This window comes from Hetaerina americana, unplaced genomic scaffold (assembly GCF_022747635.1).
Source record: "Hetaerina americana unplaced genomic scaffold, ioHetAmer1.1.p SCAF_73, whole genome shotgun sequence".
NCBI classification, from domain to species: domain Eukaryota; kingdom Metazoa; phylum Arthropoda; class Insecta; order Odonata; family Calopterygidae; genus Hetaerina; species Hetaerina americana.
The window spans coordinates 2,021,406-2,165,584 of record NW_027287350.1 but is presented as its reverse complement, the minus strand read 5'-3'; the positions used below and the strand labels follow the sequence as shown (position 1 = coordinate 2,165,584).

Genomic DNA, 144,179 nt, shown 5'->3' with positions numbered 1-144,179 from the left:
TTTCCCTGTCCTCATCATTGTCCTAACATTCCACGTTCCTATTCTAACTAATTTGGTCTTCTTCTCCTGCGTCTTCTGTCCTGCTGCTGCTGGTTTTCCCTTGCAAGGGTTTCGTGGGATGACGACCGCGGAAGCCTTGCCTCCCCCGCTGCCGGGCACGACACACGGCCGATTGGGCCGAGCCCCGTGGTTGCCAGGACTCAAAATATCTCCATTGTCCATCATATTTTTCTTGGGAATGATAATTGAGGTGGTTTCCCGTTGCCTTCCTCAATGGTGTTTTTAACGTGACACCATCACTTACTGGCCGCCCCACTGGGGTCAGACGCCATTGCAGCCGCCACACTGAGGAACAGACGCTGAGTGGACTACCTTTCGTCTGGCTCCTAACCTTCGACCTATCTGGCATGGGTGACCCTACCAGGAGCAATTATTATTACTCCCGCCAGCACAGCTCTAGGGGTCATCGGAACGCACAAGCCCTTCCACCACGTCAAGGTTGTAGTCCTGGGAGGGTAGGAGGTAATCAGATAATAAAATGTGGAGCGCCTACAATGACGAAGAATTGGGCGTCGCAAATCGAAATTTCAATTTATGTGCATACAAGAATTGGAAGCTACCGTGGCCGTGATTGCAACCTCAGTATTGCCGACAATATTTGTAATTTTAGGGGCGGTGGCCGAAAGCCGTGGTCATTAGCCCTATTAGGGGTGGAAGAGAAAGGAGGAAGGGTGGAGAGAAACCTGACATTGGCAGCAGTTCACTCTCAACGAAAGGTGCAAAGGGGTTCGCAGTTTAACATTCCAAACGACGGACGGTGTACTCCTCAAAGTGCTCTCTATAAAGCACCTTCATCGTAGGGATCCAGACACCACTGAAAAATACCTTCCGCCTCTAGGATTCAAACTACGACCCTCTGGGTGGGAAGGCAGTACCCAGAGGGTCCTAGTTTGTACCAGAGTACCATAATAAATGTATGGGCAACCATTGTTCTTGAGTGGGTAGTATGAACCTGAATATTTCCTTAGTTTTCTTTGAGTATATTACATGAGGGCATGACACCTTATACATTACGGGGAGGGTGGGTTGGATGGACGGTCAGAGGAGAGGGGAAGGAAGGGTTGAGGCACAGGTGAAGTAGCATCGCCAATCTCGCCTCGGAAGTGCGATGAGTCAACTGCGTCACATCGAACGCACTGTATACTGCACTGGGATATCCTTGGGTAGCATTCAATTCTTCTTTCGCGGTGACTCTATCATCTCTTTGGTTGGTCTCAATCCCCCTACCGTCATGCGGGTAGGAGGGATTGAGAATTCTCCCGCAGTATCCCTGCCTGTCGTAAGATGCGACTAAAAAGCCGGGGGACATACCCGGAAACTAACCCCTAGTAAGAAAGCGATACTTCCAAACAGTCTAATGGATTTAATGTCTGCGTACGGCCATACCATCCGACCTGCGATCCACATGGGTGTTGGCCGCGTCTGGAGACCCACAAGTGAGAGAAGGGGATCTCGGATGGTTAGCGCTCTGGTTCCCAACACGGTGTTGGAAAAACGGTATATACCAGGGAGTAATATCTTCGGCCCTGGATTTCGTGAAAACAGGTGTCCGGGGCTTATCCACTCCCAATCAATTGGCATTCGTCACGTTTATATATTTTGAAAGATGATTGGAAAGGGACCTCTTTTTTCCGAAATTCATTCACTTCTTCCTCAAAAGTCATCGCTTCAAAAACCGAGCATAACGTTCTTGGCTACGTACAGTCTAGCTTGTGTACATATTCCCCGTAGGGTATACGATCAGTTAGAAGATATAATCGCGGATGTTCCTGAATGGAAGCATTTTATAGTGATGGAGGATTAGGATGCAACAGTAGGCGTACAAGGAGATGGTGATGAGGTGGGGGACAGCGGTTTAGGAATGAGGAATGACCGTGGGGAGAAAGCAATTGAATTCTGCATAAAACAGGGGTTAGTCATCACCAAACATCGCTTAGTAGGAAATACTCTCGGCAAGGGCCATAACACCCTTGTCCACGATAAGGAGAATTTGTTTTCAGAAACCTGTTTTCACGAAATCCAGGGCCGAAGATATTACTCCCTGGTATATACCGTTTTTCCAACACCGTGTTGGGAACCAGAGCGCTAACCATCCGAGATCCCCTTCTCTCACTTGTGGGTCTCCAGACGCGGCCAACACCCATGTGGATCGCAGGTCGGATGGTATGGCCGTACGCAGACATTAAATCCATTAGACTGTTTGGAAGTATCGCTTTCTTACTAGGGGTTAGTTTCCGGGTATGTCCCCCGGCTTTTTAGTCGCATCTTACGACAGGCAGGGATACTGCGGGAGAATTCTCAATCCCTCCTACCCGCATGACGGTAGGGGGATTGAGACCAACCAAAGAGATGATAGAGTCACCGCGAAAGAAGAATTGAATGCTACCCAAGGATATCCCAGTGCAGTATACAGTGCGTTCGATGTGACGCAGTTGACTCATCGCACTTCCGAGGCGAGATTGGCGATGCTACTTCACCTGTGCCTCAACCCTTCCTTCCCCTCTCCTCTGACCGTCCATCCAACCCACCCTCCCCGTAATGTATAAGGTGTCATGCCCTCATGTAATATACTCAAAGAAAACTAAGGAAATATTCAGGTTCATACTACCCACTCAAGAACAATGGTTGCCCATACATTTATTATGGTACTCTGGTACAAACTAGGACCCTCTGGGTACTGCCTTCCCACCCAGAGGGTCGTAGTTTGAATCCTAGAGGCGGAAGGTATTTTTCAGTGGTGTCTGGATCCCTACGATGAAGGTGCTTTATAGAGAGCACTTTGAGGAGTACACCGTCCGTCGTTTGGAATGTTAAACTGCGAACCCCTTTGCACCTTTCGTTGAGAGTGAACTGCTGCCAATGTCAGGTTTCTCTCCACCCTTCCTCCTTTCTCTTCCACCCCTAATAGGGCTAATGACCACGGCTTTCGGCCACCGCCCCTAAAATTACAAATATTGTCGGCAATACTGAGGTTGCAATCACGGCCACGGTAGCTTCCAATTCTTGTATGCACATAAATTGAAATTTCGATTTGCGACGCCCAATTCTTCGTCATTGTAGGCGCTCCACATTTTATTATCTGATTACCTCCTACCCTCCCAGGACTACAACCTTGACGTGGTGGAAGGGCTTGTGCGTTCCGATGACCCCTAGAGCTGTGCTGGCGGGAGTAATAATAATTGCTCCTGGTAGGGTCACCCATGCCAGATAGGTCGAAGGTTAGGAGCCAGACGAAAGGTAGTCCACTCAGCGTCTGTTCCTCAGTGTGGCGGCTGCAATGGCGTCTGACCCCAGTGGGGCGGCCAGTAAGTGATGGTGTCACGTTAAAAACACCATTGAGGAAGGCAACGGGAAACCACCTCAATTATCATTCCCAAGAAAAATATGATGGACAATGGAGATATTTTGAGTCCTGGCAACCACGGGGCTCGGCCCAATCGGCCGTGTGTCGTGCCCGGCAGCGGGGGAGGCAAGGCTTCCGCGGTCGTCATCCCACGAAACCCTTGCAAGGGAAAACCAGCAGCAGCAGGACAGAAGACGCAGGAGAAGAAGACCAAATTAGTTAGAATAGGAACGTGGAATGTTAGGACAATGATGAGGACAGGGAAATTGGAGAATGTTAAGCGAGAGATGGAAAGGGGAAAAATAGATATTTTAGGTCTATGCGAGGTGAGATGGAAGGATAGCGGGGATTACTGGAGTGATAATCATAGAATAATATACAGCGGTGGGGACGAGAGCCAACGAGGGGTCGCCATAGTATTAAATGAAGAGGTAGGAAGAAGCGTAGTCAACATAGAGCAGGTAACGGATAGATTATTACTAATAGAAATAAAAGCCGAACCAACGAACTTTGTTATTATTCAGGTATACATGCCGCCGAGCAAACATAAGGAAGAAGAGGTCGATAGGGTATACGATCAGTTAGAGGACATAATCGCGTGTGTTCCTGCAGGGAAACATTTGATAGTGATGGGGAATTGGAATGTGACAGTAGGCGAAGGAAGAGATGGTGACGAGGTCGGGGACTACGGTTTAGGCACAAGGAATGACCGTCGGGAGAAAGCAGTTGAGTTCTGCAGGAGACAGGGCTTAGTCATCACCAACACTTGGTTTAGACACCACAAAAGACGCAGGTATACATGGAAAATGCAAGGTGACTCAGAAAGGTATCAGCTAGATTATATCCTGGTTAGACACAGGTTTAGGAAGTGTGATAAATTCCCACAGCTTCCCGGGAGCGGATGCGGACTCTGACCACAATTTAGTTGTTATGAAATGTAGCGTCCGTTTCAAAAAGATAAGGCAGGGGCAGCGGGTTAGAACATGGAATGTCGAAGCATTAAATGGTTTGAAAAGGAAGGAATATAAACAGGCGGTAGAGGAAATCATGGAGGATGATAAAGAGCAAAGTACTATCGAAGAAAAATGGGAAAGTTTGAAGAAAGGGTTGTCTAAAGCCGCAAAAGACACTATTGGAACCGTTAACGCTATAAGGACTAGGAAACCATGGATCACGGATGAGATGATTACAAAGATGGATGAGCGGCGAAAATGGAAGAATATAAGTACAGAATTAGGCAAAATGAAGTACAAAGAATTGAACAATAAATTGAGGCGGGCAACAAATAAGGCAAAAGACGCATGGTGGAAGACGCAGTGCGAGGATATGGAAAGTCTTCAGAGGAAGGGTGAAATCGGTGCGCTGTACAGCAAAGTTAAATCGTTATCGGGAAGTAAGAAAGGAAGAGCTATGCTAACAGTTAGAGATAAGGCGGGTAACGTAATAGTTGACGCAGGAAAGATCCAAGAGAGATGGAAGGAGTATATAGAAGAAGTGTATAGTAAAGAACTCAGACCAACAAAGTTAGACATTGAAAAAGAAAATGACGTAGAGGAAGACAGCTTAGGTCCAGGCATACTAGACAATGAGATAGAAAGGGCATTAAGGGAGATGAAACTAAATAAGGCCGTGGGGGTGGATAACATTCCCGTGGAAATTTTAAAATGCTTAGGAAAATGTGGGAGGAAGAGGCTATATGGGCTGATCCGTAGTATTTATGAGGAAGGAATTAGGCCGGAAGACTTTGTGAGATCAGTTTTAGTTCCTATCCCGAAAAAGGTAAAGGCTACATCATGTGAGGACTACAGGACGATAAGTTTGATATCACACTCAGCTAAAGTTGTTTTCAGGATCATAAACAAAAGGATAGAGAGTAGGGCAAATGATTACTTAGGGGAGGATCAGTTTGGGTTTAGGAAGAGAAGAGGTACGCGAGATGCCATTGCAGTAATGAGATTATTAATCGAGAGGAATATAGAACACAACCAGGAGGTATTTGCCTGTTTGGTAGATTTCGAAAAAGCGTCTGATAGAGTGAATTGGGAAAAACTAATGAGTATATTGCAGAAAATGGGAATAGATTGGAGGGAAAGGAGGCTAATCCGCAACCTGTGCATGTCTCAGACTGCTCAGGTGAGGGTGGGGAACGGGGAGTCCGGATGGGCAGTGTTAGGAAGAGGTGTAAGGCAGGGTTGCCCATTATCACCGTTGCTGTTCAACCTGTATGCAGAGGAAATGATTAAAGAGGCATGGGAAGAATTGGAGGTAGAAATGAAGGTGGGCGGGGAATTCGTAAAATCAGTTAGGTTTGCTGATGACCAAGCATTAGTTTGTCAGTCAGCCAAGGTGCTGCAAGCATTGCTTAGTGAATTGGAAATTCAGTGCGACAGGTATGGGATGAAAATCAATATTAAAAAAAAACAAAGGTTATGCGATTCTCTAGAAAGAAAAAGGCTAAGCTTAACATTGAAATAAGAGGGCAAAAACTAGAGCAGGTAGAACAGTTTACGTATCTCGGTAGTGTTTTGGACCAACACGGTCAAAGTAGTAGGGACGTAAGGAGAAGAATTGCGCTAGGTAAAGAGGCTTTCACAAGGAGGACGAAGTTGATGACGGGGACGTTGAGTAAGGATATTAAGAAAAGACTCGTAAAAACTTTGATATGGAGCGTAGCTATGCACGGCGCGGAAACGTGGTCATTGAAGCAGGAGGACAGACGTAGATTGGAGGCTTTTGAAATGTAGGTGTGGAGAAGAATGGAGAAGGTGAAATGGACCGAGAGGAAAACAACCGAAGAAGTACTTGGTATGGTGGGCGAAGAGAGGGGTTTGTTGGGAGCAATACAATGGAGGCAGGAAAAGTGGATGAAGGGGGTATTGACCGGCAGTGGGATGTTGAAGACTGTAATAGAGGGGAGAATGTTAGGCAAACGAGGAAAGGGAAGGAACAGGATAGGGATGTTGGGCGGGATGAAGGGAGGAAGAAAGTACTCAGAGCTGAAGCGGGACCTGATGTAGAATAGGATGTTGTGTTTTTCTAGGGGCCACAAATTATTTAATTAGTAATTACGTCCATCCAAAAACCTACCTTAACCGGTAGATTACCTAATAATAAATAATAATTACCTCCTAGTCTACCCCTCGCTTGGCATGTGATTCGAAATGGGGAGGGACTGCAGATTCGATCGCGTGTTAATTGGATAAAAATTCAATCTGAAATTTGTAGTTCATTCCTTCGTACGCGACGGCGGTACCCTAATTACCTGTAGTATCGCACTAGCCATCCAAGCACAGAGGCTGTGCGCTCAAATGTAGCGTCGGGTTTGCGAGTGACTGGAATGTATTTCCCACGAATCCTTATAAGGAAAACGAAGCAACGCAAAGCAGCCGCTATTCCGGAGGAATTTTTCTCAGTTATCCAAATTCATCCTTTCGGCGACCATCATGAGAAAAAAGGGTACTGCAACAAACGTCTTTATGGCACTTTATTTTTCAGTAACGATGTTTCCGATAACTTTCAGCGTGACGCGCAAGAGTGATTCCTTCTTCCCTTCCCCATTTACACCAAATGCTTACAACCCCTGCCTTGGTGGTTCGCGGGGTATTTATGTAGAATCTAGGGTTATTTTTGAGTCCTAAAGTGTCGAAGGGAATAGTAATTGTCAATGCTGTGAATCAATTTCATATCATTTTTCGATGTCCACTAGAATATACCACTGTTGCTAAATCCAGCAAGGCGACGAACAAAAAACCACGACGCCCCAACCCCATTCCCTTTTCTGCGAGCCAGTGGAACAGTACCCCAACCCCTGCCCCTCGCATACACTCCCAGGGGAGTGAACCCGAAGATTATGACCCGTTTGTGGAGTCCGAGATTTTCCGTAGAGAAAGGAAGTTGAGGACGAGGGGGTCACTCGAGCCCCACTCGTTTTTGCAAGTACAAAGGCAAACCTAGTCGTTGGGACAGAGAGCTGACCCACGAAAGAAAATAACAGACATTGTAAGGCTTTTACAAACGGTTTCACGTTCTTCGGGAAGGACAGGCCTAATGGACATCGTAGAACAATATTAATCTCATTCGTGTGCTCATTTAACAGACCCCCAGATTCCAATATATGTAGATGTTTTACTTAAGCTCGACCAACAAATGCCCACATATCCACACCCGGCAACAAACATTGCAACAGTATAGTTATAATCGCTGGTGATATTAGCCTTCCGTCAATTAATTGGGACTCGTACTGCCTAGGAACACTGCAAAAGAAACGAGATTCAAGAATTTCCTATGTATTCGCAAAGCACCCTTCAGAACAAGAAGTTCTATCAGCAACAAGGGATCTGAGCATACTTGATATCTTTGCGACGTCTCTTTCCGAGATAACCACAAAATTTGAAATAATGGACGGCGTCAGCGACCATTAAGCTATTCCTGTAGAGATAATAATTTTATTCGCGAAAGTAAAGAAGGAAATGTGTAAAGTATACTTTTTCAACAAGGTAAAATTTAACAGACGAATTCAAGATAGCAACCCAGACCCCCGATACGATGACTCCCACAGTTTCTTGGAATAATATACTAAAATTTGACAGTTAATAGGCCCTATTAAAGACCCCCCTTCCACGGACTTTAAACTTCACGTGGTGGAAGGGCTTGTGCGTTCCAACGACCAATATAGTATGTAAATTACTTGAGGTTATATACGAGTATGTATTCGGCTCTCTTTTTCCCGGCGCAATCATCATTGTATCGAATTTGTACCTTTCTGCAAAGAAAAACAAAAAAGCATATCTAAGTTAGACGGAAGCGCTTTTAACTGCTATCATCTACATTTTATTTCAATTAATTTTTTTCCTGAAATTAAATTTTACTTTTAGTTTTATTTAGTACCTTGAGAGCCATCACTAAGGTAGACAGGCCTAACGTTGTTAAGCGATGGGTGAGATTACACACCAGACTACCCTTGACCCATAACACCTTTCCCTCCAACAAACATTTAATTCTGATCCCTTATCGTTGGTGTGAAAAATTACATTTTACATCTATTTCTTTTGCACTTAATCTCTTCAATTTAATTGACATGATCTCTACTACCGTGAGACGATGGGGCTAGTAACACAAGTACGCAACCTAGAATGATATTTATTTAATTAAACGAAACAAAGGTTACGAACCTCTTTTGAAAGGTTTACAAGTTCTTGGATAATTCTGAGCAATGTTTTCATACGTGAAATTTTGGCCGCCGTCATTCTTTTGTGATAAAAGCTCATACAGATTTTCTTCATAAAAAACTTTGAAACGATGCAGTAATAAATGTATGGTAATATTTTAGGCCCGTACCTAGAGTAGCCTAGTTGTAGTCTTCGCACGCATTTGCCGTGACGCTTGCATGTACTTCCTACAGAGAGTGGAAAAAAGGCTCGTTCGAATTCGGAACTTCCTTTGTTTGAGCGACCAAAACAAAGGGAACATGTGCCTTCTTCGTGACTACTACCTTCCAAAAGGAAATAGGAATCCGTCCTATATTCTCAACTGTCTTTAAAGGCTCGCTTCGTAGGAAATACTCTCGGCAAGGGCCATAACACCCTTGTCCACGATAAGGAGAATTAATGAACTGGCCCACACCACCGTCCCCCAAAAGCCTTGTGCCAAATTTAAGTTCGAAGCCCCAACTCACTCTGTTTGGAAGGACAGGCTACTAACTTGGGAATCGGCTTGAATCACACGCAGGCGCTGCGTTTGCCATGGTCGAATGCACCCGCGCTCATTGAAATCACTCCCGTCCCTCCACTTACTTCCCCTCCCACGCGCGAAGCCATCGGATAGGCCAACGTGAAAGGAATACCCACCCCTCCACCTTCACTCATTTCACCATTCCAAAGCACTCATCGGCCAGGTCATCTAGAGTGGACGCGTTTTTCCCTTCCCTCGTCCTATCCCTCCTCCCACACATCCCATCCCTGTCCCGGGCGGGCATCAAAGTCTCCCATTACACTTGATCGCTCTCCACTACTTCCCGTACATGCATCTTCCAGGTCTTCGTTCCCCGCATTCCTCCATCTCGCCTTTTCGCCTGCATTGCTTTCTTCCGTTCCTGGCAGTCTTCGTCCTCTCGAGCGGGACGTGAGTGGAGCTCTCTGGAAGTATTATGTTTGTGGCTGTGGAGGGAGGACGAGGAGTGAATGTCGGAGTGAGGGCGATTGAACCGCTTCGGTGGGTCGATGGAATTACTGGACGCCGCCCCGCGTATACCAGGTGGACTTGAATGAGTTTCACCAACTCTCGCCGTCGATCTATATCATAGTAATGGACCCGGAGGGATTTTTTGAAAGATGAGGATGATTGTAGATTTTTTCCAAGATTATTCGGGTCTCCCACCGGGTCCACAAGGAGGCATGCCCTGAAGACGATGGACGACTCGGCCATCGAAACGTCGGCAAACCTACGAACGTGGACCCGGTGGGAGACCCGAATAATCTTGGAAAACATTATTCGCCGGGAAAGTACCAGATCATGATTGTAGAGATTACATTTCTCAGTCCTATAACATCGTTTTCCTTAATTTATTAATACCGCATAATATTCCTATTTTAATTTCAGATTCCTCCCAATGTATCGACCAGGATTTCATTCCGGGGACCACTTAACAGTACGTAAAACTTCGGTTTTCTGGACTACCACGTTCACATTATTCCATTAGGAATATTAATATATTATGTATATCAAGTGGACCTTGGAGCAGTTAATTGGCAAGAAAGATCCAGGCAGATAAGTTGCTCAATTTGATCTCTTTTCATGTACTTGAGTTAAAATTCATTAAAATTGGTATGTGAAGATAATTACTCATAGTAAAGTTATAAATGATATTTAAAACTGATGCCACATAATTATGACCTGGTGAAAAATTTCTAACTTATGACAAACTTATCATAATATCAAATTTTTAAAATGGTTTTGCATTCTTAGTTCCTAGGTATATAATAGGACTTGGAGGAAGGTCAGGTTGGTGCAGCAGCTAGAGTGTTGCCTTCCCATGCTGAAGACCTGGGTTCGAAGCACGGTGGTGGCATGACTTTGTAAGATATCCTGAAACCCTACATGTGTGTCATATGCTAGAATAGAGTAGTCCAGTCATCAATTGGAGCATTAAAATGGTGTGACACCTTGGCATCTTTCCCTTACAGTAGACCTAAGCTGGCAATGGTGCTGCCCCCCCCCCCCCATTCCCAGATTGATATCCTAGGGTATTTATTCAAGCATAAATGAGAAGATTCATGAACTTCTACTAGAACTATTGGTCATGGAGATGAACCTACTCATTGATCCTTATGTTTTCTTTTCTTCAAATGATCAAGGAGGCTAAAAATGAAATATTTCAGATATTTCTATCTATTCTGAGATGTATCACATCCAGTGAGCCTATCTGTGCAATTTGTGCAGTTTCTCATTCACCAGAACTGTCAGCCCAAATGTAAGTACTGAGTGATAGCTTGTGACATGGTTTGTGCCATTCCACCATCCTTTTATTGCTATGTGCAAAGTATTCTCACATTATTATGCTATCTTCAGGTACATGTGAGCACATGTGAACAAATGTGCCTCCTACTATGACTACATGAATACAAATATATATTCATGCACAAAATGTAACTGGGAGAAGTGTAGTTCTTCATTGTACTACATCATCTCATATTCATCATCAGCACTACTTTGCTGTCACCATTTGTTTGTGCGCTCTCAACTGAAAGAAGCAAACGTCTGATGTGTGCTCAACTACATGAGGCCTGCTGCGCCAGAATAGGGGACAGGGACGGGAGCAAGATTGGCTGCAAGCAATGACGTAAGCTATTTTGAATCTAAATATATTTTATCCCTTCTGTGAAAATTTGGAGATGTTTGACTTCAAGATCTTTGCAGTGCTTCTGCAAGAAGTAGTGAGCACTTTGTATAGTTAGTGGCATGTCTCTAGCCAAAGATGTCTATTTTTTCTTCAATGAAAGCATTTCATTTTATCATTCAAACTTTGATTTTTCTTTTTTTCATTCTCAAATGAATCTTTCAATCAAAGAAAAACTTATCCAAATCAATCTCTTATTTCCCTTTCACTGATTGGATTCGAGTCGTCCACTGTCCTCAGTGAAATGAAGTTTTCCCTTTGAATCTTGGCATTAATTTAAGCTAGATGACAGATGTGGTACTGTCTTAGTCTTTCAATTAATTTCAAAAAGCAGAACAAACCCCATGTTGATTGAAGCATTGTGGTTAGAATGTTTTCTTGCAAATGAATTCAAGGATGTTTGGGGCACTTGTTCTAAGGAATAAAGGAGCATTTTAGGGGGAGTTATTTTTAGGAAAAGGTTAAAATAATCAGGATATAGAATTAAAATCTATGGTCCCCATAGACCCAAAGTGATAATGTGAAGATGGTGTCTCTGGTTTTCCTTAGTTTTGGCCATTTGAATTTTTACTTCCATGCTTCCTGGAACTGCTTTCAGACCAGATAGACCAAAGCAGTGGAAAACCCAGGAGGACTAATTCATCATTTCCCAGTCATTGCCTTACCCTCTGTTACTACAATTAACACCTTAAACCCTTATGTTACCTATTTCATTACCTCTCTCTCAGCCCCAGCCGCCTCTCTCCACATCTTTGTTTCAAATCTTTGCTTATTTCTCTGTACTTTCCCATTTTTCATTACCTTGTTTTGCTGGGTCATATTGTCAAAGAAAGTAAGTTCCCCTGCTGTAAAATCTCACTAATAATGAACAAGATGCTTTGTCCTTTAAGTCATGTTTCCTGGAACTGGCACATCTGCATTGAATGCAATGATTAATTATAATTTACTTCTTTTGAAATTTCACTTTTATTAACAAACCCAACTCCAACTGATGCAGAACTGCCAGGAGTCAAAATTATTACTTTATCTGAGTTGAGAATTATTCTATCTTACTTACCCAAAGTGATCATTGAGTTACAAATCAGTTATGTCCATGGACCTTAATACTCAGGCTCTCATGGATGTCATAGGATGATAACCTCAAATCGGGCTTTGAAGGGTTACATGTGGGACTGCCAGATGAAATACACTAAAAATGATAATGGTTTTTGAGAGTTTTGGGTTTCAACCAGAATTGTTTGAATAATATCATAATTTAAAATATTCGATAAAACCCATTAAGACAATGCCAATTGCAAATTTTTTGTCACTCCTAAGTGGGAAGATAGTCCTTTTTTACTCCCAACACTACTCGCCTTGCATATATCCTCCAAAAGTGTACTTAAATGTTCCAGCACTGAAGTGTTGTGTTATTTGAATAGCTCAGGGACTGAGGGGCATGACCCAAGTTTTTTTTGGTATAAGGCTGAATGGAGAAGGCAGAAGGGAAGGTGGAAGACTTGTCATGGGACTTTGAAAGGACCAAATGGGATGCAGTTGGCAGGGCACCTTCTCCATACACGGTTATTTTTCTCCATTCCTTCCATTTCTCCCTTCTATTGCATTTCCTGTACCCTCTAAGCCCTCCATTACCACAATTCATGGAGGGAACATTGGTGATACAGTGGATTGGTACTATTTGGTTCCACATCAATTGAATTACAGCAAGGAATATGATCGTGATATATTTTCATGATGACTCTTTGACAGAGAAAAGTTTTGACTTAAGATTTCTAATATCCTTGTTTGGAATCATGAAGATAACTTCTCTGGACAGCCTTTCTCCCCTGAATACTTGTAAATTTACACTAGGCAGGCCATTGCATGAAAATGTAATGAAAAAAATAAAGGGTTGACCTATGTCGGCAAGAGGCTATTTGTAGTAATTAGAAAAATTATTTGTGATCAGAGTTAAACTTCAATTAGGTCTGATTTAGAACTTCATTGACGTTGTACTTTAAATAGTGGTGTCATGGTGATGTCTTGTCCTGCAGCTGCAACTGAATCCTGTTTGTTGCAATAAAGGAGTGGTAAAACCAAGCAATTGTAGCGGTTAAATATGGACAGTATTCGTGGCAATGGTGGTGAGTTTTTGAAGGAAGAGGGTCTCACGATTGATTTGATAAATACAAATATGATTGTTTATAACTTTGATATCCACTGTTAAGTGCTGAATGAAATTTCTTTACATCCCTGTTGAGAACATGCATTTCATGAAAGTTCATCATTTGTAATTTAAATTTTTTAACTGGAATGAACTCTTTAACATTCAATTCATACAAAACACTACTTGCACAAGAATTGTGTGAAAAGTGGACATTTTGAGTAAAAATTCAGGGGCTGAGTGGAGCATGAAATTAACCAAGATTGTCATATACGAGGATAGGTTCAATAAGTACCCGTGTTAGAAATGAAGAAACCATTTTTTCAAAAACTTTTTTTTTCAACATAATGCCCTTTTAGAAAGATACAATTTTCCCAACGTTCGGTGCAGATTGATAAAGGGGCAGAATTTCTTGGGGCCAGAGGATATATTAGAGGAGAGTGTCTGCGTGTAGTTTTCATAGTCATGGCGAATGAGGAATTAAAAATATCGGCAGAGATCAACGAATGATCAGGCAGTTTCCAAATTTGGGACGGCCTTATGGAGGTATCAAGCATGTTTTGTTACCCAGAACATATATAGTATCCTGTTTAAACCATGAGAGGATTTTTTTGTCTTGGGCTTAACTAGAGGAACAAAGACTCTTATAACGGCCTCGAGGACAGCTTGAAAGAAGTCAACTCTTTCTTCAGGGGATAATGAGGAAAGGACGCTCCAGGGAATAAAGTCAAGGGACTCTGTTGACAGTCCTCCCAGCAAACCTTCGACCAGGCAAGAAAGGGCTTAGATGGAGTGGGAGGAGCCCCAAGGGATTTCCAGGAGCCACGGAAGAAGAAATGGGCATCAATGGACTGGTGGTCACAGTTGAAAATGTTTCTGCCTGGGTTGATTGCCTCGGGCATAGCAGTAGAGAGCAGGTAGTCCAGGGTTGCTGTATCACAGGTGCTCTTGAGACAGTGTTGTGGGAGTTGGAGTGCAGTGCATTTACAAAATGTTCATTAAAAAATTTGTCATTGGCATTGAGTGGGTGGCCATTCATGGGAGATTCCCTGCGAATGGATAAATTAAAATCACCCACAAGGATCACAGGTCCCAGATCTATGACCCAAAACACTTGAGTCGAGACAACTTTCCAGGACACTCAAGTCACTTGTGGGAGGGTGATAAAATCAGCCTACGAATAGTTTGTTGGCCTTTGAGGCTTTCACATGGGGTAATGATAATTTGCTCCACACAATTAAAGAGTTAGTCTCTAGGTCTTTTCATCATTTCGAAAGAACCAATGATGTAATTGCGAGTAATTCAGCGTCCTCTAGAGAGGCGATCTCTTCTATTAATTGGGCGAGAGCGCGGGAAGAACAACTAACTGTCACTAAAAGATGGAGTTGGCCATTTCTTGGAGAGAGCTATAATATCAAATTTGGATAGCTCATGGTCGTGGGAGTTGCACGATGAAATTTTATTTATACTCTGGACATTATGGTAATACATGCTCCAGAAAGAGCCGGAGGGGCCGGGGTTAACACTCAATTCACCTGAAAGGATCACAAGGAGTAGCAGGATGTGACCATTCCTGGGGAGAGGTTTTTCATGACCTAACTTGAGTATTCTTTTGTTTTTATAATTAATAAATTTATCCCTTTTTGATGTAATCCAATCTTTAACATGAAACATGTGAATAAAGACTTTTCCTATCTATTTGTGGAGTAATGAAATGTTTTAAAAGATTTTTAACAGGCAGCCATTCATTATTTAATTGCCAGACATCAGCTGCAGCCGATAAACCAAATAAACAGGAAAGGTGGGTTGTGCGGGTGGTTGAAAATATGTATTTCAGCTGATTCAATTGAAGTGCACCTTAATGTGTAAAATTATTCAAGCTGGAAACACAGTACGCAAACACCAATGAGTTAGTCGCAGTAAAGTAACTATAGTGAAGAATCTGTTATTGAGTGGCTATTCGAAATGGACCTTTAAGACCCATGAAAACCAAAGAGCCTTAAGCACTGACTCTTATGTACATGGCTTACTCTCATTTGATCTTTATTTCAAATTTTTCTTCCAATTAAGTTTCCAGGTGTGAAGGTTGATCTTCTCCAATCCTTCAAGAGGCTTTTTCTCTCCTTTTTTTTCCACTTCTGAAATGGTCTAAATTCTTGAACTTCAAACTGAATGATTGAATCTGAATGGCGATTTACAATGAAATATGAAGAGCATTGATTACATTTTCAATTAATCTAGCATTATCTACTCCTACTTAGTCACATTTTTGTTTTGGCAAGAAGATCCAATTAAATTAAGATTAAAATCCTTCCATTGGTATAAGATATTTGGTTCTGTAATGGGCAGGTAAATCTGGTCCAATAAATTACTCTTCATAAACCATTTTCATCAAGTTACCCAATTCATAATCCTTGTTTTGATGCCAGATTCCATACAAATGAAACCTACTACTTGATTATAATCTTTTTATTTTAAATTCCTTGGCATCATATTTTCATTTGATTGCTACATTTTCCTGTTGTTTAACATGGGTCTAATTATAATAATTATATTAATCTACTTGCATAGGTAGGTTTACGATGAAAACCAGCTACCAAGCAGTACAGAGAGAACTTCCTTGCCTCACCCAACTAAACAGCCCAACATTCAACACTAATTTAGACCCTACTTCAATGTATGCATACCTCCTTATTCAATTCTAATATGGCTCTGCTATTACTACCCCTTTCCTAGCCTGACATTCTCCCCTCTATTACAATTTTCAGTACGCCATTGCTAATCAAAAAGGTCCACACACACCTTCCCTGCTTGATTATTCCCAGCAATCCGCTCTCATCTCCCATGATTCATAGGGCTTCCTAATTAGTGGGCTGATAATATGCAGGTTGAAAATCTAAATTCCTTATGCCTATGCAACTTAGCAAATTAATTCTCATTAGGTTTTCAATAGGAATCCCAATGATAGATAAACAGATTAAGAACTTGACGTACTAAGTGACTTATGGATAGTAGTTAGTAAAAGTAATTTTCTGGTACATTTGAAACCATACGCAATAGTTTTTCCATGCAATTGTGTAAGAGTCAAATATTCCTTCAACTTGTCGTATAGAAATAATATTCTGTGAACACTTTCGAATGTACTTGATTTGAATGTGGGTGAAAGCGAAAGAAACTTAATTGGAGATGCAGTAATATCATCCCCCAAATATCAGGGACCTGGATTTAGTCAAACCTCGGGAGTCTTCTGGAACAATTATTTGCTGAATTGTTTAAGCAGAAATTAGACTTGATTGACACTTATGTATTCTATAATTTTGAAATTAATAAAGGTTTTGGAATATATTCTTGCATTTGATCCTTGTTTAATTAAATCGTTAACTACTATCGCCGGAATAATAAACAGCATGTGAAAGTTGAAATCAGTGCAGTGGATAGAATTGCATACGCCAACTGCACCATTGAAACCGTGTTGGGTTCAAGTTCCTGAGGAATACTTGGAAAAGGCTGTTATAAACTAATATTTGAGCGTTTTGGATCAAACATTACTCTTCCATACTAGACAACTGGCCGATTTCATTGGAATACACAATTATATAAATTACGAAATATGAACCGGGAGTTAATGCAACCAATTACGTTTGCCGCCCCATTTTTAATGCTGCATTATCTAATATTTAAGTCGCTAATGTTTAATTATTACCTCTCTAACAATTAAAAACATTATGAAGTTTCAGGGCATTCTATAAGAAAGTGCTGGATGTAATCGGAAGGTTGCGTCATATTTTATACTAACCGTGCTCCAAGGAAAGCAAAATACGAAATACACAAAAGATTAGTATGCCCATCTAAAAATTGAATTTCGAAATTACCTCTTGTTGTCCCTAGTGGGAAAAGGATGTATTAGGAAGTGCTGGTATTTGAGGAGTTTTCAACTAGTGAAGGCATACGCCATCTGTTGGCTGGATCCCCAACCAGTCCGTTAATTAATTTTTTGTTAATTAATTTTCAGGGACTTGTCGCCAAAGATTTTGGCGGTAGGTTCAGGATGCCGCGGGAGATCAGGAAAACAATTAAATATTGAATATTTTTGTGAAAAGGGCTGCCATTTTTTCCGGCGCCCCGCCGCCCGGCTGGAAAAAATGGCAGCCCTTTTCACAAAAATATTCAATATTTAATTGTTTTCCTGATCTCCCGCGGCATCCTGAACCTACCGCCAAAATCTCTGGCGACAATTTTGTGCATATAGGCGAACCGAAAATATTTTGCAAAAAAAAAAATTCCGGCCGAAAAAAAGAATCGATGTAACATGCTCTATGGTTTCTCCCCCTAGATCCGCCTCTTATCCCCCAGGCTACTGGGTTTCTTGGAAATATTTGGTTCGGAACTATTACTTGTTCCGCAAAACTACGGACTTTGCCGATTTTTCTCAAAATCAACTCGTGAACCCGGCAAGCCTCTCCCACCTAACGCATCCTAGGCATCTGCCTGCCTCGATGCCTCTCTCGCCTGGCGAGGGGCTCTGGACTTAGAATATTTTTCGCTGAATGGACTCGGGACTTCAATACACGTATATTTTCTCGGGAAGGCTTAGCACCTAGCCTTGGGCCTCATCGTACTCTTAGACGGCTCGTGAGCGGTTGGCCGTCCATGGAGCTACTCTTTTTTGAAGCGTGAGCCGGTTCTTTGAAAACATTCGATACCATGCTTTTTTGCATGCGATAGACCAATTAACTCTAATTATTGGACTTCGTTTAGTTCGGTGCATGACGTAATTTTTGATCCGGTGCGAACAAATGTAGCTATTGTTGCTAGGCAGGATAGGATAGAATTACTTTAAAATAATTTGACAACATTAGAGGCCACCGACGTACGAATGAAGGAATCTTTTCATATTTTGCAAATGCTACACATAATGCTTTTTTTATATATATATATATATATATATAGTAAAGTTGCTACTGAACTATTTATTGCCGATAATTAATTGAAATAATGCCTTTCACGCTTTTTTGGCTTTTGAATAATATATTAGATAATTTGTTTCCAATAGATATTCGCAGGAAATACAGACATTCCATTCTAGTTCTAGTTATGTTTCCGTTTTAATTCATCATGAATTGAATAACCCACATTGCCGAATGCGAGTATGGCAGAGGACGTATATATAATCAAGACTGCCTTAGAATATATTCATTTACAGTTATCTGTACTTGAGGTAACAATTCAGATCAACGTACTCAGAAAAAGATCTTTATTTTCTAGATGAATTCTTGTAGTTCTTTTTAATTCCTAAGCAGCAAATGAAGGCAAAATTAGTCTTTAAAAAGTTATACCATGGGAAAAATTTAAAAATTAGAACACTTTCATTGTTTCTTTCATCTTTATTACTCATTAATACAATTGGTGAGAAATGTGTGTCAGAAATTGCATCAGTATTGCCAATATCCTTTTTTAACCAAAACATTTTACTGAAATAGCCACTATCCACAGAGTTAGCGGTGAAGGAGTAGCAGTCTATTCTGAGGCCACATTTAAGGCCGACACCCACATGAAGTACACTTCTGTAGATGCTGACGGCACGGTCCAACCCTGCACCATCAAGGAAATTTACACCTTCCTTTCTCATTCCCTTCAGTGAGAAAGCTTGCCGATGAACCATGGATGATGATTCCCATGGATGCTCCGCTTCTCACCTAGCATATGCACCCAAAGGAAGACCTGAGGGAAAACAATTTACATATGATTATGAATTTCAAGTTAATGCGGTTTTTTAAAACTATTTTTAGGATGTTTTAAGCTAAAATATAAATATACTTGCGTGTTCAAAAGGACCTAAGAAATATTTACTGGATTAAGATTGAAAGATTGGTCCCCTTTAAAAATTAATAGAAAATGGAGACTTTCCATTGAAATCCATACATATAACCGTATTGAAATATTAGAGATATTAAGCTATAATTAAAATGGAATGGAAATGCAGGCAAATGGTATTTTAGCAAAACAGATTCAATTCATCGGGGACTATTTATTGGAAATTAATTGATTAACAACTGCTGCTAATTCAATCGATTTCAACATTTTATTCATTTGTTTAAAAATAATACGTAGCACACCTATAAATGAATAAATATGTGATAACCAATGGTTAAGGATTGCTTGCTGAAAAGAATAACTTCAGATCATCACCCATAAATACCATGTAAGAAATTTGAATCTAAAATGCATTTGTATGATTGCGCATGTTGATCAAATGAATTTTTAAAAAGAATTCATATTTCAAAGATTTAAAAATATATTTAAATATTGTCATATGAAAGTGGAAATCATAAGATATAGTTAAAATAACAATGAAGTCTCTTACCTTTCAAAAAAAGGGAGATTTAATACAATGGAACAACATATATTTTACTGTATCAAATATACATAATGGAAAATACCTGGGCTAATAATGTAGTTCACATGTTTTTACAGATTTATTGACAGATTTCTAAAGGAGCTTGCTCTCACTGCTTAGCCTCCTCTTCCACCCTTCTAACCTGCCCATGTGAGCTATATATCCCAAAAAGGTGACCAAAAATGAACCAAGGAATGAAGAAAATTGGGATGTGAGAATAAGGACAGAATGAAAGCAGAGGAGACTGTGTTGGGCGAGTCCAAGGCAGGAGACGTGGGAAAACAGTGAGAGGAAACAAGGAAATGTCTCACCAGTTATCACTCATAACATCTGCCTTGCTCAATACCCTTTAGCAGGAGAAAGTAGCACTTACTTCAACTAATTGTGTTGCTATATCATCTCTTAAAACAGTTGCTAATGCCAGTGGACAAGCATATATCAGATGGTCATGAAATGGTACGGAGATGGGAAAAATATCAAATGTAAATGAAATTAAAAAAACTTTGCAGCATGGTTGGGGAGGGAAGAGACATTTTTTGTGAATAATTTGAAGAAAGTAGGAATTATTGCAGGGCATATTGACTGGAAATTCAATGAGGGTGATAGAAATGAGAATGCTGGGTTGAGAAGTAATAGGAAATAAGTTAGTTTTATGTTTTAAGCCTGCATTGACAGCTAAGGTCATTTCACACCACTGTCAATTAATTTAAGAAAATAATGCTTATATGTAAATTTAATGGCATTTTAGATTAAAATGCAGAATGAAGGGAAAAAGCTGATACTTGGGATGAAATTGAAAGTAAGTGTCCCCTTTCTATAGGGCTGGTAGTCAAGTACTGCGCTATGATTGGATAGTCCTTTTCCACGCTCTGTTTAATGGATATCCATCGTCCATGTTGATATTCCTTGGTCCTGGACAAGAAAGCTATAAAAAATACCTTCGACGTGAAGCTGCAGGATAGATGGCCAGTGAAATTGTCATCACTAAAAGACAATCAATGCCGCTGGAGAACCTGGAAATGCAAAGACAAGAATTAGTATTGTTTGTCATTTAAAAATTTATTAAATGAAAAATAACAATTCATCAGAAGGAATTTCCCGAGTTTCAATTTGAAGCCTCAATTTATTACTCATTTTCAATGATTTTGGTATTGCGTTACAAACTATTACCCCACTTACCATTGGGGTTTTATATGAAATTGCTGATTTATGATAACTTATGAGGATGTTATGATTTCTAGTTTAATATGAGTGAATATCGCTTTTTGCATGAAAAATATGGATAGGATATTATTTATTATGAAGACACATGGAAAATGTATATTACGTGGAAGGAATGGTAAGAAAATTTAAATTTTTTGAATAAGGGCCTACATATATGGTTGGAGATAACTTTGTACAACATGCATACAGATGATCCCCAGAACACGATTCCATACGATTCCCCTGGAGAAAAAAGTAGAATGATACACGAGTTTTAATACCTCTAGACACTTGTGCAGGAACCAAATAGTGTACATCAAAGTGTGCAGTTCAGAACACACATTATAATGTTATATTATATAACGATGTTCATCAGTAAATAAAAGTTTAAAGTTGGTGTTAGAAAGACACTAAAATACAGCCACTACACTTCTCAACCTTGCCAAAAAAATACCTGACGCCACACACTACTCTTACAATAAATCCTTCCATTCCACATTCATTCAACCTCCCTTCATTCCACCCAACATCCCTAGCATACTCCTACGATCACCTGTCTTGACTAACGTTCTCCCCTTTAATACACTCAATATCAGGCTTGATTGCATGGAAATTTATTTTTGAATGAAAGGAGAAGGCGATGTATTTCCCACAAAACATTTGCTACACCTAATTTAAACATACAGGCTTTATCCTACGATACCCAAGGATTTATGACTTTGCATTGACACTGGTTATTGCAAATGTAACTTTTAGTAATCTCATAGTAATCTTTTATTCTTGGCTCTATTACAGTGTCAACATTCACACCATTTCTACTTGCTAAGACAAAATATAAATAATTCATCATTGTACTTTTAATACTTGGGAAGTGAGTGAAATATTTGGCCATTGTCTCAGTAGAGCCTGAGCAACCTTAAGTTATAAGATATTACCCATGTATTATCCTCTCTGCTGCAGGTGGACTTTTTTCAGGTGATTTTCCTGCAACAGGCCTAAGATGAAATGACGAGGAAAGGTTGACATGCTTCAGCCTGGAAGGACCTCATCTGAAGCATATCTGCAGAGAAAGCAATTTCAAAATAGTATTTTCTTAAGACCGACAAAATCAACGAATTGGTGTCTAATTTCACTGAGATCCAACTCCTTCAATGGGACTGGGATTCCTGGGAAATACATTCCAGTCACTCGCAAACCCGACGCTAGGATTGGAGCGCACAGCCTTTGTGCTTGGATGGCGAGCGCGATACTAATTAGGGTGCCACCGTCGCGTACGAAGGAATGAACTACAAAATTCGGGTTGAATTTTCATCCAATTAACACGCGATCGAATCTGCAGTCCCTCCCCATTTCGAATCACATGACAAGCGATGGGGAGACCGGAGGGTAATCAGATAATAAAATGTGGAGCGCCTATAATGACGAAGAATTGGACGTCGCAAATCGAAATTTCAATTTATGCGCACACAAGAATTGGAAGCTACCGCGGCCGTGATTGCAACATCAGTATTGCCGAGGATCGACAATATTTATAATTTTAGGGGAGGCGGCAGAAAGCCGAGGTCATTACGGATGGATGAGAAAGGAGGAAGGGTGAAGGGAAACCTGACGTCGGCCGCAGTCCACTCTTAACGAAAGGCGCAAAGGGGTCCGCAGTTTAACATCCCAAACGACGGACGGTGTACTCACTCAAAGTGCTCTCCACAAAGGACCTTCATCGTAGGGATCCAGACACCACGGTAAAATACTTGCCGCCTCTAGGATTCAAACTACGACCCTCTGGGTGGGAAGCCAGTACGTTACCCACCGCACCATCCTGATCCCCATTGATGACAATTACGGGACCATCATTTATATATCCCCAGGACAATAACCAACTACAATGGAGCCAAGCTGAAGATCTGATTTACCGCGTATTTCAACCCTTTGCTCAGTGCATGTGTGTAAGGATGCCAGCAAGAGAAAGCACTTTTCATAATGATTTTTGCCGGCTGACTACATACGTACCAACATGCAACCGTCAATTTTGAAATTCGGCCCTAAGCTCTAGATAATCGAAACCTGACATTTAGAAACTAGATGCACTGCACACGTTTATGAAGAAGCCTAATCTACCACTGAGTGTTTGCACGTGGGCTTGTATGGAATCGCCACTCACCTATGATATAGAGCTGCCAGTTATTTCGACCGCTTAGTCTTCTCCACAGTAGCTCGAGAGTTCTACCAGCTCCGGGAGAGCGACGAGTCCATCAGCTGCTATCGACTGGTTCATCCCGGCTCTCTAAGCGAACTGGCGAGACCGAATGCCCGTCGGCAAGTAATGAGGGGACTTTGGGGGGAAGGCGGGGAAGGCTAGGGGGGTATATTGAGTGGGAGACTTCGCACAAGAGAGAGTGAAATCGAATTGGGACGCTGGAAAAGGAAGCGGAGGGAATTGTTAGCCCATTTCAATTCCGAAAGTGCGCGTTTCGCGTATCTTCGCAGGGCTTTGCACTGGAGCGAACTAAAAAGGCGGGGAGACAACCCGAAAACTGACCCCTAGCAAAAAAGGGATACTTGCAAGCAGTCTAATGGATTCACTGCCTGCGTACGGCCATACCATCCGGCCCTCGATCCACATGGGTGTTGGCCGCGCCTGGAGACCCGCAAGTGAGAGAAGGGGATCTCGGAGGGTTATCGCTCTGGTTCCCAACCTGGTTTTGGAAATTCGTTTCCAAATACGTACATGTCACCGAGCAATCATAAGGAGGAAGAAGTCGATGGGGTATGCGATCAGGTAGAGGATATTCGCGGATGCTCCTGAATGGGAGCAATTTATTGTGGTGAGGGATTAGGATGCAACAGTAGGGGAAGTAAAAGATGTTTATGAGGTAGGCGATTACGTTTTAAATTGTAGGAATGACCGCGGGGAGAAAGCAATTGAATTCTGTATGACGAAAGGGTTACTCATCACCAAGACGTAGTTTAGACACCACAAAAGGCGTAAGTATACATTAAAAATGCTGGGTTGCTCTGAAAGGTGTCGGTTAGATTATACCGTGTTGTGGTTAGACAAAGATTTTGGAACAGCGTGATTAATTGGCATCTCCACATCCGAGAGTGGATGCGGACTCATCACAATTTAGTTGTTATGAAGCGCAGCGACCGATTCCAGAAGAAAAAGGCAAGGTAGGCGGGTTTGGAAATGAAATTGAGACGCATTAACTGGATTGACAGGAAACGGATATCAGCAGGCTTAATTTTTAGAATTTTCTAGAGCACATTAAGTCTTATGTGATCACCTTCTACTGAAGCTAGTATTTGAAAAGGAAGAATAGTGGAAGAAAAGAGAAATAAAACCATTTGAAGTCACTCCAGTATCACTAAATTTAAACCTTAAATCCTCTATATTACTCTCTGTTTGACTCATTATGGCATAAACTGAACATTAAAAGAGAATGATTAAAGGCTCGGGTTACTGTTGATCGGAAGTAAAATCTCAGGGCATCACATTACTAATTTCAAATGTTTGCAGATGTTGTCAATGTCCATATATCTATCTTTAATGCAACAGGCAAGCCATCATTCGTCACCTGTATTGAGAAAGGGGGGCGCGGCTTGAATAACTATCTTAAATGGCTAGTGAACTTTTTTTTGCTAGTTAAGCAGGTCAGTGACATCAATTTGCCCGGTAAAGTAGCCTTCGCTGAGCTTGAAAGAAATTTTTCATTTATTTATCTATAACTCTCATTGCTTAAAACTATTCCTTATTTATAAATTTGGCATTTTCGATAGAATTAGGATGGCTTTCCCTGGGCCTTCTGTCGCGATGCACGCCTGCGCTGGTGAGTCCATAGCTCGCACGGCTTTAAGGGCCCGTATCGCTGCGTTGGAGGGTATCGTGATTGAACATCGGTCTAAGGTTGCTCTTTCGCAGAAGGGCCTGACTCTGGGTGGAGCTGCGAAAACTCGCCACGCCAATGGGGCCGCAAGGATTCGTCCGAATGTAACATAACGGCGGAGTGATCGAGAGGCCGCCCGTAGTCCGGTCCATTGATGGGGGAGAGGTGTCATTCCGGAAACCGGAGCATTGGAAGGTTGTCTCCCGCAGCAGCGGGGGAAAGTTAACGCTGCGGCGAGGGAGGGGAGATGCGAAGGCAAGCCTCATTCCCATCTCCAACAGGTATCAGGTGCTATCGGAGGAGAGCCCAGCAGTATCTGCAGCCCTCCGCCCTTGTTAGAGCATCACCCAGAAGGAACCGTTAGAGTGGGAAAGGGGGGATTTTAGTGATAGACAGCAGTAACGTCAGACGTGTGATAGTCCCATTGCGTGAGAGGGCAGACCAGGAGGGTATGAGCCAGCGCCTGACGACATGGTGCATTCTTAGTGGCGGCGTTCTCCAGGTGACGACAGCTGCGGGTCGTGGCTCATGTTGGCGTCAACAATGCCATCGACCGTGGATATGAAGACGTTCTAAATTCCTTCAGAGAATTGAACTCGGAAGTGAAGTGGGTGGGTGGTGTCGAGGGGGTTGATGCGACGGTAAACTAGGCAATAAGTATGGGATAACCGTGGGCCTACAGATAGAGGAAGAAGTGCTTTGGGCTTACGCAAAATTTTGAGAAAAAAAGTCTTAGTTTAGGAGATATTGCCTCAAAAGGTTTTCCTTTCGCTATACAGAATACAATCGTGAGGTCGATCCGGAGGCTAATTTGGCGCTTTTCCATTGCCATCGTAACGAGTTTCTTCATCGACACATAACTCTGGACGAAACATAGATACACTACTATATTCCAGACACAAAAGGAACGGTAGGTTTCTAGCAGTGATCTGGTTTCGAAGGCGAAATAGGTCGTCAAGGTGATGGCCACGATCGTAATACTATATTTTTTTGGGATGCACGCGGAATTTTCAACATCGACTAACAGCAAAAAGGAAAAACGGAGTGGATCGTTATTGCACTGGTTAAGGGAAGTAATCAAGAAAAATCGTAATCATTTCACGAAGAAAAAAATGCTCGTCCACCAAGACAATGTATGGGTGTACACCTGTGAAGTTACGATGGCGAAAATTATAAAGTTCGAGTCATTACACCCACCATATTCACCTGGTTTTGCCTCCAGAGACTTTTTATACTTCCTAACTTGAAAAAATACTTCGAAGAAAAACGATTCCCACCGAATGAGGGGATCATCGCCAACTACTTGAACGGCTAAAAGAGTTGGAGAAACACGGGCAAGTGTATTGAGCTAAAAGGAGATTATGCTAAAAAATTAAAAAAAAACTACCCAAAATAATTTGTTTCTCCACTTTTTTCAAAGGACTTGTGTTCAATACCATGAACACATTTTGTGAGGCCATGAAAAGCCATGTACAATTTTGGATGGAAGCTTAGCATCAACCTTTTCATACGATAAGGTGAAATTGGAAGAGTTTAATCTTTCAATGTACAACAGGAAGGGAAATCACAAAATTATTAGTTACCATTTCCAGCCACAATGTAGAATGGTTTTAAGGGCAAGAAGTTGCAAGGGCTAAGGATGGAAATAAGGAAACAATCTGAGAATGTGCAAGAGTGAAATTAAATGAGAATATGAGAAAAGGAGCACGAGAGGACTCTTCCATCTTAGATGTCTATTATTCGATAATTGTTGCTCTATTACTCCCTGCCATACTTTTATCTCACCTTGCCCAGCCCCAAAATTTCTATTTCACCTTTTAATTTACATTTTCAAAATTCTCTACCCCCAAAATCATCCGAGACTTCTAAGTCCGTATTCTGGTTTAGACCACTTCGGTATCATCTTCTCTGCTGTTGACTCTGCTTGTTAAGGATTTTCCCTGAGAAACAGATGCTGCCTGGACTGCATTTCATCAGGGCAGCTACCCTACGGCCTAACTTGGGCAATTAGCATTGCTCCTGCCACCACAGCTCCAGGGAGTCATCAAAATGCAAAGGTCCTTCCACCATGTAAAGGTTGTAGTTCATGCAGGTGCATATAGATGCACATTATTAATGCATTTCCATTACAGAAGGTTGCATTAATGTAACCGACTGCTAAGGAAAATTACATGTGTTATCCCAACCTAATCCCATCTTACACAGTAAATGCATCCATAATTCCCTGGAAAACAGTTTTCATTTTCAATACTCTTGTACACAGGCCAGAGCACTATTTGAAGGAGATTAAAACAATAAAACATCGAAGCAATACTTTTAAGATAGTAGTCCGAAGTAAGATAGATTAATATCTTCTCCTGCATTCCATTACAATTAATTCAACCCTGCCTTCAAGTTGAAAACACATACCTTTTTTATAACGATGAAAATCATAGGGAATACAGGTATGACAGATTGGGCATAAATGTCCTCAAAATGACAATCATCCAACAAACATTCTTGTAAGACTTTTTAATTTTTCATTGACCCCGTGTTCACCAGCAAACATCTGGAATAGTTAAATGTATTGGCCAAGTAATTTTATAAGGACACATGTTCAACTCATCCATCCATTCAAAAGTACACAATCTGACTTGGAAAAAATACTTTACAATACCATACATGCAGCATTCAAGTAGCCCTACAATCAAAGGTAATGAATAACAAAAGGTTATGAAATAGGTGACCATTCACACAAAAACTGTTCACTATGAATTATTGTGCAAAAATTGCCCTTGTAGCCCTCAATATGTAATTGTAAAAACATTTAAAATCACACCCATTTGTGATATCGAATGGAAAGATACACAGTGTTTAGAAAACAGGTGGAAATCAAATGAGATTTTATACTATAAAAGTTATACACAACAATCGTTAGCATGCTGAAAGTATTATGGCAGTGTAACAATCAATGTCTTTTGTGACATTTTATGCTTCACATTTGGCAAAGGAAATGATTTTTGTTAGCTCCTCTGACAAATTTGACATCCACCAATTACTCACGTACCCGAAAAAAGAACAAAATGTAGCTTATACACCACCAATACCTCTAATTAGTATGCAAATGAGTAATGACAACCAGACAGTACCATGCACCAGATGGATGGACTGTTATTGCTATTGTTATTGCTTGAGGAATGAGTGAGGAGGGACACTGGAAATTCAAATAAGTACACAAATTTCTTATAAAATTAAACTCAGTCCTCACAAACAAGAGCAATAAGGAAAAAAAACCGCAATGATGCTAAAATTTTATCAAAAATATAAAAATTGATATACAACCAAAGTGAGACAAAAAAAGAGAATTTTTTGTAAACTTGAGACAGGATGATGTCATTATCAAGCATATGAACATGGAAAGAAAAGTGCTATGGCCCCAGTAAACTTCTAGGAAGTCATTCTCATTAGTAAAAATTAAATCAAGAGAGCTGCAAAGACACTACCTCCCAATATGGTCTACCGACCCTTGTGTTCACCCGCTGTCGAACACATTTATGTGCACCCAGCACAACCAAATTTAAACTTCTCAAGCAAATAAAACACAACAAAATTAACACATTACACACAACTGTCTATAAAACATTTCTTCAGCAGCTTAAAAACTAAATCATTTCCTTTCCCATCAAGAAAACGAACAACAATATACCAATTTCAATCGATACCCAGACCAAATTCAAGTGTATTACAATCAATCGGGCCAAATTTCAACTGCAACTATGATGAACTTCCCTTTTAAAAATCATTGTCATCGAGATGAGTACCACTGCTCACTTGCTTAGCATTACATTTAATTTGCCTGCACAGAAAAACACTATTGGGGTCATAACCCCACCCTCTCAAGCTGCGGTTGATCCAAACGACTCCCTACGCTAAACCAATAGACATGTACCCACGAAACTTCTCTTCCAATAAGCAAGATTTAACCATTGCTCAACTTCACTGGTGTGTGCCAGGGTCTTTGGTTGTTCACAATGTTGGCATTCATAAGAGCACTTGGCCTTGTTCGTCCACCTCATTGACAGAAGGGGTTTTCAGACGCCCCTGTTGGGCAGATCCTTCACTTTGTAGATTCGAACAAGCCAGTGCTCTGTTGTGTATGCCTCCTCTAAAACATCCAGTTCGAAATCCTTGTTTCCAATCTCAGCACTACGAACTCTGTCATATCCTGGAGGTTTACCTGGTGGAAGAGAACTTTTTCATTAGAAAGGAAGCAACAAACTCAAAAGAGCTATTTCAATATTATGATGATCGTCACTTTTAATATTTTCAATGCACACTTGGAGAATATATTCTCTATTCATCAGGATCCAACACAAATTATTCATCAAAACAAAAAAAATATGTGTATCACAATATCAGTTCACACATACCCTTGAATACATATTAGTTGATAAACATATTCAAATTAATTTAATTTTTTGGGGTATTGAGTTTTATTTTGTTATATGTATTGCATTAGGGCAGAAGAGGGAGGAGTATTTATGACTGGAGAAGAGTATTAGGGAAGAGAAGAGTAATTATGACTACAACTGCAATGGGGTCCTCTCTTCTTTAATCCTGGTGGTCAAGTCAACCAGTAAAATTTGGTGCCATAATACTTCCCCCTGCACCTTTCTAAAAGCTTAAAATTTGCCAACTCAATTTGAGAATCAAGAGGGCTGTCAGCATCATCCCTCCAGCAAACCAGATGCTCATCCATTTCTAGCAGCAATTTTGGAACATACGCAGCAGATTATCCTTGAACCTTATCTAATTTTTGATTGACATTCGCTACATTGGATCCCAGACACTTGCCATGTATTCTGAATGTGATCTAATCAAACTTAAGTAACATCTCTCTCTAACTATTTCATTACATTTTCTTACAACCCATCTAAAGAAACTTAGTTTCATTTAAGCCTGTCCCTTTCTGAAATGTTGAACTTTATCCCATCTATTTTGTGATTTGTCTTTGATGTTAAATTCATGTCTTTATTTCTTTTATTCTAACAAGAGCTGTACATTATCTGATACTTATTTTTAGCCCCATTCTTAATACAACTCGGATATTTGGTCTAAAACATTAAAGAGTATTACAAAATATTATGGTGCCCTTATTTCTCTGTAAATCAGTGTCCTCTGCAAATTATCTATGATTGCTCCCCTATTGCGGGTGCTTAGGTCAATGTATAACAAGAAGAGTAATGATCCCAAAACACTTCCCTGTGGCACTCCTTTCTGCCTCTAAATTAACTCAATCCATCAATGACTACTTCTTGTTCACATGAAGTTGGAGGTATCGTGTCTAATTGTGATGTGAAAGTAACATACATTAGTCTCCCAAAAAATACCCAGGACATATTAAGGTAGTCTAAGGAGCAGACATATCTCAATCATACACATTTATTCAATTAACACACAAAAATTAATCAATCAAAGCAATCAAATAACATTAGTCAGGAAGCAATAATTGATCAGATAAAACCCCACAGTAATATATAACAACAATAGCAAATTGACAAATCTCTGCCTGTCCACACTGTGACAAACTTGCCTGCTAGAGGTCGCTACCATTATTACCAAAATGTAAATGGTGCACTTATGACACTTAGAATGAATGTATTCAGTCACATAAAATTTTATGAAAACTGCATTAAAACTTTTATAAATATTTTGGCCAAAATAAAAAATAGAGTACTCAGCAACACTGTACTTGAAATAGGGAGGAAAATTCTGAAGGAGTCAAGATTATTGAAATCATGAAATGCTAGTCCAGTTAATTTGTTGCTTGAACTGAATCTGCTGATTCTGACGTAGTGAGGGTCAGGAGAGAGTTAAGGATGACGAACAAAGTGGCCAGCTGACAACTGGGACTAACTAGAACATCACAGCAGCTGACTGAATTAATCAAAAACATGGCCAGCATTGTGTTTATCCTTCATTTTCTAACATATTCTAATATCTAAACATCCCCAAAACAGTGGTTTCGCAGATCTTGAGTGAATATTTGAACCAGCAGCTTACAGCTTCTGTAAGCAACATTTGTCCCACATGCACTGGCATGGGAGCAACTAGAATTGAGTCTTGTGAAGGCTTGTTATCCATTATTGATCATGACAAGAACTTTTTAGACAAGATTATTATGGTGATGAGACGGTGTATTGCCTACGAACCAGAAACAAAACATCAAAATATCTAATTGGTTGACACACTCCCCAAGGCTGAAAGAACTGTGCTTCCCAAAATGAAGGATAAACACAATGCCGGCCAGGTTTTTGATTAAAAGTGACATCGTTCACAAAGAATTCATGCCATTGGGTAGAATAGTAAATACGGATTCTTCCTAACTTGAATCCAATGAGTTTGCCTTGATCTGTATTCACTTCTTGGGATTCTTTCCTGCTGCATGACAACGGCCCCATTTAGCAGCAATGAATTGCCAGTCCACCTTACTTACCAGACGTCACCTCCAGACTATTTCCCCTCTCCAAAAGCAAAAATACACATGAAAGTGTCAAGATTTGGCTCAATTGACCAACTAAAGACAATTTAAAAATTCATGGCCTCAGATTCTCTGAGGCCATTAAGAAACTGTTAACTCATATTCCTTTAGATTTTGAATTTGTTATTTCCTTAGTCCCCATATTTATGAACTGCACCATAATCCTAGTTGGCTCTTGAAAAGGTTTACACAAGTTTTCTACCCCACACTTTAGATGGATGTAGTATATAAACAGTCCCTAGGTCCCAAAAATATTCTTAAACAGGAATAGAGCAGGATATGCTGCCAACCTACCTCCTTCTGTATAAACTTGTCCAAAGCGATAGTAGCACATCTTGTACATGAGACAGTTGAGCAGAGTAGGTGAGCCCTCCTTATCTACCCTGAATTCTCCAGCTGGGCTGTAGTAATCCCACTCCTTGATGTGTTGGCCCCTTTCTGTACTCCCACCAATCCTAACCATCCATAGAAACTTGTTTATGTCTGCAGAAAAAAGAGAAAAATAAAAATTAGATTTTTAAACATATTTTCTAACCCTGCAGCAATGGCATGGCGACTGATACATTTTTAAAATGGCTACTGCAATGGGAAAATTGCCAAAAAATTTTTCTTGAGAGTCACAAATAAAAATACACAGATATGCCAGCACGATTTGCAATTTTTTGAGCTGGTGTGGCCGAAAAAAATTCTTGAGGGCTGACTTTTATAAATAATACATCCAGCCAAATAATAAATTGAATTAATAATGGGTTCTCATAGAGATTGCGTTTACCAACTTGAGACACAACATAGTGAATGGCTGCTTTCTACATTGGATTTCTTAAAAGTAGGATACATCTTTATTACGAAGCAGAAAGGAACTAGGCAAACGTCTTGAAATCATAATTAATGACATCCAATATTTAGGAGAATGTGAGAAAATGGTCATGATTTCTAAAAAAAAATTAAAAATGCACAGTAAAACTTGAATATAAAAGAAAGGAAATTATTGAATGTTATGTTGAATACAAACAAAATTAATAAAAATCGGGAAGATTCAAAAAAATTTCAGAATATAATAGAAACCATGGGAAATATGCCGCAAGCAAAATTAAAAAATACCACAAGCACGTCAAATGGACACATTTTCAGTTTTTTTGTCTTGTTTTTGCTATAAATAATGCATTGCTCAATACTAAAGAAGAAATGACTATGCAACCTGAAGCTCTAAGAGTATTACACAAAATTTCATAGTTAGAAATCACCTTTTCAAAATTCAAATTTATTCATTTCAAGGGACAAATTAGAGAAAATTAATGGTTTCAGGCTTAACTTCCTTGAATTGTTCCATGGTGAAAAAGGTCAAAATAAAACCTTATTTTCATACATAAAATAAACAAATTAGTGATCTAGAAATAAAGTAAAAACATAAAAAATCTTTTCTTTGGCAGTACACTCGTTGAGTATATTTACTGACAATCGAATAACAAAAATCAGGTCAATATCCACATAATCACAGTGTATTGCATAAAAAAACATCATATGCATAAGTAAATATCTCAAGTTAAACCATGACCATATATATGCCTTGGTGAAACCATTAATAGTGGATTCAGAAGCATGACTATAGATAAATAAATGGTATATATTACAAATATACATATAAAAGAGGAATTAAATATTAGAAGTGGGCCTCACCATCAGACGAATAGCCAGTAAGACCTCCAAAAATGACTAGAACATAATCCACATCCAGCTCTCTCATGATTGGGTACGCCGCTTCTTCTGAGGATGCCATTGCCTGACCAACTCGTGATATATGGGTGTTATTCCAAGTATTATTGTCCACCAATATAGTCCGATTTGCCATAGCTGTTATTTGATATCCATAATCCCACCAAGACATTACCTTGGCATCCTGAGAAAAATAAAAATATTACAAGGGTTAAGACTGGCAGGATAGAATGTAAGGCAGGAAATGCGATATTAAGAAGAGGGAGATGGCTTTCAATATGAATAGTACTAGACGTAAACGAGGAGTGTGGTTTTTGGGGAGGGCATTAACAATCTATTTCAAACATGTAATAATCAATCTGCTACAAAAGAAGAAATTCGCAAGTAAGATTCTCCGGCTTGACTCATTTGAACTACATGTGAATAAGAACTCATGATTAAAAAATCAATATCCCAATACATTTTTTCAGCAAACAATTTATACATACCCTGAAATTTTGTTTTCAAATGACAATACTTGAAATGCATAAAAAACCCAAACTTTCATTCGGTATCAGTAGTTCTTAGGAAAAGATTAATTCAATTGATAATATTTAACAGATGACTTTTAACATTATAACAAAACTAAAATGTATACCAGGCAATGTAAAACCTCTTGATCATCTAACTTTGATTATGATGTTAGAATACCATGGGATAAGGGAATCCAAGCAAAAATCTGTATAGACATGCAGTGGAACAAACAAAATTCACTCTGGGATCTTACTTGTAAAGGAAAACCAATTTTCCCATATAAATTAACATAAAATACTATAACGCATTCCATGACAACAAAAAAATAAATTGCGTACCAGGTTAATTCAAGAAAAATTATAAATATATACTACTTAGGACCATGAATCAAAATCTTTTCTTTTGTAGCAGAATGAACCAACCCGAATTGCAAATTTCATTTGTAGAAAACAAAAAAGAATTAGCTTATTTTTATAATAATTCATAATTCTTTTTTTTAAAGCTGTCTAGAGAGAGTTTGCTTTTGCCGACGCTTCACATTTTTGTTAAAAGGCAACAGAATTATCACTACATAAATTTATAGTGCACATACCCTTTAATTTATTAGGGGTCACCCTAATAAGGTAGTGACTATCTCAGTTAAGGCTTCTCCCTGTATGAGTCAACGGTTACCTATGCTTTCAGCATTTCTCTTAATGCACCAAAGTGTTGGTGATGTTCTCATTCAATAGCATCATCTTGTGATTGCTTTTTGTTTATCCATACGAGAAGCAACCTTTCAGCACCTTTGAAAATACGTAACCATTGCAGATACTTTAGTCAATCCCTTTCAAGCATCTATGCCCTTAATTTTGTACTTGTTCTTGAGGATACAGCAAATCATTGATATAAAACCAACTTTGCGTTTGCTAGATCAGCCGTGCTTACACCTTGTTCTCAATTTTCAATTATCTTTACTTTTTATTTCTATAATTATTTTTATTTTATTATGACTGTCTCGAGCTTTTTTCTTAGGGGATATTTTAAAAATGATGCAGAAAACATTACTAAACTTTAAACAAAAAATCACAAATAATAACATAATAGTATGTCTCGATGCAAACTGAAGCAGCAGTTCTGGGGATTCACCTCGCCTTGTCACTTGTCATGTGATATGTTTTTTGCTAAGGGAGTAATTAGAAAAAATATTTGTTGCTCATTATGCAATTTACTAGTCGTATGTGGTGTTCATTTAGCGAGGTTCTACTGCACATAGATTTTTGGGAATCGTAAAGACATGCAGTTTCTAAATGTACTCCATAAGGTTGTATGCTAGGCCCTACACTTTTTATTATCATGATAATAATGTATATGTATCATCTTATTCCTTCCTTTATGCAGATTATTTAACTATTTAAATGTCAGGTGAATTTACTTCGCATTGATACCAAAGCAACCTATGAAAGCCCTAGAAGACAACGCTTATTCGTTGCAAATAGGTCCCTCTTATGGCAATAAGAGTATCATTGTTACAAGCCATAAAGGATGATGATCAGGAATAAAACTATGTTTAACTGCTAGGCTTTCATTCAGACCAAAAACTGTAATGGAATATAATATGATTAATATACGCCATAGCTATCTAGAATTGCATATCTAAGTTTCTCTGGGTGAGATTTAGAGTTCGAAGCATAATTTAACATGCACATACAAGTTGCTCTCCAAAATATTTCGTTTTCTCTTGGCTAAATATCTGACAAGATGTTAGCAAACATGCCTGATTCAATATAGTAGTTAAAAAAACTAATAATGGTAGCATGACACAGTAAATGCTGTCGTGATGGTGGACTTTGCCATTAGCAAGCACCAATTTTTCAAATATGCTATGTATACTTGTTGGCAGTCTGTTACAGAAGGTGTTTTTGAGCCAATTTCTACATATGACATACATTATTGATTTTTTATACTACATTATTGTAATGAACAGGCAGAAGTATTTAATGATTTACATAGATGTTAAATCACTTGTATTATCAAATGACCACTGTTGATGCCATGCTCATACCTCAGTTTTACCAATTTATTTCACACACAAATCATAAGAGCAATAAACTGTACCTTGGATATTACTCGCAATACTGATTATTGCTATAAGTCATACTTGCATCATCAGGCTTCCACAATAAATGCTTATAATTTCCACTATTCCTCACTTTACCCTTTTAAATATGCAATGGGCCTCAACCATCTCTCAAATTCAGAATAAGATTTTAAAAATTACCATTTTACAAAGCATGAAATTTTAGGGGGATTACTTAAATTTGGAGTAAGGTTCTATTATGGCAGATTAGGCCAATATATTTCTGGGTCTAGCCACTGGGGGGGGGGGGGGGCGGCGGCAAAGGATGATTCAAGCAGTATGACTTTTGGGTGTTAGGTCTTCCTGGGAAAACAAAGGTGGCTCCCGGAAAGGAACTGGGCCTCCTTTCCCTGTTAATGAGTAAATTTTATGTACTGTGCAGGGCTTAGTACCATCTACATAATACCCCCCGCCACACGCCCTTGCGGCGGCTTGCGGGGTATTATGTAGATGTAGTACCAGGTAAGCTTTACCCTCATCTATCAAACTAAATTTTGATTGACTACTGTGGTTTGTGGTAGCATGAGAATTACACAACTGTAATTAACTGGCTCTGAAGCCTATTTTACTTCAAAACAAAAATTTAAGTTGACATATATGCTGGTTTATCGTTACTGAAAATTGGTAGAAAAATCCACAAAAGGTACTAATCCTGATATACCATCAAATGCTAAGAGGCTAGACAAAATGTACCATCAATCAGCTAATACCTTATTTATTATGACAGCCAATTACACGCATGAAAGGAATCTGAAAAACTGTGGATGTAAATATAAAACACAAAACTACAATAAGATGTACATTCAAAGAAGAGGAACTAATTCTAGAGAGAAAGTTGTTGAAAATAACTTAAATCAACTTCTTACTTAGTTAAAAAAAGGCTAATAGCTAAGTAAAATAACTACCTCTGGAGTGTTCATCCTTAGCCAATAGTAGGCCTCCCTGAAATCATCAAATATTATTCTTGATCCATCATGAGAACGTGCTGATAGGACAATAGAGGGTGATGAATATGCTTCAGAGGTGACCCAGGTACAGTGGAATGTATACGAGACAAGGAAGCAGCACATCACCCCAACAAACAGTATAGCTATCTGCAATTAAAAGACGCAAAACAACCAATGAAAACAGAGATTCCCCTGACTGTTACTGACCATTGAAATTAAGGAAAAACTCCAATACTCGTCAATGGCATAAAGTATAACTTATAGAAGAAGTAAATGCATTAGTTTAAACACTGCAGTAGCCAAAAAAATATTTTCTGAGAATATCGCTACATCATTTTCATCATTATATTCAAAATAGCCAATGCATTGAGGCATGTCAAGGGCATGGTTCTGTGCGTTTCAGAATTAACTAGTCTCAGAAGAACTTATAGACAATTTAAAAATAAAAAAATTAAAAAATGACCATTTAACTGACTGAAAATTCCTCTAATGTACGTTTGAAATATTGCAACGAATACTTCCGTAACAGTTTTCAACTGTCTAATTCATTAACAAAATAAATATTTTTAGGGATGGTGGATTCACCCTTTACAAATCTTAAGTGAGAAAGATTTCAATTAAAAAAAGTAAAATGCAAAAGAAATTACAGTACAATGGAAAATATTTGTTAAGTAGACGTTAGAATTATTTGACCAGCACTTGATTTAATTGAAGTATAAATTAGAAACAATGACCAGAACATGGGTTTGTCCAGACAGCAGATCATGCCCCAAAAACTATTTCTAACATAACTGAAAGTAGCAGTGGTCACCAGGAGTGCCAACTGAAACTTGTTCGCACACAGACGTCCAATGCCTACATGCTAATGGAAATGGGTGAAAAGTTAAGGGTGAGCATTATGCTAATACTCTCTATATAGTGGACTTACCTCGCTCTTCATGACGTAGTTTGATTCAAACTTCTTTGTCTTCTTATCAAATGTCTTCGGAGCTGGCTCCACTTGCCTCATATACGTGTTAAGCATGGCTGACACAGCAATTCCAGACAGAATGCACATGACTGGTGCCAACACCAGCATCAACCGAACCATAACACCCTGAAATATAAATGACAATCAGCATCAGTAAATCACAACTACTACCCCTTGATTAGTACCCCATTAATAAATTTACATATACGGTCTGATGTAAATGGACAAAATAAGGTATATAGGAGTGATATGCAAACATGGCAGTGATACACCACTTGGATGATGAAAGCTCATGCATAGCCATGAATACACTATAATTATTATATTAATTAATTATTGCCATGTAAGTTACATTATCTAATCCCTATTGATACTGAATCAAAACATTTTATCCTAAGTAATTTTCCAAACTTTTTACAATGGCACCGACCAGTGTTGACCCTTCAGTTGCTGATAGTAACCAGTTTTGATAAAAATATTTATTTTTGACAGAGCGTGAAGGGGCAGAACGAAATAAGAAAATGGAAGAACATTAACACGGAAATAGAAAGAAGAATGAACAGAGAATTACTGATCTTACGCAAAAACTAACAGTGCCAAGATTTATATGAGTATTTGGGGATATGTCAAATACAAAGACAATGAGAAATATCTTGAAAAACTTCTCTTGGAAGTGTTTTGGACCAAACTGGTCACGAAAGTAGGGATACAAGAAGAAGAATTGCATTAGGCAAATATGCATTCACAAGAAAAAGGGATTGAAGACAGGGATATTGAGTAAGGCCAAAGGAGCAAATGCTAGGAATGGGGAGGGAAGAGAGAGAGAATTGTTGGGAGAAATCATAGAGAGGCGATGGAATGCAGAGTGCTTTCATTGGCAATGGTATGTTCAAGAATGTGATAGAGAAGGGAAAGGAAATAAGGAAATAGAGGAAGGGGTAAAAATAGGATAGGCATGTTGGATGGAATAAAGGGAAGAAGGGAGTATGTCGAATTAAAGAGAGGCTATTTGTAGAGTTGGATGTTGGGTTATGCTTTGTTATGAGAGGCAAGGGAGCTGTTGCTGTGCAGCTTGGTAGCTTGTGCCCATCCAACCTTAACTGGTAGATTACCGATTATAATAAATAGGTCAGCCAGTTTAAAAATCAAAAAGGAAATGCGACATAACAAGGAGAGCTTGGGTCAAGGAAAAGATGGATTTTAAAGAATATTTGGCAGTCTACACTTTAAGGTAGACTTTGGATGGACACAGGCTAAACACTGCCTTATGATCTTCCCACAGAATTACTAATGAGTAGAGGGAAAAATGGAAGTGATCTTTTTCAACTAATACCCAGTATTTATGAGGAAGGATTTTGGCCAGAAGATACCTAGGTCAATTTTGTTCCTCATCCCGAAAAAGTGTAAAGAAACTTAATGAACTGTAGATTATAAATTTTCTCAAATATGTAGCAACCCTAGCTCTGAGAACCCTAAAAGAGGGTTACAAAACTGAGCAAACAGTAACAAGAAAAATACCAGTTTGAGTTCAGAGAGGAGTGAGCAATTATGTCGTATTTCCCAGTTTCTTTGCAGTTTTTTGTCAATACACTGTTGGCACTTCATTTTAACACTAGGTCAAGTGCATAGTTTCTGAATACAAAAATAATAGTATAATAATCTAAAGATTGGCAATTTACTTCACTTACTTAAGTGAAGTAAATTGCCAGCCCTACTTCGGACTTTAAAGTACTTGGGAGGTAGTGCCGGATTTGGTATTGTGATATTTATTACATTGGTACCATTTCCATTTTCGTCTTGAGGCAGAAGGAATATCAAAACGAAAAGGGTGGTGGCCAATTCTTGCCTGGGCAGTAAATGTATTACATGTTCAAGGATGTTTGCTTCATGCACAATTAGGAAGCATAACATTGACTACAATTTTGAAGAAAGTTTACACCCTACATAATTTAATATGAAACAATTTCCACAGATAGTGGGTGCTAAATTCTTAACTGGCCTTGATGAAATTCGTGTAGACCACAAGAACCATTTAATAATGAAGAGAATTTCACAACTTTAATTATGCATACAATGTAAGGCATGAATTAAAATTTTCTAAAAATATGATGTTTTCCTTCACCCTGAATGCTTCATCGCATTTCATGAGAAGTAAATTTGAATGGATCATGTGTGTCATATATCATAAATCATACAACTGATTCCTTTCACCACAGACTGAATCTATGGGGATCGCAATGGTGGCTTACAACGATCCACCAAACAAATCAGTTTCTATAAGGCAAACTCATTTACACAAGACTAATTCTCAGCTGACTACTCCCTATAATATTGTTTCCCACTGGCAAGCGCAAAACTTCATTACTCTATTTCTTTCATATTATTTAAGTTTAAAAGGTGATATTATATTTTAATTATACTTCTGTAGAACCAAAGTTCCATCTCTTTTTATCTTTTCTCTGCTGCTCCTATTCAGCATGTTTCATGACTACAGTAGGGTAATCTCCAAAATTTAAATATTGCCTTTTTGCTATTGGCAGTTGATTCTTCTGGTATAAAGCCTACTTTTCCTGCACTTTTCCACTTACCATCTCTCTTGGGCTGCCCACATCACTATTGCATCTAACTTGCCACTTAACCAACAAAATGATATTGAAGATTACAAAATTACAGAGTGAATAAGTTGAAGGCATTTTGCAACTATGGACCATGATGTGGAATTGGGAGCATTTTAGTTTGAAATGTAGACTTCAAATTTGTACCTATGGTCACAAGAGTGTTTGAACTGTCAATAATATCATTAAATCTCAGTTTTACCACAGTATATAAAATGGGCAAGGGTGTCAATGATGTCTACTTACAGCAAAATATATAGAAGTTACCCCATACAGGATAAGAAATATGTTGGCATCAGACAAGCGTGAGAAACAGAAGTACAGCCCTGCTGGGAAGAGGAAGACTAAAACCTGGAGGTCAAAATAGAAGGAGCTCCAAGATGTCGGTTGATGTTCTGACACTGATGCAATGATAGGAATGTGATTCTTGGCATATGACGGATCAAGGAGAGAGTAAAACCTTCCAGTCCAGGGAGAAATTTTGCCTGAAGAAAAAAATTGAATTCATTAAACGAAACTCAAACATGAAAGTCTTCAACTAGATTAAACTAGGGGTGATGGGTCATTATTTCCACAATGGTAGATGGATTTTGTTTTCCCCAAAGAAAATCAACTTTCTAGAGGATTTAAACTTTCCAAAATGAGAAACATGCAGAACACCCACAGACTGAAGTTCTTGTTAGGTTGGAGAAATTCTTAGTTGGAAGTCATATTCAAATTTAAAACTTGCCAAAAAGAACCAGACAGAGGCATGAAAGCTACATGCTACACAACCTTAAAGTGGTTAACTATGAAACAGTGATACTTACCAGTGAGAGTCAAGGCACCTCCTACTAGAGCAGTTACCCCAGCTACTGAAGCCAACATCGCCTTGAAAAGGAGCTCAAAGTCTTCAGGGGACATCTTACTCCTGACATAATCAACAAAAGTGTGCAGCTGACATAGCCCAAACACTCCCAGAGCCTAATCAAACGTGAGTAAAGATTAGTTTCCATGGTAGACAAAGAACATAAAAATAGCTCCATGATCGGCAAAGGGAAGACAACTCAAATTTAATGAGAATAGTATCATACCAGCATATGCTCTGAGCTTTGAACTGGCTGAAATCCAACAAATGATATCTGCATGGAGAGAATGGTCCCCAGACAATATAGGGTGGAATATGCGACATAAATCCTGAGGGAGAAGCGGCCGGTGGCCATGAGTGCCAGAACATGTAGAGGTATCAGATTAATCAGGAATACATATCCACCCCAAGATGACACCATGTAGAAGTATGCCAATGCTGACAATGCCGCCCAGAGGACGGCGCCAGTTTTCACGGCCTTGATCCATGCATAATATGTCAACAGCATGCAGAAAATAGCAATACCTGGTAAGAAACAAGACAAGAAACTCGGTTTGAAAAATTAGTCGAAGAACATGAGTTGACCTTTAAATATAAAACACAAAAATTACCTTCGTTGTCATAAGACCCTGCCACAGATCTCGAAATATAACCTGGAACAATCGATATCATGGCTGCTGCCACCAAACCTGAGGAAGAATCCTGCAGAAAAATTCGTTTAAAAAGCCAGAAACTTTGAGTTACTAATTGAAAGGTTAAAAATCGGAACTGAAATACTCACTCTGAGCTCCTTGGTAAGTAGATATGTGATAATTGTCGTAAGACTCGAAAAGAAAGGGGCAAGATATACACACACATTCCTTATGTCAATGGTAATATTTAATAACCACATAAAATGGTAGAGTGCAGTGGATGTTATCATTAGGCCAGGATAAATGGTACCTGTAAGTTAACAACAACATAAGGAGAAGTGGTGAGCAGAAGAATAATTTATGATTATATTAATCAAAGTTCTTCATTTCAATGAACGTACCACCAATTATTCTTCCCAGAGGATACCATGCTCGATCATCAAACCAATTGTGAAACCGATAAAAGCCTTCGTCCGCCAAAAATTTGGTGGTCCGATAGTTGAAATATGGATCAAATTCGTGAATGACATTCTCAAACCTCAACACAGAAAACAGCCTTGTGGCAAATGCTGAAAAGTAAATTGCAACACCATTAAAATAAATGTATCACCTTCCTGAACTAACTGTAGCCACAAATATTCCACTTAATAATGTCTTACACAAAACTGCTGCAATAGAAAGGATGACTAATTTCAATAAGGTCTCTTGCTTTTCGGTGGACATCCGAAGGCCCCTGGACCTTGATAATTGGGTACTTATCATTGTGAGCCCTAAATAAAGGCGAATTATTGATGATTATCACTCTTCACATAAAGTAAGCATTTCATTATGCTGTAACTTCAGAAAATTATGCAAAACACAAGCACGTAAAGTCCCAGAAAAAACTGACAGAAGTTTTCAAAAATCTACTTGTCACCAAAACGTGATAAATAGCATGAAAGCCATGGCTATAATTTTAATATACTATTAAATTATGACTTACCGTATTCACACTCACACTACTCCTAATCACCGGCTACCGAACAGCGTGGCAGCTCAACATACGCGACACCGCTTGGACACCACGTTGCCAAATTTATATAGATACGAAAACATTTACTTCGTATAATATTAACTTCATCAGCTTTCATTAATTATTTGTGCAGTTTTCCCATGGAATTGCCGAATATCAACGGAATCTCATTTCTCATACCTAATATGATCTAAAACAATCAATTCCGAGGCTGGGGAAAATGAAATGTAAAAAACAGGTGAGCAACGAAATCATCTTGGCGGCAACCTTCGAATGTTTACGGACATCCAGTTTAAACTACTAATACTGCTTTCGTGTTAAAATTTCATTAGGTCGTGATAGCGAAAATAATAAAACAACATGTACTAACTTTCGTGTCTTAAAATGGAAAATATAACATTTCCATCCAGCCTCAATAGGCGACTCAAGTGTAATTAACTAAAAAGAGCATAATGGATAATCGACAAGCACCATTCAAAATATTCATCCAATTGAAACAACATAGTAATTTTCTAATTGATGCTTTATTCAGCTATCAACAGTTTCCCACTAGTCGGATCTGCCAAACGCGGTCCATTTTTCTACTTCCTTGAAAATTTTGTACACACAGGTTTCCATAAAGTAACATACCCATGTAGGAAAACTCTTTGTTTAACAAATATCATACAGGAACATAAAAAAAAACATAACAAGCCAAACCCATTTGCAATTGAGAAAACTATCCTGAAATGAAACAACATTTTAAACAAGAAAATTTATAAATGTATGCATTAACAATTGATTACGGACTTCTGCACCAAGACATACAATTTTTGCAATAGCTATAATTTTATCAAATTCGTGACACAGTCAGAGGTTGGACTATGTATTCAATATTTTCCCAAAAACCAAATTGTAGGCTTATTTGAACACACACAAAGACATTCATACAGGTACACTACTAATACAGTAAAATAAATGACTGACAGAATCAGCATAAAGCAAGCAACAATCAGAGGCGCACACAATTTTAGTAAATCATGCCACTGATTAACTATATGTAACTCTGATCTTGTCCTGCAAAACCAAAAAAAATATTTGGCTGTACTGAATATGTGCACTTCAAAAATTTTACTGCATATTATACAACTAAAATATTATTCACAACTGGTTAAGGAGGTAAGAAAAAATGGACCTTATTTAGCACTCCCACGCACTCCAATCTGAATCATTTTTTTCACATTTACAAACCACTTGCTTCCCAGTTTGGGCAGTGGAGTAATAATTGCATTCTACTACATTTAATATCCCTTGAACCCCACAACAGACAAGACTGAAACCATAATTGGTACCCAAACACTGTAACAAAAGAATATTAATTTGCACCCCAGTGAGACGCACGAATCTAGTCGTGCTCTGCATCTGCAAGTTTGCATTCCACCATTCAAATGCCAAAGCCAGCTACAAGCATTTCTTCTATCGAAGTCCATACTCTTAAAAATGTCCCGCGTAGATATCGATGGCACATCCACAATCACTCATTCACAACTATGCACCTCCTCAATGAAAGATAATCCACTTGTTACTAAATCAATCTGTTCTTGCTCCAAACTTTGTCAAAAAAGAAGTGTGTATTGTGTATTCACAGTTTTTTACTCATTCCTTATGATGCTAAAATAATTTATTGCAGTCTTGAACTTTCATTTGTCCAAAAATGTTTTATATGAACGGCATTGACTTTTTGCTTTTATATCAATAAATAGATTCATATTCAACTCTAAGGAAAAACAACAAAAGTAACAATTGCATCCAAAGTTCCTCTGCATTCCATAACAAGGGAAAAAATTATACTTCTCAACATGGGGAGTCCTTCACTTGGGCTGTTTGGTATTGAAAAAAGTTTATCTGTACAGATCAGCAACAAGTACTCAAAGCTTTATAAAGTAATTTTTTCTAATGTTTGTGTTTTTGCTACATCTTTTCAAATAAAAGTCATTCACTTTCGAAAATTCTTGTTGGCTACACCCAAGTGCAAGTGTACTTAATGAGGGATGGGCGTGGAGGGGGGGGGGCATGGGAGTGTAGATAACGGGGCGAGGTGGGCAGGGCAGTGGGGGACGGATGGGGAATAGAAAGAGGAAAAAACAAAGAAATAATTGTCACTGGGTTTAATTTCATTTTGACACCACATCACTTCTCACAATTTGGCCCGAGCCAATGAATCCACGGACAATTGCATTTTATTCAATTTTTCACTGCGACCTAAGGACCCACTCCACAGAGTTCACCAAAAACCACTCGTTCCAGAAGATATGCCTCTCCTTTCGTAATCAACAACATCTCCTCCCATCTCCCCCCATTCTGACTCGCAAACACTTTGCCACACACGCATAAACACCTTTGGTCCTCACTTCAACACTCATATCTTTCATTGCCTCATATTATCGCAGCAAGGGACCTCTTTAACCTTTACATGACAACGGTCGGACAAGTGGGATGTATTAAGTTGGTAGTACTAGAACACAAAGTAGTAAATGGGTGAACTTCACTTTTTCTCTAGGCATATTTTATTTGTATAGTTATATATTTATTTATATATATATTTATTTATATGTGTGTGTGTAGTCAAATACCATAACCATAGAACGAAGTTCTTCAAAATTTCTCTACCTTTTTATTTTGAATATTTTCAATGGCATTTCATTAAAATTCACGGTCAATGAAAAAGATGCATTACACACGACAGAGGGGAGAAATATGAAGCCTAAACAAGCATGCAACACACATGAAATTGGGGGAAGACTGTGATAAAAGAGGATCTTGTAAAGGTATTACTTAGTGGCTCAATTAATCCAACAGCCAAGGGGTTTGTGAATCAGGCACATAGGATGAGGAGTGAGTTTAGGCTAAGTATACTCATTCGGGGGTGCAACAGAGTTAAATTCACCACCGTTCCTCTACAATTAATATGGTCCGAAGTGGGCCTAGAGGACAATATGACTGCCCAAAATTAAAAACCGCAGCAGATCTCACGAGAGAACCAAACATCACACATAGAAACAGAGGTGACAGTTCCTTGGGGCAGATTATAGTCACATACACTTGATATTATATATCCCTATGCAGTTATTTTTTTAAAATCTATTAACACACGCACACACAGTCAATTTTTCCCCACTGATATTTTTAAACACCGATGGCCACCGATGATTAAAAAAAAAGGCTGTTAGGATTTTTTTTAACTATTTAAGGATATTTTGCTTTTTTCAATTATACATATATCTTCGTGAAAGCAGCTACACTTTGAAATGCACACTTACACACACAAGTACGTATGCATGAGCGCACTCTGGTTGACACTAGAGCACCCACGTACTCTTCCCTTTCCTTCCTCAAGTCTGTTTGACCAGTGCAGCCAAATCCTCGCCAACATTGACACTTCCCAACACCATGTGATGCACCAAAACCTAGAGAGAAAAGGGAAAACGAGGCGAAAGAGGGGAACTAGGGTGTGGAGGGGGGGGGACCATTCCATGGCTTCATGTTCGTACAGGAGGGCAAGAGGGGTTCCTGGGGCAGGGAAGGGAGGGCCTTTATTCTCTACAAGGTGACAATGCGGGGTAAAATAGGAATTTACTCACGGCACTACAACTCCACTCAAGTTGAAAACTAGTCTGCGTTTAGTCATCCTTTCGTCTCTTTCAATAGCTTTCCTTGATAAAAAAAAGTTGCCTCTACCTCACTCACTGCACGAGGAAAATCCATCTTCTAAGACCTCCAAGCACTGAGGTCTAAAGTCACAAAAGTGGGTTGGGAGGGCAAAGGGGAGTGGGGGAGGAATGCGAGAAAATGGCGATTGGTTCCTGTGATGCATAGTAGAGGGCAGCCTTCCTGCAGTGTTTCATTTTAGAGAACTCTTCACACTGCCCCCTCCCCTAAGGCAGATGCAAAACTTCACCACCACATGCTTCAAACACTGCACCACAACACTCGAAAAAAAAATAAAAAATAAAGAAAAGAGTACTACCTGTGCCCAAGTTCACATGGCCTATTTTGTTTAGAAATGTTTTCGAGAGGGCAGGATGATAATTTTTCCATGGGACAAGGAAAAAGTATTCCTTCACAATTCATTTCATCTGGGGGGGAAGGAAAAGAAAATTTTCTTTCATGGACGAACTGCAGGAAAAATGATCAAAAGACAACTGAAGTAGTCATTGGGATTCTCACACTGAGACATTATGCAATCAAGCATACAAAGTTAATTTTGGTTGATCTGTCCAAAATCACCAGCTACTCACACCAATTCCATGGAACAAAGGAAAGATGAGCATCATGTGCCCTGGCATGACTGATATCCATGGGACTTTGGGAAGTATCACGTTCCAGATCAATCACAACCACTTAAGAGACCCTCAAGGGATTGGCCCAAGAAACATTAACAAATTCCATGAGTCTGTATAGGAGAGGGGCCAGGGCAATAAAACTGTATAGCAGGGATTGTAGGAGAGGAGGTTGATGGGGAGGAGGGTCCAGGAGGAATGGGGAAATTGGATTTGGAGTGATGAATTCACAATTTTCAATCCCTGCCATTGATCATCACTTGCTTGCTAGTTTCTAGGGACTCACCACATTCGAGGGCATGACTACAATACCATCACTGGCGATGACAAAATCTTGCACCATGGGAATTAGATCATCACAAATCCTATTACTTTCCAAGCTCTTCAAAGTTCTCGTTAAAAAATTTATCATAATGCCTTCATGAGACGTACTAGAAGACAAGTAGAACGGACGACGACAGTGTGCACTGCATGACAAGTGAGAAGGGTGTGTGTTTGTGTGTGTGTATGTGATGCCCAATGCAGCACATGTGTGTGTGTGTGTATAGTCACAAAGTACTCTCTTTTTTTCCTTAACATGATATATATTCATATGTATTTATATATATATGTATATGCAGCCACTAAAGAGAAGAGAAACGAAAAAATATATTTATGCATATATGTAAACTATATGGGGACAGACAAGGGGTGATTAAAAAATGTGTAAAGAGAGAAAGTTTCTTGTATCCTCTGGTGATTCATCATCAGCAGGGGATGAAGATGATGCTCTCTGCCCCGTCGCTTTAGTTCCTACTGCCCCGGCCACCACGTCCACCGCGGCCTCCCCCACCAGCTCCCCCACCACCAGCCTCTCGATCCTGAAACAGCAAAGAAGAGACTCCTTTCAGACTTTGAGACTATCATAGGAATGCAAGATATTTAATGCCAAAAATTAAACACGGTAATTTATTCAACCTTATTTGTTTAACCCTTCACACAACCAAATACAAGAGTTGACAAAAATAGCCAATACTTTTATCATTAATGATTAAAAATTAAAGGGCAACAATGGTTAGGGACTCTCATAACCAAAATGTAAAGAGAGAGAGAGAAGTGCAAGGAGAAAATCATGTAAGAAAATTATTTATCATGCACATTCATTCAATACGAAATGAACATAGTATGCTTTCTCTTTCTCATATTTTACAGTATTATTACTGGTAATCTACATTTTAAGTTAGGTTTTGGAAAGACTTAGGGGACACTAAAACATTGTACACATAAAACAGAAAAACTAAGCACAGTACAGATATGTATTAAAATACTTCATATGCTTCAAGTGCTTCATATTTTACTTGTATGCACCCATCTTCCATGAGATTCTGACAGCTGAGGGAAAGATACACAAGCTCACTCATCCGCACAGAGATAACTTCATGGACAATTTGGCTTATTATCAGAACCAGCAAATGTCATCTGCTTATGAAAAATAGCTGTCATGGCATCGTCTCTATCCGAATTAGGTAGAAATGTGGTTGTTGTGTATTGCAACAGCCTTTTACAACAGAGCAAAAGTTGCAGTTTTCTAGATCATATGAAACTTCACTTGCTACCTTTAATTCTGATACCCAAATTCTATTGTGTATTGCTGTTTTGTGAGCATTTCACCATACTGTGTAGACATGTAAAGAATTAATTCTTAAAGTTATTGGCTCACCCCACTAAAAAACAAGGCGATTCAATTTGCAAAATAATTTCAATTTTTAGGAGTTTATTTCTGGTAACTTACCTATATACCGAGGACAAAAATTACCTACTGAGAACAGTATTCCTTCCCTTAAAAGTTAAATGCCATTAAAATAATATTGGTAGAGGTTATAATGGGAGATAGACCGCTGAGGTATTTGCACAATTAGGGATGATGGATAATTTGGTATAGGTACAATTTTCAGGAAATGAAGAGAGGAGACCCAGATTTTGCATTAGCCTCTTCTTAATGAAATATGCCAAGGAGTTCACAATTTAATATCCAATCACAAGGACTGTAAACTCCACATTGCCTGTGGAGGCAGCACTTGCTCTTTGGTAAGTAAGGATAAGGATGCCACTGAAAGTCTTGCATCATTTGAACTTGGGCCCTCAGGGTTGGAAGCCAGTTCACTAGCCACCACATCATTCAGATCCCCATTATTGAAATTTCGGTTAACTCATTGGCATAGAGAAAATTTATTTTGTGCAAGTTAATGATGTGTTGTAGATGAATGATTAATCTATTAAGAACTATCTATACGCAACACATTAATGGTCACAACAAGTCATAATCAGATGGAACAATTTCATTTCCCTTGACAGGGATAGAACCCGGAAGGCTCATGGGTATAACCCTCTGATCACTTGACCTGGGTAGGTTTATTTCTGATATACAATAGTAAACTAAATACTCAGATTGAAAATCATGCATAAATAACACTTTTTTACCATGAAAACATATTTTCCAGAATTATGCTGGTACGTAGGTTTTGCTTAGTAAAAAAATCTCATTTACTTAATATTAATATATGATAGCCACCATGCCCTGTGACTTACAAATATCACCTTCTTTTGGATCACATAGTAATTCTGCTTTCCTAAAGAAATGTGTTTTTAAATATTCACCACTTGTATTACTTGGTATGTACAAGGACTTTCACATATATTATTGCATGATGTTTGTAGTAAAGTTTCACTTTTATAATTATGGCGCAAATAACAAGCCACCAGCTGTGTATTTAAGCAGAGATGATATGAATGACAGATATAATGATCATAGTCATCTCTGCTGATTGACACTGGGACTGCTTTTATTCAGAACCCCTCTCAATTCAAATATTCTAGCTTAAAATATGTCATTCGGACGAGAGGAAATATGATTGATGAGCAGAATGTTACCTTGAAGTTGAAAGTTTCAAAGAATGTTTCTAAGAACAGAAGAATATTCAACTTCCTTTTTAGATTAAACCTGAGATGGATAGAAGTAAATATATTTTCCAAAGAATTTTTAAGATGTAATATTTTCATATTTTGAATTACACCACCACTTGAGAAGTCTCAGGAAATAATCCACACAATCTTAAGTAATAGTTTCAAAATGGGAGTAACAATATCATATCAAACACAGGCTTATGGGTTTAATAAGGTTAATATTATCTCTTAGCCAGGAAAAGTTTTGAGCATATGTACATTATAGAGCACAGAAAAAGCAAACTAATTTTAGACTTTTATCTGTATGAATAGGTTTCTACTTGAAACTGAACAATCTACATAGCCCTAGACATTAAAAAATTGTTTATGTACCAAATTTCGAGGAAGATTAGGAATATTTCATAAATAAACCCTGAATCAACAACTAACATATGATATAAGAACACATTATGCAACTTGAAATATCAAATTAGATCATCAAACAGTACAAGTGAAGGATGAACTTTTTTATTTTTATGCATGTTAAAATATACCTAAAATTAGAATTGATATTACACAGAAAAAAGACCTATGCCAAACTTTATTACTCAGCTTGTGCTTTTTCATCATGATAATTCTGGTTAAACCAGTTACGAAAATTTAAAAGCTGATGAAAACTCTAAAAAATATGTAGAAAAATTAATTCAAATGGTAGAAACTTGAGACTGCATTTTTTTACACAGCAGAGGTTGCTATAAAAGCAGACTGAGGTGTCTCAGATATGCGCCATTGAAGCATGTTTCATGATTTGCTTCTTTCACTCACTTATTTCACTAAATGCATCTTCCTTGAACTGCACTTCCTCAGAGTTCATACAGTTTACGCTTACTGAAGGTTCTATATTAACTAAACAAATTATTAAATATAGCAAAGCAATTTTCGATTGAACAGACAGTTAAAAACTAAACTCTAAACTTTAGAGCAATGTAAAAACATTGGAAAAATTATCTCAGAGCAAAGTAGAAATTGATAATTTTCTATCAATTAACTTCTGACAGACCATTTCAAAACCTCCATCTTAACAAAGCATATGGTGTGCCTCTTCCCACAGTTTTCCATGAATCACACAGACAAATGAGCAGCATTATGTCTAAGGTGCATTGACTGATGGTGAGGCACAGATGGTGCCATGATGCAGCATTGGGTTGTAGGAATTAGTTTGGGTCATTGGCACAGGCTTTGGATAAGCCCATGGTTGAGTATGCAGAGGTGGAATATCCGAATTTATTCCTAGGGCAATAATTTGATACTGATTAATGAATGAAGACGCTACCCAGCATATAGTTTCCATGAAAGGCTATTTCAAGAGTAGGCTAATGCCAATCCCGGGTTTCTTTCCACCCTTTCCTGTACATCCCATCCCAAATGGAGCAAATGACCTCAGCTGTTGGTCGCCGCCCCTAAAACTACTACTACTGACTGCTTGTTATGACTGGTGCTCTGTTTTCAATTGACTGCCCCTAGTACATGACAACAATGAATGATTTCAGAATGGCATAAAAAAGTATGGAAAAGTTTCAAAACCAGCCTGTCTCATATAATGTGGCATTTGACAGGTGGATCCCGTTGTATAACCTAACCTACACTAATAAGATGTTCCAACAACATACTTCCCGAATACACATAATTCCCGATAAGTTGACCCAATATTTTATCCTGATGATACAAATATTATTATACCAGCCTTCTCAGTGCTCAGTTTTGACAGAAAGGGAAGATAGATTTAGGAAGGGAGTAAGACAGATTTTCAATGAATTGCATCTCTGTAACTTCCTAACACCAAAAATTAATAAACCCGGCCAGCTATTTCAACAATAAAAACAGTTTCTGCTACAACCTCAGTAGATGCAGCAGGCGAGGAAATTCCCCAAAATCCCAGGAAGTCATCATGAATAAAAACATGTCTTAGGAGGAATATATTTGAAAATTACTTAGCAAGCTAAGTTCCTGTTACACCCTTATAAAAAATATCAGACTTACTGTGGAATCTGAGGTCTTATCATTCATTTATCAATGTGAATTCTATTCATATGCTACTTTTAGTATTCTCTTTTGGGGTTCCTCCCCCATGTGGTTATATTATTCAAAATCCACAAAAGGATTAATTGTACAATGAGCAATGGTCCCTGTGATGCCATCACGTATATCCCTTCATTACCAGTGCCCCACATATATTTTTTTCATGTCACCTTGCATACAAAGGGTAACATCTCTTCAGTTATAGGTCTAACATTAACTGCCATAGTAATTACGAAAGGACCTACAATGACCTCCACTATCTACTCGCAAAGACACATAATACTTCTCATAATCCAAAGCAAGTGAAACTAAGCTAAACAAATGGGTTCAAGGTTATTTTACAAAATTTCCCATGGAATCAAATATGAAACAAAAGTATTGTATTTCCCACCTTATAAGATGCACTTTTTTTTACTTCAAAATGTGCCTAAAACAAGTATCTTATGGACCACAAGTATATAGGTTACGGGTATGACTTGTTTCTATTAGTTGCAAGCTGATTTGCTAGGAAAAATACTTCATATTAAGTATTTTTTCCTTCTTCAGGAAAAGAAAATGGTTGTCTTATTACAAATTTTGATTATTAGAGTGTTTGAGCCAGTGGTAAGCAATAAAGCTTTAATGCTTCCTTGACATAAAACCATAAACACAGTAACCAACTTAAAGGTCAATTTGGTAGGAGTCAGTAGAGGACAGTACTTCCAAAGAAAAACTCACGTATAAATCATAAATACATATACTTTAGCAGGCTTAGTTTTATTTCACATGTGATGCTGCTGCGAAACTTATACCCACTGGGCTAATGAAAATGCTGCTTTATAGCTAAAAATTGTATCTTTCAAGGTAAACTTAAAGTCTACAGATACTCAACCATTAAGTAGTGTGACAGTGTCATTTAATATGTAATATGCTCCTTTCAATTCAGTATGCATATCTGCTTTCACAACCAGAAACTAAATGTCACACAAAAAGTTAAAATTAGAATAACCTCATGGGATCTAAATACAGAAGGTTGCCACACAGTTTTGCATTTCAACTTGTAGCCATGAATTATCTTTAGAAAACAATCTTCAGTACACAGAAATAGGGCATCTGAAAGGTGTTTTGCATCAATGAATGAGATGATGATATGGAGATAGAGGAAGCAGAAGATAGATTTAGTAAATGAATGAGTAAAAAAATTTTTTATGTTAATGTGCTCCTAATATCCAAAGCTTGAGGAACATGCTAAGAACTGATAATACTAATAAATCACTTGAAGAACGGGATTACTGTTTCAACAAAATGATTTTAATCGAAAGGAGAAAATTAGCAACATGTATGTCTATTACCAATTTTTCTAGGACAGACAACATCATGGTGCAAGAGATTCATTAGGAGGAATGGCTGTGCATGCGTAGCAAATTACAAAAGCATAAAACTGCCACTTAAATATGAAACAAAGGTTACAAGTCACTCACTCATGACATCACAATGGTTGAGAAGAATTAAACAGATATCGATTTCTGGTGTTTTTGATTGGTTGAAAAAGTCCTGGCAGAAAGTTAACGGTGAGACTATAACGTTTTTAAAAAATGGGAAATTAGCAATGCATCAAGTGGAAGAGAAGATGAAATTGCGTAAGAGGAAAGTGACAATCCCAGGTTAGGCACGGCAGAAATGATTTAGGAATAGCACTGACAAATTTCTGAGACACTATAAAGAATAAACATTGATATAGAGGCTATTTTGGTAATATTACTATTCCATTTTCTTTGCATTAAGTGTTAAAATAAAAATACTTTGATTCATATCCATCAAGTGTTTTTCATTTATTCTAACCTTCAAAATCACAGTGCATCTTAGCAGTAGTATTTAGGAAAGGCGACCGACAGTTAAGGTCATTTAGGCTATTAGAAATGGACAGGAAAGGATGAAGGGTGGAGAGAAACCCGGCATTGGCATTAACCTACTCTTAACGAAAGGCGCCAAGGGGGTCACAGCTTAACTTCCTAACTGACAGACAGTGTACTCACTCAAAAGTGCCCTCCATAAAGCACCTCAAATGGGGATCCGAATACTACTTAAAAATATCTGCTACCACCAGGATTCAAACCCTGGCCCTCCAAGTGGGAAGTAAGTACATTAGCCACCGCACCATCTCGATCCCCACAGTGCATCTTATGGGCCAGGAAAGAAAGCACTTGTTTTTAAGATAAAGATAATAAACCTATTTAATATTTTGTTCTATTCAGTAAACAAATTTCTAGAACTGCACTTCCATATGAATTTCTATTAACCATATGTTAAGCATATTTCCATGTTTATATTAATTCAGTAGGTAAATATTGTACATTATGTATAATGTACTTATGTATATATCACGCTCCATCCAATTACTTGCACGAATGGTCCTTCTATGCACATGGGCGTGGTCATGCATTATGGTAGAAAAACATCCTTCTAGTAGGATAACACTTAATGGTAAATCACATTTTTTCCAAGGTTTTTCTTCTACTCTTAATTTTTTTAAGACCCATGGCCATTCACCCCGATTATAAGGCAATGGTGGCACCAGAGTGGGAGAGAGCCGTGTGAAATACAAGCAGAATAGCTAGAGTAACGTGGGTTTTCCACTTGAAATTTTTTTCCCAAGTGATGATAGCCTAAACATAGGACAACATTCAGTACATTTATTGCATATTCCCTTTCCAACCAGTGTGGGACATGGACTAGAGCAGCAGAACTAAGTGCCTTTCAAGTTATGGCAATGTAGTGATAATAAATGCTATTTTATGCCTTCATATATCCTACCTAATTAAAGATGAAAATAAAACAGAAGTAATAACTCAATAGTTCCCTTCATTGAGTTGATGTAGAGAGAAATCTACCAAAAACAGACCACAAGGATTACAAACTTACACTACTTACTGGCATTTTGAACAAAAAATTTCAGAAGGGCACATTTGGAGAAACCATAGAAGAAAAGATCATGGATTAAGAGGAAGAGAAAGATAGATAGGGAGCACAAAGAGTTCCAAGGGCTGCTACAAACCAATCTGCAGGTGGACAACATTAGAAAAGATCACCAAAGTTTAGGGGGGGGGGGGGAAGAAAAGGTGTCTGAAGCCACTTAGTATCATACCTGGGACTGTAGCCCGAGGCCCAACCCACAATGTTACCAAACCTATTCAACAACACCAGGAGAACTTACAATATTTTTTATTATATGGTAATCTACCATTCAAGGTACATTTTGGATGATCAAATTGAGTACCTTTACCAATCTTAGCCTTGCCTAATATGACAACCTGGCACCCATGCTAAAATAAACCCTTCTTCAATTCTGCATATATCCTTCCTCCCTTCATTCCATCCAACATCCCTATCCTATTCCTTCCTTGAATGCTTAATGCTCGCCCCTCTATCACATTCCTCAACTTTCCTGTGCCAATCAAAATGCTCCGAATCTATCTTTCCTGCCTGATTTGAATTTCTCCAAGTTTCACTTTACCTTAACTCAGGATAATTTGGGATGGGTCTTAGAGGTACTATTTACCTCAGGCCACAATACTATCATCAATGCTCACATAATGAGAGCCACATGTAGCTTTGATGAAATGAACTGACTACAGTTTGCACAATACATGAGGTAATTGCAGCGGGCATGAGGGGTTTATCATCAAGTCAAATGAGCGAATTTCACAGAACCCAAAATCCTTGACTCTTTCAGTGCCAACAAAGTTCCTAGGAACTATGACAAACGTTTTTAACAATTCTATCACACACAAGCTACATACTCATAAAATTACGGAGAGCTTTATTAAATGCTGTTTTTCATCAAGGATATTTATTTGTATTTAAACTTACAATGATTTTCCTAACCTAATAATTATTTATGCTGTAGATGATTCCTCATTTCAAATACGATATTATATACAAATGTATGACACTATTTATTTGTGCTAATTTTATCTCTGAAATTTTATTAGTTTGACATTGAAAAACTATAAATAAAACAGCTTATAGCGTCACTTGGTGGAAAATCTTCATATTGAAATTGAAAATAAACAACTTGGCTTTTCCATATAGAACATTTTTTTAACTTACTACCTAAGTTTTGTCATGGTATAACATCATCAGGTGATGCTATAACATAACCTGATGATGTCATACCATAACTTAACTTGGGGTGAATAAAGAAAAACTTTCTGTGTGGAAAAGCCAAGTTGTTAATTTCCAATTTCAATTGAAATACTATGCTAAAAAACTATCCCAATTGACATTTTGGCATAAATATACATTTATTATTGAAATACACCATTAAAAATTCTCTTTTAAGTTATTTACGATAGTTTTTAGATCATTTTTTATCCATTGTGCCTTATCTACATTAACCAAGGCCATTTGAAATTCAATATCTATCAAGTGGTTTGACATTACATGACTTAGTTGATTTTTTCCTTTTGTAAAATAAGAACAAATTTCTGCAAGAGGATACATACAATTTACTTTGTCTATTTAACAAAATTGACAGGCTGATATTTATATCAAAATGAAATATTACTTTAATTATGCTTTCATGAATGTATTCCTTTCTCAAAAAAAATAAAACTTTTGAATTAAAATATATATGTAGGAATACTTCATGGCCACAATGCCTACCTTTACCTTCAAGTCATAGCATTAAGATGATGACATTTTCTTCATTAATGATTCATGTTAGGAATGTATATAATAGGATTGACATGAAAATGGTATCATTAACCATACAAACACAAGTTGTCAACCTGAAGGTTGGTTTGACAGGTGTCCACCCAATATTATGCTTGACGGCATGTGAAATTCACACTTTCCCTGTGCTGGTTATGGTTTCCCAGGAAAATCTGGTACACAAAAAATCGCATAGCATTGGTGGAGCTGAGGGTGCCCAGGGAGGCTGGCCCAAGAATGTAACCCAGGCCCTTTGGTCAGTAGTCCAATTCTCAACCCCTGGACCTCTGAAACCCTATTAACTATACATGATACATAAAAAATAAGTACCTTTAATTCATAATCCTGAGACTTTCCAACTTAGGAGACATTTCCAGGCAAAAAAATAGCCTAGAAGTAATTATTTTCACAAGAACCTTAGCAAAATGATCAATCTAATTCTCCATCTTTGTTTATTAGTCTGAGTACATATTCCTAGATATATTTTCCCATACTAAAAATGCTATTGCTTTCTAATCAAAAACTACCTCGCTTTTTTGAGTAATATAAGAGAGAGTATGGAGTGCTTTCAGGCATTAGTCTATAAGTGCCTTGGGCAACATTCCTGTCAAATATATTCTACTGGGCACTTCTCGCATATTTTCATCAGCATGCTAAGAGCTGAGAGAGCATAAGCTAGACTAGTTTAATTACACCCCTGATCCACTAATTATTTCAAACATGCTCATATTCTTCTGAAGGAAATGACTTAAATGTGATCTACTGCTGCCAGTACCCTGGTGTATATTGACACAAAAATATACAAGGCATTACATTACAAATCCATGAAAATTTATGTGACAAAATGAGAAGATTCTTTTGGAAAAGGTCTAGTATCGTTTAGTTAACGGCAATTTCCAAATCAATTCAAAATATGGCTCAAGTACAGACAGTTACACTTTTCTTGAGGGGATCATTAGTTAAAGCTTGAAATAGTTTTTAATCAGATAATACAGTCAACGGCAAGGTCAGGATATAAACTAAAATTTATGTTCTGGAAATTGTTGCACACTTTAAACAGAAACAGAGCTAGAGATATAACCCCTTCTCTTAAGTTTTGCAGGAGAAACTTTACAGGAGGAATCATTTTCATACTTCTATTTAGAAAAAATAAAATATTCTCCGGCACTACATGAATTGGGGAACTTAGTATATACTCTGTTTTATAAGATGAGATTCATAATTTGCATCCAGCTTCATATCTTAAACTTAAAGAAATTATTTATAAACAAAACATCTTCCAGAGAAATGAATTCCAGCTACTTTATTTGATTACCACACATGAATTTCCAGAAACACCGTACCCCCACCATTCAAAATAAGAAACTTTTGGATTCATCAAACAGGATGAGAGCTACTAAAAAAAAAGGTTAATCCATACATTGTCTACATTGAAGAACAATTTGTGTATTATTTCATATTCTGACCTGCAAGATTCTACAGCCGTAAGGACACTAAATATAGTCATTACTTTGGTTAACACTCATCAATCATAAGGACCAGAACTTTTAGGGATGAAACAAGAAGATTCTGTACGTAATTCACAATAGACTAAGGTAAGCTACGGTTATAGTATCTCAAGAGAGACTAAGTATGCTATGCAGTACACTCTAAATCAATGAGGATGGATTAATTAACTGGAGTACTCCAAAGAAGCTTATCTTCAAAATCTAAAAAAATATGTAAAAGCTAACGATTTTCATCTTTCTTGTGTGATATTGGTGTATATGAATGCATCATTATGTATTTGTTTCACAAACAAAAATAAATTATAGATAAGTAATATGGTATTGTAGATGGTGAGGGCAGAAAAATTATTTGCTGAATTGAGTCACATTTATATAGTTTCATATATCTTATATTATGCTTGATTAATTTATTTAACTCTATATATGCAGTTGCAGGTGTTACCTTACACACATACTTAGTTGGAATGGAGAGCTGGTTTAAGAGTTGAAAAAATCAAACCAAATTATCCCCCATGCTACTTAAGTTGGTTCCTGCTATTTAGGCAATGGCAAATTATTAATATCAATAATTTATTATGAGTAAAATTAACGTTTGCATATCCAAGAGTTTTCCAAGTTTAAGCTGGGTAAGAAATGTATTAAGCTCCCTAGCAGGGGTAAGCCTTGAATTATAATGAAAAAATGTAATCTAGAGGTAATGTGTTTAAATTTTTTTCAGTGGAAAGTGGATTGGCTAAAATTCTCATTATCCAGAATGAATATTTCCTTGTCATACTAGATAATCAAGAACCTACTGTAATTAGCATGGTGCTAGACATCTAGGCAAAATTCTGGGCCCAAATTTGAAATTAAACAGACATATCATTCGCATACCCTAAATTTAGGAGCACATTGTAGAAGTAGATTATAACTTCTAATTGTAATTACCTTTATACCTCACCTTAAGTAACTAAAAAAATATAAGTAGTATAATCTTTCAGATTTGCACAGAAATTATTTGAGAGACAAAGGAGGATAGTTTCTAATGAAACTATCTAAGCACTGTTTTCACAGCATATTAAATGAAAATTATAAATTGAAAATTTGTACAAATATAGATCGCACTAAGCTGTTTTTCACCAATATTTATTTACTATTTTTTTTATTTATAAAAATAATACGAATGCCAAATTATAAAGCTAAATTAAAAAAATTTAATTTAACAATCAAATAAAATGTTTAATCACAATACCAGACAGCTTGTGATATTTTCATTAATGACCGACCCTATTTCAGCTGGAGCAAGCAATGAACCCATGATAATTGTTCTAATATTTTTAAATATTTAATTGGATGATCCTTGACAAATGCAGCCATTTTGTCAGCAGCGGAAATCATATGCCAATTCATCAAATGTATAAATTTCAGGTATGATGTAATTTATTCAAATAAGATACCTATTTCAATATCTGCATTATAAATCAGTGGTATTGAATCCAGAGCAAGTGGCTATCAAAATACTTGAGTTCTCCACACAACTCCTACTCCATAAAATTAAGGAAGGAGTTAGAGAAGGGGGAATCCAGAGACCCAGATGCTTAACTCATGGTTTTCCAACCACATCAATATATATGAATGGTTCCAGGGATCAGGAAAAGAGATAATAAATAATGACTATCACAGTGAAATGACAAAAAGGACTAATGGGGCAAAAGGTTCAAAGAAATTCTCTAGTGTGAATCTAACTGGAGAATTTAAAAGTAAAAAATCAACACTGCACTCGACTCTAGCAATGATAAGCGTAACCATTACAAAGGTGAAAGCAATTAAACCACTTGTGGGAAAATTTATTTCCATTGGCTATAAACAGTAGAGGTTATAGTATAATATGGTGAGAATATGGGGGCAATGTGCGGTGCAAAAGTGATAAATGAGAGAGGCATTAGCTGCACATGTAAAGAAATGAAATTATACATACATATTATTTCAGAGGTCTTTGTAGTATCTAACAAAGCCTTAGGTATTACTAAGCCTGGTTTTTTTCTTCTGGCATGGTGGAACAAATGTGCCAGAATCGACCAGTGAAATGCTACAACCATATCAAGTGAGTGCTGCATATGAGAAGTGTACTTCCCATGATGGTAACCTTACAAATCCTATCTTTCATAACTCTTATTAACTAAAAAATTAGCCTCTGATGAGTGAATCCATGATGATTAGTATAGATCAGCATGTCTGACTCCCATCCAAAAGGCCAATGGTTCGGTTCCAAGAGAAGGCCACTATTTCTTTCCTTCTACTCTTAATACTTAAAATTTATTGATTATTTTTCTGGTTTAGTTGATATGACTGGCCCAAACAAGACAGAGATAGTAAATGCATTTATAACTGAGTAATACATGTGCAGTTTGAGAGATGTATGATTGTAAGGGAACAAGAGCTAATGAATAAAATCACTGTGAGACAAATAGATGTTCTGTGCTCATCTGAAACAAAGCTTAACAGGTGTGAAGCATTTAAAAACTCTGTGCTGAACTCAGCAGCAGATTTGCAAAGCCCATTGAAGAGGTATAGTTGAGTGAATAGAAGATGGGGGAGTGACTTTCAATTAATATCCCTCACCTTAAGTTTTCTGTTTGAGGACACCAAGAGAGAAGTCAGTCGGAAGTTGCAGATCAGAGAGAACCAACACTTCCTATCCACAAAGAAACAAAAGGCATTCTTGAGGACTGCCTTGTATTCATTTCATTATTGTTGTGCATCAATTCCCTTCTTGCACACGATTTAATTCACAAAATATTTTAATAAAATCTAGAATTTACACATTTAAATGGTTTGGCAAGTGATTGTATACAGTGAGAACATTAGTCTAGGTGTTCAAGCTTCAGAGCAGATAACTGTATATCATTGTAGATATTGTTAGATAACGTTAATAGATACACATTAGTAAAACAAGGAGTCGGTAGCCACAAAATTGCTCTGGGTTTACACATAAGCATTCAAAGAGCCATTATTGCAGCTTGTCATGCACCAAAGGATGAAACTTAAGCTGAAAATGATGACCTGCAGGGAAAGCTGAGAACAATTGAATAAGTGTTACCCTGGTAAAATAATATAGGATGAGGAGATTATAATGAAGTCAGTGTCATAAGTGATTAATTTCCCGAAAAAAATCTAGAGCCATAACTAGTAGAATTGAGATGTGGAGATTCGATAGGGGCAAATGAAGGGAAACCGCCAAGTATGGCATGAGTTTAATTAGATTTCTAATAGAACTCATACCTTACTCTCATCTAAGAAAGGACCCAAACTTGCTGTGCTATCAGTAGCCCTTCTGCTTACTCCGGCATTGGTGGCTATTTCACTCATGCAGGCCGGAAACAAAGTGCAGAAAGGATTGAATATTGTGGAAGTTTTGAGAGTAAAAAAAATTTACAGTTCTTGGAATAAAATAATGAAGTAAAAGTCGATGAATATGTGACACAGCAAGTATGACTGAAATTCAGTATGCAGAAGACATGGGGCACAGGATTCCTATAAAATTGGGAAGAAACATTTTTTCAGAATGTCGCCAAGAGTGGAAATGAACATTCAGAGAAGTGATAAGGACGCGAAGAAATCACTGAGGCAGAACAACAAACAAAAAGTGGTCTTGCAACTGGAGTCAAATTTGCTGCAAAAACAACTTCCAGAGTGAACAGGAATTTCTGACTGCACTGTTTTAAAGAAGAGGCATATAGGTTTCTAAATTTTGAACCAGAATAGGCAGCAATTAAATCAAAATCAGTTTTTCCAAATCCAATAGCTCACTAGAAGTGCGCCTTTGAGTTTCCACGATTTTTCTAGCTTTTTAAAGAAGAAAAATTATTTCACCACTCTGTGCTACACTTCAATTACTAATTGCTTTTCATTTTTCATATGAAGTGACAAATAAGTTATAAAAGTGCTTAGATGGTGTAAGTGAAAATATATCCAAAGAGGCAATTAATGAACTTAATTTATACACAAAAAACAGTATGTAACTGGCGAAGTGCCAATTAATGTCTTGAGTGAATGGTTAAGAATGCTGCATTATACCCTAAATAATCTTTAACATCAAATTAGGCCGCTCTCATATTAATCTATTTGTGCTGGCCCTAGAGATAACCATTCATTTTTTTCCTTTATTTAACACAACATGCCTATCCTACTCCTTCCTTGCTGGCCCCATATTCTCCCCTCTATACCCTACTCTTCAGCATCCTATTGGCAGTCAAAATGCCCTTCATCCACCATTTCCTTTAGATTTCTGCCAACATTCCCCTGCCCTCCCCTACTGAGCAAAACAAATAAAAAGAAAATTAAACTTCCAGTATGTTTTTCTTTCAGATGATTTTAGCATTTTCCATAGTCACATTTCAAAAGCCTCCGATCAACAGATCTCATTTCAATTACCATGTTTCCACCTTGTACATAACCATGTTTCAAATCATAGTTTTAACAAGTTTTTTCTAAGCATTCTTACATCCTTGTAATTTCTCATCTCCATCTGGTGAAAGCTTCCTTGCTTGAGGCAACTTTTCTTGTGTCATCTCTACTACATTGACCACCCCAATTATCAACCTGAAGTTTTTTGATACGTTAGGTAGAGCTCACCTAGAGCTATGCCAAATGGTGCATGAAATTCACACATCAGAATATATGAGCCAGTCCTTTCTGAATACAGTTTCCCAGGAAATTCTGGTGCCTAATAACAGCAGAGCTTGGGTGAAGCTGATGGTGCCCAGGGCTATAACCCCAAATCGAACGAGGGCACTCCGGTCAGTAGCCCAGCACCCTACCCACTGGACTACCACAAACTTGGACCATCTTGGATTAGAACATTGCCATGGTAGGTTAAACTGCCCCACCTGGCATCGTTTTTACCCTCCAATTTTAATGTTTAACTTAGCCTTCCCCTACCCCCAAAACCTCATAACCTTTGTTCAGTTTAGTTCAATTTTCATCTCATGACAATCACATAAATTTCCTAATCCATAATTAACCTCTTGGCTGACTAGCTGAGTAATGCCTAATCATCTGCAAACTTGATTTTATGAATTCCCCGATCACTTTCAATCCTATGCAACATTTCCTCCTCACATACGCTGAAAAGGAGGGGTGAAATGTACAGCCTTATGTTACCCCTTAGCCTCATCAGCAACTCTCATATGAACAGTCTGAAACATGTACAGGTTGCAGATAAGTGGTCGGTCACTATATTTTTAGCAATGCATTCATTAATTCTACCCAGTTTATTCCAACAAATGCTTTCTCAAAATCTTAAACAAATGCAACCTAATTGCATCTTATATTAGTATCAATTAGTAGACATCACTGGTATGACATCACACATTTCCCTCCCCTTCACAAACCCACACTGATCATCCTCTAAGTCATCATTTGCCTTTCTTTCCCTCTTATTTCTGATACTAAGCACCATTCGTTCCAAGAAAATCAAAACCTATAGTTCTACAGTCCTCACATATGAATACCTTTTCTTTTTTGGGATAAGAATTAATATCAACTCAAAAATCTTTAGGCCAAATTCCAAATCATATATGCTAAATATTAAGACAATTAAAAATCTTACTCCCACTTTCTGCTAAATCCAAGTACACCATGAGAATGTAATCTACCCTCAAGGACTTATTTCAATTATTCCCTCTGCTTCAATGTATACCCTATTAATTCCCTACGACTGCTTGATGGCATGCAGACCTAAATAATGGTCATGTTTACTATTCTTCCTCAACATTACTGCTAACCCTCACTGGATCTCTTACGCTCTGATGTTCATTACTCTGTAACTACCACTCCAGTCATCCTTGCTATCCTTCAATCTAGCCTCACATAGCCCTGAAAAAATCTCAATTTCCTCCTCTCTCTAACATTGTACTACTTAATTTCTCTGTTCTCATCACTGTCCTAGGATTCCAAATCCATTCTCTGTTAAGTCCAGTTTTTTTCTGTACTGCTACTGTCAATTTTGCTTGGCAAAGCTTGGTGAGATGATGAATGCCATGCCAGTGAGGATTTCTAAAAAAAAAAGAATGCAGAAAATAAAGATGCATCTGCCACCTGAAGTATATGACTTCTATTAAATCCGTTGAACCAAATTCATCTGATGGCACATTTATCAATGCATTTGTTAACTTCTTCTTATGCAATAACAATAATATACCAGCAATTATAAAGTAAGGAACCTTTCTTTTTACCCTTTGAGAGCTAAGGGTAATCACTAAATTTTATGTTAAAAATTGCCAGAATATATCACTGAGAAATGCAGAATTAATGAAAAATATCTACAAAAACCTTATTATTCAACATAAATTGCAGTTGGGGTCAACCATTTTATAAAAAGAGGTACACAAAATTGAATAAAACAAAAAAATATAAATTAATCAATTGCTATTTACAATTATAGCCTATGCTAAAAGATTGCTTAGAGAAACAGAGACACTTTTACGAAAATTTGTCAGAACTGAAGCATTGTTGGTACTCAAAGAGGTAAATGACCCCATCGCCCTCCATGTTTGATCTCCCTAACTTAAGTAGCCAGATGCGCAGGTCTATCCATCCATACCACCTGTTTGCTTCCAGCAAGTTTGATGATTTCATATACATGCATGCTTGCCAGAAATAAAAGTTGGAATGGATGTAATTGTAGTGAAATTAAGGTGCATATTTCACTCATTAAAAATCGCTTTCCGGTAAAAAATTAATTTTTTCCCAACCATTATTATACACTTTAACTAACAGCTGACTGTTTATTGTACTTAGCAGGTGTTTATTGATTGTCTTATTTAAATCTGGGCTACATCTAGACAGTTAAAAAGGCCAAGAACATTTACAAGTTGTGCTTGAAAACTTAATTGTTGACATTTTGCTGCCATATGCACAGTAACAACATAAATTTTTCCAAATTATGGCTAAATAACACAAACAGGTAAACAAAGCATAACTTGAATCAAACAAACCTTACCAAAAAGTTGTAAGAAGTGAATTCGAATCTAGTACAACTGCCAGAGAATCTCTCCAATTTGTCTGTAATAATTCTCCAAGAAGAAAGGAAAGGATGTATCCACTTGTGTAGTTGAATATAAGAACAAGCTGGTCATTGAAAATCTTTTTCTGTTTCTCTCCCCATTTCTAACGTGTCCATCATCCATAGAAAATGGTATCTCTTCACTCAAACATTCTTATGCCATAACTCACTCCCTCTTCCTCAACTCAATTTATCTAGTAAATGTCTACTATCTGTGTCTTAAGTGGGAGAGGAGACTCCATAGTAACTTACTCCAAAATAAAGACTACTATCAATCTATCCATCCATTTCCATGGGTCAACATTTCTTCTGTCGCACATGCAACTCATTAACTTCATCCGCATTAGGTTCAACCCATAGTTCCAATCTGTCTCACGTACCTCACCTTCCTCCTGTTTCTCTCCTTCCTTTCCTATTGGCTCCTCCACGAAGTCACAACCCATTCCTTTTCACTTCCCCTTTCTATGCATGTTCACCGAGATAACATTAATTCAAAGAAGCGCCTTCCAATTAGAATTTGAATCAAAATAGAAGGTACGTATTAGTTTTTAACTCGTGAATTGCTTGCAATTTCAGCGGAACTAGTACCAGTAGCTTTGCATGGATGATATGAAGTCCATTGGATGCAGTCTCAGCCCAGAGTTTGATGAGTGACTTTAACAACTTCGTGCCGCATGATGCCTGCATTGGGATGTGACCTTAATCGTGGGAGCCATTAAGTGCACCTGATCATTATTCTCTTTACTCACTTAGCTGAGATAAATAGATCTCAAAACCACTTGAAATAATTAAATGGAGCAAAGGGTTCCCACCACTGGTATATGCCATTTTGTCCATCTCCTCTGTGCTATACTGGCACAAAAGGTATTTTCTGTATCAAAGTTAGTACATATGTAATGCCCTCGGTACCAAAAAGCAGAATGAAATTCACAGATAAACACTTGCAATGTCTAGGTGGGAATGAGAGCTATTTTCATTGAAGAACCCAAGAGATTTCCCTTACAAATGATAAAAAGGGAGTTAATACCCTCTTCTGTCATATTGCTGTTGGTCTTAAGTGAATATGTCCGTCTAATTGAAAATATTTCTTGGCTTTTTAAGATATCACGCCCTCTTTTTCATTTCAATTCGATACAGTGAGCTCACCCACTCACCACCTCTCCTGGGTGAAACACATACGGGGAACATGTGGACAATGTAACAAAAAATTAGGATTTATTAGAAGAGTAATGGGTAAATGAGATGAAAAAGTCAAAGAGAAATGTTATCTTTCACTGATGAGGCCTTATTTCGAATATGCTTCTATGTGGGATCCCCACGAAATTGGATTGCCTTGCCGAATTGGATCTCATACATCATAGCTGAGGAGCTAGATTTTTAAATCATTGTTATGATAAACTTAGTATTGCATCCAAAATATTTGAGGAGCTAGGCTGGAAATCACCCACGGAGCGAAGGTTAAATTGCAGATTAAATCCCATGCATTAAGTGGAAAGGTCTCTTTAGCAGTAATGTTGAAAATGTATTATTTCTGCCATCGTACTACGGTAGGAGATATCATGTCAGTAAAATTAGACAGAATAAGTGTAGAACACAGAGAATGAAGATGTCACTTTTTCCATGAGCGATAAGGGATCAGAATGACATTGTCACACCATGTAGGGGTAAAAATATTCTGCTCAAAATAAGTCTGGTACGTATTCACCTCCTGCCCCACACCCTAGCAGCGGCTTGAAGGGTACTAAAAATATCTAAATATATATAGACTCATTTTCAGTAAAAATTTCTGGAAGATAATACTAAAGTGAAGAAATTCGCCACACTACATAAAAAGTCTGGTGAAATTTACAATGCTTATTCTGAATCGAAACCACATCTGAATATGGAATTCCAATTATCAAAAGAAATCATTTGTTTTCTTAAGGTTTAAAAATATTTCCTGAACACAACCTTAAGTGGAACATAGAATAATAACCCCTTAGAGGATCACCAACTAATCCAGCTGAATTGAAAGCTGGATACATCAAGTGTCTCAAACATTTGAAAAACATTGCACAGATATCTTATGCATAACAGTTGTTTCATACAAATGCCTCTTATTTTTTTGTCAATAAAATATTCCTATTACTTCAACTGTATAAGGAATAAATTTTTGGGGAAATTGAATGGTTTTGGTAGTCTGCCTTCAAGGTAGTTTGGATAGCTTAAGGCTAATCATCACTATATTTTCTGAGCTTAACTGAACAAGACAACCTGACACGCAATAATAAAATAAACCTTTTTTTCAATATTGCATTGTCACTCTCTCCTTATATTTCATCTCACAAGCCTATACTTTTCCTCCCCATACCTTACCCGTCCCATTTTCTCTTCTCCAACAGTCTTCCACAGAAAATTAAATATCATGTGAGGAATTTAATACAATACAAATTAGGTGTTCATCATTGGAAAATTATTTCCATCCCAAAATTAGCCCAAGTAACAGACAACAACATAACTATTATCACTGGCCTCTTAGTGCCTTGAGCCCATTTATCAGCTCTTGCAGAGGCAGAAATCAATAGCACAAACATAACCTATTATTTTTGCCACATAACGTTTTTTACATCACTTGTCACGACCCAAAAAGTTGGTAAAATACCAGTTTTGTATGCATAGAATCATTTACCATGTAAATTCCCAGGTTTTCATCGATAAATATGGCTGATTGAAAGCTTCATGGTTGCACCCATTTGTTATGCAAATGAATTTCTTGCAAAATGGTGTGACAGTAAATAAATCACCAATTAATTAGTTAATTATTAAATCTCACAATAATAATCTTCAATCACTTTGTAATCTTCTGCAGTTCTTCGTATAAAGTTCAGGTTCAAGCCAATTTATAGAATGAAAGAGGTCTGAAATACAGCATCAACAGTTCTTTCTCTGATGTGGGACTACTGCTCTTGGCAGGATGCCAACAATGTTTATTTTGGAATGATGCAGATGACAACATCAGCTTTTTTGACTGAGGAAGATCACGAAATCTTTCAGCAGTACTCTGGGTCAATGTGGCTGTCACAAGCAGTAGACAAGAATCTATTATGCATTTCTCAAAACAACAATCTGTTTCATGTAATAACAACTAAAAAGACCAAGGAGGAGAATTTGGACAAATAGCAGGTAAATTATATGCTTTTATCAAGGGATGACCAAGACTTTTTGTAGGAAAATGGTGAGTGAAGAAGAAGAAAATACAAAGGCTACTGACCATGACGAGGAGGAGGAACAACCCATGGATGAAAGATCATAGCGATGAATATGATGCGAGTAGTGATGACACTTGTGTAATAACACACGAGTCCAGCATAATCTCTGAAAATTGCAACACTTGGAAACATACTCCTTCAGTTATGCAGAAATTCCAGGACCATAGTGTCTGCCACAATGGAGTGGTTGAGCGCATTGCATACTTCTATTTGTTTTTCACCCAAATACTGAGGAATCATTACATAAATCAAACCAAAAGGGGAACCAAACAGTTCCGAGGAGCAAATGAAAAATTGTCGCCTAAATTAAGGGTGAGCGATAGTGGGGAATGAGAGCTGTTGAGATGAAAGCATTCATCACCATATATCTATAAATGATGATCTAAAAATTTTCAGAATGGGCAAATGTTTCTCACACAATAACATAGCTTGAGTGAGTGAATCATAATCCATGTTACATAACTCATCTGGCACCTAGCACCATATGCGACAGGCAACCATATGTTTTAAGTGTGCTCGGTTGGCCCAGAAAATAATTTTATCTCCAAACTGCGATACAAACAGGTCTTGAAATTGATCATCCAAGGTTAAAAAATAATGCAAAAAAATAATATTTTCAAGATGAAATTTTCAGAAAACTCATTTTTTTAAATCCTGAAAATTTGAGGAAACCATTTCCTTTGAGCACTTAGGACACTGTTAATACCAGATAACTGGCTTTGGCCCAAAATATCCTTTTGAGTTTGTCAAAAATTCCATATTTTAAGTTTTTATCAATCCAAGTAGAACTCTAGTTATCAGAAAAAATGCATCAAGGCCCTCATGCATTAGTTATCTACAATGTAATACACCTTTCAATAAACAAGCTGCGGAGAATGATCAGTCTACACTAGTTGTTCTGACTGTTGCAATCATGTATAATAAATAAGAAGACATATTTCAAATGAAGGAAAACAAAAAGTGGGGAAGAACTTGTTTGATCATTCAATACCACCAAAAGAACTGTCACAATACCCTTTCACAAACTAAAAGGATGAGGAGTGAGGCAATGAAAATAATTGTGCATAGATGTAGCTTTAAAGCCATAAAAGTATTTTCCACTTAACAGCAAACGGATTTTTAGTTGATTTATTTACATAGATGACTCAAACCACTTGTGAACTGTAAGCAGAAGTGAAGATCCTCAAAACAGAAAATGATTATCCATTGTTGGTGATAGAAATTGTATTGGTTCGTGGCTTTTTCAAATCAATGTTGACCATAAAATGATTTGTGCTAAATAGAAAATACGAAGTTGAAAAAGCATAATGATTGAAATGAAAAAATGATTCATTAGATTGTTTTAACTAGAGTTAATATTGGTTATTTAGGATTCTATCAACCTTTGTAGAGAGTAAATGTGATTACAAATTGAATTTTCCCAAAACAATCAAAATACCTGATACAGCAACGCACTATCTATGACTGAAAATCTTACATACAAAATATGTTACATCACCTAGTTTTGGCGAGACATTTATTACTTAACATCCTTACTAAACTTCTCTAAAGCCATGTCTCTCCTCGCAGTGAAAGCTTCTTTGCCTAATGCAATTTTTCTTCTTACGTCCCTACTACTTTTGACTTCCTTGGTCCTGATGAGACAGGCAAACTGTGCATTACTCATAGACACCAATGAGCCTATTGTGGTCTGTTTAATTCAACCAATGAAGACACCCCATTTTCTCTCCACCATATGATAAATTATCTGCCATACTGTTTGATTCCTGATCAAGTTAACTGGTATTTCATCCCCAAAACAATGCCAACTTTCATTGATTTAGAAATAATCAATAAAATCATGCTGAATCAAGAAATGATATCGGATCAAGTTTTGATTGCCAATGATAAAACTGTGTCTTAGTCTTTATTTTTTTTAGCCAAAAAACAATATTTAAATCTGTAAAAAAATACTTAAATAGTTAAAATTCTTATATTTTGGATTCATTAGAGGTATAATTCCATTACAAACTTGCTTGTCAAAATAAAAAATACTTTTAAATCGAAAGATAAATTAAGTGCAGTATAATTTAAGTTCAATATTTTCCTAAAATCTGTCCAGCACTTTTCACTGGTAGGAGTACAATTTGGTGGCACTAAGAGGTTAATATTGACATTAATGCCCAAAATTCCATTTGATGGTTTTCCTGTCATGTATGACCTGCAGTATAATTGTGAACATTAATCTAGTAAATGAACTAAATTCAACAACTTTGAATGTAACTTTCATGTTTAGTAGAAGAATTTTGCTCAGGTGGCTGTATATTATTCCATAGCTTTCTCCAGAAAAAGACACACAAACACCAACGCTGATGACAGCCCTGAACCTCAACTAGGTTAGTACAAATGAAACCTATATGACACTATAACTAACCACAAGAAATTATTGTACAGAGTAGCGCCATTGAAATAAAAGTATATTAAAACCATTTTGGTTGCACAATCCCTGGTTAGATTTAGTTCCCCACTTATTTTATCAAGCATTCATTATCAGGAACCAACTGGTAGGGAAAGTTTACCACCTGTCTCTCAACCTGTTTGGAGAAAGGTGGACTGAACCTAGGTTTCTAAATGAATATGAACAGGTCTATGATACCTAGTGCTTTAAAATCTATCCACTCAGGTTAAAAGAAAAAAAACTGGTTTCAACAGTAATAGTATTTATGAACGCATCTGCAGTTGCAGATGAGTTCATAAATAAAATATAATTATACCAAGCAAGCAGTGGGCCATTTAAATGCACATGCAACCATTCAAAACAACACACTTGAAAAATTAAAGAATGAGGAGAGTTACAAAGTTGAGGCCCTGACTTCGTAAAATTGCACTAGGAAGATATGTTAAGAAATACTTAGAACTTGGTGTTCTCCAGGAAATATATTTTAATGATCAACTATGCTCACTACACTGAACCATTGAGTCCTGAATATGCTAAAAGAGTAGTGAAACTGGCAGACCAATCATATTTTCTTTGCAATACAAACTATCTGTACTAGGAAGATATGTTAAGAAATACTTAGAACTTGGTGTTCTCCAGGAAATATATTTTAATGATCAACTATGCTCACTACACTGAACCATTGAGTCCTGAATATGCTAAAAGAGTAGTGAAACTGGCAGACCAATCATATTTTCTTTGCAATACAAACTATCTGTTAGTTCCTTATCATCACAAATCTTTCATGGCCATTTCAGGCAGTGTATATGGTATATTGTAGTGGGAATCACAATGAAACAACCAAAGTAACTCCACTGGCAACTTAAAAAGCAGTTTAAGTTAAACACTCAAGTTTCTCAAGAACTTACCTTCACTGCAGAGCTAGACAAATAAGAGACAAATTAAAAGGATAATTGGTCAATTAGAATTAGAATTACTAGACCAACTAGAATGGAACCAAACCCCAATATAACTGGTCCCGAGCCCTAGAAAGGGAGTAGGCTCGATATGAAAATAATTGTCAACTGCCAGATGTTTTCACAAAATTAGGGGTTTTAAATCTGATCTAAATGAATAGAGCTGTCTAAGACCAATGCTTATTGAAAAGAAAAAAATAGTCCTGCCTTTAAGGATATAACTTTGAAACCATCTTTGGTCACATGATTCATCCAAATTTTCATGAAACATACCTCTGTCGTTAATGTGCTTCACTAAAACTTAATACACACATTTGTCAATACAAATCACACATTGACTTTATTGTGTTTCATTCAGGTTCACATTTGCTTTTTCCGAGAATTTAAAGATTTTAGCTCAAATTTGGTACAAATATTGCTTTGAATATTAATATTTTAATTATAGAACTAGCATAGAGAAAAAAGGAGTAAAATTTACATATAAAGCCGAAAAGCAAATATGGATCTGAATGTAAACCATAATTTAAAAAAAACCAAACATAACCTAGATACAAGACAAAAATTGCAAAAAGAAAAGTCGATAACTGTGATAATGCTAAATCTGTAAAGGCTGATAATGTAAAAGTGATAAATGCATAATTTAATAATACATAAATAATAAAAATATGCACAAAAATTTTTATTATAGTATATTCTTTCAACTACACACTTTTTAAATATCAAGGTTAGAAAAGAAGTTAACTAAATCCCTTAGCCATCAATTTTGGGAATATTAGAGTAAATTAGGCAGTATCATTCTCCTGGCATGAAAAATAATAATGGGGCTCCTAGTTAAACCAACCAAAAATTTGATCGACTGATTTAAAAAATGAGCTTCCTTGTGAATTACCTATGGTCTAAAGGTTAAAAGAAAAGCATGGATGACTGCTATAATAAGCAAGATTAGGAAAAAATGCAATTAAAAAGGAATAAAAATTTAATCCTATTGACTGAAAGCATAATCCCACAACCCTGTTGACCATACAAAAAGATTGTTGGTACAACATGAGACACTGCAATGCTGGTGAGACAGAGACTAGAGACTACACAACAAATACAAAAATACTCCCACTGTTACTGAGGATGTTGTTCAGATAATCTAGGGTGATTATGAGGCATAACCCAGGGTTCTTGGAGTGGTCAATCAAAAGCAGAAAACCATAGAGGATCAATGAAAAGATGGTTCTTGAGCATGTGCTTTCCACTTCACAAAGGGGACTTATTCTTAGAGCCACTGAGAATGAAATTAAAATGAAATAACATTTCAGTCAATGGGACGTCCATCATTAAGAGATAAGTGAATAGAAATCTATGAACTAAAAAGGACAGTGCCTGGCAGTGACACAGCTGTTACCATGAATGACTCCACACATACCATTCCCATATAAACCCCTTATGATGATATTTCATACCTTGTTGAATGAATTTCATAAGTTTCTACCTTATAAAACCGCAATGGCTCTAGGAATAGACGACACCTTTAGATGCAGGACTAGTAATGGGTGTTTAGGCTATAGGTGATAGAATGCTTATGCTACCCATAAGAGCACAAGAAACACAAAATCCTTAGGTCAACACAAGAGAGGCAACCGAGACAAGCAACAAGCACACGTAAAGAAGACGATGGGGAGGGAAGGACTGGTTAGTGTGCGAGTCTGGAGCCCACACCCATCCTACCTTGGGCATGCCACCCACGTGGTTTGCTTGCTGCATGGCCTTCCTCTGATCCTCCTCCTCCTGTCGTTTCTCATAGTGCACAAAGTCATCAAAGATGGAGGTAGAGTGGCGATACTGATGAATAATTCGCAGGACTTGTTTCCCTTTTTCAGGAGGCACTTCCTGGGTGTCTCGGCTGTTGGTCACTGGTTTGTTCTCGTTGTTCTCTAGGCGGACATGCCGCAGCTGGGCATTGGGCACATCTTTCACGTATAGCCACCTCACGCGGAACTGACCCTTCCACTTATCCTGAGACCACACTGAAGCCGATGCACGATAGTCCACGGGGGAGGCCATTTCGGCCACCCCGCAGAAATGCCCGGAGCCATTGACCGAAAACAGGAGGTACACGGGACCCTTCCCTTCCCTCTCCCTGAATGCCACGTCCAGCCGCTTGTTTCCATGTTCCGTGCTGCACCAAATCTCGTACTTGATGGACCGGTGTATGTCGTCCTCGGAGTACGACTTGATGACGAAGAAGCGGGCCCCCTTGGCCGACAAGTCGAAGTCCGTCGGGTTATAGTTGTTCTTCACCCGCAGTTCGTCCAGCACTGGGTGGGAAGGCAGGGGTGCGGGGGCTGTAGAAGGGACCACGGGGCCTGGCGCGGCGTTTGTACCGGGTGCGGGCACCACGGCGCCCGCCGCCGGCATCCCAGGGTTGTGGTGGTGCATCTGCTGAGCATGGTGCTGCGAGTGCGAGGGCTGGTGGTGCTGCGGCGGCTGCTGGGGGTAGTGGTGGTGCGGGCCGTGGTGACCCATACCGTGAGGCCCTTGCGCCTGCTGGCCGGGGTGACCGGGAGCAGGAGGGGCCAACTGGGGCGCCATGTTCTGCTGCCCCTGACCGGGGTGGTGATGCGGGGCGCCGGGATATGATGGCGCCGGGCCGGGGGCGGACGGCGGAGCCGGGCCTCCCCCCCGGTTGCTACCACCGCGCATGGGGCCGCCCCACGGGGGTCTGGGCCCCCCACCGCCGCCGCCCTGTCCTGACATCACGCCCCCGCCGACAGAGGGTCCCGGGGCGGACACCGCCTGCGGGGGCTGTACCGGGGGGGCCACCGGTTTCGGCCCGGCGCCATTCTTGCTTTCCCACGTCCCTATGTCCATCCCATGCTTTCCCGGCAGCATGGGGGGCGGGGGCATGCCGGCTTTCTTCTTCACCACTGTCGTCGGCTGCTGTGGCTTGGCGGGCTGGCTCGCGATGCTGGCCCACGTCATCTTCTTCTGCGCGGGCTGCTGGCCCCCACCTTGCTGCCCCCCCTGGCCCTGTCCTGGCATGCCCTGGGCCACCATGCCGCCTTGCCCCATCCCCACAACGTCCCCCACCTTGGAACCGTCCTTTCCATCGTTCACCTTGCCCAGGTCGGCCTTACCCGCGTCACCGCCGAGGCCCAGGGCCTGCATCCCGTGCTCCATCGCCTTGACGCCGGCGGCCACAGCGGCCCTCTCGTCAGGGACAGCAGCCGAGCCGTAGACGCCCGCCGCTGCGACGGCCGCCGCACCGACGGCCCCGTCTCTGTAGTATTCCTCATAGTGCGGCTTTCTCGACATTGAGCTCCCAGCCGCACCCCACGTGGAGTAGTCACCCCCATTGCCACCTGCCCCCCCACCACCACCGCCCCCTCCCCCGTGGAAGTAGTTGTACGCCGGCTGCGCCCCAAATGTGCCGAACGCCCCGCCCCCTCCCCCGAACATGCCATCCATGCCGTATGAATCATGACTGATCTGTCCTCCGTAGCCGCCGAGAAATGTCATGGGGTCTCCACCATTGGACCAAGTGCCATCACCCACCCCAAACGCTTGATAGGGAAACGAAGTGCCGTAGTAGTTTGAAATGTAAGGGTCCGAGGCCATGGAAGTTGATATGGGCGTGCTGTAGCCCTGGAGACGAAAAAGATACCCGTCCACAATATTAGACTATGTCCAAGTATACCAGAAATAATTCAATAAAAATGTACTGCATGCCTTTGTTGCTAATAATTAACTTGGATGCGAGCTATTAATTCCATAGACAAATTCCAGATATATATTCCAGGCACCTACCTTTTGTTTGGCTTGGTGAAGGCTTATGATCCTCAATAGAGTAATGTTCAATGCAAACAATATGACACAATTATAAAACTAACGCATTCGAGCCGGTACCAATAAAATTATTAATAGGAACAAGAAGAGAATGTAAGACTGGTTCACCAATCCATGTCAATATTTTCCAAATTCAAAACATAGAATCATTAATGCATAGAAAGTATTACATTGTAAAAATGCACCCCATAATCATGCTGTTATTGTACCATAAAAAATTAACCGAACACCATAAGAGTTGTATCAACTGAAAAATGTGTAAACTTCTAAAATTTAGTTCAAAATTCAATTTAATGTGATTACCACTGTCACTAAATTTGCCAAATGGATAACAATTTTATTTTGAAACCTATATCTGAGCTAATACAATACGAAACGAATGTTATTTAATTAATTTCATTTATGCGATTCTTGGCAGAGATGTTAACAGGACGTCAGATTATGCTTTCTGTGATAACTAGTATTTTATTACTGGCATTAATTACATTCTGGAAAAATGACATCTTAATGGAAGCATATATATTTATCATATTATACTCTCTTACTTATAGGGGCAAGAATTTGTATTTTGGCTACTCATTTAAGTTAAATGGACTCCAATCCAATCGCCCAAATAGTCATAAATTAGCTATAACCGAATGCCAAGAACACCATGCTCTGATCAATCATAGATACCATATTTGATGCGATTTTAAAGGTGCTATGTCATCAAATAATTGATTTTCTCGCAGTTTTCAGCTTTGTTTTGAAGTAAAATTTCTATTAAAGAATTAAAATAGCACTCAAAATGGTAGTACATAAAGTCAACCTTATTTTAATAGCAAAATGTCCTTTCAGTAAAATGGCTCTCAAGCCTTGTTCTTCAAACACGGCTGAATTATGCTAGGTTTTAAAGGTTTTTCGCTACCTTAGGCCTTAACATATTTGACAACCATGTATCGGGAGATACCCCCTTCACTGCGAATCAAAAACAGCGACAGTAGTGTTAAACGGGGATTAAACTTTGACTGAAACCAACTAACGATAATCCTCTCAACACATTATGATTCGGAAATCATTATGAGCAGAAAAATACTTCCAATAAATTCACTGCAGTAACCCAAACATACGGTGCAGTTACGCCAATAGTATGACTCGAAGGAATAAAAGCCACGCATTGTGTTGTCATAAAACGGTGCCCCTGCATCTTGCTCCACATATATATCATGGGCCCATAAAAGGAAGTGAAAACTTCTTAGGTAAAAAAGATAAGAGAATATTAATCTAACAAATAGTGTAGTTTTCCAAGTAAGACACTGTCGCAAACTCATTCATTGCGTAATTCACGGTGTCCGGGACCAAATTCATAAAACTTATCTTTACAATAAACTTGTCAACATTTCCGCGATATCGTTTACATCAAACCGCTGGTTACAATACGATTAAATTGGACGATTTACATTTAAACGTAACGTTTCAGCTTTTACAATGACATGGCCGAAAATTGAGTTTTTTGAGATGAACTATAAAGACAACAGAAACGGAAGAAAAACACTCGTAAAGCGATTGGGGGACGACGGTCAGAAACAAGGTCGCATCACAGGAGATAACGATAAGGAGCTTACGTACGTTTTTAACCAATGAATCATAATGTCAAAGTCGTCTCTCAGAAAATAAAATTACCTGGTGATGTTGCGTTCTCCATGAATCGAAGTCTTCATGTTCATTCACGTGGTCCTTAGGGCCATTTGAAACTGAAAGAAGTAATTACTAGGGATAAGACTAAACTGTCCAAGGCATAACCGGTACTTCTAACACGAACTTATCAAAAATTATTATAAACCAGACAGAATCAGCTGTCTTTCTTTTATGTTTTGCATTTTTCTTTGCTTATGGATTTAAAACTTGACACATATCTCTACTTAGAAGTTTCACTCTTTAGCAAGGATTTAAACATAGTGAAAAATCTTAATACAATTGCATGTGGTCATCAGGCATCTACCAAAGCAAAGGTAAATATCACCGACAAAGAAATAATTCCAATCGATTAATCATATCTTTGCAATAAATAACTTTACAACTCAAACGACCTACACTGAAGAGGCATTTCCAAAATTATACGGTGACGACCATAAAACTCTAATGAATGGTAGACACACACTTCAAAAAATTACATTTTCACAATAATTACTCCATGACTAATAGTACATATGACAGCGTGGACAATGAATAACAACGCCATACCTTGATTCCCTTGTCCTTTCATCCGCTAAATTGATTGAAGAACAATCACATGAAAAGGATTAAATGAAGTTAGTACACTCCAGACGATTAACTCACTGTTTAAAAAACACCATCGTACACTTCTGCTACTACGCCCCAGATATAAATTCCTGTTTTACCTGGTCTGACACGCCTGCTGACATCACCTAATTTCTGCACTTTTATTCCGTCTTTGGCACAAAGTTCAACAACTTAAACTTCGACTATTTTCTCAACTATAGTCTGTAGGTCTTTTACAAGGTATAAACACAAAAAACAACCTAAAATTAAACTACACAGTCCAGGCACAAATCACTTCACGAAAGGAGCAATGGCGGCTACTTCAGGACCCATAACTCAAGAAGGCATACAAGAGCGCATGCGCAGAATGATACTTGTTGAGAGAGTTTCCTCCGGTTCCGCTACGTCGATGAGTTTCTTTAACTTCCGGTGCACTTAGGATCCAGACGTGACGGTTGTGAGTGGGAGATCTCCCGTGTTAGTGGAGTCCTAGTCGACCACTAATTCGCGCAAAATCGTTGATATTGGATTATTAATTTAATACCTTCAAGTAAAACTTCAACTAAGTTAAAATGGCTACTCAAAAGAAGCAGGTACGGCGTTATTTGCCATATGATTCATTGTGAAACCACGTGGCTTTTATTTTTTCATTTAACTTAATTGTTTTAAAGTACTCAAGTTTTTAAATGTATTCCAATGAAAAACACATCTTAAATAGTACATGCTGTGTTTATTATTTTCAGAAAAAGGCGATGGAGAGCATCAACTCCCGTCTTGCCCTGGTGATGAAGTCGGGAAAATATGTCCTTGGATTGAAGCAGACATTGAAGTCTTTGAGGAATGGAAAAGCCAAATTAGTTATTATAGCTAGCAATACGCCACAGCTAAGGTGAGACTGAGAAGTAGGTTACCCTCATTGTTTGCCGTGAAAGTTAACTTAAAATGAGTTGAGGGAACCTATGGAGTAGTCTCGAACTTCATTTCCCCGAAATTCAAATCGTGGCACCAATAATACTGACTGTATTTTACAATTCGCCCAGTAAGTAAGGAGAATTGGTAGATACAGTGCAACTCCTCTCATGTTTGTTATATATTTTCACTGTAAATTGGCGCTACTGCTGTGTGAATGTTTTAAAATAATTAATCGGGTTTCTTCGTTTTTACAAAATATTTGTTTTTCTTCGCAGGAAATCTGAAATCGAGTACTACGCTATGTTAGCCAAGACCGGCGTTCACCATTACTCTGGGAACAACGTTGAGCTGGGTACTGCCTGTGGAAAGTATTTCCGTGTGTGCACACTCTCCATCACCGATCCAGGCGACTCAGATATCATAAGATCAATGCCCACTGATGGGCAATAACTGTATTTGTGTCGGAAGTAATAAATTCTTAATATAATCCATTGGTTGCATTTTTCATAAAGCCCTTCCTTAATATAGAAGTGCCCTGGAATGCACTTTTATCTTGTATGTACTACGTAGGTTTTCCTCTCTGGTATCGCTTTTAGTGGTAATGAATTCCTTGATCCGTCGTTCGTTAAATGATATAATGTATATAGTGGATCAACATTCTGGCTTCTCTCTTTAACCGATACACTAGCTTCATTTGTGCCTTATAAGTGTGGCAAATGCTTAACGAAATGGCATCGTTACTTGGGTAACGTATTCTGGGAAAAACTTGAGCATGAAGCAGTTATTGATTCAATGATTTCTCTGGAGCTGGAGGAAAGTAGTTTTTAAGAATGCTGTTGCAAGCAGAGGAATAACTTTCAACGTGGCTAGAATCAAATTAGTTATTACAGCCGCAGTTGTTACATTCACACAGTGTGGTGATTTGAGAGTTTTCCTACACCTTTGACATAATTTTATCTCATTGTAGCATCAAGAAATGGGTCTCTAGTTTCAATAAATCACATTTGGTATTTGATGCACATGGTCCCCTCTAAGGACTGGCCATCCTCTTCTTCAAATCCAGTCTACACCTCTTCACTTTTTCCCCACATTATGTTCAAGAAATGGTAAATAATTATGAAGGCAAAATACTCTTGACTAATATCCCACGAGAGATAACTATACCAAAACTGGTCAAATTCTGAGGAAAAGCAATGCTTAAACCCTTTTTCGTTAATCAATTGTCCTTCCTTCATGCACCGTCTAGAGGTTAGGAGCTCTTCCAATAAAATAATTGGCATTCATGAAACATCCATTTTGACTGTTAATCTGTGATTTCTTCCATCAAATTTTCCACCTCGCACTTCTGCTTCCATTTTTCATAATTCTCCCTACACTTTCATGTTAACAGAGAAATATGCACAATTTTTTTCTTTATTGGTTCAACTAATTAAAGGTGGGCCCTTAAGGTATGCTGTGCAGTAGGACTCATAATATGAAATGAATGTCAGATTGAATGGTCACAGTAGGTGCACCTGGTTATAATTTGAATAGCCTGGCAAACGATTGCAGGGAAAATTGTTTCAAGAGCTTTTTAAATTTACCTGGCATGATTGTGATTAAATTTTTGAAAAAATATTTGGAAGGGGGAATGGTTTGCATTCATAGAAAACTTCATGATGCCCTGAATATTAACACTACATAATGACGTCACATAACTGTATTTAATGCCAACAGTTATGGTTAACGCAACAATTTCAGAGTGTAAAAATCATTCGCCTTGACTGGGATCCCAGTCAAGGCGAATGATTTTTACACTCTGAAATTGTTGCATTGAAATGCACATTAGCGGATGACTCCGTCAAACGTTACTGTTGCGGCATCTCCCGCAGTTTCTTTGGAAGTTATGGTTAACCTTCAACAATTGATACCATTTTAACTACTAATTTCACCAAAATAGGAAGAGCATTGCAAGCTTTGAAGACCAAGTTGAATAAAAGTTAACTGGTTACTGTTCTATTGCATTCAATAGAAATTTGCGAAGGGGAAACAAATATTGAATTTAGTTCTGGTAAAAAAGCCTGTAGTTTCAATTACTTTAAACAATAAATCAAGATATAACCCAAGTGACAAAAGTTGAATTTATCTAGTTACGTTAAGTATTATGATGAAGCAGCGTAATTATTACTTTTACCAACCCCTCATCAATTCTGAAGCAAGATATCCATACATTAATTTTTACTAATCAAGTGTACTTTGTAAAATAACCAGTAATTTTCAAGATAGCACAATGGGTAGGGCTTTAAATTCATAATTTAATTACTGCCACTTCATATTAGCTATCCCCAGGTTAATAATTCTTTTACTTGTTTCCTGTATATTAACCACAACAACACATTGCTGGGGGATAACAATTAACTAAATGTCCCATTACATCTTTAAAATTTACTGTCTTGATCATATTCAACGATTACTGTTTTATGCAAGTTTAATTGCTACTGAATGGATTCGATGTCTCATGATAAAATACCCAAAAATCTCACCTCTTCGCAAAGCACTGTGGTGTTAGCATATAAAGCCAATAAAAATTGCCTTGATTACTTTCATAACCTTATTATGGTCCAAAATATATGCCCCCATAAGATAAGCTACACTAATCTTAAAATGTCGGCAATAATGAATAAACTTGTGATCAACACCAAATGCATTTATGTTGGAAAAGTCTTCTTAGATGAGGAAAATAATGGATTTATCTAAAAGAGCAAATTCGCTCATCAAGAACAATCAACTCCCGATTAATAATCCATTTTAATGTAAAACAAATCATTGCGATGAACATCCATCTCCAACATAATAATAAAATATATAGTATCACAAAGTCAAATAATAACTTCAAATTTCCTTAGCTGCGAATGACAATGAGCTAGGCCCATTAACAACCCAGAAGTAAAACAAATCATCTCAGCCATAATAACAATTTTCTCCATTAAAGTCAGTATTGGAAAGTAAATTGCCCACTTATATCAATATTTCCCCCAGAAAAGTCATTTTTTCACTATTTCAGACAAGATTTATACCCCTGGATAAAATTAGTTTTATGAAACCCATAGTTAAAATATAATAAACCCATGCCTTCAATATGTTTTTAGAGTCCAAAAACAGCTTACTCTTATTCCTAATTTTGGATAACCATAACCAGGTTAAAATAGGAAAGATGATTTCTGAAATGGAATGTCATACTCTCATATAATTATTTCAATTTAACATCTGCCATTGCTCTACCCTGGTCGGTTATAAAAGAACAAAACAGAGTTCATACTTCGGTGCTACAACTCTCAAATCATTAATTTGCTTTAGTCTTTTTACTAGGTATTCCTCCAATTATTTTTCTTCTCTGGGCAAACATGTGAAGGTACATCTGTGGAAACACTGAAAACAAAACAAAATATTATTTAATATCACCAATTACTTAACCTGAAACGACTTTAATTTTATAACAAATTTTTAAGAATAAGGCTGATCAAGTCACCTACCCCTACATTATACACAATCTGCTTGGTATGTCATTGACATGATACCAATTCTGCCTTTTAAAAAGAAACTATACTATCATAGAGTAAAGAAATAATCTTTATTATTATTAATATTAATCATCATTTGCTTAATCAGTGGTGTGATCAGTAATTGTATGTGTTAAGGGAGCACTGCTCACGGTGTAAGAACCTCATGCAGCTAGCGGCAAGGGGTCTGGTATAACCATTCATAAATTGGTGGTGTGTAATTATACACCAATGAAGTTAGGGTGATTATTATCAATCCTAATTTTAAAAAAAATATATCAACTCATGAGACATGATTTCACTTTACGTGGCACTCTTTTGGAACAAATTATTTGAGAAGTGCCTTCCTTTACCATTATCTTCCTACATGAAATGGGAACTGTATAACTTTGCAAGGTGATACGGCTCATATGCAGAACACACAAGGCAATGACAGTATAGATTATACAAATATAGTTTTGATTTATCACATAAACTTGACAGGTTTCATTTTTTCACGATTTGACTTTTAATACCAGTTTTGAATAAATAAAACTTAGTGGGGTCAAACTAATATGAGATGATAAACTAGGAAACTTACATGGTAGATACAGGAACATGTTTATCAAAAGAAAATATCGATAGCTGAATGTTACATTCAGGATATTGGGCATTTCCACAGTAAACATTTTGCTGTGGGCAACACTATCTTGGGCATAATACATGCTTATCACTTCACCAGAGGCTCCAATAGGGTATAGAATGATGAAGAACGTGTATCTGAAAAAGAATTTAGCCTTCATCAGAACTGAAAGTAAATGTAAAAATTGTGATAATGAGCAGTAAACAATAAAAGACTCAATTTTCTATGAGGTAATTAGGTACAATGACGTGCAGGCACCTGCAGCTTACAACATGCTGATGGACCCCATCATTCATCATCCATCATTCATCCCATCATTTATTCCAAAACATACCTTGGGTAAAATTGTTTTGATTGAAATTGATAGCCTCGTGTTTTAATCTCAAATACTAAATCAGGAAAGTTCCATAATGCATTTATTAAATCAATTCTAAATTTTAACTATAATGATAATACTAATTAAATCACTTCAGCACAGTATAACCATCTTTCTCTAGTTACTTTTTAGGTACTCATCTTTCCAGTCACCTCTCTTGCCCTGACAATTCATTAATACTATTGTACAGTACAACCTCATTTCCCTGTGTCTGCAATTTCTCCATTTTATCACATGCTATTCTACAGCAGTGTGTCACATTCCCTACCTGTGACTTTAGGGGTGGAACTATTAGTTGCCTGTCTATTTAATAGTTGAATTTCCCTTTCTTGTCATATAAATGGTTTTGATTCATTTTCATTCACTTTTTTTCCATAGCAAATAATTAATTTATTTGGTGAATTGACCCTTGTTTTGAATAAAGTCTTCCTCCGGCATGTACGTAGTCTGGACAATAAACGTGCGAACTGGTGCAATCTGGCGGCCATGACACAGACTATAGCCCCCCGCCCACTAGCGGCACTAGTAGCCAGAGACCCAATGAGCCATCTGTGGTTGGTGGATTGTCCAGCTGTGCGTATGTTGCCAGTTATGTTAGTTGCTGTTGTTCTTGTTTTTATAGTTTGGCAAAAATGGAAATTGACAATATCATGGAGCAATGAATCAACATTAGGTTTTTTGGTGAATTGAATTAAAAGTCATCAAGAAATTACTGAAATGTTGACATCTGTTTACGGTGATAATGCTCTGACGAAAACATCTGCTTTCAAGTGGATTAAGCCTTTTAAAAATGGCCCACAAATGCCACTGATGTTGCGAGGCCGGGATGACCTTCAACCACCTGTGTTGAAGACAACATTGATCGTGTGCGGTCCCTTGTCCTAACCAATCTTCACAAAACTGTCCGAATGATAGCTGATGAACTGAATTTAGGAAAATCAACAGGGCATCCTATTTTAACTGAACATGATGGATGGTTCCTTCACCATGACAATGCACCTGCACATTCAGCATTGATTGTCCGTCAGTTTCTGGCAAAAAATTCAATCACCATCCTTGATCCTCCTACCCAAAGCAAGAGAGGACAAGAAAACTAAAAAGCTTAACTGCTGAGGACTTCCAAGGGTGCTTTAAACAGTGGATAAAAAGATGGAACAAGTGAAGAGCAACAAATAGAGAGTACTTTGAAGGGGACAAAATCGATGTAGACTAAATTTTGAAAAATAAAGTTCCTCAGATGGCCTCAGTTCGCGTATTTATTGGACAAACCGCATATACAAATTTGCACGATACTTGATAATTTTTACTGAATATTTTCCCCTCATTCTCCCAAATCCTCTCTTATCACCCCCTTCTCACATGGTATGGGTCTCCCCTGCCACACACCTTTTTGGGGGAACGCAGGGGTATTTATGTCGATTCTCATGTAGATTCATTAATTCTCTTTTCGTTCTTCACTCTCTCTATATTTTCATTTTGTTTTGTCCTTTTCCCTTGATCCTACCGACCATCTTTCCTATAAGACATGATCAGATCCTTCCTCTGTTTACCCTTTTGTTTCTCTTACGCACCTCATGGCTCCTTTTTCAAGATTTCCACATTTACACTCTAATTATAACTTTAGAGGTAAACCTTCTTATTTTACTTATTTGGCAACTTTCCACGCTTACAGAACAATTACACATCATTATCAAGGGGGCAATCATTCTTGATAATGATGCATTACTGTGAAAAGTAAGATATTAAATACTGGAACGTTGCTTGGTTTAACTAGTATCTACTACCTTATCCTCTTCCCCCAATATACATTTCTCTAAAACTATCACTCCAGTAGTATTAACATTTCACATCACACAAACCAAGCCTAGCCATACATCTATCTCTCCTCAATTTACATCTCTTCTTTAACCTTTTCGAACTTGTTGCCAATATAACCCGATAATTGGTTGAAACACCTCTCCCAATGGACTCAGTCCTGTTTCATTACTCCTTCAATAGGCACAATCATAATGTAATTAGATAAAAACAATTTTTAGCATGGCACCATGTTTATTAATTTATCCACACTGGTGGATGATTACACAGTACCTTTTCATCTACATCTACATAATACCCCGCAAGCCGCCGCAAGGGCGTGTGGCGGGGGGTGTTAGGTCACCAACAGTAAAAAAGAAAAATACCACATGCAAAAAAACAACACGGAAAATTACACCCACAGCAGCGCACACACTCATGCAAAAATCCCTTCATCCAATACTCATGCAAACACATATACCGCAAAACAACTAAAAAACTGCACCCCATGATGCAGCACGAAAGCCATCCTACAACACGGAAGCCAGGACACAACAAGCAAGAAATTGAAACATCACTACCACATGAAAATGCACCACGAAACACTCTACCCCCAAAGAGTCTCTAAAAGGCCGGGAATGCGACCCAACGTTGCAGGTAGCAGGAATTTGCCCCCGCGGAGAGGGACGAGGGATTGAAAGGGAAACTTAAAAACAGATGAACAGAACATGAATGAGGTCATTTGGAAAGAATGGGTTATTATAGCAAAACACATAAGGTTAGTGGAAGAGCATGCATTTAAATACAACTAATTATTTTTTAGACGCTGAGGGTGGCAATTGGAATTTTTGCTATCTATAACCCTGCAGTTGCTATCTCGTATTGTCCGTGGGAAGAAGGAGTCCTTGAGTCGGCTAGTTCTGGCATCTATTTCACGAATTTTATATGCATGATCCAAGCAACCAATGTATGTAGGAGTACGAATAATTTGCGAGACCTCGGTGCTGAAACATGCGGATCTGAATTTATTTAATAATTTCAATCTTGCATTGAATCGTCTCTCAGCCAATGATTCCCACCCCAAATCCATGAGCATTTTGGTGACGCTTTGCGTTTTATCGTAGGAATTTTTTACAAAACGGGCTGCCCGGCATTGAACCTTCTCAATTTCCCGAATGAGACCTTTTTCACTCGGATCCCACACGCTGCATGCGTATTCTAAATGAGGCCTTACAAGAGCGTGGTAACAACGTTCCTTGACCTTCGAGTCACTTTTGCCGACAATGCGTCTAATGAATCCCAATTTTTTATATGCTTGACCGCAGACTTTACGTATGTGAGTCCCCCAAGTTAAGTCTTTTGTGAATGTGACACCTAGGTATTTTACCGTATCAACTACTGCTAGGTCACCTCCAGCTAATTTGTAAGCAAATCCCGTTGATCTTTTAAAGAAATTTACCACTGAACATTTATTATAATTTAGAGTCAATCCCCAGTTAGAACACCATTTAGTAATGCAATCTAAGTCCTGCTCTAGAATAAAACGATCCTCATCCCCAGATATCTCCCGATAGATCACCGTGTCATCCGCGAACACCCTAATTTTACTTTTCACTTCGCGGTTCAAATCGTTAACAAAAATCAAGAAAAGCAACGGCCCGATCACACTTCCCTGAGGTACCCCCGACGTGACTCGAACGCTGTCGGAACTAGCACCATCAAGGACTACCCTCTGTTCCCGCTCTGAAAGAAAATCTTTAACCCAACTTATGGCACCCTTGTTTATACCCGCGACCTTTAATTTATGAATGAGTTTACCATGTGGGACCTTATCAAATGCCTTTTGAAAATCTAAGAAGATGGCATCCACTTGCCTACCTCACTCACCCGATAAAAGTATATCATGTGTAAATAATCCTAATTGGGTCTCGCAGGAGCGGGTTTTCCTGAATCCGTGTTGATTGTCACTTAAAAAGTTAATATTGTCAAGGTGTCTCATTATTGAACTGACAATTATGTGCTCTAAGATTTTGCAACAGATAGAAGTGAGAGATAAGAGGATACTGTAGAACACATACTCCATGGACTACTTAGCATCACTTACTTTTGTTATCAGCAACATTTACACATTTCTGATATATTCCCAATGCCAGCCCTGGTGGCAGCAGGGTAACGTCCTTGCCTGCCCACCCAGAGGTTGTAGGTTCGATTCCCGCCTAGGTGGATTTTCCTCCACCAAGGGCTTTGGTGTCAGTAATTGTCTTAAATGTAATATGAAGGGGTTGGATTGAAGAAGTGACAATGAACTTGTGAAATAAATCATTCTTCCACCATACCAATTCCCCACTCATTATTTTCTGTACTGCCTTCTGGTACTCCTATTTTTGTGTCCTGGCTCATGCTTCTGTTTTCCATTTCCTCACCTGTATTCTCTACTTAATTCTCTTGAATCTGATGTTACACTTCACGAGTCCTAAATTATGATCCGATCTTGGATAAGTGCAAATTGATTAAGCTATTCTAATTAATTTGCCTACTGTGGTATTTAAACCAGGTGTTTGCTTTGATTAACCCTGTCACTTGCAGACCTCTTATTTCTTTCTTTAAAGTTAGGAAACAAGGAATGACCACAGTCATTCCTTGTTCCGTAAACCATCGACCCCTACTTCACCCACATATTTCCTTTTGCCCATTACCTCATTCCAATCCTCCATCATTTTCAAATATTTCCTTCCAGGGTCACCCACAATCATTTCCTCTGATCCATCGTGTACAGGGATCGGGATGGTGCAGTGGCTTACGTACAGGTTTCCAACCGAGAGGGCCTGGGGTTCGAATCCCAGAGGCAGCAGATATTTTCCAGTGGTACACCGATCCCTACTTGAGGTGCTTTGTAGGTAGGACTTTGAGTGAGTACGACATCTGTTGCATGGGACCTTAAACTGTAGACTACTTGGCGCCTTTCGATAAGAGTAGGCTAATGCCGATGTCGGGTTTCTCTCCACCCTTCCTTTCCCATCCATCCCTAATGGTGCAAATGACCTTAGTTGTCGGTCGAACCCCCTTAAACTACTACTCCATCGTACACCCTAGCAACATCTACCTCTTGGATCACTTGTTGGCATGTAGCCCTGAGTGATGACCAAGTTTGTTGGTTTAGCTTTTCCTTCTATCAAGAATATTATATCAGTAACTTTCTCTACGTTTACTACACTCCTTCCTACATATATGTTTACTAGTATGGCCAACCCTTACTCATTCTCTCTCCCTCCACTTTATATTACTCTATGACTATCACTGCAGTTATCTCTGTTATCCTTCTATCTCACCTTCCACACCCCTAAAATATCTATATTTTCTAATTTACCTGTCCTCAACAACATTCTAAAATTCAAAGTCCTGATTATAACTGGTTCTTATCTTATGCTGCCACTGGTTCCGCTTTGCAAGGATTTTGTAAGTCGACCATAGCAGAAGCCTTGCCTCTCCCCCACCAGGTATGACACAGCAGATCGGGTTCCACAGTTTCTAGGACTCATTCATATTTGTGTCATCATTTAGGCGTGGGATAAATAATCGTTGGTTTCAAGCTGCCTTCCTCAATAGTGTTTTTACATGCCATGATCACTAGCATAATAGAATTACAGTAATCGACCCACAACTTGGGTTTGATCGGTAAAGATAGAGTTCATACTAAGCCCAACCGCATGTTTAATTCACAGATTAGGTGTGGCAGCCAGTTCTTTTTACTAAACCCCCCATTGGATCACAGGAATATTTGGTTCCTAAGAAATTACACAGCTTGGGTGAATCCGAGTTTGCCCAGAGGCATACCTGGAAATCAAACCTGTAACTGGCATCGCATAAAGTTTTTGATTTCATTGGCATGAAATAATGATTCAAAGTCAGCCAGTAGACCTGTGCCCTACCCACTCCCTTCACCCAGTATAAAGAAGAAAAAGCCAAAAAATAGTTTTGCCCTAACTTACTAAATTTAATCAAGGGTCAGACGGTACTGTTAATGATCTTACCAGATAAGAATAGGGTGGTAGATATAAATTCAAACTATACCTACTAAATGTATTTGGGTAATTATACTTTGAGTTAATGATTTCCTAATAAGTTACTATGAAATGAAAATGAATGTTCATAAATATAACGTTAGCATGAGCTATTAAGATGGTAAAAATCATTGGCTAGTTACCTGCACCATATGATGAAATATGGAACGTTGCCCACGATATTAATTGCATAATAGGAATATCTTATTATTTCTGTAATGGTCCACGCGAAAATCAGGAAAACAAAGCCAAAGCTTTGCTGCGATTCTTCAAATGGAATTAAAACTCCGCAAACTGCCATTACCCGCGAGAAGACTTGTAGAGTTGTAATTAAAACATTTGAATGCACAAAGCCAAGGGCGGCATGTAATATCTGAAAAATAATGGTGAATTAACGATAAATAATCTTTATTACATAACTCTATAACAATGAGTCAGTAAAATAAATCATCACCTCTAATACAGCAGCGTTCTGAAAAATAATTAGAGGTAGCCTGACAGATTCCCATAAAGTTTTTGAATTCATTGGCATGAAATAATGATTCAAAACCAAAAACAAAATATAGCTCCATCTGAAATAAGGCATTTTTTCAATTAATTCTATGCTCAACAGATTAGAATATTTCCATTAGTCTAAATACATTAATGAAATGAGAAGATGCCTTACCCAATGACTTGCGCGAAATTATACACAAATAAATAACTTTTGACGAAAAGTCCAGGACTTTGGTCAGCTTTCTTGGCCGTTTTTCCTGCCATGCTTGCTATGTAGACGATGAACTTGCAATTTCACGCACTCCAGCATGAACCAGATTTAAACACAACGGTATTCATCCAGACTAGCTTGACTTGTTTTTCTTCTTAAAATAGAAGGTGCCTGCGCGTCAACCGCGGTAAAATTATATTTTTAAAACTACTGCCGTTTAAGAAAAATGTGGTAATTAACAAGTTAATCAATGTTAAATATAATAATATCTTGATATCCTAACATTTATTTGCGGCACTGTGGAAAATAAAGTTTACTCAAAGCGTTTTCTACACTTTTTATTTAATATTTCATTATTCATGTAGTGGATCGTTTAAGCGAAGGAATAAGGCATAACTAACTAACGGAAACGTATGAATCTTATGAAAAGGTACCACTGGAATTATTTAGTTATCTATCTACGATAAAATAATCATAAAAGTTAGATCCACGGATTATGTATGGGTATATATTCTCATCCCTCTTTCAAAGCAAGCCGAATCTGTGCCATGACTTAATGAAATTGAGACTGCGTTGAATAATTTTGCCTTTGCCCCGGCAGTGAAACCAACCTATTTTTTGGCACGTAATTACAAAGTCACCGATTCCTGTATTTGGTCGCGAGATCATAACAATTACGCTTGCTGCGCTCTTGAAGCCCAAGCTCGCCAAGTAGTGGCGCTAATTTGCTGAGTACGATTATTGCTTCTTTAATTGGTTAGAAAGAATCATTGATCTTTGAAATCCTCAAATGCGATGAATATTTTACTTACATTTAGATGCGTATAAAAACAATCGTTTCTCAGCTTACAGTGAAATATTTTCTCCCCAAGTGGTTGCTATGTTACTTGAAGGAGAGAGAATGCTTAGCAACCGGCAGAGGGAAGGATTTCCGAATCTAACCATAGAACTGAGTTACTAGGACTGACATATCTATAGCATCCTATCTTACCCAAAACAGGTATAATAGCTCTTTGTAAGTAAAATAATAATTATTTATTTGCACAGGGAAAAGAAGCAGGTAATAAATGTGTATCAGTGAAAGCAAATATTAAATGTATTAATACTCATGATAGATTAGGAGAGTAATCGTAGGTAGCCATTTCTTCTATATTGCAATAAAAATGATAATTTACTAACAGACTATTGCCTTTTACCAAATTTAGAGATATACATTACTCATAACTAGCAATACAATTCATCATATTTGCATACCTGCATTACTAGGTAAATATGTATGTATGCATATTTCCATATTCACTCATATGAAATAACATTAAGCAACTGGAAACAATAAAAACACACAATTATAAAAACTGATGAATAAGAGCTGATGAATAATATTAATTTGCGGCACTGGTGCCACAGCAGAGCAGCATTGAAGGCCCGTTTATAAGAGAATAATGGCATGGAATGTAAATCAATATTACTCAACAGTTCATTATATTTTCTAATCATTCTATTAATATCACTAAAGTAGGAGTTATTTCTTTTACAAAATGCAACACTTAGACAATTATTTTCCCTCGCATTGTATTTTGTCACATTGAGACAGAAAAGATTCAAGAAGAACCAGGCATTCCACTAGATTGTTACAAAGCTTATGTAAGAATATCAAGTCAATTACCTCTCTCCAATGGATTATGATAGTTAAACTTATTAAATGAATTGTACTATCATAAGAAAAATGGCCAATTTTTCTGTGTACTAATTTTAGGAATTTGTGAATTTATTGTTATTCTCTCAATGGAGCTCTGGTGGTTTTTCATGGGATTGACTCCAAATGGTGGAGTTATATACTAGAATAGGCTAAATGAAAGTGGAGCATGGAATTCTCAGGAAATTTAGTTTGCAGAAGCTCTTTTTAAAATGATAAATAAAACCCGTATTTTTAATACTTTTATCAATAATGCAATCAATGTGCATATCAAAGGACAAAAGTGATGCTAAGATTGTGAACCCTGTCTGCTCTAAATATTATTTCCAGGGAAACAATAATTATGGTGTGGTGGGTTTTTGTTGTAGCAGAAGGATATAATTGAACATTTCCTAAGATTTATAACTGTTATTTCTAACCAAGATGTCATTTAGAATCATACAAATACTTTTTATCTTTAGATCTACAACCGCATCATTTAACATAATTAGACGTTAGGCCTGAAGTTTTGCAATGCTGATTCATGATTCATATTTCTTCTAACAATTTTTTGAAATGTTTTATGAACCATTTAGTGTATGAGAAACTATGGGCTAGATAGTTGTATGGATTGAATAGTGTTATGGCATTATATAATATTGAATAAAAAACATCAAAATCCTTGTTTGTAGGTCCGTTAAATAATAGACTGGTCCAGTTAATAAAGCCAAAGTAATTGCTAATAGCTTGAAAATCATAGCTCTTAAAGTCACCCCTAACGTTTTTCACTCATTTGAGACGTTTATAAAGAAACCACGTACATATGGTATTATGAGGAGGGTATCTCCTTAATCAGTTCTTCTTTGTAGTTTATCTTTTGCCTTCATGAAGGATCACCTTTGGATCTGGGTCTGGTCAGAGTTGATGCTGATTCTGGAGTCCTCTATGAGTTTCTGCTTGTTCATTTAGAAGTTCCAGGGATCTTCGGAAGATTTCAGCATCACCTTTGCTTGCTCAGATTTGCCTACAGTCAGTGAACTTTCATGTCAGATAAATCGACTGAATCAAGGGAAAGGTTTTTTCCTGCTATACATCCTCTTTTCAATCAGGTGATTCATGAAAGTTAAATATTGCTATGCTATTTACTCTTCCATGTCTATCCTCTGCAATGGATCTAAATGAAAATTCTATTAATTCAGCTAATCCTGTAAATCAAAACAAATGACTATGTTTTCTATATTAAATTGAAAATATTCTAAATATTTATTTGAATAGGTATTTGTAGCCATGAAGCACACAACACAAACAGTTTTATTTCAGGCAGAAAAACCTTCATGATTGCCACTGCAGTGGCATGTTCACCAGTTCTAAGATTTTACTTCCATTAAGGAATTTTTGTTTCAAGCATTCAAACTAAAAAATGAGCAGCGTGAGTACTAATCTTAATCCACAAGTTTCCACAAAGAAATCTTCTTTTTTTGAAGTTAAAGATAAATGCTTTTCATTTTTTCCTTCTATTTGTAGGAGACCTTCAATGAAAAAACTCTATCCACATTTGAATGCAAGTTGATAGCATCGATTTTACAAGACAGCGTTTCTCAGCTAAATGTGTTAGGAAATTCACTCCCGGTGCCAATAAAAGAATGCCATGTAAAGTACATACCTCCAGATAAGAGGTTAATTGTACAATAATTCTACAAAGAGAAATTAAAAAATATTTTTCTAAAAGGCATAATACAATAACTTACAATAAAAATTTTCATCCAGGTATGGAGACAAGACTGAAAAGGAACCCATAGCAGTGAGAAGGGATCATTATTCCATGGATAATGAGATTTTAGAAAAGCTTCAAATGGAAAGGTTTGTCATTCCTGTAAAGCTTTCTTTTTTGTGGTAGGAATTTACGATTTTAACAGATATATTTTTGTTTATTCATAGGTAAATATAATCTACATTAGCTCTCTGAGTTGAAAAAATACATAATTTAAAATGGCAAACTACTGAAATATAATTAATTGATGTTGCCTAAAATGGATCACAGCATATCAATGACTTGGAAATAATAACCATAGTGTTACTATTATTTGAATGATGGCAAAGTAGCATTGTACTACTTCCCATTTCTTTGTCTCAAGATGAAGGAATATCCTTATGTTTGACTGCAACAGAGAATATGTAAATGACTGCTGAGGGGTGACCTCCACTCTTGAAGCATCTGTCAGGGTCTTTCAGACATATATTTTGACAACATCCTTATGTCAGTGATATTTCACATGCAGTGCAGGTATTTTTTGTTTTGAGGTTGTATTTAACCAATCCATCAACAGCCTTATTTTGTAGGAATTATTCTATTTCAATTTTATAGAAAGATATGGTTTTGCTGAAATATGTTTTTTAAATTAAAAATAAATTTTTATATTTCCAATATGCACAAATCTACGAGGGTCATCCGGAAAGTAGTACCCGTTCGTGCCGCATGAAGTGCTGACGACGCGAGTAGCCGCTGGACGAGGTCAGATAGCTTCAGTGGCTTGTCTGCCTTCTCTGAGCCAAGTTGCGTGACGCTAGCATTGCCTGTGTTGTTTCTGTGATTGTTTACAATGTTTAAAAAAATTGAGAACGCCGCCAGTTGTGAAGTGAGGGCAGTGATTAAATTCCTCAATGCAAGAAACGTTCGCCCATGTGATATTCATCGCCAATTAAAGGAGGTGTATGGAGACAATGTAATGGACGAGTCGTCTGTTCGGCGGTGGTGTCGCAACTTCAACATGGGGAGGGGGAACACACACGACGATGAGCGTTCGGAGAGACCGTCTGTCATTACAGACCAACTGGTGAGCTCAGTTGACGAATTCGTGAGGAACGATCGGCGCGTCACAATTGATGACATCTGTGAGCATTTTCCCAATGTTTCTCGAACATTTGTTCATGAAATTGTTAAACACCATCTGCATTATGCAAAAATTTGTGCAAGATGGGTCCCTCGCGTATCTCAATGAGCTGGCGGCGAAGGACTATGCAGCAGGAATACAGAAACTTGTCACACGTTATGACAAATGCCTTAATTTGCTTGGAGATTATGTTGAGCAGTAGTTTAAAGTATCCTCTTTCAAATAAAATTTTTTATGTTTGTTAATATTTACTTTTGTGTCTTTATTTCACGAACGGGTACTACTTTCCGGATGACCCTCGTAAGTGAAGTTTTTTTTAATTCCATAGCTCCAGCTTATAATGGAAGAATGAAATAAGATGCCCTTTTTATGAATAGTTTATGCATGACAAGAACAAAGTGATAGAATTCTAAACTTTATTATTATCAAATTTCTTAAACTTCATTAGTTTCGTTGAACTTCATAGATCTTAATTAAATGAAGAATACAATATATCTTTCCACTGTCCTTTATTTGCGTACAACCGGTTTCAACGCTCAAGCGTCATCATCAGGTACAAAATAATCAAGTCACAGTCCAATTATATACCAATCATGAGGGAGAGGAGGGGTGGGTGAGAGAGGGAGGCGAAAGAAAATGGAGTTGCAATTGGTGTTGATGCGGAGGGATGTTAAGCGTCAGCACAGGTGCTTGGTTGGTTTACAGTGGGGGGGGGGGGTTGTCAGGTCTATCTGTGAAACTTTTGAAACCAGTTGTACAGGTTTTTTGTTTGTTGGGTCTATCTGTGAAACTATTTGAAACCGGTTGTACGTGAATAAAGGACAGTGGAAAGATACGTTGTATTCTTCATTTAATTAAAATGAATTTCCACAAGGTTGAGCCGGGAACAATTGAATATCTATGAATTTTTCTATCTGTTATATAATAAACACTTTGCATCTTCTTTGAATTATGCTGGGGTCATAGATTTTACTTAGTTTTAATTCACAAATTGTAGCTAAATATTATTCCTCCATGTTATCATTTGTCCTCTTAATGAATGTTCTTGTGACTCTTCATAAGTGTGCTGTTCTTATGACTTCATAAACCTCAGCTCATATGTACCATAAAGTATGTTTGGATGTAATTTCTTTCTCCCATTCACAGTGAAACCTATCTCAATTGACACCTCAGCATATCAGTCAAATTTTTCTGGAGCCAAACATATTTCTCATATCAAATTAAATTTTCCTTCCTTTCACCCTCTTCAGAGGCCAATGACCTTATGATTTTTTGGCCGGTGGTCACTATTCTCACACCCAACAATCTGCTTTGTTTTAAGGATTTAAAGACTTATTCACAAATAGAAACAATTCTCAACGAAGATTACTCTTTATAGAATTCTACCAAGACTCAATTTCCCAGCTTTCATTATAATTAGGTGGATAAATTACCCTGCATTAAATAATGATGATTTATTTTTCCAATCGACAAATACATAGTACGGTAGTGAATATGATACATTATGTAATCGTATAGGGTATGTCAAAAAGTACAGTCATTTAATAATGAGGTACTTACCAAAAAAGATAAAATTTCACGTCCTTGCACAATTATGTCTCACACAATCTAGAATTCAAAATTACCCAGAATTAATGCAGTCATTCATGTTGTAAAAACATTTTTCATTTAAGTACATAAACAGTTTATTTATATAAATAAAGAGTGATTTCTCATTTTTTTAACTTATGGGAAACTTGAAGTATGTACACTTTCATGCACAGAGACCAATGCCCTTAGAACATAACTGTCATGCCAGCAGATACTACACTTAGATTATTTCTTGTCCTAGTCTCATAGCAGTGTGTGCCATTATTTGATGAAAATAGAGTCATATTCTTTTTCATAAAAATTACTGAATAATAAATTAACCCAGAGGGAACTCTTAATATGGCAAGGCTTTTAAAAGGTGGTCTGCAGTGGGCCCTGTATTGTTAATTACACATGGACCTAAGCAATTTATTTTTAATAGTAAATATTTTAGTTAACTTACTAAGTTAACTAAAATAGTTTTAGCTAATGTAATTGGAATATTTTAGTTAACTTACTAAGTTAACTAAAATAGTTTTAGCTAATGTAATTGGAATATTTTAGTTAACTTATATGGCATAGTAGAGAGCTGGGAGTACGGGAGTACACTCCATCCTCCACAAGCGAAAAGAAATGTATGTACAACCCGTGGAGCAGCCACCCACATGGAAAGCTGTTCTTGCATGTAAATTGGGGCTTTCCAATCTAGGACCATCTACAGTTGTCTTTTTATGACTAAGGCGAGACATTCTAAGGAGCATCATGGGTGTTACAGCAATTATAGGTAACTCTAATTGGATGTAATTATAGGTGGCTTCTCTGTTTACCACTGCCAATTGGTTTCACAGGATTCTCTAGAGCCTGATAATCACGCCATAGAAATATATTGGGGAGTTCAAAAGGAATCCCAAAAAAATTCCTACAAGTTCATTTCAACACTTCAGGCTAACTAAGAAAAACTGCATCTCAGTTTCTATTCCATGCCATTTTCTTATTATATTCTATATCATAAAAACATATCTTAAACAAAGCGATAAGATCATGTCTCAGCTTGAGAAATTAAAAAAAAAACTGATGCCTGTATAATTATGGAAGAAACTCATCAACACACAAATGATGTCATTGATTAATGTGAACTAATCATGACTAATATCACACAATAACAACTAAATATGCTACAAATACTATAAACTGTGGAATTTCGTTTATTTACCATATTGTAAATATGCATCTATTATTTATAGGAAAATTACTCCAGTAAAAAATGGGCATATTTATGCACAAACTACTAGGTCGATAAAATTTAACTATTAACATGAATAATATGTAGTAAACCAACGTAAAAAATTAAGCATATGATGCATAAGAACAACCTAGAACTACCCTGTCACAAAACTACCAAATATAAAAAAGCCTTTTCATGAAATATCTTGCAAAATTTGGATAGATCTCCATAATAAATTAAAAAACTTGGCTCTGTTTCCAATTTAAAAGCACTCTTGAAATGCATTTGTGAAACATCTTGTTTCGACAGATCAACACTTATTATGCATTTTTCTCCCATTTGAAATCAGTATGTTTATAAATTATCGTTGTTAATAAATGGGCCCCCATGCATAATTGCTCGATTTTTTCATGTTTTTTCACATGATTTTTTCTTGTAATCTCTTATCTCTACTATCTTATCAGCCTTCTTTTTTAGTAAGCATATTGATTGTGCTGAATTTTATCATATTTTAAAATGGTATAATTGTTTCTAGTTGTGTTATTTTTATTCATATGTATTGTGCACACTTCATAGCATTTATTTTATTTCTTTTAGTTGCCGATTTTGCTTTCTTTCTTGCTCTGCATGCATTAATGTTGGCAAATCCTGAATACATCTAGGTATTAGTATTATATACTGTTCATGCTATCAGTATTATCTACTCGATGATGATTATATTTATGATTGAAGTCTGGAATGCTGATTTAAAGTATGGTTGATTGAACTGTATTTCATGTTTGTATTGGTAAAATTCATTCTCCAAGGAGCCACTACCAATCAATAAAGTTTTCTTCTTCTTCTCCTCATATCAGGCATTCATTCATCGAATTGATACAGTTTATGCCAATGCTCTGTGTCCATGCTAGGGAAAAAGGCAAAGACAAGAGTTCAATTGGGCCAAAACTGGAACAAGAATGAAAAGTGATCCTAAATGGTGGAAAGGGGCTTAAGCCATCTAGGATAGTTGAAAGATAGATGGCTCTACAGTATCTAAATTTCATTCAGTTCAGTATGTGCATGAATTATTACATAGTGAGAATAAATGGTGAACTTATAAGGAAATTGATCAAGTGGATAATTTTGAATTTCTTGGCAGAATATTTGCTAAGGATTTTAGGATAGATGAAGATATTGAAAAGCATGCGAATTTGGTCAAAAAGGAAATGATAGTATTTAGGACACACAAAAAAATGTTCATCTATAGCAGCAAAAAAACAATTTGTTAAAGAGTACTCCCCTTTACATTGAATGTATGCTGTTAATTTATCAAATATTACTGTAAATGAAAAGGATTTTGAATTTTCAATCACCCAAATACCAAAGCATAAATTGACTCTTGTCTGTCATTAAGACTCCATGATGGAAATTTCAATACTTTAATAGAGAATTTAATGAATTTAATAGATAACATTTATTTTTAACACCACCAGTCGCATTGTGTTAGGTGGTGACTTTAATGTAAACTTTTTAAATTTATGCAAGTCAAAGGAATTCAGTCAGATATGGACTCCTTTAATATTCATGCAATAGTAACTGAAGAAACTAGGGTTACAACTACTACCAGAACATTAATAAATCAGGTCATGACAAACTCAGATTATTATAATATTAATACCATGGACTCTGGCTTCTCAGACCACAGAGGGATTTTACTTAATGTTAGTGTCGACAAATATGAAAACTGTAACTCAAATTAGGTTTGTAAGAGAACTTTTATTGATAACCAACTGTATTTTCTAAGTTTTGATTAAAAAACTGAATCTTGGGATGAGATTTATACTAAACATACTTTTAATGACAAAATGGATGCATTTCTTGAAAAATTCAACTTTTACTTCGAAACAAAATTTCCAGTTAAGAAATGCAAAGTGACTAATATATGTAACAAAAAGCATACCTGGCTAACAAGTGAGATAATCAACCTTAGTAAGAAAAAAGGGATTTCGTTCAGCTTGCCAAAATAACTGAAAAATTTGAAAAAGAATATAAACAATACTGTAAATACTGCAAGAAAATTGTTGCAAAATCAAAACGATCATATAATGACATTTTTATCAAAAATAAAAAAAATAAAACTAAGACTTCTTGGTAAGTTATACATAAGGAAACAAATGAAATTAGTTCTCACGGAAACTTTGAACTCATGACAGTTGGTGACGTGCAGTCAAATCCTACTGCCATTGCAAGTACTTTTAATGATTTTTTTACTAGACTCCAGGAAAAATTGTTTCTAATTTCATGAATCTAATTTATATTTCTGGATATGAAACCCATCTGCAAACAGTTCCATATATTTATATCGTGTGAACAGAAATGAAATAATCAGCATAGGCCATACTCTTAGCAATAAGCTTTGTTTAGGGAGAGATGATATACCTGAGAAGGTAATTGCGTTTTTTATCCCTCCACTTGCTAAGCCCCTTGTGTATCTCTGCACCCTGTCTCTGCCAGGAGGTATTTTTCCATCATGCCTGAAGTTCAGCAAAGTTATACAAATTCACAAAAAGAGCGATTAAGGGATGTAGGAAACTACAGGCCAATAAGTTTCATCTCTGGTTTGTCTAAAATATTTGAAAAGGTTATGTTAAAACATACGGTGATCTTCCTGGAAAACATTCTATTTTTCAAACCAGCAAAGGTAAATCAACATCTACAGCACTCCATGCATTTACTACATCTGTACTACATGCTGTGGACAATAAGTATCTGTCCCTGGGGATATGCCTAGCTCTTACTAAAGCTTTTAACGTTGTAAATCATGAGATTTTGTTAGAGAATAAAAAAATATGGTGTTTTGGGCCTCTCAAATAAATGGTTCAGATAATATCTTCAGGGAATACATTAAGTTGTTGAAATATCCCATCTTAATGAATCTACATATCACAAAGACAACTTCCAATCAGTTAAAAAAGAGGTTAAAACAGTTGTCCCTCAGGGCTCTATCCTAGGTTCTTTGCTATTTTTACTCTACATAAATAATATGTCAGATTGTATCTTCGGTGCCAAATCCATTCTTTTTGTTGATGATGCTACCATTCTAATAAATGCCAAAACCAGTCCTGAGCGACAGCAAAAAGTAGACTCCTCAATGATATACCTTCAAAATTGGTTTCAAAACAACTTTTTGTTAATAAATGTACAAAAAACAGTATGCATACATTTTGGCAAAAATCCTTTACTCTTGTTAAACTCCAAGATAAGGACATAAATTTTGCTGATAGCGTACATTTCTTGGGTGTTCAGATTGAATCATTCCTAAAATGATCCTTATATATTGACATCTTAAAATCGAAACTTAATGATACTCTTTTTCTACTCAGATATTTGCTTTTTAGTACTAGCTAAAATAACCTAAAATGTATTTGTCATTCAAATTTTCAATCTCGATTATGATATGGCACTGATATTCTGGGGTGGCTCAAGCCATAGGCAAAGGATTTTTGAAGTGCAGAAATAGGCCATAAGAGCCATCTTAAACTTACCTTTCAGGCAATTCCGCTGGTCTCATTTTCATGAACTGCAAATTATGTCTGTGGCTACTCCTTATGTATACAATCTAATCTTATTTGCTAAGAACAACGTCATATATATACAAACAAAAATTAAATATCCATCATCATAATACATGTAATAAAAAACTTGATGTACACATGGAGTCAAGATGGTCTAATTTGAGTGATGAGGAACCATACCACCAAGGAACCTCATTTTTTTAACCTGCTCCCTCAAGATTTGAAAGTATCTCCTTCAAACATTTTCAAACAAAACCTTAATGCATACTTGCTTATTAAACTGTCTGAATGTAAGTAATGTAAGCTGTCTGAAACATTGTTTTATAAATATCCCTATGTAATGTAAATAACCATTTTTTTCATGTGATTTACACAAACATAATTGATGTCCTTTTTTTTGTTTTACGGCAAAACCGTGCTAAACTGGCCTATGGTGAATAAAGCAATAAATAAATAAATTGAGTGGAAACTAAGGCATCTTGAGAATTCCAGGATAATCATAAATTTCGACTAAATGCAATTGGTAAGAGTACCTGATAACACTGTATACTCATATGAGAAAATCAACAAGAAATTAGTGGGTCATAAAAGAATGTGACTTGGATGCACTTATAATTGACATATATGAATGAAGAGCGCTATGCTGGCTTGGTCATGTTAAAAGAAAGCATTACAGTTGAATCACCAAACAGGTATATGAGACAAGAGTAAATACTTAGATAGGAATGAGTAGACAGAAATATTTATCAGTGAATGCAGTCAAACAGAATCTTAAGTCAAGGATATTAGTAGTCTCAGGAACAGAACAGCATGTATGTAGTATATAAAGGAGGCAGACATAGTATGCAAATAGGGCGAGTATGGAAAAAATTAATTAATGGAAGTGAAAATTCTGAAATAAATTATAGCTAGACTTTTTTGTACTCAAGACTACCTTGAAAGGGAAATGGGTGGTGGATATGCATGTATCTTTAATAGTATTTCTGAAGTACATTGACATAGGTATTATTGGTATTATCAAATTGCAGCCATTCGATTCAAATTACAAAGACTTTTTGAGATTCTCCTCAGCAAATACATTCTCTCTCATTCCTGTTCATTTTAATTTCAGAACATTCATTGAGGGCACACTCAGCGGTGCACTTCATGAGGTTGTTAATGAGGGATCTTTTGTTTTTCTTCAACGTGCTGTGAACTACTTGGAAAATTTGCAAGAAGACGATGAAAACTTGGTGAATATGGAAAAGCATAACCAAGAAATGGTATGTAATTCATATTAGTATGGTTTTAAGTCTTTATTTAACAAAAAGTCCTTAGATGAGCTGTTCCTCACTATATGCCTCAGGTATTTTCAAAAACACCTTTCTATGACTGGAAGGGAAGTACATAAACCAAGCACAGTATCCAAATGAAAAAAGGTTGGTTTCATAGCTTATAAGAGAAACCATCAAATACCAAGTATAGAGACAGCAGAGGGGGCAGAGGTTTTTGCTTTTAGACAAAGGATACAAGATTTAAAAGCTACAGACAACTCTATTTGAAAACAAGCTTTCCCCTCTTTGGAATTGGGACTAACATTAACTGACAAAATTATCATGCCAAATTCCATGCTCACAAATTCTATAAATTATACCATATTAATTCTACCTTCTGCATTTTCCAAAACCCCTAAGTTGATCAAAGCAGATGTTCTGATCCCCATGCCCTTATTTGAGTTTAATTCCCTTAATGCTCTATTTATCTTACGAATTAGTATGCCTGAACCTAAGCTATCCTTATCAACATCATATTCTCTATCTATGTCCACACTAGCTGTTTAAATATCCTTACCACATAGATCTTCTATTTTCTTTCCATCTCTCTAATCTTTCTTATGTCAATTAAAAATTTCCAAGTCTTATCTTAGTGGTAATGGTTTTTCCCTTTTTATTTCCTGATACATTTTCACCAATGTGTTCAGTGCACCCATTTCACTTTTCTTCTGTAAACTGTCCATATCATTGCCTTGCGTGAATATTATGACTGAAAATTATGATTCTTCTTCACAGCTTAAGAAAATACAGAAAGTGATAGCTGAAGAAAAAATGACCTCAGAAAGGATTCTTCAAGAGAAATCAGATCTGATATGCAAGATAAAGGTGAGTATGCTGTTTTGAAGTCTATGAACAGTGATTTTGGCAAGGTGTTTATGCTTTCTAATAATATAAATTGCTTTATTTACAAATTAATTACTTAATTAACAAGGATGTGCAGCCTCTAAGTGTTTGTACACAAATAGAGTATTTTTAATCCTAATTCTTATACATAGGAAACTATGTTAGCCAAGTGCAAGGAGCATTTGGCTGCAGACTTCTGGGTATTTGGTTGAAATTCTTGGTGATGCCTCTGGTAAACTCAATCCAGCTATCCAAGAGTTGCAAATTTCTGCTCCCTGGAACTCTGTGGAGACAGAGATACTGGTGTGGGGAAAGCAATTTGCCCATTAATTAATATGCACCATATAAATGCCTTAAGGCTTCTTCTTTTTGGGGTATTTTCTACCCTCATCTTTCAAAACTAAATTTATGATTTATTGAAAGGAATGAATGGAATCATGCTCACTGATTTGATAAATGACTGATTGTAAAATTTTTTCTGAGTCGAATACACTGTTTTTGCTTTATTAATGTCCATATTTATAGGACTTACTGTGCTTGTTATAACAATAATAATCTATTGTTCAGTCACACATGACATGGAACTTGTCAATTAGTATAAATATTTATTCACACATACACAAAAATAAACATATGTACATGGGCATATAGCGTCTTTCAGTTTATACTTGAATGTAATGGGAGATAAAGTTAACTTAATATCTTGTGGCAACTCACAGCAGATGTGGAAGGCAGAATTGTATGGTCAATGCTTTACAGTAGTCAAACCATAGCAGAGAAGATGCATATTTGCTTTGTAATGTGTGAAGTACTGATGTATTGTTGAGTTACTTGGGAACAAAGATGAATTACTCTTCACAAAAATGTAACTCTGTCAAATATAAATGCAAGGTAAAGAAAGTACACTTTGATTTTAAGAGTTTTAAGTGAAGATTTGAATGTTGGTTTCCCAAGGTATCTAATGGATTCTTTCATAATGGTCTTCAATGATTTTTTTGGGAAGAGGACTTGGCAGGAGTTCCCCCAGAAAATCATCCAATAGAAAATGGGTTTGAATTATTGCAAAGTAGACCATTTTTAATATTTCGGTGGAAGTGATTGAGACAAGCTTCCTTATAATATATATATATATATATATATAAATATATATATATATATATATATATATATATATATATATATATATATATATATATATATATATATATATATTGTTAATAGTTGACATATGAAATAAGATAAATTCATTCATTTAACTTTCTCTATTTTTCTCTATAACCGCATTTACAAATTTGAAGGCACTTCTATTCATTGATTCCAATGTCTATATCTCGGCCACATGTAAAATCAAACTAAAGAAAAGCATTTCACAAACCTCTTCCACAATCCCAGTGGCACTTGACTCACTCAAAGCAACCCCTGAAACATTCCCAAAGTCACTTTTCCTTGGTCTATCCTACTTTGTATTTCCTCTGTGCAGTTGCCATTTCAGATAATTAAACTTCCTATGTACTCTTAAATTTTGATTAATTTCAATGTCAATGATGGTGAAGTGGGGAAGATGAGAGAGGAAGAGAATTTAACAGGGAAATAGTAACTCATGGGCCTCAATCACTTGCTAGAGAATCCTATCGCAATTGGCATCCGCAGGACCAGCTGGATGTTGGTGGCACATTCACTGTATCAGAGTGGTGTAAGGTAATGAAGGATCAACATTAATCGTCTCCTATCACTCCATCCACCCCTCATCTTCCCAACTTCACAACCATTGATCATTGAAGTATCTCTGAAAATAATATACCTATCATGCCAAAATAAGAGGTGCTTTTTGACGATTACTAGGTTGCTAAAATATTTCAAAATTTTCTCACATTTTCTCCAAATTAAATTTTTACCCCTCTAACTGCTTTACAAATCCTGTTTTATCTATGTTAATTTTCATTCAAATTTTACATTCTACTGATGCTACTCTTTCCATTATCATTTATGATTCCTTTTTTTATCTCAGTGGTCACTCTATGGACATTGACATATTTATTCCTTTCAATGGTTTTTCAAGAAGTTAGTTTCAGTCCATGCATACTTTATAGCAAGACAGAGGAAGCTATTAATTAAATAAAATGGAACATGGCTGTGGGGATAGATTATAACCATGCAGAATGACTCAAGGGTTTAGAAAAACATGGAAGGAAAGTTTTTACAGACTCTTTCAAAGTAATTATGAGAGAGAAAATTGGCCCAAGAACTTCATTAGATTAGATTATTTCCCATCCCATTAAAAGGGAAAGGCAGTCTGTAAGGACTATGAGATCATATGTTTGATTTCACGTACAGATAAGGGACGCAAAAAGAATAGTTTTATTTAGCAAAAAAGTTTTCTCAAAGACCAGAGAGTTGATGACAAGGACCTAAGATAGAATGTAAAGAAAAAATTAGCAAACAATTTGATACATAGCATAGTTTTTTGTGGTTTAGAAAATTAGTTGTTGGGGCAGGCTTATAAGCATAGATTGTTGACTCTGAAATGAGTGCGGAGAGGAATGGAAAAAATAAAATGAACAGAAATGAAAACAAATGAGGAAGTGCTAGGCATGGTCATGGAGCAGGAGAGGAGATAAGGTTGTGGAGAGAAATTCAAGAAGGCAGGAGAGAGGAAATGCAAGCCCCTTATAGTGGCAATCAAGCAATGAAACCTGATAGTGGAAATATTGTAGGACAAGAATAGCCATGCTGAATAGAATTGAGGCTGGAAGCATCTACATATAGTTGAAGAACAGTTTCTTGTAAACCAGGTTTTAGAGCAATTATTTAGTGTTGGTTAGATGGAGCATAAAAATGTAGCAATGCTTAGGTAGTGGATCCAAGAACTTATTTTGATTAGTTGACTGCACTTAATGGTAATAATAACTTTTCTTCCTCCAATGATAACTCATTTTGATTTTACTAATGCTTTTCCCCAAAAGATTAGTCAGCCCATATACTAAAAAGTACCGATGACATGCAGCAACTTTGTCTTACAACTTTTTCAATATTCACCTTCTATGTTTTCTCATAATCTGTTATTTGCCTCCTATTCTCTGATCATTACGTCTATAACACCATAATAATCTTTCATCTTTTTTTATAAATGGGCATTGAGAGTAACATATAAAGCAATAGGAGAGATAAAAACATAAGGTAAAGCTGTTTACACAGTATTTAACACTTTTATGTGATTCTAATTGTCTGATATATCTATTTATTTGATTTATGATTACTGTGGTGGATTAATTTTTACAAGTTTATTATATTTCTACTGAATACATTTTCCATTTATTATGCAAGCTGTATGGGGGGATCCACCTTCAATGAGATCTTAGCAACATTGTAATGAATTACATGAATAAATGACACCCATATTAATAAAGATAGTATCAATTGATTTATGTAATAAGTTTGGAATGTCTTTACAGGATGAGATAAATGATGAAAAAGAAATTGAAAAAGTTATAAAGAATTATGTCAAACACTGGGAAAAATCAACTCAAGAGCAACTACTCATGCGACTTTCAAATGGCCTTAATGATCAGAATGAAAAACTAAAAAGGCTAGCAAGGGATTTGGAGGATGAAGAGACCACTAATGAATCACTGACAAAATATCTTACACTCGCCTGCAATGTAAGTATAAAATAGGTTGTCCCATAAAATGATCCATCTTTCATCATCAACTTATGTGGAATTTGGAGAATTGAATTAGATAGATGCAAATATTAGCCAAATATATTTTATTTTACCTGTGGGAGTGTTATCCTATCAGTAAATATTTTTATCCATCACCTTCTTCAATTCAAAGAATATGGCTCAGTTCTCAAGAGCTTTTAGAAGATTTCATTGGCTTTGTGGTAACAAAATGAATGCATAATTTAAGGAAAACTGATCATATATTCAATAACTTCATTTGAAGTGACTTACAGGAACCTAACAAAGGCCTTACTGCAGAATTAGTCCGAATTTAAAAGCATGAAAGTGACTTTATCATTTTTCAGCAAATTTAATACTGAGACTGGTTACTAATTTAAACATTTCCAGGCATGATTATCAAACTTGATGTATTTTGTTTGCTTAATTATTCATATTATTTGATTTTACTCCATAGTCATCAACTCTATGGTTGATTCAATAGGAAAGTAGATTTCCCTTTGCACAATATGCAATGGCCTGTGAAATTCACACATTCTGGGCTGGGCATCTGTATTTTCTCAACAAAATTTTGCAACCCATATGGGTCAATGTGATATATATGGGATGAGAATCAGTAAGTATTAATGAAACAATATTATGAGATTTACCAGAAAGAGGAAGCTAATTTGAGCATTGAAATAGGAGGATAAAGACTAGAGTAGGTGGAGCAGTTTACCTACCTTGGAAGTACTTGGTACAAAATGGTCAACATAGTAGGGACATAATAAGAAGAATTGCACGAAGCAAAGAACCTTCCAAAAGGAGAAGGGAATTGAAAAAAGGAATTTGGAGCGAGTATGAAAAAAAAGGCTTGTCAAAATGTTGACATGTGCCACGGTTTTTTATGATGCAGGAACATGGTAATTGGAACAAGATGATAGGCATAGATTGGAAGCTTCTGAAATGTGGGCGTGGAGAAGGATGGAAAAGGTGAAGTGGACAGAAAGGAAAACAAATGAGGAAGTTCTAGGCATGGTGAGGGAGGAGTTTGTTGGCAGAGATCCATTTGAGGCTGGGAGGGTGGATGCAGAGTGTTTTGATTAGCAATGGGATGTTGAAGACAGTAACGGAGGGGAGAATGTCAGGAAAGCACGAAAGGGGTAAAAATAAGACAAGTATATAGGATTGAACGAAGAGGGGAGAAATGTGCAGAATTATAGAGGGGCTTATTGTAATGTTGGAGTTTGTTAGGAGAGGTAAAGAAAGTATCGTAGTACAGTTACACTTGTGTAGTCCATGTTGGTCCTAAACCTACCTCAAATTGTAGAATACCAACAATACTTTTTCCTCATGTAGCAGATCATCTTCCTTCTGCATACTCAAGTTTTAGCAATATCCTAATAGATTTTAATGCCTTAGTTACCCTTCAATACCTGTTGCATTAAGAATACCTTCAGATCTCCTCAATTTCCTACTTTAAATGCAATATAAACTTGGAAATGGAGGATATTAGTTGTTTCTCTGTTCAGCTTGATTTCTCTTATACCAATGCTATTTCTATTTACTCATGCTTCTTCTTTCCTCTCTTTCAATTAGATGTACCATTTAGCTCTTGACATTTGGAATCATTGTCTATTACCTTTCACATTTTTCATCAGTTCCACATACTTCCTTCTCCCCATATTTTGTTTCCTTCAAATGGATTTAACTATGAATATCATTCCTCCTTTTGTCTTTAGATATCAATGCAATTATTTATATGACAATTGCTTCTTCTTAAGGTATTTTAAAAGAATTATTACAGTTCCATCTTCCTGCTGTACAGGATCTAACTGAGCAAATAGCACGGTGGAAAGAACAATATGAGAGAGATTTGGAGGCCATCGAGGCAACTATTGCTGATTTGAAGGCTGCAAAAGAAGTTCAATCAAAAACATACAGGGAATTGGAAAAAGAGGTATTGTATCCCTATTATGTAATTATTGTCCTAAATAGTAAAATAAAGGGTATCAGCAGTTGTTGGCTATTTTACCTTTTAACTTAGAATCTATAATGGAAAAATTGTACATTAAATTATGGTATCTAGCTGGCCATGCTAGAGTATTTTATAGCAATATAATGAAGAGTAATTCCACAAAAAGGTAACCTTAGCTACCAATTTGATTTAACCTTAATGCCCAAACATCAAGCCTGTTCCCTATATTACTATTTTGAAAATTACAAATATACTAGTAATTGGATTAGATGCTGGTAATTTATTGATTAAAGAATTTTTCAATGTTAATTTAAAGCTAAGTACATACGATTGATGCATTTAATATTTGGTGACAGTTTGTTATACGATCTCAGACACAATTCAAGGAATCCCAGTTTAATTGTTTTAGTGTGTTTGGATGATAGTTTACTTAACTTTTGAAGATTAGAAATCACTGGAAAAGCCTATACGTTATTTTTAGAATAGAGCAATATGGATAACATTTAAATACTTGGTAGATATCTTGTTGCAAATTTGTGTAGATTGGTTTGGAAGAAATAGTTATAATATTTACCACAAAAAATGCTGGCAGGTCTTTTTTGCAACTACAATATTTCCATGGAGAGATGTAAAGACCCTTCAGATAATTATACCATAATAAATGTTTGTACCCTCCCATGGACTACAACTGTTACTAGATCGAAAGGCTTGTACATTCCAATGACCCCTAGAGCTGTGCTGGCTGGAGCAATGATAATTGCTCCGGATAAGGTCACCCATACTAGAGAGGTTGAAGGTTAGGAACCAGACAAAAGGTAGTCCACTCAGCGTCTGTTCCTCAGTGAGGTGGCTGCAAAGGCATCTGACCATTGAGTGATGGTGTCACATTAAAAACACTATTGAGGAAGGCAACAGGAAACCACCTCAATTATTATTCCTAAGATTAATATGATGGACATTACAAAGAATATGAATCCTGGCAACTATGGAGCTCGGCCCAATCGACTGTGGGTCATGCCTGGCAGCGGGGGAGGCAAGGCTTCTGTGGTCGTCATCCCTCTAAACCCTTGCAAGGGAAAACCAGCACCAGCATGACAGAAGACGCAGGAGAAGAAGACCAAATTAGTTAGAATAGGTACGTGGAATGTTAGGACAATGATGAGGACAGGGAAATTGGAGAATGTTAAGCGAGAGATGGAAAGGGGAAATATAGATATTTTAGGTCTATGCGAGGTGAGATGGAAGGATAGCGGAGATTACTGGAGTGATAATTATAGAATAATATACAGTGACGGGGACAAAAGCCAACAAGGGGTTGTCATAATATTGAATAAAGAAGTAGGAAGAAGCGTAGTCAACATAGAACAAGCAACGGATAGAATATTACTAGTAGAGATAAAAGCAGAACCGACAAACTTGGTCATTGTTCAGGTACACATGCCACCGAGTAACTATAAGGAGGAAGAGGTCGATAGGATATATGATCAGTCAGAGGATATAATCGTGGATGTTCCTGAAGGGAAGCATTTTATAGTGATGGGGGATTAAGATGCAACAGCAGGTGAAGGAAAAGATGGTTATGAGGTAGGCTATTACAGTTTAGGTAGGTGGAATGATCACAGGGAGAAAGCAATTGAATTCTGCATGAGAAAGGGATTATTCATCACCAACACTTAGTTTAGACACTACAAAAGACGCAAGTATACATGGAAAATGCTGGGTTACTCTGAAAGGTATCTTAGAATATAATAGGGTTAGACACAGATTTAGGAACAGCGTGATTTATTTGTAGTTTCCCAAGAGTGAATGCAGACTCTGATCACAATTTAGTTGTTATGAAGTGTAGCATCTGATTCAAAAAGATCTGGCTGGAGAGGCTTGTTAGGAAATGGAATGTATTAGAATTAACTGGATTGACAAGGAAGGAGTATCAGTGGGCTGCAGAGAAAATCATGGGTCAGGGAAAGGAGCAGAGTACTATTGAGGAAAACTGGAAATTCATCAAAAAAGGAATATCGAAAGCCATAAAAGAGACTATTGGAACTGTTAATAGGAAAAGGACAAGGAAACCATGGATCACGGGTGAAATCACAGATGGATGAGGGAAGAAAATGGAAGAATGTAAATACAAAGTTAGGTAGAGGGAAGTACAAAGAGTCATAAATTGATATGTTAACAAATATGGCAAAAGAAGCATGGTGGAAGACGCAGTGCGAGGACATGGAAAGTATGCAGTTGGTATAGGTAAAGGTGTGCAAGGCTTTCAAATGCTCTAAGACTTAAGTCTCTCTTTGCAGGTTCAAATTGGCCTCCAAATTTACCCCAGAAATCTATGAAAAGAAACTCCTATATAACTGACTTCATTGACATGACCATATTCAACTTGAATTGACTTGGATGGTTCATTTTCCATGTAGTTTCTCATTCAGAATGCGGCTAAAAAATTTCTTGGATGCATAATGCTATTGAATAGAATTTGCTCAAGTTTGGGCAACCATAAGCAGTCATATGCAACTGTTGGAATGGCAGGAAATGTTGGTTCTTTTCAAATCCTTACGGTGTTTGTTTATGTCAGGTAACATCTAAAATATGCTAATTTTTAATTGATTGTTCGCAGTGGTATATTATCCTGCAATTTTATGGTAGGCACAAACTTAAAATGTCTTAAATTGTTCACTCTCCATGAAGTTCTATATTGCTCGAAGAAAACTTTAAAAGTTTTAATGTACAAATATGAAAGTATGTGCGAATGGTATTAGTATTATGCATGTTCCTTAATTGCTTTAAGTGACCTAGGTAGAAATTATTCTCATGAAAATCTTGGACCATTGAAAACTTGATCCCTGTAAATCAATTTTTGAAGTTGGATCGTTTGGGGCCTACATTTAGACTAAAGACTTCTAGTGCGATAGCTTGGTCAGAGTTTCATTTGAAGGAGCTTTAGCTCAAGGTAAGGTCTATCCTTACCTCTCACAACCAACCAGTTGTTTAGGGTGGATGTAAGGGGATTAATACTAATGATCTCCGTGTGCTTCCAATCAGTTCAACTTGCGCCAAGGGGAGATGGATGAGTTCCTGGCAATGAAAGCAGAGCGCAAGAGGCGTGAGGCTCATGAAAAGTTTGAGCATGATTGTGCGGTGCGCCTCCAGGCATGGTGGCGAGGTCTCATGGTTCGGCGGTGCCTTGGGCAGTTCCGACGTCGCAAGAAGGCAGCAGGCGGAAAGGAGAGTGCCAAGCAGAAGAAGGGGAAGGGCAAGTAAAGGGGGAGGAAGCATGCATCCACATGGGAACCATCCATCCACATGTGGCTAATGGCTTCAAGTGCTGAAAACATGACATGTTTAGGTAGCTTGTATGGAGTAACTGTTTACGTTTAGTGGTGTGTGAGTGTGGTGGTTTATAGGGGGTAGGGATTCAGCTGCTGATCAGAGGATATAGGTTTGATTCCTGATGACATTGGACACTCCCAGCTCTCCCCAAAATGTGATTTTTAAGGTACATACTATTTCTTTCTGTGAAACCACATGAAACATAGAGAAAGGGACCGCTTTTCATTTTATGATGTGTGAATTTCAACCGTCATAAAGCTTTATATGTTGTAAGCTCTATCCTCACCTATCTAAACAACCGTCAGGTCAATTGGCTTGTTTTGCCTTTAAAACTGCATTGGCATGAATTATCTTTCATGAATGCCATAGCTTACAGTCATCTTGAGAGCACACAACAAGAGGATCTTAGGACAAAAAACCTAAAATGCAAGGTAGAGAAGATTTTGAAGGGTCCATAAAGTAAATGTCAGATGACAGTAAGAGTTCCCAATCACAATTGTTAGCGTGCTAAACTTTAGTGTTATCACTGTTATAAATTGTGTGCAGTAAGATACAAATATTTAAAACTAATATTACTGGAATCTCTTATTTCATTCCATTGGCATAATCTGCTGATATACTGTTGGTCCCAATAATTTATGCTGAGTCATGAGCATAATTCAATGTTCCCTGCCTTTCCAAGAAAACAAATAAAACCACTCTTCAATTTTCCTACATTAATGGAATGTGGTAGTCCAGCATGCAGAGTGCTGGACTACTGACTGGCCTCGGTTTGATTCCGTGCGATGCTTCTAGGCATCCTCAGCTTCACCCAAGCTGTGCCATTTTTTGGGTACCAGTCCTGGGAAACCATAGGAGGTTCAGGGAAAGAAACTGGCCCCCCATCCTCACCGATGAAGTTCACATACTGCTTCGCTTAGTACTAGGTGAGCCTTACCATCACCTATCAAACCAATCTTTGGATTTACAACTGTGGTTTTATCCCCTTTTATCTGTCTGGTGAATACTCTACAAATTTATTCAAGATAGACTTCCATGTTATGCCACTGTACGCCCATAAAAGGCTGAACATTAGAGTGACTACCTAGTTTTTCACTAATATCAATTTAGATACAATTATTTCACTTGATTTCATCACAGGTGAACAACAAAAATGCAACTGAAAAGTGTAACTCTGTCAGTATATGTTGACAGAGATGAAAAAGAGATTCAGGTATAAAAAAGGTATCTTTAACAAAACTGTAAAAACAAGTACATGCATTAATGCCGGAGGTCTTTTCAGTAACATGGCTTATAATAAATATCATTTATGAGTGAAGCCTTTTGGTTTTCTACGAACCATATCCGAAAAATATAAAGTGACAGTTAAATGTGGGAATTATCAAATTTAGTTATGCCATTTGTATTTTGAATTTGTCAATTCAAATGTTTCCTAATGTTTAAATTAATTTAATCCTATTCATGTGATCAAATTTTATCCATCTATTGCTAATATGCCTTGGATCTTTGATTACATAATTTTCACGTACTGTCAAGTTAACTCCATAAAGATTGTTTTTAACCATGAATGTAAAATTTCTAATTGTTACCAAGTACCAAATTTCCTTGCCCATAAGGTGCACTTTTGTCTCCAAAATGTGCTGTACAATCAGCCCGCACCTTATGGCCCAGGAGCATACGGAGATAACTTTGACCAAGCTGATTCTTTGGAGAAATACTTACTATGGAGTATATTTTCCTGCATCAGGCATAGAAAATTGCTGTCTTTATTACCAATTTTGATAGCATCACTATATTGAGTGATTAACATTTTGTTGAAAGTGAAATCTAAAATATTCACAAATAAACCATAAATTATCGATTAATTACATCTTAAATGTGGCGCTGCTGTGAAACTTAATACGAGTTGGGGTAACAGGGATGTTGCCACTCTGCTAATATATCGATTGTATTTTTCCCGTTAAACTTGGAGCCTACAGACATTCATCCTTAAGTAGTCTGAGAGTGTCATTTAGGCACAGAAAATGGTTGCTTCTGGTACAAATTTTGATAATATCAAAATAATAACACATAATAAGCATCACACAAAAAGTTAAAATGATAATAAATTCATGTAATCTTAAGAGATAAGATTGTCACAATAACTGCACTTGAACTTGAAGTTGTAAATTAACAAGTGATGATGAATTTCTGCGATTCTACGATGAATAAATGATACATGTTTAGCTACTAATCTTTTAATAAAACAATCCAATTTTCTTTGTATTTGGTGCTAACATCAAAATAATTTGATCTTTTCAGTCTGATCCAAGAATTTTCATAAATTCTAACCTGAAAAAAATCACAGTGCATGCTGAATGCTTTCATGTTCTCATGCTCCAGCATGTCTTCATCTATGAACTATGAATCAGGTTTAGGTGAAAGAAGGGACTACACAGTCTCAATCTGGCCTCATTGAAGATCTTAAATAAATAAATATGAACAATAGATTGAAAAATGAAGCAGAGGTTATAAAATATCATGATCTACAAATATTTTTCCAAATGCGAATAGGTCTCCAAGTGTATGTGAACAGGGCTCAATTAGGGCAAAGACTAATAATTTGCTATACTTCTGGGTAACCAATTATAGGGAGTCAGTTATAAGTAAATTTGAATTCAATAGAACTGACTTAATCTGTGGTTAAATATTAAAATGTAACAATATGACTTTCCATTTATTTCTTTGTAACAAATATTACATTGTAAAAGGAAATAATTAATAATTCTTGATGGAATTTTAGAATGTTTTATGGGGCACAAATATTTGTAGAATATTAATACTAAAAAAAACAAACTATATTAAATTCTAAAAAAATATTTTCTGCTCATAACATATTTGTAACAATAACCAGTTAAGCATGGTAATAGCAACAAGTTAATGCACAAATGTGGGGAAACAGTGAAAATCAACAGACACTTGTTGGTTAACAAGGTTTATACATGGTTTAGGACACGTAACATATACCAAGGTAACTAGATTATGACTTTGATGGTAATTTGCTACAACTGATCAAAAAGGTATAGAATATCACTAACCTCTTCAATCAAGAAGATAATGGTAGTCAGACTTCTACCTCTAGATGGTATGTATTAGGAACAAATGACACCTTGATGGTATCAATCAGAAGGAAATGACATAACGGCTCTTCCAAAAAGCATTCATTACCTTTCCAGTAAAACTCTAAGAATAAATTTTAGATATATCTCTATTTTTAAATGACTCGAAAATAACTTTTCATTTAAAAATCAAGTATTTAAGGAAAAACGTCTTTAACTGAAACAAAACTGTCAGCATTGGCCACAATGATGCAACGCTTGTGAAATACCAATAATTTTAGGTGATAGCACTTTCCAACCTTGAAAACCTGGATATATGAATGATTCTTCAAATTTGATGTCCAAGGTACGAGGGTCATCCGGAAAGTAGTACCCGTTCGTGCCGCATGAAGTGCTGACGACGCGAGTAGCCGCTGGATGAGGTCAGATAGCTTCAGTGGCTTGTCTGCCTTCTCTGAGCCAAGTTGCGTGACGCTAGCATTGCCTGTGTTGTTTCTGTGATTGTTTACAATGTTTAAAAAAATTGAGAACGCCGCCAGTTGTGAAGTGAGGGCAGTGATTAAATTCCTCAATGCAAGAAACGTTCGCCCATGTGATATTCATCGCCAATTAAAGGAGGTGTATGGAGACAATGTAATGGACGAGTCGTCTGTTCGGCGGTGGTGTCGCAACTTCAACATGGGGAGGGGGAACACACACGACGATGAGCGTTCGAGGAGACCGTCTGTCATTACAGACCAACTGGTGAGCTCAGTTGACGAATTCGTGAGGAACGATCGGCGCGTCACAATTGATGACATCTGTGAGCATTTTCCCAATGTTTCTCGAACAATTGTTCATGAAATTGTTAAACACCATCTGCATTATGCAAAAATTTGTGCAAGATGGGTCCCTCGCGTATCTCAATGAGCTGGCGGCGAAGGACTATGCAGCAGGAATACAGAAACTTGTCACACGTTATGACAAATGCCTTAATTTGCTTGGAGATTATGTTGAGAAGTAGTTTAAAGTATCCTCTTTCAAATAAAATTTTTTATGTTTGTTAATATTTACTTTTGTGTCTTTATTTCACGAACGGGTACTACTTTCCGGATGACCCTCGTATTTATATTAAAGTCTAATCCACAAGGAAAGGAAAATGGAATGAAGAAATAATACTTGGGCAAAATGATTGCACATGTACTGCTCCATCATGTCTCATGATTTTCTTCCTTTTTTCTGACCATAAATATTACTGGTTGACCACGTTAATGAAAATTGGATATCCCTAGAAGTTGGTCATTATTTCCTCATCATAAAATTTCCGCTATATTATAACTAATTTCTGAATTTCATTTGTCCATTGAAAAAGTCACAGTAGTAATACAGCTTGTTATCACGGCAGTCGTCTAAACCCATGGGTTCAATAGCATTATGATTTGATTTAAAATCGGTATATACATATTTTGGCAGTTGGGGCTCCCCATGTTTCATTAAAAATTTTATGGTTTTCTTTTTTTTTTAAATTGCAGTTATGACAATGATTGATTTTTGAAAATGCAACCAAACATTTTGCTCACAGTTTCCCCATTTCATTCACTTTCTTGAATCTATTTCTGTAATTTAATGCTTTTCTAATTCTCCACATCTCTTTCAATTTTTATACTCTGAATCAGGTGCTATATTTTCAAAACGACTGCAGAAAGTTGGTGACCTCTGACACATGATATCACAGTCTATACTAATGGCTCTGCTGCAGTCGCTTGGTCAAAAAAAATGAAACATTCCACTTGTTGGTAAAAATTGCACTACTTGGGTGAAGCAACAAATTGGCAGAATAATCAGGTGAACACCAAGCTGATCTTAGTGAATGAAACAATGAAGGGATTGAGTTGTTCATCCAGGTCAGGAATCTAAAAATTATTGTTTTTCTTTAAGCTTAGAACTTAAAATTTCACTGGCATGCTTCATATGTTTGAGGCTTGATGGTCTTGAGGTTTGATAGTCTAGAGGTTTCATGGTTCTGAGGATTGATAGTCTAGAGGCTTGATGGTCTTGAGGCTTGATGGACTTGAGGCTTGATAGACTTGAGTCTTGATGGACTTAGTTAATGTCATGTATATGTTAGAATAACGCCTGAATGCTTCCTCCACATCTCTCTCAACTGTAGTGCAGCACTTTTCTGAAGAGGTTCCTGCAAGTAAATTAATAATAATTGCAGCAGTGTTCACAAAACAATGAACCTATATTGTGCTACATATGGATAAGCCTCTCGTCATCATCCTAAAACTGCAAGTCCCTTATCCAACAGTTGCAATCTTCTGTCTTCTGTGGTCGTGGAAGGTTTTAATGTGATGACGACCGCCAAAGCCTTGCCTTTTCCACTGCTGGACACAATAGGCCATTAAACTAAGTCCCAGATTTGCCAGGATTCATTATCACTGATAAAATCATTGTGTTAATGTGGGACGATTGAGATGACATATCCTTCATTGGCAGTGGGTAATGGTCAGTTGAAGCTTCCCTACTTTCCACAATGACAACTCTTGTTGCTCAACTCAAAATGATCACCTACCTTCAACCCAGTTTCCATATTTTCTCCACATTGGCAATTACTTCTGGGCCCCCTTCTTTGTGAAACATGAAGTACCCCTGGAGTTGGGCCGGGCTGACTCCCTTGTTAAAGCTCAGTACAGCATCTGCAAACTTAGTTGCCTCAGACTCTGCCTCTGCTTTCCTCCGCTCCTGAGATTAGGAAACATGGAATCTAAAATTACAGAAAACTCATATGCACATACTAAAAAATATATATAACATATTATATAATTATACATAAATATACATATGAACAGCATCCACCTTATACCCAAAAGTATTTTACAGTATCGTTCACGAGCTCTGCCTTTTACAGTATTCCTGTATTTGGGCATAAGTGGCTACTGTATTACACATATTTTATTCATGCTACAATTACACTCAAAATTATTTAATTAAATTATAACACAATTATTATCTAGTTAATTTATATTATCAATAATATACATTATTATAATCCACAAGTAAATACTATAAACTTGCCTCTTGCTTTTTAAGCTCTTCAACATTCAAGCTGGCCACATTAACATCTCCATTTCCTAATGGCAGGGCTATTTTGTCTCCATTTTCAAGAGAATAATTCCAGTAATAAAAGCGAAGGTACATTCGTTCTATTTGATATCTTGTACATTGCCCTATATACTCTTTCACATCCACTCGTCCTGGCCTTATCAGAGCAGGGTCCAGCCTAAAAAAATGTTCTCATAGTAAAAATATTTACACTACTCAAACACTCCAGTCTTACAACCATTGAATAGTCAAACGATTATATTTAGGAATATGAAGTACCATTGATTAAAAGTTGTCTTTTTTTCATCATGGTCTTTCAAAATAAAAGCAGAGGTGCAACTTGTACAGAACGTATTTTGCTTTGCTATACTGAGCAATTTTACAATGATATGCACTATGTATGTTCTTTGTGATTTTTTTCTCTGCATTACTGAATTAAATGATTATAGCATATTCACCTATCTAGGTAGTTTGTAGTCATGAAGAGAATCCTCGCTTCGGTGGATGCTACTCCATCAAGGCAATTCAGTAATCCACTAAATGTCACACGGTTAAGTCCTTCATAAGCTGCTTTTGCTTCATGGAGAAATAAAAAAAAAAACTCTTTGTATATTGTGCTTGGTAAAAATGGCAGATGAAATCCATCAGATCTTATCTATAAATATATTATGGCAGAGAAAAGTTACCTCATTGACTGACATGAAATGATAGAGAATTTTCAGAAACATTGTGATTATGATGGTTTTACCTTGGGGGGATTCAGTTCTGCTTGCAAAGGCAGCATCAACATCTTCCAGGAGAAGAACAGACGGCAGGGGGGCCACAGACAAGAGGTGTGCCAGGCGGTCATCAGTTAATCCACGTTCACTCAGGTTAAGCACACAAATACCAAAGCCTAATTCGCCAGCAAGAGCATTGATGAAGGATGACTTGCCACAGCCAGGAGGTCCATGGAGTAGGTAACCACGGCGGTATGGTATGCCTGGAATGGTTTCAAATATTTCTTCATTGAGCCTTATCATAATTTTTTATAAATACTAATGAAACAATAAAATCAATATTTAACAAAACAGAAAAAAAGTTTTTCAGTGTTAATTTTGTAGAAGAAACAACTTTTAGAAGAAGAATAATATAATAGAAGAAAAAATACTTCTGTGCCAATAATAGAATGATGAGACAAAATAATGAACTGGCAAGTAACACTGATTTATATTCCATATCCTAATCATCCTATACTAATTTTAAGTTGAATATTATTTAATATTTCTAACAAGTATTGACTTATCACAAATTAGCTTTATCATTTGCTTTCAATTTGGCAATTTTTATTAAGAGAACATATATTTTTTTCTCACCCCCGGATCTTACTTTAAGTTCTTTAACACTGTTATGTGGTTTAAACAAAAAAACTTAATATTAATTTGACAACTGGCAATCATTTCACAGCTCCCCATAAAACAAAGCAATAAATGAACTCTTATTATTCTATTATTTGCCTTAATTTCCACTAATTTGCTATGTATTAGGTCACTACTATAGAATTTGAATTTATTATATTTAACAATCTAGTAAGAAGCACCTGAATATTTTTATAAGTGTTCTATTATCATGCATCAAAATTCTACCTACTTTACTGCATGGGGATAGTTGCAGAGCTTTTTCTCCACCAGCTATTACAAGAGAGCAAACTAAGTTTCCAAGTTTGCCGGATGTGGATTGCACATTGCAAACTTAACAATAATTGAAAACCATTCAATTCAAATAAAAAGACTTACCCCGATTGCTGTACCATGATGGATTCTCAATGAACTCTCGAACATCAGAGAGGATTCTATTGGCCACACCTTCATCAAGGACAACAGATGCAATAGGTCTTCGCTTGCGTGGATGCCCAAAAGGCCTCCACTCAGATCCCATGGCTGTGTACATCACAGTCTTCCCTTCTTGTTGGATCAACGCCATATTCCTGGCTGAAATGAATATGGGACACTTCAAATTGAGCTGATCAAAAGAATCTTCCTACCTTGGGCACATTTCAGGAATGGGTTTGGTTAAAACTTGGTGAATATTTCCCGGAGAAACACATACACAAGTCAAAGTTAGTTTATTGGGATGCAAAAGATCAAATAAACCAGCAGTTGTACCCGTTGGGCAATGACACACAGGAATTGGTAACATTATCTATGAATATTCAAGGCTGGACAATACTATGATAAAACTCATTTGAGGTGGCATTGTGATAAACCATATAAGATTTCAGGGCTGAGTAGGATTTCTATCTCCAGAAGGTCAGAAGTGGACGTGGATGTTTATGAAGAATAAAATCACAAACAGATTAAATCATAATTGCACAGTTATCAAATCACATTCATTTATTTCCTTCTATGAATAAAGTTCTACAAAAATTATTTCACACGTTTTGACTAGATTTAAGTTAGCCAACAATGACTATTCACAATGAGGATAAATGTTTTACTCTTGAAATCATCTTTCTTGAGACCTTATAATATCCCTTTCACGTAAAGAAATATATTACTGCTACACTCATGTTGCTAGGGACTAAAAAGGTTAAATATAAATTGAGAAATTATAATTGAGAGATCACAGATGATAAAAGTTAAAGGAAACAGTAGTACTCATGCCAAAGTCTTTTTCCATCTTATATTTCAATTTTGAGCATGTACTCTAAGTGCTTAAGTTCATTTCCATTCCAGTTTACCTTTACTCAATAAAATCCTCGACAATAAGCTAACATGAACTTGTAATCGATTAGTTTCCAAGGAATTGTGGGGTTAAAGACTTTGTGGCAAAACTAATGTCTAGTTTGCAAGTACTTTACCCTTATACTAAGGCCACTCTAGTTGAAATCACTGAAGTTGATAATATGGGCTCTAGCATTAGATTTTGTGAAACTCTTTCTCTGAGGTAGGCATGCCTATTTAAATTATCATGAAAATATTTTTTTCACGTTTTGTTCCTACTTTGCACCTGCATCCCATTTTGAAAAAGTTTATTTCGTGTGAAACATTCTAATTCAAAGATAATAGTTCAATTTAATCACAGAGTGCATAGTTATGAACCAATAGTTTCGCATTTAATGCCAAATTAAAGATACTATTTTTCACATTAGTTTCAGACCAGATTAATAAAAAATGTATTAGTATTTTAAAAATAGACATTAAATGAAATTCATGCAATCAGTGAAATGAATGGCTGACGAGCTCAAACTCTTTGACTTTTCCCATTGCCACTATGAACTAAAAATGTAATGAGCAGTTCAAAGAAATGTCATTAAAATCTTCATAATAGGCCTTTGGGTTGTTTTCACGGACATTTTTTGATAATATGACTATTTGGAAATCTGGGGAAAGCTAATCCCATCAATGAAACCTACCTTCCTCTAAGATATCAAAGTACATCTCCTTGTTACGTCCAAAGGCAGTCAGAGTTACAGTTTCCCAAGGCACTCCCATGTGCAGGTCAAGAGTGTGTTGCTCTCTGGTCCTTTCAACCTTAATCCATGTGCTTCCATACCTAGCAGACAACATGAAGATCCACCCACCTTAGCCAAATGAATATTCAGTGAGAAGGGGCTAGGATAAAGGCATTTGCTGGATGCATACTACACGAAATGGCTCTGGCATATTCTATGTTTGGAAAATATTGAAAAGAAGGCATTAGGCATCCATTTGATTTAATCGTTAAACGCCCAGAAAAATTACCTTCAAACTTAGGCAAATATAAAATCAACATTGTATATCTCTTTTAGTATCAGAGAGACTAGGGTCAAATTTCAGAGATGATCGCTTCTACAATCAGAATCAAGTTTTCCCTAGTCGACCTGCTGGTTTTCTGGTCGACGCAGAATGTCACTTAAGGCAAGTTTATACAGCTATTTCAATGCTAGACTATGCACAATTAATATTGAATTGCTTTAAGGATTGCTTTGAATTGCTCATGAAAATTACCCAATAATTGTTTCCAACATTGATTATAGTAGATTCTCGTTGATTAAATCATGAATGATTTTGGTTTGTTGAGAAAAAAGAATACCGCAAAATTTATTAAAACATTCACTTTCTTCGGAGGTCACTTATCGACTACTTAATATAATAATAATCACCTGAAAAAATGCGTGCCAATACTAGGTATAAAATCGTATTTGGCGAAAACATGCCCGGTATCTTTTTGTAGCATGCTCGTTTCAACACTCAAATGCTGCGTTTGCCTACATGACAGGAAAAATATTATCAATTAATTTGATGTGTAGGTCAACATTACTATTCCGTTTTCTCATAAAAATCTATACGTATGGAAAGCAAATTGAAGATGACAAAGTGTTTCTAAAGGGGGTACAACCTCGCTCCTTTCAAAGTTATCCAATGAAGAAGCCACTGATAACTTTTATCCCTACAAGGAACTTCCATGGTCATCATAAAATGCCGACGAAATAAGATGAGGCCTCCCTGGAGTCCTTTACGAAGAATCGCAGCCCCAGCCCCGATTCCGAAAAGGCCAAAACCCGCACCAAAGTATGGATTATCGGACAATGCCGAAACATACTCGGTTACAGTCATTTTATAAAACTACGTATGGTACAGATGATGCAACTTCACCGAATAACGATACAACCTTCTCACATTCTTCCTATAGAGCTCATCCTATAAACGACAAGCTTTAGGGACTAAATCTTAGCAAATTATTTTATAGTGTTGTCTAGCATTTTTTACATATGCTAAGGTGGTGTGCACATGAGAGAAAATGAGTGTTCCAAAATTACATTCAAATAACAATGCTTACACGCAAAGCGCAATGTTTATTACCCTGCAGAGACCTCTGCTGCGTTTGCAGCATTCTGATAAAACAAAGATACAGATGGCGCCATAAACAAAACAAACTTTTTGCATGCCAAATAAAAATTCATTGTTTAAAACTCAAGAATTACCTTTGTATGCTTATATTTCTTTTCTAAGCAATATTAAAATTAAAGACTTCAAAATCTATGGGTTCGATGGTTTCCATTTGTCCCGTTTCCTTTTTCATTTTTATATTTCGAATTTCTTTAGTGTTCCAATTGACACTATAATTAAATGCCTAGCAAATGAGCTAATAGATCTAATCCTGCAATGGGCATCTAATGGGAGATATATGGCCTAAGAATTACATCTTTCAGCAAAAATGTACTCCTATTTAATTGAATTTTTTCTCGTTATTTAATAATATATTTTTAAATATAGGAATTTGGTTGACTTCTAATGCCCTAAACATTGTCTCCTAATCTTACTGATTCATTGAAAAACGATTAAAACAAATGGAAATCACTTAAAATTGAGGATTTCGCTGAATACGTTATTTTTCACATTAGACTTAAAGACTTTTTTCCGAGGAATACTTAAATTGAATTGTGATATTTGAATTTCCCTCGAAATTTCCAAAGTTCAAATTTTTCGATCCAGTTGCTGCGGTCAAGCCAAAGGAGATACGTAATGAATGCTGCACATTTCTGGCACCAAGCCCCGAATGCTTGCTACATTCATTATCGGTGAAACGTTTCATCCTTATTGGGTTTTCAATATTTGTTTGGGATCAGATATCTAATGAAGGTAACGAAAATGGTAGGCTTCACTGGCGATCTGAAGTGGCTTCAATATAAAGAGGAGCTATTATTACGGATAATGTGGTAACAGGTAGGTTAGACATTATAAGACTATTAAAATATTGCTCGGGACATGCTTTTGGTTCTCAGAACCGTCGCCGTATCCAAGATGTAAATTGAAGATGGCAAATTCACATATCCACGGGAGTCTATCTAATAAGTAACATACGATAAACACAGTAATTCCGACGGCGTGTGAAATTCACACATCAGGGTAGGGGAGGCAGTGCCTTCCCCTGTGCCGGTCATAGTTTACCAGGAAGATCTGGTACCCGAAAGATCACATAGCTTGGGTGGAGCTGCAGGTGCCCGGAGAGGCTTGCCCGGGAATTGAACCCGGGCCCTCCGTCTTTCCTTAGTCTGTGATTATAAAATTATATACAATATCGGGCAAAGATGATGATTTCAAATGATTTATTGACTCCCAATGATGTAAAAGTTTTATTTCATCTGGAAATTTATTATAAAATCTCATGACGCGAAAAAATACTGGCAGTAGCTTTATGAGTGGACTGTGGTAATTATTACGATATTATTTGAAGTGGTGGCGACCCTGGTTATCAATCAGATGAAATTGGAAACTTAGGAAATGTTATATTTCTTCATGACAAATTATTTTTGATTTTTAGCAAACGCTGTTTTTTGCACTCGGAAATGGGAACACAAACTTGTTAAAAAGCGTAATTGTGCAAATATTATGGAATTCAAAGGCATTTCAAAGGATTGTTCGCAATTACCATCCGTCTTTAGCAACAATGTAAGTGTAAGATAGGACGCAGAATATATGATGCGAGGTAATTCAAAAGCTGCTGTTTAAGGTTCGAAGAATTTTGCCATTACTCTCTTACGAGAAGGTGGTGAAACTTTTCAGTACCTTCGGTAATCTTCAAAAACTCATCAACGTACCAGAGGATTGCAGCATACTCTAAATGAAAGAAGCGATATGGATTAAGTGTTCATCTTGTGGGCGGGAGATGTGCCTGCAACATTGTGTGCGGAAAATAAAGATAATTCCACAATTTGGAACTGAAAATAAATTTTAAAATAAGAGATTTTAGATAATATATGGACTTTTATACAGTTAGATACATTTACTAAATAAAAATTGAGTTTCTCGCTGAGCCTTAAACAATCGATTATTAACAAATTTACTTAAATACAATCTTTATATTTTTTATTTCAATGGTTGGGAAAAATTACATTGATGGATACAAGGTTATTAAATTGAAACTATGCACAATCTTAGCATGATGCTTTCGGTAGAAAAAATTAATACTAATCCAAATTTAACCAGAGCAGTACACTTATTTACCAATACGCAACTCGAGTGACTCTCCAACTAAAATTTACTACTGAAGTTCAACAAAATTCTACAATTTGTTTCCGAGGGCGATCCCCATTCGTTCAAACACACGGAGAAACTGACACCACGACCCCGCAGACTAGAATGACCCAATATATGCTAAAGTTTGAAACTTTGGGAAAATCAATGGTAAAATTATTTAGTTTTATGTTGGAATGCCTCTTGTAACCTCTAAGCCTTATGACGAATACTCCAACACGTACTGCAGAGGGTTTAAATCGAAAAAGAACATGGAAAAATCTCAAATTTCCCAGAAAATTCAAATTATGATGTGCTTTGGCCATTAAGCACTTCGGAGTATTTCTGAAATTTTGGAATTTTTTGTAATAATATTTTAATATTGAATCATGACAAATTATTTATCTTCGCATAGCTTCATTCCTTTATCGGTTTTCAATCTCGTGGGCCCCCTCCTCTTTTATCGACCCTACCCCTGTTCCGGTCCTTTTACTACTCCTCACCATCGGCCCCTCACTTGGGCCCTCACCGTCCTGCTCCATCATTTCCCGCCATCCTCCCCTCTCCGTCTCATGCCCTGTAATGACTCGCCTTACTCTATCAGCCTCTATCTGAAGGTATCCACTGGGATCCACTTAAAATCTTGGTTGCTGTCCGGAGCTTCTTGATAATCATTCCTATCTTGTTCACATGTCTATGATAATCATTCCTGTCTTGTTCAACACTTTGTCACATCTTCAGGTAACCTTCAACCTGAAAATGGCTCAAAGTGTTAACCCGGGTGAATAAAAATAATACAGTGGAAATCTCAATTGTTAATCATCATTTCTCCTGCTTTCCATGGAAGCTTTATCTTGATTCTTGTGGCAAAGCATTCCTTGGAGCCACATAAACCTGTAGATTTTCTACAGTGACAAATTATACAGGAGGAAGGAAGTACACAGAGATGAAGAAGGACTTGATGTAGAGTAGATCACTGGATTGTGTTTTGTTAGGAGTCACAAAATATTTATCTGGTAGTTGTGTCCATCCCAAACCAACCTTAACCGGTAGATTACCTTATAATAAAAAAAATCTATTGAAAGTTATTATGCACTCTTCAGTGCTATATGCATAGAAAATACATATTAATAAATGACACTTCGTAGCTCAAAAAGTTTTACTCATACGATAGAATAAGATATTAATGGGATGCCATTATTAATTTTGAAGTGATTTTTTCACAAAATACATTGATTGAAGCCATTCCTTGATCGCAAGGCTTTTTTTTTTACTCTTGACCTTTTTCAGGGTTTGAAGAGTGTCTGCCGCCAATTCTCTATTTCCAAGCATTCGTTTAGGTAGAAATTAAAGAACTCTCTGAGAAATGCAGTGGATTTTGCCCACGGACAAAAGGCTTTGTTTGTCACAGCTCAATTATAATACTACTGTAAATGAACTTATAATATTGTTGTGAGAAAGATTTAGGGAGGTTAGTGGAGAGGTTATAGTGAGAAGTTGATCAGGAATCCATTCTCTTGTAGATTCATACAACCTCATTTGGACCTTGCGAGCGTATTCGTGGGGTGGGAAAGCAAAGAGTATAGACCGGGCCTGGCCCCTGGTCTCCAGGCCATAGAGCTTAAGCTCTCTTGAAAGAAAATTGTCCAGTTATTCTCGTCTCCCGTCTTGTGTGTGTTGGATTCACAATATTGCGAAGAATGCAGGAGTTGCCTTGCATTACCCATATTCATTCACATTTGCATCATCTCCTCACATATCCTTGAAAAGCCTCCTAGTATAAAACAATGCAACTAATTAATCTTGTATTATGTTGACAGATACATAACAGAATAGCAAGTTCAAATATTTGGTTCAACAAATTTTAAGTCAAGAAACCATACAAAATTAGTTAAAGGTTTGTCTACAAATTCTCTGTGGAGCTATAAATTCATTAATAAAAATACTGTATTATGCATTTTCCTGCATTAAAATCGATTGTCTCAATGAAAAAATATCGACAGATCTGAAATTCAAGTGCTGCCACTATTCAACAGAGAGTAGGCTGTAATACTGCTAACTAGGCTGTTGCAATACGCCCTCCTGTAAATCCATTTTGCAATTCAAAGGTATTTCTGGGCCAGATAAACGTAAAATAGTAAATAATTAAGAATGAAGCGAACATGCTTTGAACCTGATTTATGTCCATGGTGATATCTGATTCAGTGTGGGGTTCAGTAAGAGTGTCTCAGGGAGGGATAATGTCATGACCTCCACAAAATCACTTTACTAGTCTTGCTTTTCTGCACATTAATAGGTGTACTGATCTCAATATCGAAGCAGTTATAATAAAACTTGCAATTGATGGGAAAGACGTCTAGACTTTATGCTACAAATATGTGTTAGATTATGACTCCGAAAATACTCTAATTTTTAAAAGCATTGGAGTTATCTTATGCTATTTTCTTAATCACTAAAGCATAACATGCCCTTTATCAAATCGAAGATGCAAATCTACCTCTCTTCTGGTTGCATATAAGTATAAAATTCCTGTAAAATCTTAGTTTAAAAAGGTCACTTTTCCCCTGGAAGGTAGAGTGCCTGACAGATTATTGCCCAATTGATTTCATCCCAGGTTGCACTTTCCTATTAATTTATGAATCCTTTGTCTGATTATTATATAGTTAAACTATAGAGTTCAATATTGATATCTGTTCATTAATCACCTATAATCACCATGGATAATTCCTTGGTTCTCCAATGCTGTGAGTTTTTAAATGCAGCCAAGCATTTTAAAATCTAGATCTGCATCATAACAAATTAATTGACTCCATCACTTTTTAACTAGTGATGAATTATTCATTTACATTTAACAAGTATTACAGTTTCATTAGTGGCCCTTTATTACAGAAACTACTATAGCATAAATTTGACATAAAACAGGTTATTATTTTAGCAAAAATTTACAAGAGAGATGAGAATCCACTATTCCAGATACTGGGTTATTCATACCAAATAAAGAAAAGCTATTGAGGGTTACTAGGAAAAATATTTAAAAGAATTTGATAAGTAATTCCCCCAGTTTAGGAGGAGAAAATTGACTGTTGAGCTGCTTAAATAACCAGAATTTTCTTTCGCAAACTCAGAATTTGTTCATTAGTGCTCAGTTAAGAGGTCAGTCTATTACAGTCTTCCATTCTTCCCTGTCCAATACTAATAATGAGAAATTCCTTATGGTATTTTGCCAGCATACTTAACTCTTAGTGTTCCCATTGGGTCTTGCCCTTCTCCAATCTATTATGATCCTGAGAAATTCAATATCTCAGAGGATTCAAGTTGGATTTATCAAATTGTAATTCTTTGTTATTAATGGTAGGCTACTATTTAAGATAGGTTTTATTTGGGAACATGCTAAATGCCACCAACTTTCTAAGCCTCTCCTAAACCCACACATAGTGACATCCCACAAAACAATTAACTCTTCCACAATTCCACATATTTTCTGCATCACTTCATCCCATCCAACATGCCTATTCTTTTGCTCCTCCTACATTACTTGCCTTAATTCTATCCTCTCTAAAAGTCTTCAACATACCATTGCCAATCAGAATGCCTTGTATCCCCTCTTTGTGCCTCCTTTGGATTTATCTCAGTTGCTCTCTCTCCTGCTCCACCATGTCCAGCACTACCTCTTAGCCATCAACCACCTCTTCTTAGTTAAAGCTTCTTTGCCTGATGCAATTCTTGAAAATATATTTTATCATGCTTCTATTTTAAATTAAAAAAAATAATATTCATCAGTATCTGCTGAATATTCCATTTTTCAATTTGGTTGCAGTCACAAAATGAAGTAGATCAAGTGATTACTGAAGTTTCTTGTCAATAATTACTAGGAAAAGTCATTCTTAGGAAAATACAACCTTTTGGAGGTAGGATTTTGTTTAAGAAGACAACCAGAAAAAATAGCAATAACTTGATTGTTGTCATCATTCATGAAAAGATACTACATAGATAGGAAATTGATTCCTACATTTTCAGATGAAAACAAAAAGAGAAGAGTCATATGAGTCATGGAGGTTTTTAAAATCGTATTGCAAAAATTTTTGGGAGGTTTCCAGAAAATCATGTTGAGTAGGTAACTTACAATGGACATGCAACATTTTGTATTTCAGCTACAGAATACACACTAAATGTTGTAGTATCACATTCACACCAATTTTTGGGAGAAGTAATTTTTGAGTGAATACCAATCTCTAAGTGTTAGAGAATATCAATTCTCCTGCTCCCCACCATATCAACTTCACAGAGCATTTCCCCATCCACCAGAAAAAAACCTTGTTTAGATACCTTTTCATCCTGCTACATACATTGGTGATGCACATGAATTCTTGACAATGTTCACAGGACAGCATATTTGGAAAACCTCAAAAAAAAAGTTTCAGAACTGTTGTCACCTTGTCTAATTACTATTAGGAATTAAGTCAGGGATCTCTGTTATACTCTGATATTACTTTAAATGCAAAATACCATTTTTATAATCTTAAACAGTTTTCTTTGTACATATGTAAAATCACAAACGTCCCGGAGGAAGAGTTCTGAAATTAATATACTATGTTTCATAATTTTGTGTGAGGGCTATATGGCATAAAGGAAGAGGGGATTCTGGACTCAGGAATTAGCAATCCTGATTCATCTTCATAAAGTTTGAACAGATCTTAAATGTAGTGCATCCTTATTCCACTAAAACTTTTCTCTCGCTTGCACGTCCTTTCTTATTGTGGATATGAAATTTCTATCCCATGTTGTTGTTACTAGTAGCTCTGTTTTCAGACCTTTTCTCACCTACTCATTTGTGAAATGTGTTGGGAACATCCAGAAGCACCATTCCTTTCACCTGGCATGTGACAATCAATTTCCCCTAAATTCCTAAAATATCCATAATTTGATACTTCTATTGGAGTGCCCTGACTAGATGGGCAACACCTAATTTGGTTTTTAACACTTGAACCTACAAAAGGGAACCATAGATAAGTCATGATAAGGTTATGGCATTGTTTGCAGCATTCATTGGAACAATGACCCTTTAATTCATTGATGGTTTATGCAAAATATTTTTATCTAATTATACTAAATTAAGTGTATAGCTTTGTTGATTTTGTAAGCTATCTATGACCTTAACAGTGTCAGACACTCAGGAGTACATAAATTTCTTGAGCATTTATCATGGAGATTTGAGGATTTCAAGTGTGATGAAGTGTCTCATGTGGATTTCCAAAAATAAATTACTGAGCATATCATTACTGGAACATGCTATATCATTCTTTATGAGAGATACTTATTTGAACTTTCAAATCATGGTCATCATAGCTAATGAAGAAACAGTGAAGTTGATTTTAACATTAGGAACATAAAAACTCAGGCCTGGCATCATAGAAACACATTTTTTTGAGATGTAAACTGCCCTGAATATCTTCAGACAAAACAATATCACAAATTTTAGCCACACAAAATATTTTCTTAGATACAATTGGTTCCAGTTCATAGTAAAATTGAGAATTTGATGAATTCAATGAAGCATTGCAACTCTAATATTGGTGAACATTATTTAGATTCTGAAACTTATGACAGCATTAGAAAGGTAGGTACTTAAGAATAGATACATTGCCAGTTGTTAAACAAAAATATTTTAAACATATAGCAAATAAAATATGAAATTAAGAATATTAAATCATTCCCAAATATGTCTTGAACATTTGGGAAGCAACATTTCCAATTTTTATATGACTGCCTGAGGGCACTTACATAAAAAGGAGACCACTTCAGCCTTTCATATTCACCTTAATGCTGGGCATTTCCATGCATCTGTTTTATCATAAAAGATATTCTCATTTTCTTAAATGTGATATGTAGTACCTATGCTATGTATTCCCTTGTATACTGATAATAATTGGCCATGAGCTTGCTATGGACAGTGAATTTTCCCTTTGCATAAGGAGGTAGGTACTCTTACCATTAGGTGACCATATGTGAATGTTTCACAGAAAGAGATTAATGGTGTGAAAAGATAATCTACTTAGTGCATTATTTTTCTAATTGGTGACCTCTAAGCTTCTAACTGATTTGATGAATTCTAGTGCATTATCTTACCACTGATTCCAATGACAGAACCGTTAGATGGAACACATCTTTTAGGAATTAGGTATGCCCATAGGGTTTACCAATAGGTATTCAATGTCACTTATAAAATATTTAGGCAGTAATTATAGTAAAAAAATATGAAGGTATTTTCAACCTAAAGAATAATAAAAAATATTTTTTGAGTTATAATTAGCATTAAACTTCTAAATTTTACAAATGCAGGTAACACTCTAAATTGTTTGGGTTTCAATGTTAAATTCAAGTATTCTACCAAGGGAGACATTATGCTCCTCTGAAACCTTCATGGCATGAAATCTGTATCCTCCTTTGATATGGTATGTATGTTTGTATGAACACTGAAAAAACTGCTCAACTTGTTGACAATTTCACTTTTGGTTTTCAAATAGTTCCATTATAGATTACCAATCATATTCCCCTGTTAGAAAAAAGCAGGCTTTGTTAATATTTAGAAATCAAGTAAACCCCTTATAAACTTATTTAAAAAAAGATATAATACAGTTTTTAAGGCTCTTTGAATTATGCATGCTCACTAGATTTCTGATGAGTTGAATTTGTTAAGATTTTTCCGTAAAAGTTTTAAGTATAAATTACAAGGAATCACCTGCTGGATTAAACTCTAGTTTATCTGCAGTTTTGATATTTTTAAGTGATTTAATGGGAGAGTGAGGAGAACCATAAAAATAATTATTATGTAAAAACCCCATAGCTAAAAAAACTTGATGTCAACAAGTTGCAATGGCTGCCAATATGGATACAATAAGCTTGATAACTAAGATCCAAATTTATTCTTTTAAATTTAAGTTATAATTTAAGTGAAATGAGTTCATTAAAAAGGCATGAGTTATCTCCTGCTTTTACATTGACTTGTTGAAGTTGTCAGGGTATGATGCTCTTGCAGAGAATTGGACCAGATTTTTATTTAAGGGTAAATTTTAATATGACTTGATTTGTAAATAAGAATGACTTATTTGTGAAGAGAATATTTTTTTAATATTATAGATAATTTTCGATGGATTTACAATATGGCGTTTTAATTTCCTGAGTGAGAATAATTTTTATGAAGGAAACGCCTTATTACACAGTCTAACTTTGCATATAAAAATTGCAATAGCCAAAGACGGTGTTCTTTCTCTGAAAAAATCACTTCCCAAGGCCAGTCATTTTGGCTGTACCAAAGAAACAATCAAATTTACAACTCTGGATGCAATGTATGCAGTAACAATAACAGTTTTAACGGATAATTTGTGCAACTAGCGCATCAAAATTGTTTTAATTCTCTCTTTTAATGGAGAAAAGTTTAAGCATATTTTAAAAATATGTATCTTAAGAAGTTAACTCTTCAAACATTGTTTTTTATATAGGCATAGGAATTATGAGCCAATTATGAGTGTGACACAAATGGCCATGATGAATCACCCCACCAATCATTTGAGGATTCACAGAATATTTTTTCTATATTGAAAACCAAAACTTCCAAGAAGTATAATCTTTACAGACAAACTATGTTTCAATTTAGATAAACTAGATTTGAAATTTAATATAATAATATATGCATATATGTTTAGAAACATGAAAGTTCTTTTGCCCAGCTACAGCAATAACCAAATGTTCCCTATAAACTGTGACTCATGAAAGAGATAAAATACTAAAGACACTGAAATGCCTTCCAAGAACAGAGAAATTATAAAAACCAATGAAAAAAATTATCAATTATAAATGCATTTGCATGAGCAAACATTGTGGTACATGTAAATTGATAACAAAAATATCAGCAATTTAATTGCATTGCATATGAGTAACAATGCAAAATTTAAACAAAGCAATGTCAATGTATCATTTCCTGCTTGGTTTAATTGTTGATTTGACTTTGGAAATGTCTATAGCAAATTAAAGCAAATATATATTACTTCTGTTTATACCCTTAATAAATCACTGCAGCTGGGCAGAGAGAGTGAGGAGGAGATATGGAGATGAAACTAGGGAAATGAATGATGATGGGTCCATCCAAGGAATACAAAATGCTAACCCTCCTTTAGGACTGAATGTGATAGGGAGCAGTTCGTCACAGACATATTAACTGCTTATGTATCACCTTATGTTACAGAGATTTTGATGTGACATAACACCATTGTTTTGAAGTCAGCTTAGACAAGCAGATTTGCCAAGTCCCTTTATGGTAAGACACATAGGTTTAAGTGATAGCAGTTATAAATAAGTGGGCTTACAATCAAATGGCTTAAAACACAACTGTAATGAGGAAACATTGAATAAAATGAGCGATAACTTGGGGATAATTTTGAGGCATCAAAATATTAAAAATCAGTACCATTAGTCAAAATTGGGCAGAATTTGCCCATCAGGTCCAAATTCAAAAGATACTGTTAATGCAGAAGGCTGTGTTTCTCTTTAAACAGTCTGAAATGAATTAAATTCTGTCTGAAGGAAAACATTGACTTAAAAATCTATGTCAAATGCAAACAGCACTTGATATGAGAGCCCACCATTCACATTTTTTGATGAAGAGTATTGATTTTATCATTTTCTGAAAACTGAAGGACACAGGGACAGAGAAATTATCAGGTTTCTTGATATCTCATGCAATGAGGACACTTTCAAGAGGGATTATCAGAAAATGATATCATAGCACCATTCAAAACCAAACTAAACAATAGCCGTCACATTTTTCATATGCAAGATCACACTCCAAGTTTTTATAGTTAATACTGGAAGATGATGAATCACTTTCAATGCCAACTTGGCATATTTTTCATATATTTATCTCTATATGTAGATGAATTATAAATTTCTTCATTGTCAAATAGGAATGAATGTTATGACCCCACAAAAACTCTGAATCTTGTTTCACATTGGCAAAATATTAATATGCTAAAGCATATTTTTTACTCACAGTATCTATTGACCTTGGCTATGTTTTCAACCAATTTTATAGCAATAAGGGTTCACTCGCACCCATCTGCTTCATCTGTGAGGAAATATAAAATTAATTGTCACCAAAGAGAGTACAAAAATGTCTCACTTGAAGTACCATTCAAGAAACTGACTGCATTGAGAGCAGCCCATCCACTGAATGATATCCTAAATATCAATATTCAAGTTCATATTATCCACTTGCCCTTTGATTTCCTGGTATAAACATCAGTGGAGAAGGGAACAACTCTCAACAATTTATATTTCCGTAAAAACTCACTTTCATTAGCTAATGACAAATTGTTTCACAGGTGTTGGATATGCAGACACTGCTATAGCAAATGAGGGGGCACAATGAGTCCAATGAGAGAAGCTTCTTTCACTTCATCACAAATGGGAAATGTTGCACAGAGTGGAGTCTTGCTCTACACACTTAAAACACTGGTTGAGCTATGCTTGCTTTGCTCTTTTTCTTGAGGACATACTTTGAATCACATTCAACACAGACATCCTACATTTTTTGGTGGCAGTGATGGTAATGTCTACTTGAAAAATGATGTTACTCTGATAATTTTTGTGAGTTTTTGTTGAAGGACAAAACAAATGTTCAAAGAGATGAGCATGCTACTTGTTTGGAAGAAATGTTTTTTTTTTTAACCCTTGGAGAAACTCCATCAGATTGGTCCCACAATGGTCTGATGTAGACATTCTTGCAAGTGTGTTTCGTGAATTCACGTCCAAATGATTGCAAAACTTAAAATCTCAAAAAGGTGTGAAAATAATTCATAGAATTTCATTGCAAGAAGGGATCAGACCAACCTCATGACTTCTTTTATTAATTAGGCCATATCACATTGTGGAGACCATAAGAGACTTTTATCTACAGAGATTTTGTGAATTGGAATGCCTATGGTGAAGAAATTTCCTATGTATTCACTAATCTATTCTATAAATCACAATTACTCTAGAGAAGAATGTTGCATTTTGTAGAATCATATCTGAGTACTTCATTCTCTTGAATACATGGTTACGTTAAATTTCATTAGCAAGGAATGCTTCTAAGCTTGAATTAACTATGCAAATGTGATCACTATGTCTTAGAAGAACTCTAGATTGCAGGTGAAAAGTAAGATGCAAAATAATTCTGCACAATGAAAATAATACTTTAAAAATATGATTTCACATCAGTCAGTGTGCTATATGACAGCAAAACACATGATGTAATGTTGAATTATAAGTTAAAAAAGAAAAATTAACATGTTTCTATCACATATAAATTTAAATATCAAGATGATGCCATAAAATTGGTCCTAAAATAAAATATCACTTACACCAGAGGTATTTAATCCAAAGGTTTCTGCATTGGAGGGTTCATCTTATTCTGCTATGAAATTCCATTCTTTGAAAATGAATTTACTCACCAATGTCAATATGCGCAATGCACATGGATGCCAACATACTAATGCAGTGAAATCATTTTGAAAGATTAGGAGATTCAGAATCGAAAATATGAAACTGAGGACAGAGAAAAAGAAGTTCAGTCCCTGAGGTTATCTCCTGAAAGCTTAGACTTATTTTACTGGGGCCGGATAAAGTTAGATTTTTTAGCTGCTCTTGGATAAAAAACTCAAGATTCTAACTAACTTAGTTTAGGATAGGTATGTATCCAATCAATTTACTGAAACCTTACTTTTAAGCAAGCTATAAGAAAATTTTGAGCTAACTTGAATGAATAACTTGAAGAAATCTATTTAAGATACTTTGAATATCTATATCTTTGGTATTATTTCAAAATAGTTATGATATACCCACCATGAATATCATTAGCTGTGGTAGATGCCCAAATGAAGGCGAATCAAAATTATTGTGGAACCAGTAGACAAAAGTTCCTAATTCAGGGAGTCATTCTTAGGTCATAAGGTATTGTACAGCCCTTGACAATTTGAATAAATCAAAAGAGAAACTAAAATATAGAAAAAAGTGATAAAACATTAAGTAATCTCTGAAATTACAGTGCTGTAACATTTTGCATAATCTTTTTATAAATTTAGGAATGAAAATTGGAAGACCTTCCAACTAGATCAATAAGAAAATGACCACAATCATCATCACATGGTTTTATCTATTATATTATCAAGGGAGGGCTGATGGGCTAAATTTCCTCAACTGTACATCCAACAAGGAAGATAAGTATTCAAACATGCTCATCTGTAGAAGTTGAGTGAAATAAGATATAAATTAGTAGGAATGTTAAATATGACACCTTCATGGAACATACCACCTTAAAATGACTAAAATAATATTTCAAAAAAGATAAGCCAGTTGAAATTTAGAAAATTCATCAATGATTTCAAAACATATGGCAGCATTTTGACTCTTGTAAATGATGGGATTTTATTTTCTTTATATTAAATGATGAAAATTGCTGTGAGGCAGCCTTTCTATTGACAAATAAGAAGGGAGCTAAGATATTGTTCCACAGTGTGTCTGAATTGATGTTTTAATTCAGACTTAATTCCAAATAAAAGCAACAGTTGAAGTATTTTTAGTTTTTTTCCATTCAACTGAGGATATGAACTAAAAAGGCAGCAGAACACTTACATGCGATGAGATAATGCTAATGTTGTACTTATAACTTGAGGACAAAAGTTGTACCTCATATCATCAATGGATTGCTAAAATACCATGAAAATCTTTTACATTTTCATCATGTATTCATCCATCTAAGACTTTCAAATCGCATTCTGAGTGCTACTACATTTTGATGATTGCCTTCAATGAGAAACAATGAAAAGCATTCATTAAATCAACATACTAAGTAGCGATTAAATCATTTTTTTATTTTTCTCAGCCAGCGATTTCTCATGCGATAGGTTATAATTGTGCAAACACAAATTTTAATTTTAGGGGTATTGATTACTTTTAGTTACACTCGATTAATTTTTCACCAATAAATCCATAATTTTTTTCTTTCAATTTAGAGGGAATGGCCTTCTTATGGGAGACTCTTAGAAAAAATGATAAATGACAGGTAGTAATCCATGATTTGAGCAAGTAGGTATGTCTAATGTTGATTTTGCTAAGTATCAAATCCACTTACCACTAAGCCTTGTCAGCCTAAGTCATATTTTTTTATACAGTGAGGTGCATCACTGAGTTGTTTCTAAAATACATAGTTAATTCACTCAATGGGAAGGAAAAAATAACCATGTTTATGGGGTCTTGGGGGTTCCCCAACTGAGGATATCTTAAGGATTGTGTGTGTGTGTTTAAAGAAATTGTGATTACGAAGGGTTTAGGCTCCTCACTGAACTCCTTACCTAATCCATATTTAGCTCCACTATTTAGTCAAGTGACACACACTCCAACAACATATTTCAAGCAGCCAAGAGCTTCCTTGCCATTCAGATTCACTAATCAACATTGATGCAGGACTTCTTGTTGATGACAGATCTCACTGATGAGGATAGCAGTTATGGTGATGATGATGATGATAGCATCTCATGTGGTGTCCGTGCCAAGGTCCCTCCTCTGCTTACCGCTGTCACACTAGATGATTGACTCCCTGTTTCGCTCATTGTTGTCATCAGTGTTGGTCGTTGAACCAGCACTGCTACCACCACATATGTGCATCTCTATCTCAGCCAACCTGAGGATTGGAATCAGTGTGTCAGTGGTCAAATTTCAAAATGAGCAATCATCATTGATGGAAAAAAAGTTATCTATGATTGATTTTTTTCTCAATGAGATCCGTCAATTCCATCATCATATTGAAGTAAGAACTAGATTTTAATGCCTCCATTGAGAAAAATTGATTAGTTATTTTTGCTGTCAACCCTTCCATTGCACCATGAAGATTCAATAAGCAAATACCTATATTTATTTAAAACCAGGGGTGGAGCACAATACTTTTGGACACTTCACTGTGGCAGAGAATACATTATAAAATTAAGAAAATATCTGTAATTAGAACAGAGAAAATTTCATCACCAAAGAATAATCATAAGCTCAGCAAACATGGAAGCACAAAAACAGTAAATTGGCAGGTAAAAATCAGATCAGAAACATTAGAATTCATATGAAATGCAATCTTGTTTAACATACAATGTTTAATTTCATTGCCCCATAAAACGATGACCAATAGCTAATGATAACCATAGCAGAAAATGTAGCCTAGAGAAACATCCACAAATATTTCACTCATGAAAGGTTTGTCTTAATTGTAATATTTCCTTTTATGAATTTATTTTTGTTATTTTCCAGTTGTATGAAAGCTTTTAATATGTATGGTATTATTAATGCATAAAACAATAAACACAGTAATCAACCCAAAGGTTGGTTTGGTAGGTGATGGTAGAGTTCACCCAGTACTAAGCCCGACGGCATTTGAAATTCACACATCAGGGTAAGGGGGCCAAGTCCTTTCCCTGTGCTGGTTATGGTTTCCCAGGAAGATCTGGTTCCCGAAAAATCGCATAGCTTGGGTGGTGCTGCAGGTGCCCAGAGACTTGCCTGGGAATAGAACCCAGGACCCTTCGGTCAATAGTCCAGCGCTCTACCCCCTGGACTACCATGACCCACTATTAATGTGTAACTAATTAAAATGAAAAGAACAAGATAAAAATTTCTTGAAAACAAATCCATCAGCTAAACATAATCAAATTTAGGACAATATTTCAAAAGAAAAGGTCCCCAAACAATCTATTACTTGAAATTGTAATACATCTGGAAATGAGTGCCGGTGAATAATGAACCTGGGGCCCAAATGAATGAGAATAATTCCAATGATACTAAGTTTTAGGGCTGTGCTTTTCCTTGGCTAAATAAGTACCGTGCTAGGTGGCCATCATCATCAAGCCAATTTCAGTCCAAGTGCTTCTCTACTCCTCTTGGGCACAATTAGTTCATTTCCGTGCCATTTGATCAAGATGAGAAGGAAAAGAAGCTGCATCCTAAATTTGCAGCAATCTAGATTACACTTAGTTTTTGAATATGTAAACTTCAAGGTCATTGGTTCTCAATGCATCTAATAATTTTCTTAATTAAGAATGGTACCAATTTGAAAGATGAGATTGATTTGGAAGTAGATGACTTACAAAATAGTTAGTCTTATTGCTGCATATCCTGTATTAAAGTTTGGTACAATGGGAACTATTCAAATTTCAAATTTTTGCAAATATGTATCATATCCTTGGAATAGTATACATATATTGCAAGACCCAACTCATTTTCTTTTCCATTGATTGTTACCTTGTTGAACTCCTTAATTTTCTTTATTGTGAGTCATATGGGAAAAATATCTAAGTAAGCATTCTTGAAATATACCAAAGTTACTATTAAACGCTCCATGGGATGATTGACCTCTGGATTGTTTGTTGAATGATTTGAGATTATATTTGGAGTAGAAGTTCAGTTTTATTCAAAGGTCTTCCACAATGCTGTTGAATACCCTAACTTCTAGTATTAGATCTTTTTGGACAGTGCCATAAGGTTAGAAAATCATGCATGTAGTTCAGTGCAGAAGCATACGAATATACAAATTATGAACTAAGTTAATAATACAAATATGAGTAAAGGATTTTGTATAACGTATATATAATAAAGAAAAATTAATCACTCTTCCAAAAAATTATTTTTTCTTGAAAATAAAACTTTTGATAGACCATACGGAAGAGCTTATAAAATTGTGTGTTGTTTATATCAAATAATATTTTTAATGGTACTGATAATTATATATTAATATTGAAAATTATTCATCCATGACTTAAAACTTTGAAAGCATAAAAAACTTACATGTGGTCACAAGTCATTCTCGGGTGACTCATGCACCACGAAGTTGTAAATTTCTTTTGGGTTGTCCTCCAATTTCCCCAAAATCGAACCACTAAAGTTTAAAGCAGCCATTTTAGACTGCATGACATGCTTTGTATTAAGTAGGCAGTAATGTGCCCTAGAGTCCAGTTCTCAAAAATAGAATTCAATTTACAAACTTGTATTTTGCTCATATTGAGTGACAATAAATATGCCACATGACTTATCCCTTATTCATTAATCACAAATTTGAATTTCAAAATTTAATATGATGTTAAGGACTGAGTTTAGAGGACTAGTAAATTAATTTTTGACTTTAAAAATAGGACAGTAAGGAGAAAATGGATTGCTGCAAGAGCTAAAAGCAGATCAATATCTCCATCCATTTATAATCATATCTCTATGACTCCTTTGTTACATAACAGAATTGTAATTATTCCACACATAACCCTCCAGAGCACTTGAAACTTTGGCTAATGAAGGTGTGCTACTTGACATAGGCATTAAAAAACCAGTCCATAAGAAAAGTATAAACATAATGTAAGAACTGAAACTGGGCATAAGTTAAGATTATATGGTTTCCGAAGAAAAAATTTGATTCAGTCCTTGGCCATCTAAACTATGGGATTGCCAGCATCCTAAAATTGCCAAACAATAATATGCAATGACTCCAATGAATTTCCTGACACTATATTTGTAAGATGCAAAAACATGGCATAGAAAAACAACAGTATTAGATAAAAACTGCTGCCTTCGACTTTGCAAGGAACTGGTGTGTTATTTTTCAAAGAATGGCTGACAAAATTGAGTTAATTATTTTCTAGGGAGTTAGATAAATTATCACAATATTGATTTTAATTATTAGCATGGTAATATTTTAATATAATAATTATTTATATGGTAATAATGTAACATATTTTACAGGTACGTATATTTCCTAACCTGTATTTTACCTGTACATGTATATTTCCAAAAAAGCAAAAATATCAATTAACCCCTTAGTATTTTTGTCTATTATTTTTCTACTTGGCTGGATGCAACTAATTTCAATGCAGGTTGCCAACTTTTGAAGATCGATTTCAGGAATTGAAAGTACCATAGATTTACATACTTATTAGTAGGATTAACCAGACTAAAAAAATAGGGGTAATAAATGGCAAAGAAATTAACAACATTTAAAACTATCTCTTACTCCATTTTACTTTTTTCTCGATTTAATCCTATACTTGACTAATATTCTAAGAATTTAAAGAAAACACAATTCAAGAGCTTTAAAACAAAAAATATTGGAGTACGTGGTGCTGATAGAGTACCTGAGGAATTGAACTTTTAAATTTTGCTCTGAGCATGACTTTTGTAATCTGTGTCATATTTTGCTAGTTTTCCAAATGCTGCAAATCGATGAAAAAAGATTTTTCCTCAAAATTTGTGAGGGATAATTATGTTTTGGGTACAAGTAATCATAATTTTTACAAAATAATTGATAATAGTCACCTGACCTATCAAGGGTAGCCACCTGATTCAAACTAAGGTGATATAGTTTTTAGTGTCAACGGGATAAAGTCATACCTCCTTTATAAGATTTTATAAATATTAAGTGTTTTATTCTCATGGCTTAGATAGATTTGTTGTAGTCTGTTAATTAGAAAAATAATTACAAAGTGATGAAAAAAGTGTATTAATTAAACAGGCACCTCTAATATCATTGAATCGACCGCTTAATGTAATAACATTCAAATATAAATATTTAGCTTATATACAATATGTTGACAGCAAGGTATGAAATATGATTTAACAAAAAAAAAGGAATTGCCGCTTATCCATATTGCAATTTAGTCTACACTGTCTGCTGTCAAAATGTACAATTAGTTGAATTTTTAGTCTCTCTTAAGACTGTTAAACCTTAACAAGTATTGGTCAGGTAATTCTGAAATAATGGAAATTGCTTTAAACCTAGATGGTGATGGTTTAATGAGGTAAGACATGTAATAAATTACATTGGACCTTTTAACAGAATTTATTATGCACATTTTGTTCCTGTTGAACTTCATCTTTTTGCTATGAGAATAATAAGAATTCTCCATTGCATCTAATAAATAATATAAAAGTAAATAATCAGGGGCACTACACAATTCACATGAGCAGTAAGAGCAAGAACACACCAATAACATGTTGGCTAACTATACCAGACTATCACCATGGATCCTACCCATTCCATTAACCACGCTGCAATCTATGATTGCTTTTAGGCACAAATAATCTTAATGCTCGCAATGGATATCTTTGGTTTGATTAAAGATTATATAATTTGTTGCTGTTATTGGTCCAGTGTTTTCTATTTCACTTATTGCAGTTTCTCTTAAACCGTTCACATTGTTTACAAGGATACCGTGACTTCTAGTCACTTGAAATATACTTGCAGTGATTGCAATGCAATGATATGAGAGTTTAATAACACGATCACACAGGTAATTTAACGACTTCAACTAAAAAGAAAAATATGGTTTACCTTTTTGCGTGGCGTTAATTTCTTAAGGTGCAGTGTTAATGCACCCATTAGCATGCTTACGCTTGACACCAAATTGAGCTGTGTTCTTTGAGCTCTTACATGAGGTTCTTATGTTCAATTTGAACCAGACTTAACCTTGTCGGCTGGGGGCAATTTTTCTCAGAGAACCCTTGAGAATAAATGGTGACCACTAGACCCGCTCCCCCACAATTGCGGAGGATTGCTCTCGATGGCAGATTGCAATAGTGCCTCACCTGTGCTCCACGTCCCACTGCTGCTGGCTGAGCTTTACGCTGAGGGAGGCGTTTTCTGCTTCCAGCGTGATCAACCGCTCTCGGAGTCGGGTGATCTCCGCAATTAAGGCATCATGTGAAGACGACGATGGTGAGGTACCCGCACCCGCCATGACCGCATCCGCGGGCACCCAGGACGCGGCACCCACAACCACGCCACCAGCTGAAGACGTGGCGACACCTGGAACTGTGACAGAAACACGTCCTATACATGATTCTCTCCATAATTTAATAGTCACGGAGATATTTGAGCATAAATATAAATCAAATAGAGTAATAAACTATAACTGAAAGAGCAGTTCACTAATTAAGGCAGAGCTTTAGACGGTGAGAAATGTGGCAAAGGCAATAATTGAATTGCAATAGGCAAAGAAGCTTTTATTAAGAGGAAGGAGCTGGTGACAGGAACTTTAAGTAAAGATGTAACGAAAAGACTAGTAAAAACTTTAATATACAGAATAGTGTTGCATGACTCGGAAGCTTGATCGTTGAGGCAGGAGGATAAAAATAATTTAAAGAATTTTGAGAAGTGGGTGTTGAGAGGAATGGGAAATAATAAATAGGAGAGATAGGAAGGGAAACAAAGAAGTGCTAAGCATGGTGGAGGAGGAGAGAAGAGTGTTGAGATAAATTCAAAGAAGGTGGGAAAAGTGAATGCAGGGCTTGCTGAGTGACGATGGAAGGTTGGCCATAATATAGGGGAGAATGTTTTTAAGGTAAGTCGAGCTAAAGCATGAAATGAATATGCATGCTAGGTGGAATGAAGGGAGACGGGAAGTATGTGGGGTTAAAGAATAGTTTGCCGTTACACAAGGTTTACAGTATTTATTTGGTGTCGTGTATGGTGGGGCTCAGAGAAACAGCAGTGCTTAGGGAGTGGATTCATCAAAAGCCTACCCTGAACGGTAGACTAAATTCAATAATACCGAATAGAAAACTTGACTCCACTCCCGCTGGCGGCCTCCGTCGCAATCGGGACTCACCGGGACGCAAGTGTGGGTGAGGAGGCACGGTGTTGGCGAGCAGGTGCGCCGGGTGCAGGGCCTGCACCACGGGGGGTGCGGCGTGCAGGTGCACCCCGGGCGGCGGGAGGTGCGGCGGGAGGGTCCCGGTCAACGACCCCACCGCCGCTGATGTCAGCTGCTGTGAGGGGGGTGCCGGCGTGGGGAGAAGTGGGTGCAGT

General features: G+C 36.8%; 7 protein-coding genes across 9 annotated transcripts in view; 2 read left to right on the top strand and 5 right to left on the bottom strand.

Moving 5' to 3' along the window:
* Positions 1-27,417: 27,417 nt before the first annotated feature.
* On the bottom strand, positions 27,418-42,866 carry Stt3A (catalytic subunit 3A of the oligosaccharyltransferase complex). Its single transcript, XM_071596013.1, has 13 exons — positions 42,780-42,866; positions 42,457-42,567; positions 42,199-42,366; positions 41,947-42,107; positions 41,777-41,867; positions 41,392-41,690; positions 41,128-41,281; positions 40,565-40,803; positions 37,662-37,829; positions 36,692-36,880; positions 33,119-33,338; positions 31,736-31,924; positions 27,418-29,137 (listed from the first exon to the last, which is right to left on the bottom strand). Exons 2-13 carry the CDS (start codon positions 42,557-42,559, stop codon positions 28,992-28,994), a joined length of 2,127 nt encoding a protein of 708 aa, XP_071452114.1. The 5' UTR covers positions 42,560-42,567; positions 42,780-42,866; the 3' UTR covers positions 27,418-28,991.
* Positions 42,867-43,314: 448 nt separating this feature from the next.
* Ythdf (YTH domain-containing family protein) lies at positions 43,315-78,436 on the bottom strand. Its single transcript, XM_071596026.1, has 5 exons — positions 78,231-78,436; positions 78,073-78,097; positions 77,512-77,582; positions 73,732-75,648; positions 43,315-47,988 (listed from the first exon to the last, which is right to left on the bottom strand). The coding sequence occupies exons 1-5, from the start codon at positions 78,252-78,254 to the stop codon at positions 47,914-47,916; spliced, it is 2,112 nt and encodes a 703-aa protein (XP_071452127.1). The 5' UTR covers positions 78,255-78,436; the 3' UTR covers positions 43,315-47,913.
* A 76-nt stretch (positions 78,437-78,512) lies between these two features.
* RpL30 (ribosomal protein L30) lies at positions 78,513-79,514 on the top strand. The gene is made up of 3 exons (XM_071596027.1): positions 78,513-78,704; positions 78,855-79,000; positions 79,299-79,514. Exons 1-3 carry the CDS (start codon positions 78,684-78,686, stop codon positions 79,471-79,473), a joined length of 342 nt encoding a protein of 113 aa, XP_071452128.1. The 5' UTR covers positions 78,513-78,683; the 3' UTR covers positions 79,474-79,514.
* Positions 79,515-81,791: 2,277 nt separating this feature from the next.
* Hacd1 (3-hydroxyacyl-CoA dehydratase 1) lies at positions 81,792-90,259 on the bottom strand. Its single transcript, XM_071596014.1, has 5 exons — positions 90,083-90,259; positions 89,870-89,987; positions 89,559-89,788; positions 83,143-83,321; positions 81,792-82,431 (listed from the first exon to the last, which is right to left on the bottom strand). Exons 1-5 carry the CDS (start codon positions 90,172-90,174, stop codon positions 82,346-82,348), a joined length of 705 nt encoding a protein of 234 aa, XP_071452115.1. The 5' UTR covers positions 90,175-90,259; the 3' UTR covers positions 81,792-82,345.
* Positions 90,260-101,659: 11,400 nt separating this feature from the next.
* Positions 101,660-112,089, top strand: LOC139697358 (dynein regulatory complex protein 9). The gene is made up of 6 exons (XM_071596023.1): positions 101,660-101,727; positions 102,147-102,297; positions 103,084-103,173; positions 106,644-106,850; positions 108,679-108,810; positions 111,871-112,089. The coding sequence occupies exons 1-6, from the start codon at positions 101,660-101,662 to the stop codon at positions 112,087-112,089; spliced, it is 867 nt and encodes a 288-aa protein (XP_071452124.1).
* Bcs1 (Bcs1 chaperone) lies at positions 102,427-123,129 on the bottom strand. 3 transcript variants are annotated; one of them, XM_071596016.1, is made up of 9 exons: positions 122,700-123,129; positions 122,464-122,568; positions 121,735-121,874; positions 120,116-120,310; positions 119,089-119,322; positions 118,799-118,916; positions 118,314-118,518; positions 117,811-117,980; positions 102,427-103,491 (listed from the first exon to the last, which is right to left on the bottom strand). In XM_071596016.1, exons 1-8 carry the CDS (start codon positions 122,915-122,917, stop codon positions 117,813-117,815), a joined length of 1,383 nt encoding a protein of 460 aa, XP_071452117.1. In that variant the 5' UTR covers positions 122,918-123,129; the 3' UTR covers positions 102,427-103,491; positions 117,811-117,812. The 3 variants fall into 3 exon arrangements, with proteins under 3 accessions (XP_071452117.1, XP_071452119.1, XP_071452118.1); XM_071596018.1 differs by having other exon boundaries at positions 102,427-103,474; XM_071596017.1 differs by lacking the exon at positions 102,427-103,491 and adding an exon at positions 116,313-117,429 and having other exon boundaries at positions 122,700-123,128.
* Positions 123,130-137,256: 14,127 nt separating this feature from the next.
* The window catches only part of LOC139697357 (uncharacterized), a 663,676-nt gene continuing 656,753 nt past the window's right edge, over positions 137,257-144,179 (bottom strand). The window contains exons 10-12 of the mRNA XM_071596022.1: positions 143,980-144,179; positions 142,958-143,183; positions 137,257-138,032 (exon numbers count right to left, since the gene is read on the bottom strand). The exon at positions 143,980-144,179 is cut by the window's right edge and continues 120 nt beyond it. Coding sequence (XP_071452123.1) covers positions 137,933-138,032; positions 142,958-143,183; positions 143,980-144,179 — 526 coding nt within the window. The 3' untranslated portion in view covers positions 137,257-137,932. The remainder of the gene's footprint in view (positions 138,033-142,957; positions 143,184-143,979) is intronic.

Bases quoted from the DNA above. Each gene is read 5' to 3' on its own strand.
- LOC139697358 (XM_071596023.1), top strand. From the start codon at position 101,660: ATGAATGAAGAGCGCTATGCTGGCTTGGTCATGTTAAAAGAAAGCATT. The intron at 102,298-103,083 runs GTATGTAATTCA...TCTTCTTCACAG, and splicing joins AAAAGCATAACCAAGAAATG to CTTAAGAAAATACAGAAAGT. The intron at 108,811-111,870 runs GTATTGTATCCC...GCTTCCAATCAG, and splicing joins ACAGGGAATTGGAAAAAGAG to TTCAACTTGCGCCAAGGGGA.
- RpL30 (XM_071596027.1), top strand. From the start codon at position 78,684: ATGGCTACTCAAAAGAAGCAG. The intron at 78,705-78,854 runs GTACGGCGTTAT...TATTATTTTCAG, and splicing joins TGGCTACTCAAAAGAAGCAG to AAAAAGGCGATGGAGAGCAT. The intron at 79,001-79,298 runs GTGAGACTGAGA...TTTTCTTCGCAG, and splicing joins AGCAATACGCCACAGCTAAG to GAAATCTGAAATCGAGTACT.
- Hacd1 (XM_071596014.1), bottom strand. From the start codon at position 90,174: ATGGCAGGAAAAACGGCCAAGAAAGCTGACCAAAGTCCTGGACTTTTC. The intron at 89,988-90,082 runs GTAAGGCATCTT...GCCTTATTTCAG, and splicing joins AATTTCGCGCAAGTCATTGG to ATGGAGCTATATTTTGTTTT. The intron at 89,789-89,869 runs GTGATGATTTAT...ATTATTTTTCAG, and splicing joins AGAACGCTGCTGTATTAGAG to ATATTACATGCCGCCCTTGG.
- Ythdf (XM_071596026.1), bottom strand. From the start codon at position 78,254: ATGTCAGCAGGCGTGTCAGACCAG. The intron at 78,098-78,230 runs GTAAAACAGGAA...CAATCAATTTAG, and splicing joins CAGCAGGCGTGTCAGACCAG to CGGATGAAAGGACAAGGGAA. The intron at 47,989-73,731 runs GTAGGATGGGTG...TTGCTGTTTCAG, and splicing joins ACGTGGGTGGCATGCCCAAG to GATCGAGAGGCTGGTGGTGG.
- Bcs1 (XM_071596016.1), bottom strand. From the start codon at position 122,917: ATGACTGTAACCGAGTATGTTTCGGCATTGTCCGATAATCCATACTTT. The intron at 122,569-122,699 runs GTTGTACCCCCT...CCTGTCATGTAG, and splicing joins ATAACTTTGAAAGGAGCGAG to GCAAACGCAGCATTTGAGTG. The intron at 118,917-119,088 runs GTAAAACCATCA...TTCTCCATGAAG, and splicing joins CAGAACTGAATCCCCCCAAG to CAAAAGCAGCTTATGAAGGA.
- Stt3A (XM_071596013.1), bottom strand. From the start codon at position 42,559: ATGATAAGTACCCAATTATCAAGGTCCAGGGGCCTTCGGATGTCCACC. The intron at 41,691-41,776 runs GTAATTTTTGTG...GTTTCTTACCAG, and splicing joins AGGGTCTTATGACAACGAAG to GTATTGCTATTTTCTGCATG. The intron at 41,282-41,391 runs GTATGATACTAT...ACGTTTGATTAG, and splicing joins AAAGCTCAGAGCATATGCTG to GCTCTGGGAGTGTTTGGGCT.